Source organism: Strix aluco, chromosome 5 (assembly GCF_031877795.1).
Source record: "Strix aluco isolate bStrAlu1 chromosome 5, bStrAlu1.hap1, whole genome shotgun sequence".
Classification (NCBI taxonomy): domain Eukaryota; kingdom Metazoa; phylum Chordata; class Aves; order Strigiformes; family Strigidae; genus Strix; species Strix aluco.
In genome coordinates, this window is record NC_133935.1 from 68,213,774 (window position 1) to 68,357,952 (window position 144,179).

General features: G+C 38.4%; 2 protein-coding genes across 8 annotated transcripts; one reads left to right on the plus strand and one right to left on the minus strand.

The window, feature by feature from the left end:
* Positions 1–2,417: 2,417 nt before the first annotated feature.
* Positions 2,418–29,167, minus strand: ZBED4 (zinc finger BED-type containing 4). Of its 4 annotated transcripts, none has more exons than XM_074827703.1 (3): positions 29,028–29,167; positions 23,170–23,247; positions 2,418–7,701 (listed from the first exon to the last, which is right to left on the minus strand). In XM_074827703.1, the coding sequence occupies exon 3, from the start codon at positions 7,292–7,294 to the stop codon at positions 3,779–3,781; it is 3,516 nt and encodes a 1,171-aa protein (XP_074683804.1). In that variant the 5' UTR covers positions 7,295–7,701; positions 23,170–23,247; positions 29,028–29,167; the 3' UTR covers positions 2,418–3,778. The 4 variants fall into 4 exon arrangements, with proteins under 4 accessions (XP_074683804.1, XP_074683805.1, XP_074683806.1 ...); XM_074827704.1 differs by lacking the exon at positions 29,028–29,167 and adding an exon at positions 28,380–28,511; XM_074827705.1 differs by lacking the exon at positions 29,028–29,167 and adding an exon at positions 23,898–24,416.
* An 11,092-nt stretch (positions 29,168–40,259) lies between these two features.
* BRD1 (bromodomain containing 1) lies at positions 40,260–103,518 on the plus strand. 4 transcript variants are annotated; one of them, XM_074827709.1, is made up of 14 exons: positions 40,261–40,613; positions 44,405–44,487; positions 44,876–46,256; positions 58,722–58,878; positions 65,236–65,367; positions 69,903–70,031; positions 70,838–71,150; positions 71,952–72,212; positions 75,408–75,896; positions 90,768–90,903; positions 92,151–92,278; positions 96,222–96,331; positions 98,707–98,861; positions 101,623–103,518. In XM_074827709.1, the coding sequence occupies exons 3-14, from the start codon at positions 44,890–44,892 to the stop codon at positions 101,804–101,806; spliced, it is 3,561 nt and encodes a 1,186-aa protein (XP_074683810.1). In that variant the 5' UTR covers positions 40,261–40,613; positions 44,405–44,487; positions 44,876–44,889; the 3' UTR covers positions 101,807–103,518. The 4 variants fall into 4 exon arrangements, with proteins under 4 accessions (XP_074683812.1, XP_074683810.1, XP_074683809.1 ...); XM_074827708.1 differs by lacking the exon at positions 44,405–44,487; XM_074827710.1 differs by lacking the exon at positions 44,405–44,487 and having other exon boundaries at positions 75,792–75,896.
* Positions 103,519–144,179: the final 40,661 nt, after the last annotated feature.

Below are 144,179 nucleotides of genomic sequence, written 5' to 3' on the forward strand. Positions count from 1 at the left end.
AAAGAATCACTCTTTCTTGTTGCTAAGAATAAAGCAAAGGATGAATACATTTGTGGAAGACTAAAATGCTTAGTTTATAAAATCTAAATAATCTGTAATTAGAAAGTGTTATTTGCTAATTATATTTTTAATTTTCCTGTGTTTGTGGACATCTAAATGCAAGTTTGTTATGGTCAGGTCTATACAGTGGCAGAAAAAAAAAATGCTAGTTTAAGGGACAGATCTCTCAACAACTGTAAACATCTACTTTGAGCTTGTCATCTACATCTAATCAATCACATCCTTATGCTGGAATTTAAACTGCTCTAGTTGAGATTTTGGTTCTTTGTAAATTCAGAAGCTACTCTTGGGGAGCAAGGAGAAGCTATGAGTATTCCTAGTAAGCGCTCACTGGCCAAATTCTGCAAGCAGGTTTCCTTCACTTTTAGTTGGTGGGTAGGGAAAGAGGCCAAATGACAAGGGGCAATGTGGGGGGAGCATTATTTGCAGGTTTCCAGAGCATAATATAGATGTCAATAGATACTTCTCATTATATACCCTTCACAAGACTTGAGTTCTTTGAAAAGGCTGTTGCAGATCTTTACATTTTCCCCTTCCTACCTTTAGTACTGCAAAATATTTTTTACTGCAGCACGTAATTAGTTGTTACACCTGCCTACTCTTAAGAGAGACAAGAGCTGTAAGATTTTTACAATGACAGTTACATCTTTAGTACCATCTACACTTTTTATGCCAAGAGGAAAAAAAAAGTCTGCTTACTAAATTTATTTCTAAAGTTGCTAACATACTGAAATTAACTGCCTAAATAAATATCACTGTTGCAGGGTGACCATATCATTACGCATTTAGGAGCTGTCTGCTGCTGCAGAGACTGGTGCAGCACAAACTCAGCTTGTTGAAAACTCCCACTGTTAACAGCTTGTGCATTATTACAGTTTGAGAGGGTAATGTAAAAATAGGGGTTTCCTATACATCACAAATATGACAAGGGTTGAAAAAACCAGAAGTTTTAGCAATTACTAAGAATTTATATTGAAAATAATAAAGTAAACCCAGCACAAACCCCACCCACTCAATAACTTACCTCAATACTTCAATGAAAGCTTTCAGCCCTTCTTTTGAAGTCATTCCTTTCTCAAAGGCAGCAGTGCCTGAACTGAAAATGGAGATGCTCCTATAACTCCTATAGAAGGATCAAGGCTTACAACGGAAAAATAACAACTTTGCACTTTCAGTCTCTCCTATTTTTATTTAAGAATGACGTATTTTGATTTTAAGGCCTTCTGGGCCTGCATACTATCTTTTAAAAAATTCTAACATAAGCCTATTATTAATTCTTAATCACGCTGACACTGCAAAAAAAAAAGAGGAAATTGCAGGTACAAATAAAGTATGCTAACTTTAACTGACAAAAATTTACTTTTAAAAATAGTGATTAGTTCTCATGCTTTCAGGAAGTTTTGACAAGAAGCATGACTATGCAATTAAATATCTGTATGAATAAGATGCAAATTGGGGGCTACAAAATGCCATCACTTCAACTTTCCACATGAGTTACACAGGAGCTACAGTAAAGACTGCCTTCAGAGGAGCCAAGATGCTTGTTTCCAGAGAACTGGGATTTTCAGGTAAGCATGTTCACTGCCAGCAATCCTGCTGGTATGATGTGGCTCTACAATGCTTTAAGCCAAAGGCCATATTTACATTCAAGCCTTGAGTGAAAATTGTATCACTTGTTTAAAAAGAAAAAAAAGTTTCTTCATCTTCTACCTCCCTCTCTACTGGTTGAGAGATTAAACATCTCCTTTACAAAGGTCAAGGTTATATTCACAGTTAAAATGTAGGGAAAAAAATTGAGATAATAATTAACCAGTAACCATTTAAACATGTTTCCCAATAAGCTGCTTCAAACTCACCTAGTTCCAACTATACATAAACTAGAACAAATTGTTTTATTACTGCAGAAAAAACACGTGCTGTTCTCAGTTAACCCTAGAAGAACAAAAAAATGCTGACTGTTGATAGAATTATAAGTTACCTTTTAAAATACTGGAGACAAAACGCAGTATTAGTTTTTCCCAAGTACACTACATAATAATTTACTTAAATAATACAGGTGTAAACATAACTGATGGAATAACAATTGAAATACCTGAAACCACAAAATGTTTAGAGAAACATCATGTGGAAACCAAAGCCACCTGGGAAAGAATTCAACAACTTTTCCTGAGGTTGAATAGCTCGAGTGAAATGAAAAGAACCAGTATCCAGGCTTAAGTCCAAAGAGCTAAATGGAAAACCAATCTTTTTACATAGCATGTTCTGTGGTATATTTATGATTACAATTGTATCAATTCATTTTTATTCAATGATTATCTTAAATCCATCTGAAAATAAAAGGCAGTGTTGACTACCACTAGAAAATTGCAAATAAAATGTTTAATTTCAGAAACTGAGTTCACCATTTATAAATACACTAAAACATAGTAAATGCAAAATTAGATTAGGCATAGGTACAGTATTTTAACAAAGCTACAACTTTTCTAAAAGGTCATAGGCAAATGATGACTTGTTTCCCAAAAAGTATTCAATGAAAACTGAAATGAGAAGATTAATCTTTCTAGAGTTAAACCATGGAGAATGTTCCTTTCAAATTAAAATGCTGCCTATTTTTTTCCACCTTATTTGAAATTTTGAGGGCTCTATATCCCATTTGCCTGATGGACACCAACAGTTAATAATCAACCCTACTACATAAAACTCTAAGCAGTGCACCATATCCATAAGGCTATTACTGAAAATCAGAAGATCAGTTATTTCTGTACTAGGAGCTTTAAGATAGGCTGTTCTACACAATTGAAATTACATTAGGAGTAAGGGCTCAATTTTTACAATAGGGAACCTTATAGTTTTGATGCACTAAAGATTAGAAAAGGCTTTAGAATGACATTAGAGTCTTCATGGTAAGTTTCTTGCCTTTTTTGTACACGGCATTAAATAACAAGCATTAATTTACAAACTTTGATAAGACTTCCAAAGAGCTTTTATAAATACCCAGAATATTTCTGTAGTTCAGTTAAAATGTAAAACCTGAACAGGAGAACCCAGAATGGGAAGTTTTACTACCGATTGCTGTATAACTGACATTCCATATCATCTCAAATTTAAGATTTATTTTCAGATACTAAATCAATAGTCTCCTGTAAACACATCTTCCTCAATAATTCTTCTTAATCCTTTAAGTACTTTAGGGCTTGCAGTTAAAAACATCACATGATAAAAAGACAGCTTGAACCCCATCTTTCATGTACAGCTCTCTTGACAACTACAAAAGCTGTTTTGTTGCAATTAAAGCAATGTCCAACTAAAATACAGTACCTGGTTTATGGTTTTTACATAATAATTGAATAAAAAACTACAGAATAGAACTGTTTACATCTTTTTTTTGCCATTCTATTAAAACAAATGACTGAGCTTTTTTAAAGTTCATTTACAATTATGGATTAAAACCTACATAATTTTGTATAATTTGACAAGACAGGCTATCTCTAGTGTGAATTTTTAAAAAACATATATACAATATCTGGCCTGAAGTACTATGAATAAGGCACATGTAGACATATTGAAAGCTGAAAAAAATGAAACTAAAATTTGGAATTATAGTCACTGATTAGATGTCATACATGGCCCCTATTGGAGCAATTTAAAAATCCAAGTTATAGATAGTTAATATCCAGTGAGCAACAATAGATTTAGCCTAGCAGTTTGTTCATTAGTTTCAATACTGGAAGTATATTAAAGGAAGATTCACTTTCAAAAAGATAAGCTTTTCAAAGTGTTCAATCATTAACCTTGACTGACTAAAGTTGTTGCTTTCATTAGATGTATTGAACAATCTCTCTGAAGGAACAATGCTTGGTGGACAACCCAAGAACCTGACAGCCAATTTTGACAGTACTGGCCAAGATGACTTCTTAAAGTTCCAGTAAGTTAGAGGATCACAGTTATGCTCAAGCACTTCTTCCTCCAAGTAAGAAAGCACCATTTCCTCTGGTAACTTTGCTCTCTCCTTCAGGTCTTTTGTTTTCTTCATGTCACCCATGAGTGACCAAAGATTATCTTCCCCATATGAATTTGTAGATGGTGAACCTATACCACATCCATTGGAAACAGGTTTATCATCATCTGAGGTAGAACTCATTATTTCCAGCTCCCTGATTAAGTCTTGTTTATATTGTTCAGCCTCCTCTTCTGTAAATAAGGATGTCTTATACCGGGGATCCAGAAGTGTAGCAAAAATGTACCTTGGATCATGAAGGGTGGAGGACAATCTACTCACCATAGCTTCTTTCAAAGATTTCAGCATAGTATCTATGCCCATTGTTTCCTCAAACAGCATTTCTATTTTCCTGTTAAGTATATGTATCATTGGAATCACTTGGCTTAGAGTAGACACGTGTGTACTCATCTCCCTACTTGCAGCTTCGAAAGGTTTGAGAGCATGACACACTGACTGCATGACTTCCCACTGATCACAACTTATTAGCTCCCGAAAGCTGCACTCTATTGACATTTCATCAATTGCTCTTTTCTGTTCGATAAGACGTTCAAGCATATGAAATGATGTATTCCACTTTGATGGAACATCTTGTATTAGCTGATGCTGAGGCAATTCATACTCTTTTTGCAACTCAGCTAACTTCTCTTTTGCTTTTGCTGATCGATGGACACGTTCACAGATCTTTCTTGCAATACTAAGCAAATTCTGAACCATTCTCTGGCTTTTAATAGCCTCATTTACAATGATGTTAACAGTGTGACTAAAACATTGTACACTTGAATGATCACCTTCATTTAAAGTTTTCTCTATGCTCTGATTATCAGTAACAGTAATCCCAATCTGAAGGCCAATGGAAGTAATCCATGTTTCCCACCAGTACTCTAACTGCTTTTGAATACTGATTCCATTGTAGTCACAATCAATCTGTGATACATTTAGTAGTGCTGAACAATGGTAATCCTCACACTGTGGTCGAAATGAAGACTCAAATGTTACCCAATGAGCTGTCAGAGTTAGATATTCTCGTGTTTGGTTGCTCATCCATATTCCAGACGTAAAATGGATCACTCCGCTTTCAGCTTCTTTAAGATGTGAAATAATTATTTGTTTTACATTATCATACATATCTGGAATTGCTGTCCTAGAAAAGTAAGATGGAGAAGGTAAAGAGTACTGAGGTTGCAAATATTCAAGCAGCCTGTTAAAGCCAATGTTGTCTACAAAAGAATATGGCTGAAGGTCAAGTGCAATCATTTCGGCTACAAGACTTGTGATTTTTTTGGCAACTGGGTGAGAGTCACAAAACTTGTCATTGGTTTCATCAAAATTTGAAGATCCTAATAATTCTGTGCTCAGTGGCATGTGATTATCCGTAGATGAGGATAATACTGTCTCCGAGACATCAGTTTTCAATACATTGTTATGAAACCGCTGCAAATGTCTTAGAAGGCAACTTGTGCCTAGATTTGTTGGCTTTTTCCCCCTACTTATTGTACGTCCACAGTGCATACATATTACTTTTGTTGAATCTGCAGAACAAATTGAAAAGTGATTCCACAGTTTTGAGGTCTTCTTACTATTAACAGGAAATATAATTTGATTATCATGTGTAACCATTGTAGGCAAGTCAGTCAACTTTGAAGATGAACATTCTGCAGAAGCCAAAGTGGCGTAAGGAGAATTTGCCAAACTCACATCAAGAAAGCTCTTTTGGTTTCCAATTACATCAGGATGACGTCTATATAGATGTCTCATCAAGCAGCTTGTGCCCACGTCTCCTTTCTTACCGCGACTTATCATACAACTGCAGTATCTACATACTGCTTTTAGACTGTCTGCAGGTGACAGTGAAAAGTGGTGCCAAACTTCTGATTTAAGCCTTTTCATAATCCTTTTATTTTGCTGAAATACAGCAGTAGGTTCAAATATTAGTGGACCTAGTCCCTCACACTGTTTCTCAGGAGATGAAACAAAGGAGACTTCACCTATATCATCAGAAGATGACAACATTGAGTCTTCCACTAGAGCATCTCCAGAAGAGAGATTAGTATGGATCTCCTCAGAGATTCTGTCTGGAGAAGAAGAAACAGAAGTTGATTCTTTCATTAGTTTTCCAGGAGAGGATGACATAGAATTCAGATCACTATCTGAAGGTAGTAAAGAAGGCAACAAAGTTGGAGGTGCAGTGTAAAGAGGTGGTATGCTGGTACCACCCCCATTCTCTTGCAGGACAATGGAACGATGGGCTCTCCACATGTGTCTTATTAAACAACTCGTTCCCAAGTCTTTTCCATTTTTTCCTCTACTGAATTCATTCATGCAATGGATGCAAACAGCTTTAGAATTATCTAGAGGTGACAAATAAAAGTGTTTCCAGACAGCAGATCTCCTTCTGGAACCTGATGTGCTCTTTGGAATTACAACAGTTTTTTCTGCTACATTCTCCAGAGTGTCATCATACTGGTTGTTGGGTAGCTGTGGAGAGGACCCAACCATGACTTCTTTGCTGCACTTTTCAGAAACTGAGATATCTGATATTTCTTCAGAAGAAACAATTGAAACAGATTCCTCAATTATCCGATCTGGAGACGGTATTTTAGAGGCCATTTTCTTGACTAGTTTTATGGGCGATAACATAGAACTCAGATCTCCAACATCTGCAGACTGAGGTGGCAGTAACAATGTAGGTGAAGAAAAGGAGGATATACCTGGCATACTTCCATTTTCTTGAATTAGTACAGTGGGATGGGCTCTCCTCACATGTCTCATGAGACAACTTGTACTCAGGTCCTTTTCATTTTTACCCCTGCTAAATTCTTTCATACAGTACATACATATTGCTTTAGTACTATCTCTGGGAGATATAAAAAAATGGTTCCAAGCAGGTGATTTTTTTCTGGAGCTTATGTTTCTGCTAGAAAGGAGGCTTTGTGTCACAGCTTCCATTGCTACATCATACAGCGTACTACTATACTGAGAAAAAAGAGATCCATAATCATCTTCATTTTCTGTAGATAAATATTTGCCAGGGTTGTTGGTAATGAAGTTCTTTTCTTTGTCTTCTTGTTCATCACTGCTGTCCACATGTTTGAAATCATCTTGTTCTGTCTTTATATCCATTCTTTCTAGAGTACAGTTAATGCTGTCTTCCTCTTGCTCTACTTTTAAGTTATTGATTTTACCCAATACAAAATTACCATCCATACTGGGGGAACCTGTTTTACTCTTGTCCATGGATGACAAATTCTTCTTGCCAAATCTTCATTTATTAATAAATATAAATAATTTAAAAGATTATTTAAAATTTGATTAAAATGATGTATCTTGTATATTGAATGCACAAACACAAATGTGTGTATGTGTTAAAATAATCTCTGGTTTATGAATTCTGTATCGTGTTGTGCATAAGCAAATATGACTAGTCATAAAAATGCATTTAAAAATTATAGACTTAATTAATGGAATCTCATTTTTTCCCCAGGATCAGGACATTTCAGGTCATAGATGAATGTTCTCAAAGACAGCTACTGTTAAATGCTTCATGTTGTAGACATAATCCTAAAAAATGAATGTTCTATTTTCTTGTTGAAGGAAGCCATTCTGTTCATCTTGATTGGGCAACTGTGATTCTTTTGCACCATCTAGAAATAAAAAAAAAAATAATAAAAGACAGAAGTTGACTAACAGTTTAAATAGCTACAATAAAAGTGAACTGAAAACATGCACTAAATGTTCTGTAGGGTAGTTTTTTTTCCTTTGAGATAAAAGCAATTCAGTGTACTATTGAAAAAAGGAAAAACCCCAACATTTACTCAATACATTTACTGTGGGCAAATACATGTCTACACATGCAGCTCTGGTTCAGCTTTGACAAAATATGAAGTCCAAGCATCATTTTTGTATTTGCTTGGACATACCTATGCCTCATCCTACATCCTAATTCAACCACTGCATACATGCTTATATACACAAACATATACTAGATAGGTGTCTGTATCTACAGATATATATGAAGACAAGCAGGCATTTAATCATGTTGGCAGAGAAATACATACTTAAAACCAAATGTTAAGGTATACTCCTGTACATGCGAGCACTTTCTTAATGACAACAGTGTTTAAAAAAGCAACGTTTTACAAGAAACCTCCGTAAGGATGTTCAGCGTTGTCACACTAATCTTTCCTTCCGCTGACCACACGGTTATATTCATGCCATGACACTACTAGAAAACACCATACTATAGAAACAAGCTACTTTTAGAGTGTCACGATTAAAAACCAAAATGCTTCATTTAGGATAACTGGGCTATGCAAATGTCATATATACATTGAGGTGTCCCAAAAGCATAACAATATCACTCAGAAGCAATGATACATACAGTTGCATAAGCTGGTGCCTAGTGCAGCACTGCCAGCTCAAGTTCCTCACGTACCCAAGGGTTATACTACAAAGCCCATTCACACTGAGATAGCTCACTTGCCTCATAGGTAAAGACCTCCTCTACCAACAATTCCAGTACAAAGAATAGGTTTTTGAAATATAGCTGCATGTATAGCTGCATATAAATCACAGGGCAACAACAGGTTCAAAAACCAGAACCCCCTACCAGCTCCACACAAACCTGAAGAAGCTGTCTGCATTTGTCAGTCACTTTTTTTTTTTTTCTTACTACAGTTCTATCAGAATTCTAAATTTTGCCAATTCTCTTGTGTCATTAATGTAGTTACTGGTGCCTTCATTCAAGATAATAAGTGTTTTTTAACCACACAGGTGATGCTACACTACGCACTTCAATTTGTGCAAACTGGATTTTTTGGGGCTCTTTCTTCCCAGCTGAAAACAAAACACAAATTTGAATTTTTTATTTTAAAAACTTCTCACACAATTTTCATGTATTACTCAAACACAAGGATTTCAGCCGACAAAAGGTGAAATTAGTCATAGCTACAAGACACATTAAAAATGTCTAGGTTGTACTCACACAGCCACTTCCCCCTTGTAACAAGACTAATGACTAATGTCATATTAGTCTTGTAACCTTTTTTAAATAATATTTCTCTGAGGTCTGTTTACAAAAATCAGAAACACATTTTGTGTGGATGTCAGATTTCTGGAAAGCCTACCATAGCAATAACTTTCTTTTCCAGTGCAGGGGAAGGGGCAGAGAAAAGGAGGTGCAATCCGCTTATTATATCTATTTTAAGAAAAGAAAGATGGAGCACTCAGAACTTGCAAAGAGGAAGGCTGTAACTCTGGTTTTCTTTCTGTGAAAGTTTTAGTATTTGTGCTCTGCCTTTCTCTCTCTTCCTCACAAAAAAGGGAAAAAAAAAAAGATGTTTTCAGACACCAGAAGATATGAGCGTTGAGCATGAAGAACATCAGTTCTAATGGAGAGACTTGAGGAGAAAGAAAAACCTTAAATTTCTAGAAGAAATTTAAACACATTACACAGTACTTCCCATAGGTTTGTGAAATCACATCTAAGAACAACTGGCAGAAAAGACTAAATTTACATCACTCAGTATAAAACTGAATGAAACACAAGTTAGTGATCATACACATCTTGATGATACGCAAGCATGTGCATCTGGGACAAGAGAGAAACTATAAGATAGTCGACATTTTTAATAGAAATCGATCTAAGGTGGTCTTTATTTTCATTTTTAATTTGATCTAGTTTGTGAATTTGGAGCTTGGACTTCACACAGGAAAAGCAAGAATATATAATAAGCTGCTGTGTCTTAGGATCACAGAATAGAAAAGCTCACAAGCAAGTGTCACCACGCAGAGCTTACAGAACATAAATTATTCACGTAAGTGCCAAGTTACAGTAAGCACATTACAGATTCCTAGCTAGATTTGCACAAAATACACGCACACATCCATTGGCATCAGGTTCTGATCAAGTTGTGCACAAATCCTTTGCCTCAAAACAGGTAATCACATCTCTAGCCTGCAATTCCTGTAATTTCTTAACTATGCAAAAACAGTTCTAGGCTTTGAACAGAAAAATCCATGGAGATGCTTCACTTGTCCCTGTCCTGATAAGCAGTTACTGCTTAACACAGCTAAGCACAAGGTAGCTGTAATGGGAAGATTGGAAACCTGATAAATAAGACCAATTGCAAACTTCACAACAATACTTAACTAGAGTGACATTCATGAACAACACACATGGCCAATGGTTAAGTTCTTAATCATTATCACTACATATTCAAACAGTTAGGCCCTAATCATCTTATCCTAAATTAGCTTTGAGTACACAATACCACTGAGCTGATGCCATGTAGTTAAATACTGATGGCTATGGTCCTTGATGGGCTTAGTGCTGAAGCTGAGGTGAATAGGTGAGAGCACTATTTGGACTCTGAAGCAGGAACCTGGTGATAGACTTTCTTCCCTATTTCTCATTGCTGTTGCTGGGTGTTTTTAATGCTCATAATCTCCACCAAAAACGAGTATGGGAAGCAATCTCATCTGCTCCTTACATTATGTATCTTCTTTTCTTCAGGACCAGAAACTGTTCTTGTTCTACCAGGAATCTTTCCTGCTTATTCTATATCCTTGGTTTTTGCTTGCAGATGTTACTACTTGAATTGTTGATTCCCATGATTTTCTGTCTCCTATTTGTGCAATTAAACATAGGTCTCCCTTTGCAGCACATATTATTTCTACATTTATGCCTAGCTGTGATACGCTTTCAGGCTCTTAGGTGGGTCATGCTATTAGCAGTGTTATGAAGCGCTTATATACTGTGGCCAGTTACATTATTTTAGTGTACTTATGACTGAGTTTAAGACAAGAAATCATTAATTATATCTTGTCCACTTTATGACTGTTACAGGTCTCTGGCTACATAGCACATATTCTTTCTGGGCATTGTTGCTGCCTTCTAGGAATGCTGACCAGCTGAGAGTCCTAAAGGAGACTCTTTAGGGCTGCTAGATCACTTCCTGGGAAATCCCCAAAAGTTGGATGCCCCTTAGACGATTTTGCATGTTTTGGGTTGTTTGTTGTGGGGGGTTTTTTTGGTTTTTTGGTTTTTGTTTTTTTTTTTTTCCATTTTCTTTCAAACATTTAAGCATGATCTCTATTGCTTTGAGTGTTACTACATCATACTGTGAAATTAAGTCAAGCTCACTCCGTCCTTGAATCCTTGAGGGTTCAACCAAAGTTTTCTTTATAATACAGTCCCTGAAATACTCGGGGTTAGAAAGATAGGTATGCCAATTCTATGTAAGAGGCTACCTGTTTTAAAAACAAACAAAATACTCCATCCTGTTTTAAAATTTTATAGTAACCAAGAACGAAGTATGAGTTTGGTTATGACCACCTTTAGATAGCTTATTTATCCTTGGACGCAAGCCACTCGAAGTTAAGGACCTAAACAAACAGGATATTCAAGAAGGAAAATGTTTTCAAAGGTACAAAAGGCTACAGGCAGTCAGCTCAAAATTAAAGTGATTTATGCCTTTGAAATCTCCTCAATTAGATACAGACAAGCAAGTGAAACAGAATTAAGAGTCACCTTGCAACAAAAATCTTCAAAGAAAATAAAAGGAACTAGAAAACAATTATCTACTCAAATGTACTACTCTAGACTATTAGCTCCTGAGCAGCTGTAAGACAGTTGGTGGTTTGCTGTGGCAAGAAGCCTGCAGAAACATTTTATAGGATTTTCTATTCAAAATGGGATTACTGAAAGCATATAGTGGTTGACAAGAAGTATCAGCAGAATGTCACTGATCCAAAGAGTGCCACAGTGGACTGCCATGACCAGAAGAAATCACTGCTAAAGGAAGGGGGTAAAAAAAGAGAAACACCAGTGTCTTGAGATTGCAGAGACATACATTAACATACAGAGAAGTATGAGAAGTATCCGAGAACACTGGACCATGAGCAGATTATTTGTTTGTAAAGCAGATAGTGACCTGCAAGCTTTAAACAATTTTAGATTTTAGGTTGAGTAATCAGGCAATAATCACAGACTTCATTGTATTACAGAATCTTTGTGCAAATAATGGTCTAGAGAAAGTAGTTTAAAACAAAAAACTTTAAAATTATTATACAAGTGCATATAGTGTAAATACAAATACACACACCTGCAAAATGCAAGAGTAGTTGTTTCAGGAAAGATGCAAAATGTGGAGACAAAGTGAAAGCAAAACTATTTACTAGTTTGAAAAAAAAAAATCAGAAGTAGTGACAGATTTTGAGCGTAGGAGGTACATAAAAGCACATTAAAAACAAATTGCACAAACAGATGTCAGTTTTAGAATAAACAGTGTTAATTTTATTTATTTTTGGAAATGTGCAGACATCATTAAGAACATTGCCTAAATAGAAAAGCCCCAAAAGCAAGCAATACAAGCAATAAGGAGGAAACAATTTAAGAAATTATTATTAGCTTCCTCTTCAATGGCAGGTACTATGCTAATTAAGGAATATTTGCTAAAAAAAAATCCCACCACACAAAAAAACAATAAACTCCAAAAAAGTGAAAACAAAACACACATCCAAAAACCTGTAACAAATAAGCAGAACAGTTTTATAAATGTATAGCCTAGATGATTACCACTTTTCAAAGTTACAAATCCCTTGAAGAAGGAAAACTAAGAATAGTAATGTATTTTTTCTATAGAAAATTCCTATGACAAACTATCAGTACTAGCTGTAAAGAACTGCAGAAGCTTGCAAGATACTGAGCAATTAAAATGTGTTATTAGAAGAGACTGCAAAATTAGCATGTTAGTCACACTCTGAAACCAGGTGGGTCCTATGCTAAAGTTTCATTGAAGCTCACAGGAATCTGTACAGACATACAAGCATGAACTAGTGGATGCAACAGCATAATTGGGATCAAAGTACAGAAAGTTAGGCTTAATAAAAGAGACAAGTTGGTTTGCACCTCATGGGAGGTATGATTTGCAGAGGACTGTTAGGAGAGGAAAAAAAGAGGGAGGTAAAGCCACCTTTACTATTCCATTACTTTTCCAGTCACCTGAAAGGCAGATCTTACATTAACCAATAAGTGTTGTGGTTTTACAAAGGTATTCTCTTCAACTTGCAAAATAACCTCTCACGTCCACGACCCCAAACGCCCCATCTGGACACAAGAGTAAAGCGTGGAAACAGCACCACCAATACTGTACATTGCTCCTTGTTGACAGGAATAGCCTTCACACTAACCAAATACTGGAACAGAAAATAACAATTAGGACAAGTAACACCCGATATTTTTATTAGTCTTATATGAGAGAGTTGAAGTTTATAGCAATCTGTGCACTTAACAGAAAAGATGTTTAAAAAAAAAATCGGAGAAGCATATGTTAATGAAGGGGAAAACATCATAACCAAAATTATATTTAAGTAAATAAACCCCCCACAAAAACAGTATACACAGAAGAAGAGGAAAACAAACAAAACAACCAAAAACACAGAAGCTATTACTCTTGTAAGTGCTCTCTATTACTGGAGAGAAAAACCCTGATGCTAGAAATTGAAAGTATTTTTATTTAAAATTTCAACTATTTACTATGCTTTTTTCTGTACTTGTATCTTAAAAAAGTGATATATCAAACTAACAAAAATACAACTTTTTTTAATATTGCCTGAGATATCTATGTTTAGCTCTTGTTCTGTCAAAAACTACTGGTCTTGCAGAAGTCTAAATTTCTCTCTCCATGACCCCTTCCCAATTAGGAGGGCTGTAATATTTTATCTTTCACCTTTTGTTTTTGTTTCATCTATTCCACCATGAGTTTTACAGGGTCGTCTTCCTATGGGACTTACCCATCAAGGTCTCACTCTCACTAAGGCTCCCTAAGTACTCCTGAAACACTTGTAGAATGAAAAAAAAAAAAAAAAAAAGCAAGCTTTTATAATTATTTTTAAGGTTCCATTCTGGCCTGAGACAAACATTTAGAAAATTCCTAATTTACACACCGGGAACATTCATGAACAGTTTTATATGTTTGTGTAAACAAGAAAAGACTGATTCAGCTTTCAGACTAGGGCTAGTGGTGGGAGGGGGGAAAAAAAAAAAAAAAAGGGGGTGGGATTATTTCCTTCGGGGCTGGAGCATTTCACTGACGTGTGGCCAGCCAAGCAGGATTCCGCGAGTAGGAGCTGTAACAGGCTGGGAGGCAGGAACCAGGCAGCTCCTGGGGATGCTGTGACTGCTGGGCTTCAGCTGCTGGAAGAAACGGGGCAGCATCCTGTCAGGGCTGCTGATGCCCTCACCTCCCTCATCCCTGAAGAAGAGAAGCTGGGAAAAACTACAGAGAAAATAACATATCCAGAGTGACGCAGAAGAAAGGAAATTAAAACGTGCTTTGGAATGTGATGGGACAAAGGTACATGCTCAGAGGCTTGGAAGACAAGACAGGAAAAATGAGAGCCTTCCAAGAAAGGTATGTGAGCTCCCCGGTGTGCTCATACTACTTGTCAGGACATGACACAGAGACCTCCGATTTATCCAAGTATAAAGATAATTCATGCCTCTTCACGTTGCTGAAAAACTCAGTGCTTGGTGTAAACTGGGGTCTAAATCAGTCATTCCAGACAAAGAAAAAACAAGATGTGGAGAGATGAGTATTATAGCCAAAACTATCATCATTAAACTCTGGGTACTCAACCCTGATTACAAATGTAGGAATTGAGCTAAAGTAGACACTGAAAAGTTAAAAAGACTACCAGCTAAATGTAAACATTCCCCCTTTCTTGCCTCCTGTCCCCCAAAACATTAAATAATTTTACTATGAACGTGGACTATTTTATATTAAGCTCTAAAATAGACCTGTTGGTGCCAAGTCATATTTTTTTGGTGTAGTTGTCTCTGGACTCTTCTTTCTGTCTTCTCCCCCACCATCACTATATTAACAGTCATGCAGGAAGATAACAATCAACAGCACAGCTCAGAAGTGACAGTTTTAGTCTTAGACCACTGTTAAAGGGATAGTGTCAAGTTAAAAATCTAATCAGCACACAGAAAACACCTAACACTGCACAAACTCAAATTCCTCAAACTCAAACTTAGCCTCTTACTCTTTTAAAAAAGCCGGTTTATTTTGTACATTTGTTTTCTACTCTTGCTGCTGTAAACATCAATAAGTCTATGGGACTCCGTTCACTGATCATTTTCAGATATTCCCTGAAACCTCAGGAAATATACAAGAGCTAAAAGCCCCAGCTTTGTACAAATATCTCCATCTCAAACCCTAAATTACTTGCATCATGGTGTATGGAAGAAAGTGTGCACACCAGCTTCCTCCTGCACAGAACTACGTTGGCTCTTATACTAATGTGTAAAAGGAGAGAAAATAATTCATGATAGTGGCAGAACTGAAGAGAAACGGTATGATTTTCAGATTAGCATAATTTAAAAAAATACTCTGTAATGAAAATTAATTAAAAAGCAGAAATTAATTAAGATTTAATTTTAAAAATTAAAAGAGGATCTGGTTCTTAATTCAGTTCTTACATCAGTATATCCTCAACCATAAAACTTCTTTTAAAGACTGAGATAATGCTTTTTAAATATTATACATTTCATATTCATTATTTTAAAAGTCTGATATAAATAAGGATATTTGTGTTAGCATGTGTATTATTCACATCTGGCTGACATTTACTTCTGGCATCCCTGTTTAGTGCCCAACCCGATTTGCTAAACATACTCAGTACCCAAATGTTTCATCAGACCGCAATGATACAGACATGTTTAAGAATAAAGCAGGTGTTTGATATAGGGTAGGGAGTCAAAACCCAAGCTTATTTCTGGAGAAATCAGCCTTCATAATTTATTTGACAATTGATTAAGCATATATCTACTTGAAGCATCATCTTCCACTACCCAGGTTTAAGCAGCACTGTTAAACGCTATAAAGCCCATAGCACAAAAATCCCCATTCCACATGATTTCCAAACAGTAATTATCTTACAAGGAAAATAAAAATGCAAAGCTAAAACAACAAAAAAGTCACCTCGACCAAAACAATGTCACTCCCACGTTTCATATAAAAAATAAATATCAATGTGTTGCATGTACTACCATACATAATATTATATATCACGACAAACAGTAACACTACTCACACCTACAATCACCTGATATGCCTTTAATTGTTGCTATTTTTTTTTTCCTAGAGCACGAAAAGTACTAATAATCTCAAATGGGGCTATCTTCTTTCACATGTCCTTTGCTAACTTCCCATAGCAGCACACTATAAGAAAGGATATAAAAAAAGCAGGTTGCACACATGCTAATCACTTCTGTCCCAGCTTTTACTAAGAGATCACTCATAAAAAAGATCTGTCACGATAAGCAAATTATGTCAACAGTTGTCTAGGATCCAAACTGTCTCGTAAGTGTTGAAGTGCTCTCTCTCATTATCTGGTATGATACTACTGAAGCAATACTTGCAGGATATGTTTCTATGCTCTTGTTCACACCTGTCATTTGTTAAAATGCTGATGTTTTAAGCAATAATTTCATTAAAACTTTAAGCAGGATTTTCCTAAATCTTACACATCTGTTCAGTGTTGCTCCAAGTGAAAGCTACAGGAGATTATACTCTGATGTTTTTATCATTTGCCATTTTTGACAAACATATTATATGCTAATAAGATGAGGTAATTCTTGATGTTATGAGAGATAAGGTGGTTTTCTTAAGAAAAAAAATTTAGATTTTTTTTAAACAGTTGAAGCATGCATTGTTTGGCTTATAGCATTTTTAGTGCGGGACACCAAAGCTGCTTTTAGTAGCTCATGGTGTACAATTTGGGGCTCAGGCAAGGGGAGATGAAGGAAGGTTGCAGTAACACAACATGAGGGTAAAATGCAGAAGATAAAACTAAGAACAGAGTAGGGAAGATGCATCAGTATTATCATGGAACAGGAAACAACACACAACCAAAACCACAGTAACAACAGTTAAGTTCCAAAAGAATGAAAATCAGAAGAAAAAACATTTACTCCATGTTGCTAGAGAACAGCAACCTGCTTTCAGAAAAGCATCAGAAAATTCAAAGCAAAGCTCCTCTGACATTTTCCCCAAGTGATCAATTCATCTGCCTAGCCCATTACTCTTCTCTTCCTCCTCCTGTGCAGTCCACAGCTGACAGAATAAATAGGATAGGATTAAGACAGGAGATTCTTCTCCTGACTAGTCCACCTTCTTAGCTTGCAACATACACTTTTGTTAGTTTGGGTTTTTTTTAAACGTCTATCTTTAAACTCAGTAAGAGTGAAAGCTTAAGCACTTTAAGGATGATTTCAGTTAAAAATGAGACACTTGTAAAGGAGAAAGCTGAGTGTTTCAAAAGATGAATAGGCATGATGATGAAGAATGAAAAAGCAGTTAGGAGAAGCACACCATGTCTTGTGTACAGTAAGTCTTCTTGGAAATCTTGCTGAAAACATCCAGGTAAGTATAAAGTGAAAAAAACCTCACCAAACGCAAACAGGGTCCTTTCACAGAATCACAGAATCAACTAGGTTGGAAAGGACCTTGAAGATCATCTAGTCCAACCATTAACCTAACACTGTCAGTTCCCATCTACACCATATCCCTCAGCGCTATGTCGACCCTACTCTTAAACACCTCCAGGGATGGGGACTCCACCACCTCCCTGGGCAATCCATTCCACTGCCTAATAACCCGTTCTGTAAAGAAACACTTCCTGACATCTAGTCTAAACCTTCCCTGGCGCAACTTGAGGCCATTCCCTCTTGTCCTATCACTTGTTACTTGGTTAAAAAGGCTCATCCCCAGCTCTCTGCAACCTCCTTTCAGGTAGTTGTAGAGGGCGATGAGGTCTCCTGTCAGCCTCCTCTTCTCCAGACTAAACAACCCCAGTTCCCTCAGCTGCTCCTCCTACGACATGTGCTCCAGACCCTTCACCAGCTTCGTTGCCCTTCTCTGGACACACTCGAGTAATTCAATGTCTTTTTTGTAGTGAGGGGCCCAAAACTGAACACAGTAATCGAGGTGCGGCCTCACCAGTGCCGAGTACAGGGGTAAGATCACTTCCCTGTCCCTGCTGGCCACGCTATTTCTGATGCAAGCCAGGATGCCATTGGCCTTCTTGGCCACCTGGGCACACTGCTGGCTCATGTTCAGCCGGCTGTCAATCAACACCCCCAGGTCCCTCTCTGACTGGCAGCTCTCCAGCCACTCCTCCCCAAGCCTGTAGCGCTGCTGGGGGTTGTTGTGGCTGAAGTGCAGCACCTGGCATTTGGCCTTATTGAACCTCATACAGTTGGCCTTAGCCCATCGCTCCAGCCTGTAATATTACAGAATGTAATATTATATTAAGCAGTTTTAACTCTAATTTTTCTAAAATAAATTAAAAAATGAACTATATCTGTTGAACTGCTAAGACTATCATATATTAGTACCTATTCTGATACTAACCAGATCAAGTCTCAAGAGCTCCGTTTCAAAAACCCCTCATAGCTACCCGTTAATCTAATTCTGTGTTCATATTGATGCCAGTTAGTTACATGTCCTCAGATAGTTTCACTTGTGCTATGGAGAGATTTTCCATGATTTACATACATCATATTCATATATGTGTAATATGACACAGTACTATGCTTGTATGTACTTGTATCCTGGAATGCATGTGCACATAAAGGCAGGTTAGAAAGAAAATGCAGCTCATAGTCCCTAAAAAGACAAAAAATATTTTCAAGAGGATAAACAGTAGTTTAAATACTTCGTAGGGATTTTTAACAACTAAGCTTAATCACTCTCGTGTTATAAAATTTTATTTCAAGTCAGAAGATACCCTCATTTGTAAATGATTCTCCAAAGAGAACTGTTTCTCTGTACCAGGTACCTTCTTCCTTCCGCATGTAATAATTTGAAGAAATATGGCAAAGAAGACACCATCTTTTTACTACATATACTAAATATAACAGAAAATAATATTCACAATACCATCCAAGATGAGTATATAGAGTTCAGAAAGACTCAGTTTCATCTTGCCAAGGAGCATAAGAACTGCAACAAAAACAACCAGGTAACTTCAAAGACAAGCTTCCATACCACATGCAGGCGTAAATCGATCATGCCTATGATAGGGGTGAACTTCTCATGCCCCTTTCAACTATTTTTGGTCACTTGGTATTTTCTAAGGAAATTGTACATTCATCAGTAGCATCTGACATCTTCAACTGATATCCCAGTTTAAAAACCAATGACCTCAACTCTGTCCCTCTCAAAACAAACATTCCTATTCATGAAACAGGTGAGAGGGAGAGAAAAATGAGCAAACAGACCTTATTCACTTGTCAACCAGCCTGTCCCTAGCCTCCATGACACGGGGTCTTTTCCCTCTTAACTTCTTCTATGGACATATTCTCTTTGCCTTCTTCAAGACAAGGTGAGACTTTGCAGCAAAGACCCAGCTGACATGGACAACCAAGCCAGGAAAGCCGACATTGTTTCCACTAGCACCACACAGAGCACTAGCAGAAAATTCAGAGAGACTCTCCTGTTGTCCCTGGCAAACAAATAACTCGGTCTTCTTCTCCCAAAAGAACCATCCTGCTACCATAGACAGATTTTAATTTGAGCAAATAAAGTTTTGCTCGAGAAGCTAACAAAAAATACAACAAGAATTTTAATTAAGAATAAAGCTTTTAGTAGTACCTATTTTAACCAGTGCAGTTCATGAGCTTTTTAATTCATGTAATGCAACCTGTAATTTAAATAAGTTTTACAGAATAAGGTTACACAGGTATTTTATTCAGAGCAGGATCCACGACATTTTTAGTACAAGGGCAGGTAACAAAAAGGATAGCCCTTGCTGTTCCCATTTGCTTGGTTTGTATTATTATACAGAAGCCATAATAATTATTTTAATAAACCTAATATTTTGTGAGGTATAGAAAAGGGAAACAAAAACATTTAGAGAAAAGAAGGACCAGGAATCTCCCTGTTCTGTATGAGCATCACTGTATTTTCTGCCATAAACAGATTATGGTCTCCCCACAGTGCAGTAAGCCACAGAAGACAACTTAAAATCACTGGGAAAGGAAAAGAAGAATAGAACCTCAATTCCTCCTGTTTCTCAGTGCCACTGACAGCACACTCTGCACACTGTTCGGCTCCCTGAAAGCTTACCCACTTTTCCTACTATTCCAGGGGCTACTAATGCAAGTCGCAACACGGGAAAACTTTTCATGTAGAGTATTAATTACCCTGTTGTCCTTTGGTTGTTCTTTTTATTCCTGTCTGTAGATACATGCTCACAGTTATTACCATATCATGCTCCCACCCCTAATGCAAAAGAAAGAAGGGGAACCACAGAGCAGAATTAGAAAATATTATATGATTGCCATTATCTATGCCACATTTTAGCAAGGATTTGCTGTCCCAAATCTTAAATAAGAAAAGTTCTGAAGAGCCAGGATCCAGTAGTTGGGTGGGAGCTATAAACAGGCAGCAGTTTCCACACTGCTCTTTCCTCTCCCACCTCCTCATGGCATGTCTATCTAACACTATTAGATCCCTTTAATCAGGAACCAGATTTTCTTCAATGATCTAAACTGCACATTAAATCTACAGCATAGCATATGCATTGGAAAACTTCAATACTTGCAGTGGATGCTAAAGGATGTAGACCTATAACATTTCTAACCTTCTGAAACTTAACATTTTAACAGAGAAGAAAATGTCTGGACAGCAGAAAATTCCAATCTTTGTTCTCAGGAGACTCCAGCTCTATAAAAGTACTCATTCTACCAAAAGAGTGCCTTCTTAATCACAAATGAAGAAAGCATCACAGACAGAAGGAACATTTGCAAAATGCTAGCTCTCTGGGCCGCACTACTCAACCCCAGGAGCTAGTATGCAATAACTTGCTCGTAATATGCTGCATGGTGCAATCTGTAATGGTGAATACACCACATCTTGCATATTGATACACTGAAACACAGAGGAAAAACAAAGCAAGTCTTCAACTACCATGACATGGAGGAAAAATACCCCAGCAGGAAGTAGTATGAGACTTAGAAGTTTATGTATTTGATATATTCCTCACATTTCATACTTCCCCAAATAAACATATAAAAAAATTACTGTGTTCTATAAAACCTTAACAGAATAGTTAAAGAAAAAAAAAATGTCACAAGGAACTCAAAATGTGTTCTATAAATGCATTTTTTTTAGGCTGACCAAAATTATCTAAATTCTATTCCAGAGTGCTTACAACCTGAATTTCAATGAAGTACATGAATATGACAAAAAACAGGTGATAAAATGTATACACTTTTCTGTTGGAGCTCATATTGGCATTTAATTTTTTTTAAGACTAACCACTTACAGATTTCCTTATCTATCAGAACAACTCAACTTGCAGTCAACAGTTACTTCATCTGGGATTATAATTCAAGAAATAGTTCTTGAAGATACTAACACCAGATACTCATTTTCAGTAGACAGGTAGTACTAAAGTGGATATTTTCATTGAAGGCTTTTAACCTTGAGAGTCACATTAGAAAAGCACTTCAGGTAGAACTATGAAATGCTACAGTGCTTGACATACCATGAAACAGTGCAGAGCATACAGTGACCCTGAGATGAATGTATTAGAATTCAGCATTAAATACATGAGAGTGAACTTTTGGCAATTCTGGCAAAAGCAACATTGTCCCTTTTATCAAATCTCTTTACAGTGGTCTAGAACTAACTCCAAAGGCTGCTGCAAACGACTACTCTTTCTTGCTCTTTGGCTATGCTACGGACTTGGAAAGCACTAGCAGTTCATTTTTGCTTAGACTGATGAAGAATGATCCACAAGCAGATTTAGTATGTAACAAAATCCCCCACACCTTCTTTTTGGGTCACCTAGGAAAACTTTCCTTCAAGAAAATAATCTGAATCATGTTTTTATCTTTCTTTTCCTATAGAGGCCAGAATCTTATGAGGACAGGCTGAGAGAGTTGGAGTTGTTCAGCCTGGAGAAGAGAAGACTCAAAGGAGATCTTATAGCGGCCTTCCAGTACTTAAAGGGGGCTCATAAGAAACACGGGGACAGACTTTTCAGTAGGGCCTGTTGCAATAGAACAAGGGGTAGTCGTTTTAAACTAAAATAGGGTAGATTCAGACTAGATATAAGGAAGAATTTTTTTATGATCAGGGTCGTGAAACAGTGGAACAATTTGCCCAGAGCGGTGGTAGATGCCCCATCCCTGGAAATATCAGGTCAGGTTGGATGGAGCTCTGAGCAACCTGGTCTAGCTGAAGATGTCCCTGCTCACTGAAGGAAGGTTGGACTAGATGAACTTGAAAGGTCCTTTCCAACCCAAACTATTCTATGATTCTAGGACCCCACCAAGACTTCCTAGCTCAATATTTTACCTACCTTAAACATTTGTCCATCTGTTGCTAACATGTATGTTAACCAATAGTATAGGCAGCTTAAAAGTTGAACTATTTTATTCTGGGCAGGGGGAGAAAAAAATAATCAGAAAGCTCTGAAACACTATACAAGAATGACATTTATTGTTAATCTAGATATAAATGCTGATCTGAATATGAATGATTTTTTTCATCTGCATCTTAGTCAGGAATCTCAGGCTTCCGAAAAATCTGTACTCAAACTAAATATGTGAAGAAAAAAAACAAAAAAAACATGTTTCTGACAAAAAACCTAGCAAAAAATATTAAAATTTACTTTATCAATGAGGACATGAAAATCTGAACGAGTGTTATTTGAGTATAGGATGAATGTAGCATGGAAGTTACTCCCCCCTTTTTAAGAGGTAGACTGCAGGGTAAGGATGTATATATGCCAGCTGTTACCACAGAGTAAGTACCACCCCACAAATCATAAACTAGTTACTATTACTGTAACACTGTAAAGATATCCAGGCTTCCAAACTTAATTTTTAAGTCTCAGGCACTCATAAAAACCTCCTTCTAAATTATTAAGCTCCATGCAAGTCAATGCACAGGCATACAATTATTCATTACCTTTATCCATTGACTTACTCTAAATTAATAACAACAACAATGATACAAGACCCAAAACAAACAAACTGCCCACTAGTTTATTGAGCAAAACAAACAAACAAAAAAAACACAAAGAAAACTTACACATCTGTTCCACTGCATGCAGGCAGCTTCATTTGAGGTTAAATACTTGCTACTCAAACTTAATGATGATGATTGTATCTAAAGAAAAGAAGAAAGTAATTCCTTTTAATAAATTTTTTTAGTCATGTTAACTATCACAGTGGCAAGTCACAGGATGTTTCAAGTTTCTCTTTAGGTGACAGCTCCAGGAGTTGCACTTACATGACTAGCTCTCACCTTTTTTCAAAATTCCTAGCCCTCACAACTGTCAAGAAAAATTACGACATTTTCAACTCTAGAGCTCTAAAGCAAAAAAAAATACCAAAATACCACCCCCCAACACGAGTACTAAAAAGACTGCAAAGTCAAATTTTTGTACTTGTCTTGGTGCTGCTCCATTTTTTTTATGCTTAGGGATGACTACATGATGAATGAAACCAAGTCTCCACTACATGCAAGATTTCAAAGGAGCTTGCTGACACCTTTCAACGCACTACAGGATTCATCTGGCAGTTTGTTATGCATTCTCTTCATGAGCTAAACATACTGCTTACACACTGCACTTAGCATGTGTATTAATCGACATGCAATAGCATAGGATCAACACATGATTATCATTCCCCATGTATGAGAAAGTGGATTGCAAGTGGAGCATATTAAGTCAGATATTTTGACTTCGCAACAAAACAGACCAAAACAGTCTATCACAGGACATATTTCTGGAGTTTTGCAACTTCAGTCCCACTGACCATGATACAGACATGAGTGCCACTGTGTAGAGGCTCCAGCTGTTTCACTGCCCCTGTACATTAAAAAAAAAAAAAAAAGTAACAGACCAAGAAATCTTTTTGCCATCCTAGAAAATCCAGACAGTAAACTTTGACTCCAAATCCGAATGCAGAAAATGCTGGACTCTGCAATGCTTACTGGTCAGGATGTTGCTTTGTCCTCTTTTCTAAACTTCATATGGCTCAAGCATCAACAGGGGTTAAACCATCAAAGCATTCTCCCCACCAGTCAGTGTTTAACTGCTCTTACTCAGATTGTGAGATGGTCATTGACATATAGGCATACACACACACTTTTTTTTTTTTTTCCTTCTTTTTTCCTTGAGAAGAACACCTCTCAGAGGGAAGTCATGACCGCTGGCTTACTGTGCATTACAGAATGAATTATATGTAACTTCTTTTACTGACATCTTCACTTAAAAATACTTCCATACTCCTCCTTAAGCAAGTGAAAACATCTCCAGAGCTGTGCGGCTGGATAATTTGACTGTTAAGATGAGACACTTCAGCTGTCCCTACTACAGCGAACATTTAAATAATGTATACAAAGAGGAGGGTGTCAGCCAAGGAGACAGAGACCCACCCGAGGCAGGGTGCTCAGCAGGAGCAGTTAGGGAACTCTCTGAGACGTGGATTCAGCTCCTCAGGCAAAGTAGGGAAGTGAACCTGGCTCTCCCACATTCCTTGCAAGTGCCAGAGCCATCAGACTACAGGCAAGATAGAGTACAAATAATGCATCTTTATCCTCCCCGATGTCTTTAAAAAAAATCAAAACCCCACAACCCTTCCATTGTCATTTTCCCATTCTTTCACTTGTTAAAGATGACTATAAAACAGTCTCAAGACAGACCAAACATTTCATTCAATTCAAATTAATGTTTGGGTTTTCTTGATTGTTTATTTTAGTGAGAAGAATAACAAAGAAAAAGTCATTTTAGCTGGATCTGAGCTTATTTTTTTTAGAGGTAAACACTGATTCAGAAAATAGCATACACAATTACAGCAACAGGTAAGAAGCATAATGCTAATTAAATGAACCTATTTGGGGCAAAATTGGTAAAAATCATTTGATCATTGTCATGAGACATTTTTCCATACATTTTGTAAAGAATTGCAAAAGAATTTTGCTAAAATATGTCACAGCTGTTAAACCAAGACTATTTTCAGCCATAAGTTTCAAGCTATTGACTACTAAAATCCAGAACTGGCTTTTGTATTAAATGTACAAAAAATCTGACCACTCAGTGCAAAAACTGCTCTAACACACCAAGGGAAAAATATCTGTATGACACTAGTGAATGCAAACTAGCAGACATAACTCAAAAAAAAAAAATCCAACAAGCTTTCGGGCAGCTGTAACAGTGAACTAGTAACCCTCTAAACCTTCAAAGAGGGATCGTCCAACCAACCCCACATGTCATTATAAAGCAGAGGGGGAAGGGTAAGAGGTGATAGATGGGAGGCAAGCATGCAGTAATAGCTAAACAGAGCACACAGGTTGCAAGTTTAAGTAAAGATTATGGTAATATTTCTTATGTCAACAGCCACTGAAAACTAGTCTTATACAGGTTATAGGAAAGACTAATACTTCACTTTCCAAGGTGTTGTTCAACATAAAAAAATTCACAATTTGTTCTGAATTATCGCACATGAATGAAAATACGGACCTTAAAAATCAAGCTATTCTTATCAGAAAAAAAAAAAAAAAAAAACAACAAACCAAAATAATACTACCATGATTAAACTATGTATGATACTAGTTTAGGATAGAAGTTCCTCCATTTTGGCAGAAAAAACTTCATAAAAGCTTCAGTTGTTCTTACTTCTTGTTGTGTGTGCTTTAAACTCTAGATTTCACTTGAAAGCTATCTTTAGGCCACAGAAACTATTCATTTTTTTCACCAACTGGTTGAAATGAAACAATCTCATAGTTGTGAACTGAGAGATATTGATGATGCCAGTAGCAAATGCAAAATAAACAGCCAAAGTTGTACAGAAAACAATGCACATCTGCCACATGCAAGAGAACACTTTTTTGTGAAGCCTGTTTGGAAGGGTACACTAGAACAGATAACATGATGTAAATTATTTTATGTCACTACTACTAAAGTAGATTGTCCCTACTTAGGGAAAAAACGTCAGTTACGATGGTGAGTTAAACACTATGGTCTACAATGTGCAAAATCCCCAACTAAACTATCTATAATACTGTTTTCTATGTAAACCTAAGCTCATATATGTATAGCAACACACCTATTTGCATAAAACTGATTATTTTAACTGTACATTACAGTGGCAACCTCATAGCACAATATGCTCATTTTGAAGATGAGAACTCCTACAAATTAAAAGCAAGCCTCAAAAGACAGGATTTACAAAATCCTCCCATAGAATCTTCACCGTGAATGGTGGTAAAATGCAGCAAGGTGTTGGGAGATATATCATCTGCATTCCTTAATTCAAACTTTCTGAGCCACAAAAAAAAAAAAAAATCTCTAAGAAGTCATTGTATTTAAGGTTCTAAAAATTAGAACAAATTCCAGTAAAAAGGGAAGGAAAAAAAGATGCAACAAGCTCAAAGGCCACGTAAACCAGCAACTATTCCCTACAACCTAAGAGTTTGCCAGGACTTCTTTCTGTAATACCTAGTTCTTAAGAATCTTTGATAGGAGGACATTCTACTTTACATGGATAGACAATTTTAAATAAACGTATGAAATTCAGTTATCCCCCTGTATTTCCAAAGAACCTGTTATAAGCCTTAGTGATGCATTATGTGTACCGAAGTAGACCCCACTCTGCACTAACCACCTGTGACCCCATGACACCAGCTGTTCTGCAAACACAATTCTTGCTCAGGACATTTGCAGTCTAAGTTTAAAATGAGCCAGAATAGGTGGAAACACCAAACAGAGAGAAAGGCCATAGCAGACAAGGTAACAGAAAGGCAGTAAGCATTATTCTAAACTCATCACCTGTCTAGCCTTTCACTATTATATACTTTGTCTTTCACATGATCATTGAGGATGCTGTACCTGTCACAATGTTGCTTCATATAGAGTAACAGAGTTACGGTTATTCAAAAGTACAAATGTTTAAAAAAAACTTTTCTCGGAGAGGCTTAGTCTAGATATTTAGTTTTACTTAATTCTCAATCGATTCTTACATTTGTCTGCTCTGGAGAACTCCTATGGAATAAATTCCTCAACATTTGTTAAAGGTAGAAGATACTAGTAACACTTTAAGTACCAAAGTAGATAGCCATCCAACCATATAAAAACTTTCAGCACCTTGCCTGTTGATCTTACACCTAGAAGATAGCACCCATTTAAGAGTCCACAAAACAATTTCTGCTGCTTTTAATATACAATGAAGAGATTCAAGATTTTTTTTCTCCTCAAAACCAATCTCCATAGTAAATAATATCTAGAACACCCCTGTCCAGTATTTGTACAAACACAAGCTTCCTAGTAGCAGCGTGGTATCTTGGGCACTGTTGATAAAGTCTTCCAGACTTCACTACCCCCAGCATGTATTCCATGAACATCCTCTTGAGTGCATGTCTGTGCTTTAAGTGAAACGTTGCACTACTGAAGATAACCTTTAGAAGAAGAGAACTGCACTCACTCTCTTGAAAAGCAAAACGCACACACACACATAGCGGGCCATACAGACAACAACACATAAGGAAAGCCTGAGAAGTATGTTTATATTATGAGGGCTTGAAAGACTTTCTCTGCTTGGCATTATAGGCATAGCATGACAGCTCATGCTAAATTATTGAAATCTCTCAAAGATACCCCCCAGAAACAAGACACGGCTGCTTCTGACACATAAGCACCAGGGAGAAAGGATCCAGGAAAGAGGACTTTTTTCTACACTGCAAAGCCAAACACTACTAAACTTAGCAATGATAATTAGAATCACCATTAATGCAGAAGAGGCCTGGCACCTTTCATTGCAGTAATAAGTGTTTCTACACTTTTAGTAGACTGCACGTGCAGCAGACAACTTTAAGGGTATCAGCCTCTGAAATCCAGTAAGCATTGTCACGCAGCCAGTCCCTACCATGAGCAGCTGTCTCGGTGTATATCTAGAAGTTACAGAAGACATTTTTAAGCAAAATTACCGCATCCCAATAAGAAAACGGAAGCAGCAGTACATGAAAGTTAAATTCTACAATTTTTCCACATGCACCTCTCCTGAGCGACTCTGCTCAAGAGGGACAGGGCTGGGAACTTCACCCCACGCAGGAAGAGATGCGATGTTTACGCCGTGGCCGAAGCCGCCGGCGGGCGCCTGACCCCCCTCGTGTCCCGTGTTCTCGGGGGGAAACGCTTTCTAGGATTTCCTGGGCTTTTCGGCCCCGGCGCCCGACTAGCCAGCCTGTGCGGAGGAGCCCGCCCGCCCGCCCGCCAGTCCCCGCGCAGCCCCAGCCCGCACCCTGCGCGGAGCCGCGGGCTCTCCGCCCCCGGGGCTGCCCAGGCCATCTTCGCTCGGGATGGCAGCGGCCACATGGTCACCGCACCCTCCGCGGGTCCGGCTCCCGCGGCCTCCCGGCGGCGCGGCCCCGCCAGGTGGGAGCGGGCGCGGAGTCCCGGCGGGTCCCTCCGGCCCGGCCCGCGTCGCGCACAATGCCGGGCGGGCTCGGGGCGCGGCCAGCGGCGCGGCGGGCACCCCTCCCCGGGCGGGGGACGGCAGAGCCTGCCGGGCGGCCCGGGCCAGCGCCGAGCCCCCGGGGACTTGCGACCCCCGCCCGCCAGGCCGACTGGGCCCCCTCCCGGGGCCTCGCAGACAATGGAGCCAGCACCGCGGGCCTAGTCCCCGGCTTCCTGCGCCGCCCCGCCGCCACACGCCCCCTCCCCGGCCTGGCGGCGCTGTCCTGCGGGCGCTCCCAGGCGGGACGGGGCGCCGCCTGGCCCGGGGCGCGGGGTCCCGGCCGCACAAGCACCGGCGCCACTGAGGCAAAACCCGGCGGCGGTGGGGGGGGGGGGGGGGGGTAAGAGGGGGGGAGAGGCGGCGGGGGCCGGCGGAGGGCGAGCCGGACCGCCCTACCCGGCCCCCTCCCGGTGCCGGAACGGTGCCACTCACCTCCCCGGGCGGCCGCCGCAGGGGAAGCCGGAGGTCGCCGCCGCCCGGCCGGGCCCGAAAGAGTTAAAAGGAAGGGCCGGGCGGGACCGTCCCATTCATTAGCCGGGCGCTTTGTCTCCGGCCGCCGCCGCCGCCGCGGCGCTGAGCAGGCTGCCCCGGCTCGGCCGCCACGGGGCGCGGTGCGCAGGCGCCGGGCGCGGGGGGCGGCGCTGCCGCCGCTGAGCGGCCGCACGCACGACGCGCAATATGTCATGCGGGCCGCAAAATGGCTGCCCCCGGGCCGTGACGCTCAGGGGGCGGCGGGGCGGTGGCTCGGCGCCCGGATCCGGATCGGGGCGGTAGCTGCGGCCGCAGGGAGCCGGGTGTTCTGCTGCGCCGCCCCCGCGGCGGGCCGGGGTGAGACGCGAGCCTTCTGCGCACAGGCGCGGCCGCGGCGGCCGCTCGCTTCCGCCCGCTGCGTTTCTGGGGCGGCTGAGGGGAGCGGCGGCCGCTGCCGCGGCTCCGAAACGGCGGGGACGGGGCGGCGCCGGCCTGGGGGCTCCTGCGGCGCCGCAGGCCCCGAGCGACTGGCAGGGCTTCTCCCCGGCCGGCAGCGCCTTCCCTGGCCGGCCGCAGGCGGGCGCCCCGAGCTATCCCGCGGCCGGAGCGGCCGTTCCCGTCCTCGTAGGGGGGGCTGGCGGGCGGGGCAGCGCGGGGCGCTGGTGCCTGGCGGGCGGCGTGCTCGCTGCCGGCAGGGCCTCGGCTTCAGGCAGGGCCGGCAGCCTACCCTGGCCGAAAGCCTGAGGAGAGGCCTTCATGGGCATCGTTCCGCTGGGGCACGGGCACACCGTTACTCTGAACACAGCTCCCACCTTTTCAGGAATTTAATCTCCATTATGCATATTTGCGTTTAAAAAAATCCCCACCTTGATATATATTTGTGGTCTAATGCACACCGGATTTGGTTTTGGGCTCTGTTTTGCTGTACTTGCAGCCACTGTCTGCCTCAGGAGGGGGCAGTTCACAGGACGCTTCCATCTGATCTGTGTAGCTGTCACGGGGAAGGCAGTTGAGGGATGAAGGATATGCGTTGCATCAGTTCAGCGAAGCGGTGGCCCACTACATGCTTGACATCTTGGAATTTTTCTTGGTAAAGCTTCTCCAGTGTTGGTGTTCAGTTGTAGGTTGGTGGTTGCCTTCTCTGACTGAGAAGGAGTAGTCAAGGTTGTCAAGTGGACTGAGTGATCCAAGGCTTTTTGGGTGGGGGTGAAACAGGGTGGTTTGTTTTGGTGGGTTTTTTTTAATGTATGTCACTTCTGCAGAGAGGTTGTTAAAGATATGATCTGGTAAGACTTTGATGTTGTCAAATTGCCAGTGGCAGTCATAGATTTCTGCTTCTTTGACTTAAGTGTTGTTGGTCATAATAACATGCATCTTACCTTTGGGATTGGAAGCAGGACAAAAACATTATCATCGCTGATTTGGACGCAATAATAAATTTTACATTAAGATAGTGTTTAGGGAGAGAAAAAGTGCTTAAGCAAGTACTTTCTTTTGATCTGAGTTGTTTTCATCAGTTAATTGATTTTTTTTTTTTTTAATTGAATGGATTTAGTAAAAAAATGTTTCAGTAGATATATGGCAGTTGATCACTTTTTGATTTGAAATAGTGGAGCTCTTGAACATGCTTCTATAGTATTTCTATGTATTTCTATAGTACTGGTGAGGTCTTCTAAATGCCAGTCAGCATAAAGTAAATGATCTGTTATGGTTCACGCTTCCTTTGGAAATCTCATGTCACTTTTTTTTTATTATTCAAACACTACTCAAAATCCCAACAAAATAGCTGTTACGCTGTGTGCTGGCAGTCCTCCTTTGTTCCATACGATAACTTTTAAATTACAGCGTGTTTTTACTGATACAGTTGAACTGCTACTGTAGATGATTGAGGTCAAGTAACTGAGGCCAAAGCGACTTGAGGTGAAGGTACTTTGACTTGGCCACTTTCCACTGTTACAAAGTGCATTTATATGAATACAACTACTTAAAAATGAAGATTGGTCTTGGCTGGATCTGCCAACTAGACTCAGTCATGGAGGTGTGAGAGCTTAGTTAAGAAGCCTTTATCATCAGTCTGTTGGCAAGAAATTATGGTCATTATTTAACATGCAATATTAATAATAAATAGAAAGATATAATCTTATAAAGCATCTCTTGGAGAACTATAAAATTGTAACAGTTATGTTGAATTTTACGTGGAATTACATAGACTTATCAAACCAAATAAAGCCTGATAATAGTAGAATATGTGGCTCTATTAACTGTTTGGGTTTTTTTTTAACAGCTATGAATTTAAAGAGTTTCCCAATTTGTAGTTGGAAATTTTACAGTAAATTAAAGACTGGAAATTCACTTTGTGCTCTCCCACTGCATGTTGCTCTTTCTGTATGCACCTCTCTGTACCTCTTCATTTTTTCATACATACTATTCTGGTAACTTCCTTAAGCGTTAGTGAAAGTTGAGGTTAATGAAAGTTCATTATTTCTTTAAATTATCTTCTAAATGGCTTGAAAACCAATCAGTGATTCAGTATATAATGTATAGATGTATATCACAGATTGAGTGAAATAGCTGGAACTTCTTTCTGTTTTACAAAAATACACTGGAAACTTAAGAAAGTAGGTCTTAAAAATCTGAGCAAAGCTGGGGCCAGAAAGTCTTCTCACAAGCAACCAAGTAATATGAATAAAACAAAGAGATGTTGTTGATCTGGTGACAGGCAAACGAAAAAGTGACTGCAATTCCTAGAGAAGGCTCCAGACTGCCAGCTTGTGGTGAATGTAGCAGCACCGGTGTAGCAATAGTCTAAAGATACAGATTCACCATAAAGTGTGCAGCCTGAGGTGCAGGTATGTGAAAGAACATAGTCATTTGGCAAACTGGATATTGGGGAAGTCTCTGCAACACATCATGACAGGAAGAAACCAAAACTTTTCTTATTTAACTTCAGAAGAGTAATTTTTTTTCTTTGTTTCCCCCCATTTATGCCTTTATAAACTTGTTATCTGTTTCAGATACTGTGAATAAACATCTTTATTTGCATGTTTAACTGAACCTGGCATGAATGAAAAATGATCTGATACTAAATGATTATAAAAAAGTAATTTCTCACTCCAGTCTCTGGAGCAAACTGCAAGTACCTAGCTCCCCGTTTTGTAGAATATCGGAAAACTAAGAGAGCCTGCTCCCAAATAAATTGTTTGGGTTCTCTGGAGAATAGGTGTTACAGGCTCAGAGAAGAAGGAGATGTCACTGCAGTAATCGTAAGTAACCAGCTCTCTGTCATTCTCAATATTGACATGCACATTGAACTCAGAAGGCTCCCAGGGAGACTACAACAAGAGCCTAAAACCAGTTGGAAACTAGATTAAATCCTTGTATCCCTTCCTACTGTGACAGAATGTAAAATATGCCTTAAATGTACCTATTTCTCTGTCAATATTATGTTACATGTTATTAGACGATTGTAGATGTTCAGTTGCAGCAGACAGAGCTTTGTGTTCTGTGGTCCCAGAGTCTCCAGTCACTGAGCTGTTCATGTTAATCTGATTTTTTTGTTTTCTTACATCCATTTCTTTCTTGGAGGTAAAGATAATAGTGATACTGCAATGATAAATTGGTGTAGTTCTGTCTTTCTGTATTTGTATACCTTTGGAAACATTAAATGTTATAATGGCATATTGATAATACCGATGTTGGGAGTATTAACTGTTTTGCTGCTGTTACCTTGTTGTAGCAGAATTGGGCAGTTAATGTATTGATCTCCAGACCTGCTCTGATAAGCTTGTTTTCCTTACTGAATGACTTAAACCTTTGACTTCACCTCTAGCAACTTCTGCATCAGTGATGCATTTTCCATGTGAAATCCGGAAGACAGAAACTATATCAAGAAATAGTAGTTCTTACATCAAGCACCAAGAATTGCTGCCTTTTGTATGCACTGAGGTAATATATTTGATAAAATGATCTCTTTTCCTCCTTGTATAGACTGCAGCCTCTTTCAGGACCCTATCTAGACAGTGTCAACTTAATGATCAAAACCTTAAAATAGAGGTCAGGAGTACTAAATTTGGATGTCTAATATAGTATCTAAAGGACACGATTTCTAAGAACACTTAATATAGGAGAGTACTTATATATTTAGCATACATACCTCAGTAACTTCAGCAGGCACTTGGCTCTGCTCATCAGGTGTCAAGATGTCAAGTTGGGTGCTCAGGAAATAAAGAATGAGCAATTACACAGTAGTTGTGAGAAACTTTAAGTAGTATTCACTTCCAAAACCGTGATGCCTTTGTGCTTTTACATTAATGACCTCATTTGTTACAAACACAACTGTCTAATCTCTTTATCGTTCTGGATTTATAGCACATCAGAGGTGTACATCAGTGATTTTTGACTTGGGAGTTCAGCATATGATAGTGTGTTCACAGGATTTATTTATACTTAACCTTTATGTGGGGTAAGGATGGTGCTGGAACATGTCTTTGAGAAGGGCTCAATTTGAAGTTCCTATTCTAGCATTTTTTGAGCCAATTGAGATTCTGTCTGCATTATGAAGCCATAGTATGTATCAGAACTGATTTATAGATGTGTGAGTTGGGAAGATCTCTTTATTAGCCAGCATCAGGCCCTGGCCAAGGTGGTAGGCAGGTCTGAGACAAAGCAAAGAAAACTTGTGTAGGGCTCATTATTATTTGTTAAATGATACATACGAGTCGGTTTTCTCTGAACAGAGGAAGCCATGAGCCATGTCTGATTCTCTTGTTGGCTATTTTTGTAGATGTCATTTATTGAGTCTTGCTTCTGACTTACTTTTTCACTTTATTTTTCCTCACCAGATTTTGATGTCACCTTGCTTTGAGGTCCTTTGCCTTGTAAATGAGGAGACAAGGTTTTAATTCTGAATGAGCCCATCTATTTTGGGATTTCTTCTGTAGTAAATGACTAGGGATTCTAACAGCAAAGTTTCCTCCATTGCATACTATCTTAATCATCTGCAGACCAGGTCTGTCCTCTAGAATGAATGAGGAACAGGTAGTAAAGTAATTAAGACTGGATTTGTGATTGAATTTTAACTTAATTATACTAAGGCTGAAGTATTAACTCATTGTAAACATTGGAGATCATTTCTTGGAGATACACAATTGTGAGTGATCTAACTAGGAAAACAACTTCAATCAGAGTTTATACTTCATCACATTACACTTGCAAGTTTTGATACTGACAGCGAGGAATTGAGAATAGAGAAGTCACTCTAAGGATTTAATAAATAAAATAAACTTTATATATTATTAAACTTTATTAAGGCAGCAAGTAACTTTTTCTTGCTTGGATGAAGGCTGTGTAGAGGATCCTTTCCAGTGTAGAGGAAAGGATCACGGAGTAGGAGAGGGTTATCAGAGAAAATAATAATGTATTTGCAGTAATATTGTTTACATGGGTTATGCTGGCTGAGTTCGTGCTAAAAGAAGTGTCTTCTGAAATTCAAACCTGATGAGAAGAACAACCACAAGGAGAAATTAAAGAAATTAAGGTACTGAAATTGGTGTTTGATTTGAGAAATATATTGCACATCAGATTTGTGTGGAGAGCACTTTGTTTTCCCTTTGCTATGGCTGCCTTTCACAAATTTTTTCAGTTCAAATAGGTGCTTTTTTTTTGTTGCATTAACTGTCTATAAATTCTGTCTTTACCTGCTACTGAGGTTTCCTCATCATGTCTTGCAAAAAAAGAAGTCAAAATCCAACATAAATTGTTTCGCCACAGTGTTTTGTAATTCTTTGCTATGCAAGTATATTTTTAGAACTTCTTACATAGCAATTACTGTTTTGCTTTTTGAGTCCTAACCATTACATTTTGTCTTTGCCTGTAACTTGGCTCAGTTAATTATGCTATGTGAATTGACAGACACTCCAATTCTAAACATGCAGCTTCTATCAGCTAAGCTAATGACTAGAGATGCTGAAGGGGCACTCGCAAACCCTGGATTTACTTTCCTGCTGCCTCTCTTGCGCTGGCTGTCATTTTCATCTGATCATGCAGGGAGGCAGTTCTGGGAGCTAAACAGAAAATCGGTGACTTGTTTATGGGAATAGCTTCCCATAAAGACCTTTGCAGCTGGAGTTACTATGCAGAACATAATAAAGGTGCCAAACTGTAAACACTAGGAATTGAATAATTAATGCCAAAGTGGCAATGATCAGAGAGAAGGGGAATTCTATTCCCTTGTTCATGGCTCTGTCTGCTCTTTTGTAAACAACAATATCATTATACATAAGTGCAAATAACTCTGCTCCAAAGGTTTGTGCTTGATATAATAGTCTCCAGTAGATAGTAGTTTTGCTATTTAGAAGACCTACAGGTGAGTAGGTGGGCAAGCTTTGTGCTTTTGCTGCAGAATTTTGTAATTTGGGGATATTTTGTTTTGTTTTGTTGAAGTGTAGTTTACATACGCTTTCATGTATATCCTAATACTGAAGATTTTTTTTTTTTTTTTATCTTTGCAGTGTCGTGTAGGGGTGAGCTCAAGCCCCATCTTCCATCATGCAACAGTTACAAGCATGTATGGTAGGGAGCATCTTATAACTGCAAAATCCCAAAGGTACTTGATGTTAAAGGATTCAGGATAGATAGTGGAAGGGTAAGTAAGGCAGGAAGTAGGTTTCCCTGTCAATTGTGTATCTCAGCAAAGTGCTTAACATATCTTTCTATCTGCAGTAGGTGACTGCAAGCAGTAGTTCCCACAAATGCTTAAATGGAAGTGGGGTAAGGGCCTTTGCATAGCAGCTGTACAGCTTAAAGACCACTCTGTCAAATGATCTTTAAGTATTATCTATAGATAACATTCCACAAGACTGCTTAGCAGATGCAACTTGCAGAGGTATTTCTTAGCAAGCACACTGATGTAGTTTGAGTTCTGGTGGAGCTGTGGTGATAAAAGAGCTCTGTCTTTATCAGTACCGTAAAAGGCATTGACTCAGCCTCCAGTCTGTTTTAAAACTCGTGTTTCAGTGAAGACCATTTGTTTGGATCAGCATGAACTGAACTGTTCTGTTTTAAAAGATCTTACCAATTTTACAAATAGAGGGCCACTTTGATTCTAAGGATGAGAAAGATGGTATGTGCAGGAAGTAAGAGTTAGTGAGGCCATAAGAAGCAAAAATCTTTGATTCCTTAGCAGTTGGTGAACATGGATGAACACCAATATTACTTCATCTTTACTCACCTTTTCGTCATAATACAGCTAAAACTTCAGGATCAGAGGAATGAAAAGGAAAATGCAGACAATTCTTCCTGACCAGAGAACAAGGAAAATACTCAGTAAACATGTAGGGTTAAAAAGGGCCAACACTTTTTCTTCCATAGTTGAAGCTAAAAGGTTGTTTCCTGGGAACTGTCATCTAGGACTTTGGACCATATATCCACTCAGTCTGGTATGAAAAAGAAGTCAGCCTTTCTGCCAGTGTATCAGTGATAACTAGGAGATGGATCAGTGATACGTGGATTTGTCTTTAAATACAGCAGTTCGCAAAGATCAGTCAGAAGAGGTGGAGGAACACTACACAGCCTTGTAGACTGAAGATAAACAGTTGTTTTGTTTGTCAGCACACTGCCATAAAATGTCTTTTGATAGGGTTGCAGCATCTTTTCCACAGTGCATGCTGTTCTGGCTTCAGTGAGGTTTGAGAACAACCTTTCTTTTGAGAACAACCAGCCTTGCACAGTCATGCCTGCGAGTACTCTACCAGTGCCATGTACCACAACTGATGAGGTAAGTGAGATCAAAAAGCATCCCCTTGCAGAATGAGAGGACCATGATAATGTTGTATCTTATGAGACAGTATTCTGGAGGGGAATATTAATCATGCATAGATGAGTCTGAAGGTGTAAACTGTACAGTAGGAAGCCAGACTTGAAAACTTTATAGGGGTAGATTGTCTTGAGGCATCACATGACTTAGCAAGGTTAGGCACATTCTTCATAGTAATAGGAAGAATACACCCACACACGCATGTTATGGCAGTCCAAAACCTATCTTGAAATGGAAAGATTCTTGCAGGTTCTAAAGAACGTGTGGAGTGGGTTCTGCCTCTTGCTTGTCCCTTCACCATCCAGCTGTTCAGACCAGCGGAGGGATCAGAGTTCCATCCAGGGAAGACCAGCACCACTGCCAATATTTAAGTGCTGCAGCAGATCTGAGTTGATCTTTATTAATCTGTAAAACAAAGGTGATACCAGGTAGGTGATACATTTGAGCAATATAGAAGTGTGTTTCATGAAGCTTGATTCTGCAAGGAAAGAGAGGAGGATACCAAAGCAGATAAATAGCATTTGTGTTTGTTTACATGATCCTTCCTTCTTGAAGTGTTTCTCTTGAGAATTTGATAACTAGTGCAGATGAAAGCTGGTAGGCAGAAGATACTCCTTCTGTGGAAGTCTTCCCTGCAGGGTGAGTCAGCAGTGGCAACTTGAATAAGAACTTGATGCTGCCAAGTAGAGGTGTGTAGATTCTCATGGACTGGGACTGAAGCCCTATGCATACGTTGAGCTAGTGCCAAAAAAGGTGGTGAGGGTCTTGTTGCCATCAAACTGTGGTTCAGAGAGCCAGTTATTTTTTGCTCAGAATTGTACAGTATCCCAGTAGAATTGTTTCCTCCTTGTCCAAAACCAGAAAGAATACTACTTTGAGTCACCAAGTCTCACTTGTGAGATGGAAAAGGCAAAGGAAACAGATGTTTGAGATCATAGAAGCGTGTGTTGAGGACTGGTCAAATACCCCAGACAATACTACATACTGTTGTGTTTTGAAATGATATGGACTAACATACTAATATTTAACATGGAGGGGTTGAGGACCCTGATCTGGTAGCCTGTCATAATGTCAATGAGAAAATATTTGAAAGTGTAACGCTCCTAATACTGAACTATGTGTTGAGCCTGCCCTGATCTTTGTGCCGTTGCTCTGAAGTGCTGTATCAAGGAATGACGTGCATTCTGTGCCAGAGCCTGGACAGTCTGTGGTGACAACTCCCTATACCTTCTTACTGAGAGGATAGAGAACAACTGATGAACCCTGCCTGCATGTTAGTAATTTGAGGTGGAGACACTATCTCCATTATGGGAACCAGGAAATAAAGCTCAGCAGTCATTTGAAATTCTGTAGAGAATCTGAGGAGCGGCGAGGCCTTTCTGCATTAGGCTACCGTGGATCAGAAGCTTTTCATTTCAGATCTGTTAGGAAATCAGGTTCTGGCAGTATAGTACGCTGTCGTGATTGATTCAGGCTGCGCTGTGAGTCCTTGGTCAATAGGTTGTGGGAATCGATGCTGCCGTGGTCTTTTTAATGAAATCATTTTGGAACTGCCACTTCCCATTTTTATCAGTGTGAAGTTTAAGACCTTACACCTTATGGATGGAGTGTTTTTACCAAATGTGCCCTATGCACAGAGCTGGAAGATGAGTCTCAAGAAAAAGTAATGTAAGTACAACAGCTTGCTAGAGAGAATAAAGCATGAGTTTCAGCTAGAAAGAGATGGTTAAATACCAACAAGGAACACTGCATTATTGAAGGGACATCCAGCTACGGAATGCTGTAGTCCACCTGGCAGGAAAAAGAAACTGGAAAAGTGCCAGACTTACTTGCGCATCAGGCACGTGAGAGTATGGACACCCGCAAGTTCTCTCTGGAAAACTTGTCTCCGGTTAGAAAGCATTTGTACAGCTGCAGGGCAGATACACATGTGGATTATCACTTAAAACAACTTTTAAAATCATAAATAAGATTTTATTATTACTAGCTCCTTGACAACATTTATAATTTCTAGTATACATTGCACACTAATTTATATGATGTAGTTTGCTGCTCCCTCTTTAATTTTTCTATCACAAGCTGAGTTCCAGTGCAACAACATTAACTAAATCATCATGTTGTAAGAGTGATGGTAGGATCACTTAAGCGATATAACGGGAGAGTAATTCCTCACAGGTGAGTACACAAAGGACCAGATGGTCTCTACAGTTCATACAATCTTTATTTTTTTTGTATTGGAAATTGAAGTTACTGGGCCTGTCTAATCCTAAAGATCTATTTCTATGCTGAGTGCACTGCAGAAATGTTAGCTGTTTTAATAGTTTGAAGAGAGCACGGCGTGCTGGTTCCCTGATTGGGGGGACAGGGGGAAGGAGTTTGAAAGTACTTTGCCTATTCTACAGGATTTCCGTAGTGAAGTTACTTCAGCTCTCTGGACCTTAATTCACTTTCTACAAGTAATGACAGGTGTATCTATTTCTGATGTCCTACTCATAAATTTATGGCAGGACAAACTGCTGTTTGAAGCAAGCAAATACAGTAGTACTAGAGGAAACGTAAAAATGAATTGGTAAATCGTTTTGAAGAAAGGTTTACTGGTGGTTACAGATGGGCCAAGACCATCACACATATCCTCTTGGCTGTTTGCTTTTTACAACGTGTAGGATTTGTTCTGTATGATCCCGCAAAGGCAAGCGTTTGTCTCGGGCTGGGTTAGCTAGAAGTTGTTTAAGTGTGTGGGTGCAGCTGCCTCCCAGAAATGTGTTGCAGTAAAATCCTCCAGATCTCGAATATGGCTGTAATGGCTGTCTAAAAATAATACGTAACAAAGGGTGTCCTTTGCCGGGAGAGCCAGAAATAACTTGCTTTTGCTTTGTCAAAATGTAAGGCTATTATCAGGTAATTTACAAGCAGCAGCCTCACCCGGAGTCCGCGAAGAGTGAACTTTCGAGCAAATCTTCTGCGTACGAATCTCGAGCTGAGGCTTCCCCCAAAGAAATAATAAATACCACTCGCTCGCCGTTTGGAGCCTGGGTTTTGTAACGAGCCGCGGCCCGCCCCCGTTCCCCCTCCTCCCCCGTGTCGTCCGCACCGCGCTGGGGCGTTTCAAGCCGCTGGCGGGGGGAGGCGCGGGGCCTGGCGGGGGCCTGGCAGCGGCCGAGCCCGGCCGGCCCTGGGCGGGAAGCAGCGGCCGGAGCAGCACGTTCCCGCCCAGGCCCCGCGGCCCCGCCCGCCCGAGTGCCCCGTGCCGGCTGGGGCCGGGCCCCGCGCGGCCCTCCGCCGGCCGGGGCGGGGCGGTGCCTAGGCCCCGCCCCGCGGCGGCGGCGCGGCGGGGCTGGGCGGTGCCTGGCGCCCTCACGTCCCTTCCCTGCCGCCTCCCTCTCCTCCCCCCCCCCCCGTCGGCGCAGCGCTGTGGTGAAGCCGCATTGTTTGTGCCGAGGGGGGAGGGGAGCTGCTCAGCCCCGGGAGCTGAGCGCCGAGCCCGCAGCCGGACGGCGACCTGCGCCGCGCCTCACGAATGCGCCGCGCCCGGCTGCAGCAGCAGCCCCGCACCCACCGCCGGGTCGCCGCCGCGGGCAGCGCGGCCCTCTCAGCGCCCGCTCGCCCGCCCGCGGCTGCCGGACGCGGGGCCAGGCGGCAGCACCGGCGGGACCTCCGCCATTAAACCGGCCGCAGCGTCGGCCGCAGAGGCGGAGCGGGAGGTCTGTCAGCCGCGCTTCGGCGGCTCCCACAGCGTGAGTGAGGCCGGGCGGTCGGCGGGGCCGGCGGGGGGGGGGGGGGGAGGAGGGCTGCGGGGCCGGCAGCCGGCGGGTCCCGCCGCGGCGAGACGGAGACCGGTGGCGGGGTGGGGGTGGGGGTGCGGGGGGAAGGGCAGGGCGGGCTGGGCACGGCGGCGGGGGAGGGCGCGGAGGCGAGCGGCGGCCGGGGGCGAGGCGGGCGGGCGGGGAGGCTGCGCGGGGGGGAGCCGAGCGCGGCGGTCTGGGGGAGGGCGCCGCTCGAGCTGTTTTGTCAGCCGCCATATTTGTGGGCCGAGTATTTTCGCGGAGGGGAGGGAGGTGACTTGGGAAGGGCTGGAGATGATGGGCCTGGGCAGGAACCATCCTCCCGGGGGCCGGGAGGGGGGAATGCCGGGGCCGGGCAGGAACCATCGGCGCGGAGGGGTGTGTGCGCGCTGGAGGCTCCCTGGGCGTGGGCAGGAAGTGTTCGCGGAGAACCGGCGAGGGCGGGCCCGTGGGCGTGGGCAAGGCCCCCGCGCGGGCCGTGCCGGCGAGGGGCCGGGCTGCCGGGTCCCGGGGGCGCTGCCGCCGGCTCGGGCGGAGAGCGGCTCGGGGGAACCCGCTCCGGTGGTCGTCCCCGCGCCGGTTCACGGGGCTGCCTGAACCCCGGTTCTTCGCATTCCCCTGAGGGGATTGCTCCTGCTCCGCAGCTGAAGTTGTGGGTAGTGTCCGCCCCGTGTGCGTGTAGGCACTGTTTGCTTACCCTCCCTCATTGTCTGGGACCAAAGAGCATTTTGGGTCTTTCTCTTTTTAATGGTCTGCGTGAAAGTGTCCATTGAGAATGGAATTCCCGTTTCTATTGAGCAGGGGATCCAGGGGCCAAAAGCAATTCGTTTGGAGAGGAGGAAGGTAGCTAGGACAGAGATTGGAAAAGGAATTTGTAATCAAAAAGTGTGCGTTATAGTACTTTTCCTGTTGGTTTTAGCTATCCTTGCACCTCGATAAAAGTGTTTTTTCCCCTCATACCGTGCGTTCCACAGAAACAGCTGTCGTCTTGTACTTTTGTTGTGGCAAGGAAAGCGTCTGGTGCTGACTTTCTTCTCAAGCAGCTGATGTAATTCCAAGAGAGGAAAGCTGTGGATAACTTTCCCGGTTTATCTCCTCCAGTCTTTGAGTTAAGCAGCAAAATAGCTCTAACAGAAGTACATTATGTAACTTATTTTGCTGTTAGTGTGATGTCTTTGTTAATATTGAATGGAAAGTGTCTTAGTTTACTCTTTTTCAAACTTAGATCCATGGTCTTTGTTCCTGTCCATCTACAGGATACTACTACAGGGGGGGAAGGGAAGAAAGGTGCCTGATAATTAACTGGGAAAAGCAAAACAACTCCTGGTTATGAATCTGCTATGCAGAAATCTGATCTTCATCCGGAATATTTATAGGACACTTGCAAACGGAAGAATTTTTGAGAAATAAAACACTGCTTTGGCTTCCAGAACATTTAAGTTATTCACACTAAGTTTGTATGAAATTCAGCCAGAGTGCTACCAGATCCAATTGTGTGTTCATTGCATTGTGTTTGTAGGGTATCCATTCTGTGTTTAACTGTGACTGTAATTTGCTTCCTAATTTAGCTTTATTTACAGTTGGGTATTACAGGGAAGATGCTTAGATGTTAGCTCAACCGTTTTTTATCATTCTGGTTCATAGTTTGTTTGAGTTTTATGATAGTAGTCCTAAATCTCAAAGCAAGAACACCTGTGCTTTTGAATATTTTCTTCCTCTTCTTATTGCCTGCTTGTAGCCGAGCTTAAGAAACTTGGGAACAGAGGAGGATGGAGAGCTTAGAAACCCAGCATGAATGTGTTTTTCTGTGAAACTGGGTTAAGTTAGTGAAGTGTGGGCAAGTTGCACGGGTTTTTTTTTTTTATTTCTGAGGGCTACCTCTCATCCCTCCCCCAGTATTTTGTTCAAAACAGTCACTGTTGTCATGAACCACTGTGAACACGTACACAACCAGCTAAGATGTAGGAAGGGACATTTTCAAAAAAAATACAGACTTTTAAATCTAGATAAAATTTACATGCAATTATACGAGGTAAGGATAATGTAAATGTTTTTTCTTGATTGGTGACTAAATAAAGACAGATGAAAAAAAAAACATAAAATGAAACCATTCTTAGCTGCAGCACATTGCTGTGCCTTGACATGTCGGTGTGTTTTAGCTGAAGAATCCTGCTTTATTTATTCACCGTAATAAACAGAAATCAGGGCCATTGTGTTATCTTTGGCCTCTGAATTATCGAATCTGATGTGAAACTGGAAGCTAACTTCTAATTTCAGTTAAATTACCGGTATGCCTTTGTTTCTAGTTATTGGACTTTCTGTAGCAGCGTTACTGGTTTAAACTTCTGCAGTTAAGAAATCAGTATGATTTAACCCTGTGTCGTTTTACAGAAATTATTAAATATTTCTTCCAAACTTTTTTGAAGAGGTGGACCCTTTTTTATTCATCTGTTGATTCTGTAGAACAGATCAGAGGTCTCTCATGATTAAACACCGACTGTTGTCTGGTTTTATGCTTGTGCTGTAAAAACAAGTAATAACAAGATATTTGTGTAAATAGCTCTATGAGCACCACAATTCTTGCATGGATAATAAAACCAGCTTAGATTGGGAAAATAAGGTCAGTTTGTGAGAGCAGATAGATCAGACCCTCTCAAGAACTAGTTTTAATGCTAGCTGCTTAAATTAGTCTTCTTGTAAAAGGAGTTCCTTCAGTATTTTGAAGGTGCACCTTAGAGACTGGCATCATAGACTAAGCAAAAGGCAGGCTGCATGGAGTAGTTTATGTAATTGTTCCAGTCCTTGCTATTTTCTTCCTGAAACAGAAACACTAGTCTTCAACAATAATTGTGTTGTGATCTCTCTTATTTCTCTGCTACTTTGGCAATACATGCTGACTCTAGTTGCATTATTTTAACTAGTAGGCAGCACTGCATTGAAATGCAGAATTGAAACCGTGAGGCTCTACTAATACTTTAAGCCAGATCTAAGATTTAAGATCAGGAGTTTTTTCTGTAGCTGAGGTTGAATTTTGCTATTTATTAATGATTTATTAGGAAGAAGGAAGGAGGGTGATGGAACTTCTAAACTTGACCTTATCAGTTGGTTTTATAATATTGTCAGCCCGCATAGGGAAAACCAACAACATTAAAATGTCAAAAGGCATAAGTATGGAATTTTTTAATTAGAAATTTTGTGATCAAAATGCATGCTTGTCTTAGTCATGGCGCTTCATGATGGGGGGAAAAAAGCTATCTTTTTGTATCATATGTGGAATGATCTTTTTCCAGTAAGTGATAAACTTGAAAATTATGTTAAAGAGATTGGGATTGGATTTTAAGACAGGGAGATTTTTATGTACCTCAGTTGCTCCGAGAACTCTTGAAGAGTCTCTTGAGGGAGAGGGTCTGTGTACATGCACGCTTAAATGGAGGGAGGAGAATGTTTTTGCTGTAAGATCAATCTGCTTTACAGGTGGAGTATCTCCTAGTTGCAGTCCATTCTGCACCATATTGGGCATTGCAAGTTCAACTGTGTTCTTGTCATTTTGTAAAGAATAATAGACTCACTAAGAATTGAGAAAAGTAAAAAAAGTAAAGGGCTGTCAAATTGCATACTTGCCAAATTTGTAATTATGTGTGTTTTTCTAACTTTAAGTATAGCTGTAGTAATTGAGTTATTAACATGAGTATTTCAAATTGCACTGGGAAAGACTGTGGAGAAAACTTGCTTTTCTTTCACAGTTACATATGTTCTTTTGAGTGGAGATCTGGAGAAAGCAGTCTGTAGACGTTGAAGAAAATTTCAAATTGCAGACACCCTTAAGGTATTAGAAAATATTGTATTAAAGGTTTTCTTACAACATAACAAGTGTAATTTTTTTTCTCTGTCACTTCTGAAATGTTTTTTTCTCATGCAGCGGTCTTACAGATAGCTCTTCGATAGGATTTTTGTATCAAGGATTTTGTATAGCTGTGTTTACTTAAAGAAGCTGTTATTTAGGAGAGCTCTTTATCATTAGGTTAAATTTGTACAAACGGTATGAGCAGTCCTATTAAGTAAAGGTAACAGGTAGCCTTTTTTTTTTCCCCAATTGAATAGATAGATTGGGAGCTGTAGAACTGAATGTTTTGGGTTTTTTCTTGCTATATTAAAACTAATACTTTAATATGAATGTTTAGAGTTCATAATATTAACTGTTGCTCTGATTTTAGGTAAACATTACCAAATGAGGAGAAAAGGAAGATGTCATCGAGTATCGGCAGCAAGGCATTCTTCTTCCCCATGCAGTATTAAGCACTCCCCCACACGAGAAACCTTGACATACGCTCAGGCTCAAAGAATGGTTGAAATAGAAATTGAAGGTCGCTTGCATAGGATCAGTATCTTTGATCCTTTAGAGATTATATTAGAAGATGATCTTACAGCCCAGGAAATGAGTGAATGCAACAGCAATAAAGAAAATAGTGAAAGACCACCAGTTTGTCTAAGAAGCAAACGGCATAAAAATAACAAAGTGAAAAAGAAAAATGAAGCTCTTCCAAGCTCACATGGTATACCTGCTACAACGACTCCTCTTCCAGAACCAAAAGTACGGATTGTTGAATACAGTCCCCCTTCGGCTCCTCGGAGACCTCCAGTTTATTACAAATTCATTGAGAAATCAGCAGAAGAACTTGATAATGAAGTTGAGTATGACATGGATGAAGAAGATTATGCGTGGTTAGAAATAATAAATGAGAAGCGGAAAAGCGATGGAGTGTCAGTTGTCTCACAAAATATGTTTGAATTTCTTATGGATAGGTTTGAGAAAGAGTCTTATTGTGAGAACCAAAAACAGGGTGATCATCAGTCTTTAATTGATGAAGATGCGGTGTGTTGTATATGCATGGATGGTGAATGTCAGAACAGCAATGTAATCCTGTTTTGTGATATGTGTAATTTAGCAGTACATCAGGAATGCTATGGGGTGCCATATATACCTGAGGGCCAGTGGCTCTGCAGACACTGTCTGCAGTCCCGTTCTCGGCCTGTAGACTGTGTGCTGTGCCCAAACAAGGGAGGTGCCTTTAAAAAGACTGATGATGATCGTTGGGGACACGTTGTGTGTGCTTTGTGGATTCCAGAAGTTGGATTTGCCAATACAGTTTTTATTGAGCCAATTGATGGTGTCAGGAACATTCCCCCAGCCAGATGGAAGTTAACATGCTACCTCTGTAAACAGAAAGGTGTTGGTGCCTGCATCCAGTGCCACAAAGCAAACTGCTATACTGCATTCCATGTGACGTGTGCTCAAAAGGCCGGTCTATATATGAAAATGGAACCTGTGAAAGAACTAACTGGCAGTGGGACAACATTCTCTGTAAAAAAGACTGCCTATTGCGATGTACATACTCCACCAGGTTGCACACGGAGACCTCTAAATATTTATGGAGAAGCTGAAATCAAAAACGGTGTTTGTAGAAAGGAAGGATCAGTCAGAACTGCTAGGTCTACATCAAAAGTCAGAAAAAAGACAAAAAAAGCCAAGAAAACAGTGGTTGAACCTTGTACAGTTATGCCAACAGTATCTGCTCCTTATATCCCCCCCCAGAGGTAAGCAAACCAACTGAGAGAAACCTTTACTTAGTTACTTGTTTCATTTTAAACCAATGCTTCTAGATGCCAACTTGAAGTTTATGAGCATTTCTTAGGTGCTTTCCTTCAAGGCCATATTCAGAGGATTAATGTAAATTATGTACATTCTGCTTTTGTGAAATGGCATTAAAAATGCAGGAACTTCCGCAGAGAAATTAGTAAGTGGTCAAGTGGTCTGTCTTGTCCTCAGAAACTTCTTTTTTGTCAGACCAAATCATGTTGTGTGTTCAGCTGTTGCCATCCACTGTACTTTTGAGAATTAACCACCGAATTCAGAATAGCATATGTAGTTGACCTTCATATTTAAAAAAAAAAAAACAAACATCCAAGTGCAAGGTTAACTGTATTCATAATTTGGGAATCTGAACTTCTTGTCCTAATTTTAAGAGCCCAAAAATGAAAATTACCTTTATTTATATAAGATTTGAATCTTGTTAATCTTATCTAAATTAAATATAAACTTGTATTGTAAAATCTATTTAAGTAGTACAAAAAAAGCCCCTCCAGGAATTATTTTCCTCGTGGGGCAGAGTAACTTTTCAGGAGGTTTTTCCTAAATTTGCATTTTTCCTTTTGCAAATGCGATAGTGTTTATCAAGGCTTGGATGAATTTGGTACCTTGCAGACGTTTTTTAGACAAGTTAGCAAGTAAGTGATGGTAAGTTAGCTGGCTAATGCATTCTTAGCAATGGAACCTGAAATCAATGTCCTTCTGTTCAATGATGCTATCAAATATCTGTCCTATAACTTTAGTAAAACGTTTGTTTGTCACATGCATTAATTCATTTTTGTTAAAAGAGTTTTAATTATAATCTTTGCTTATAAATTTATACTTGTAAGAAGTTCTATTTAAACTGATTTTTATATTACTGTGTCTTTTGCAGTTCTTGAAGGAACTTTTGTTATGTGAGTGCAAGTATAAAGCATGAACACCAGAACTGAAATTGCGCTTTACATGTAGTGTGCCGTATTTTTGTATTTTAACAGTGGTGATCGGGGGCCTGGCAGATGGCTCTAGATCTGGTGAGGCTAGTGAAGTGATGCATCAGAAAGGAGGGATGTTTCAAGTGATGTTTTCATAAGGAATAACAGAGTTGGAGCAAATGAAGATTTTTAGTATCTTTCAGGAGTTCAAAAAACTCATCATGAACTTCAGTTAGCTTAGCTGTATCTTAATCTAAAAGAACAGTAGCATCTCTTCTCAGATTTCTTTCAGTTAATCTGAGTTATGCATTTCAACAGTGGAAATATTTTTTTTTTTTCTGGGATTTGAGTAATGACAAAGTTCTGTGGTAAAAAGATAGTTTTGTCTTTGCTGAACATTTGAGACAAAATATACTGGGCTGAGAAATGAAAAATTGGACTGTTGGGACTGAAGCCAGGTTTATAGAGTATTTGTTTTGTTTCTATCAATATGTTTGTTTACCCCTTGATTTAAATTATTACTGATTTAAGAACCAGTGGTTCAGAAAGCTTCATGAAACAGGCTCCACTTCCATGTGCAGGTTCATTGGACTGTGACAGGACTCTGAATGCTCAGGCAGTGAGGGCTCTTAAAATAATACAAGTAAACCATGCTGAGACCCAGGTCTCGGGTAGTGGACAATTAAGGCTGGTTAAATTAATCTAAATAAATACATGTTTTGAGACTGCAGTCCTTTCCCATAATAAGTTTTGTAATGTAAGTAGCTACTTATTGACTGACTTTGACAAACAGCCTTTAGCTCCTTTGTGATGTTTACAAACATCAGATTGATTGCACTGTTCTCTGTTATGATGTGCTTGGTAAAATAGCATTTTTGTTTAGTGATGCACTGCAGAAGAGCTTAAGTTGACAGTAAGCAACTAATACTGTTATTTAAACAGGTACTGTTGTCTGTGGAAGTGGGGAGTTCATATAAAAGAATTTGGCTTTGTCTTAATTAGGACAATCCTGATTGGTGGTGTGGTGTTTTGTTTAAAACAAAGTAAGAAATAACATGAACTAAGTGAGAGTTGAGGATTAGAATCTATGTTCTCAGTTGTGCCTTTTCTCTAATCTGTTCTTTAATGAGCTTTTTTTTTTCCCCTGAAGCTGAAGCATGATTTGCCTTTCCAGAGATCTCGAGGAAGAGCAATTAAGCTATTTAAATTATCAGAGAAGAAATATGTGCTCAGTGTTTAAACACTAGTGATTTTTTTCCTAAAGAATTTAAAACGCACATGTTTTCAACATCTCTGAGAATCGAGGCACATGTGGAATTGTTTGGTTGGTTTATTTTCTTAATCATTAATAGCTATACTATATAGCCTATAGTTAGCATATAGCTGCTTCTTCAGAGTCAGTAGCTGGAGAAGTACAGAAACATGAAGATTATAGTGAGGAAGAAAGTATTTGGTGGATGTAGCCCCTGAGCGCACCTGACAAAGCTTTAGAAAAGCCATCTTGCCATTTATGTTAGTTTGAGGTAGAAGGATTGTATGCTGTTTCCTTACCTGGATAGTGAGGATATGGGAAAAACTGGGCGTTTTAATAACGCCATTTGTAAGAATTCTGTTTTCTGAAACACCAACCAGGATATGTTAAAAAGACTGGTGTAGAACAACATACTTCATAATTTCTACACAACTTCTGTAGCTCATGAATTTCTGTATCAGTTTATCTGTAGGTCAGGTTTCTACGCTACTGCCTTGAATGATTTTGAGTGCTGTACACTTTTCAGTTACCAGACTTTCTTACACAGATGTCATACTCTAAGCTTTTTGCTGTTAAATTACATAGATAGTATAATTATGTAGGTCATTTGTAATCTAGTTATATGGCTTCGCAGACAATCATCTGTGAACTGCTGATTTAAGAGTGTAAGATCACAAGTCTTTAACCATTGATAATAGGAGATGCATGCTTCCTTCCCCGTGTGTCTTTTTTTTTTTTTTTTTTTTAATGCTGAGCATCTATCCATCCTGTTGCCTAGGTATTTTAGAAAGTCTGTGCTTAAGTATTGACTTCCAAAGGTGCAATAGGTCATGTTAGAGCCTTAAGGTGGCTTCGGTTTTCAGTCCTGTCAGTGCTGATTTAGGGATGATTTGACAATCTTTATCTAGCTTCTTGTCTATGTTAGTTATGTTGTACTGGCTCTGTGCTCTATTTCTTGCAATTTTTTTTTTCTTTTTCCCCTGTTGCTTCTCATCCTTGTCCTTCATAACAACTGCCTTATCCAGGGAGTAGGATGAATAGACAAAGGAGAAGAGTTGCAGTGTTAGCTGTGAAAACTATCTGGTTTCTCTTATTTTTCAGCACTTGATTCTTTAGTACAAATAACATTGTTTTGGTGTAGTCTCTTGATCATGTGTGTCAAAAGAGACATTTAAAATTAATTTGCTTGATGAAAAGCAAAGTGAGTGTCAATATTCATGTTTTTAAAAAATGTTGTGAAATTAGGATATTATGGCTATATACCTGGGGGAAAATTGAATGTGGTATAAAATGTTTAATCTTCAATATTTTCAAAATATACACTGAGATAAAGTATAATCAGCTTTATTAAAGTACCATTCATGCAAGTATTGCTCTTATTAAGTGGAAGCAGATATTTTAAAGTATATAAATCCTTGCTTTCATCTTTGGTTTAGGTTTCTATGTAGTATATTTGTAGTGTCTGAAATTAAGAAAGCATTTGAAATGTAATACTTGTGCAGAGAGAAAAAAAAAAGCAAAAAAAAAAGCCTCACTTTCATAATAAGTAGGAATGAGGTGTTATACTTGTTTTCCATGTTGTATGCATCAGTTGTGTTGTATCATTATTGAAAGAGAATTAAAAGATCCTTATGAAAAGATGTAAGCAGTGGGCAGACAACTGAGAGCAAAAATAACTGATGCTCTTAAAAAAATATTTTCAGCTGTCTTTAGAAATCAACATTTATGTGCTGCACATTAACTGATTTTCCTATGTTGACCTTTGCTTTTATTAGAAAGCATATTGCTTCTGGTAGTAAAACTGGATTTCTGTTACCGTATGTCTCAGGGCAGAACCAGTATTTCCTTTGGTTTTATAATTTATCCAAATGAACTATCTTGAACTTTCTTACCATATAATTAAATGTAGTCTTGTTATCTTGACACAGGAATCTTGATTGTGCTTAAGATGAAGTATGGATTAGAAAAATAAATGAACAGAAAGCGATGAAATACAATATAAGTGGAAAGGAACACTTACAAGGCCTTTGAGACACTGTTAGTCTACATTCACAGATGATGCTTCTTAATCTTCTTAATCATGCTTCATGTACCTTGTGGGTTTCTTTTGGGGGATTTGTTTTAATGTTTTTACGATACTGGCATTTTTTTAATACCTTCAGAAAGGTTTTAAGTGGGGGAGAGAATAACAAATGCTGCTTAAAATTCGACACAAAAAAGCTGTTGAGAAATAATACTAGAGCCAGTGTTGGAGAAAAAAAAAAAAAAAAAGGAAAGCTGAATAAATCCAGACTAATGTCTGTTAGCTGTTTGTCCTTGAATATACATGTATGTATACTTTCACAAAATCGTGTGGAAACACTTATTTTAATTACAGGAGAGCATGGTGTAGACATGCCTTATGGCTGTACCTAATAATTAGATGATGGAATCACCTAGGTAGGAAGGGGATGCTAGCAGTCATCGTCCACTGTTTCTTGTAATATTGATTGACTTTGAAACCCTTCTGATACGTATGGAAACTACAGCTGATGTCATCCTGACCTCTTTGCTTAAATATAAAAATAATTTTGCCTGAAGCAAGAAAAGAACTACTACGGTGTTTGCCTCAGTGGTGTTAAGAAAAAATAAATTAAGGTAACATTAGAGCTTTATTTTCAAGCTAGTTCATCTTGACTCTGGTTGGCTTATTAAATAAGAATTAATGTGTTTGAGAAAACATTACTTATTTAATAAGTTGTAAAAGTGGATCCTGATTCTGAGTAAAAATAATGGGGAAGATATTTGTGTATCTGGTATTAAAAGCCACATGTTGGTTGATGTCTGAGGGCTGATTTTCCCCGTCCCCCAAACTAAAAATCTAGAGAATGGAAGTGCTGTGTCATATTTAAATATACCCTTTTTACAAAATGGATATAGGAGTATGCTGTACATGTAATTTTGTTGGGGTTTTTTGTTTGGTTTTTTCTGCCTTCTGTTTATTTTTCAGGTACAGGGCAAAGAAGCTTAAAGCAGAAATTAATGTGTTAGATATTTCTGCAAGGTGCATAATTAGTATTCTGTGCATTCTCTGAGGGTTTCAGTCCACAGTGATTATATATGTGATAATGCAGTTTTGAAGGTCAAAATTAATGTGTTTTTATTTTTCAGTACTTCTGAGTTTTACCAGTTACGTGAACTTTCATTAGATTTTTTTGGTGGCAGTTAGAGAGTGTTGCATCTCGTAAGTGCCATACACAAACATGATTTCCAGAACTCATTGTCTGAAGAACAGTCTCCTTTCATTTTTTTTATTCAGTGGTCAAGTTAGAGTGCATAAAAATTAGTAGATAAATACTGAGATTTCTTTTTATTTCAGATAAAAAGGCAAATTTTGATTAATACTTTATTTTCTGCTGATGTGAATTCAGCCTTTTGAGATTAGATTTCAATATCGTGTGGTATGGTTATGACTACTACAAAAAAAGAAGCACAGAAAATTATTGTGAATAATTTTGAGGAAAAGTTATGATTAGGTATTATGTTTTGGAAGTGACAGAAGTAAATCTATGCATCTGATTTTTCTGAGAAGACTTAAGGAGGTGTTTCAGTATGACAGGGTGAGGGATTTATTACTGGTTTGGTTTTTTTCCTTATCCAAAGGTTTGGAAGATCACAAGCTTAATTGTTAGAAGAGGGAAAAAGTAACCTATTATAATTAATGGAGAATTGACTGAAATAACATAGGATTTTCTTAAGTTCAGTGTGCTACTTTCCTGTCCAAGAAAAATTTCTACTTGAGCAAACAGCTTGTAAAAAATAGATGCCTGATTTCACAGTCATGTGAAGCAAGAAAAAGTGCTTCCTACATGTTCAGTCAAAATCAAACACTACTTAAATATCGGTAAATGTAGAATAAAGAATAGGAACCTGGAGAGACTTTCAGGCTTCAGAAGATGTATCAGTAGGTAAAATATATATTGTTGGACTCTCAACCTAGCAGAGAAAGGCAAATTCAGTAGCTAGAATTTTAAAACATACAGACACAAAGGAGTAACTGTGAAGATGATTAATCACTGCGTTAGACTAGTGAGGGAAGTGGTTCGGTAACGGGACATTCCCGTTTCTTCAAATCTTCAGTACAAAATCTGTAAAGCAGTTACAATTAGGAAGGTGTGTATTTGTCACCTGGGGATTCTGCAGACTTGTGTTGCACAGAAGTTTAAATGAAATAATTGTCAGTCTTTTCAGGATTTGATGTGTACCCTGTTGGGTACGTAGCTGACTTCTGCTAGTTACAAAAGAAACCTTATCCTTATCCTTTTTCAAAAGGAAATAAAGACATGCAAATGGACTCCAATTTTTACATGTGTTGCCTTTAAGCTGATCAAAAGAGTTTGGGGTGTTTTTAGTTAAGAAATCATGTAGTAATTTGAATTTTTTATTGAGGGAAGAGATGACAAATACAGACACAGCAACAAAACTGTCTCCACTGTTCTGTGGTTTGTTTTTGTTTTTTTTTTAAAAGGTATGTTGAAAGGCAAGCCTTCCAAACACTGTTTGATAAGCAGCTGCTGCCAGAGGTTCTCTGTGGGACGAGTAGGGTTTTGTCTGTCCAAACAGGCTTTTTCATCTTCGAAAGCTGAAGTTTTTGGACACGGAGCTAGGAGCAGTAGTTGACACGGCCCCAGAATTAATTCCAGTTCCCAAAATAGACACTCCCATAGCTTTTTATTCTGTTTTTCTGCTAATTCTCTTCCAGTTAGTGTTATTGGAGTTACTATAATTGTAGGTAATTTTTGTGTCTTTCCTGCTTCCTATGAGTCTTGGTATGTTCTGTGGAACTTTGCTGAGCAAGGCTTGAAAATTCAAATGTTCTTGAAACTCAGTTTACTTTGTTACAATTCGTTCAATTTGGAGTTTTTGTGTTTTGTTCTGACAGATTTTAGAAACATATCTTCAATCTTTGTGTTGGAAAATAGAGGTATTTTATTTGCCCAGTAAAGTGAAACATCATTTGATTGTTTATGGGTATTATCATAGGTCAAGAGAAACTGCTATTTTAGTGATATGAAATAAACTTTTACAGAGTGTAATTTAGTTTTGCTAATCTTTTGCACGTGCCTTTAATACCACTATGTTGGATAAAGAAAGGTGCAAAATAACAAGTCGATGAAACTGGAGGCTCAGGACAAGTATAGTAATTAAAATACTAGGTTTAGTTCATATTTAAAAATTGATTTTTTTTTTTGTTGTTGTTGGCATTTGATCTTACTTAATCTTACAGATTTTCCTTCTGCCTGAGTTACTATAGTAATACTGGCAAAATGACATATTTGCTTAAGGTAATTTTCTCTCCAGTTTATATTTAAAAAACTTGAGAATGGAGGGATGCTATAGAAGTCTTCACATGTTGTAAACAAACAAAAAAAAGCATGTATGGTCTGTGGAGCAGTTAGTGATGATTAATAGAAAAGTGGCTGGTTATCTCTTACTGGCTTTCTTACGTTAAACTGCCACATAGTTAGTCACCAAAAATAGTTTTCACTTTTTCTTGTAACCGGTTGCCGTAGTTGCTGCAGTGACATGCAACTGAAACTGGGAGAGGAAGGCAGTCATGAGTCGGAAGAAGGAAACTGTGAGATTGCTAATATGACAAGAGCACATCTTTTACATTGACAAAAGCTATTTTACGCATTTATCTAAAAGATGAGGAAGCAGAGGACTGAGTAACACTCAGCTTTCTTTGAATGCTTTCACCAGTGCATTAAGAGTATCACCCTTTGCAGGGTAGATTATCCATCAACCGTCTCCATGTGAGGAGGGAGCTAGTGTAGAGCAGCTGATAAATTACAGTTTCTCAACAAAGCTATTGTATATTAACTTTCATTTTAAATTAAATTATTTGAGTCTGTCTTACTGTTTCAAAACAAACCAGTTTCCTCATCCTTCTTTTGCTTTTGTAAATGCAGCATATTTTTAATGCCATAATTTACACTGCGGCCTGAACTGTGTTTTCAGGCTGATAACTGCAGGTGCTGTTTGAAAGATTCAGTTGAAAAGGGACCTTTCCCTTTTTAAAGACAAGCAGCAAATTGTATGATACCTCCGTATCACGTTTGTAGTGCATGTCACAGTGTTTTACAGTTGGATACAAGTGGGGCTGGGGAAGGGAAGTAGCACTGGCTTTCTCAGTTGCCTGTGGCACAAATAAAACCGTTTTGAAAAATGTTTTGACATCTGTGTAGTCTTGGAATGTAGCCCAAAAAAAAAGGAGAAAATGAGGGAGTATGACTTGCAGTGCAAAAATATTGAAAGGCTGCAGTGGTCATCAGCTTGAAACCTGATGCTGCTTTTATGGGACCAGTTAGATAACAGCAGCTACTGAATTTTGTGGGAACACAGGCACGTTTTTAAGAATTTTCAAATTCTTTGAATGTACTTTAAATAACTGATAAGTTGAGGGAAAAACAACATACTGTGGGCCACACTGAGCTGTTCTTAAGGCCTCAGAACAGTGGCTCAGGCTGCAGCATTAAAGTAAGAACTGTTCTGCTCTGGGTTTAACTTAACTCTGTTAATTGTTTAAATGTTTTGAGAGGAAAGTGTTTAGCATTTAACATGGTCCATTTCAGGATGTTCCTTGGGAATTTTGTCTTCATCAATTCTCTGTTCCGTGTGAAACCTGGACAGCAAGAACATTTGTCTCCCTGCTTGCTTTTTGTAGTCACTATAATGGCTTTTTTTTCCCTGACGTGTCTAAAGTCAGTTGTCATATAGAGGAGACTGTAACTCGGGTAGTATCTTCCAGATGTATGTACCTACATTCTCTTTGTGAACTGTCTTCAACAGTAGTCTTGCACTTATTTGTCAATCTTAACAGAGATATAACAAATTAAGTAATGAGATTGCTTATTGCAATGAGATTGGCCTATTTTTTTTTGAAGAGGAAGCACAGGTTCAATTGATAGACTTGTGTTTAATGTGCATTCCAAATACCTGATTTCTTTTTCTCCCAGTACCTGCTATGCTTGATTTGACAGTAGAAAATAAAACAATACAGAAAGCTGTTCTTTCCTGATGTTCTTACACTTGGAAAAAGTTCTAGGGTAGACAGATACCTTGGCAAAAAAAGCCTTTGCTGAGGTGTTTTATGTAGTTCTGGGAGGTGACCTAAGTTCTGTAAGCCTTGCCTCTGCGTGGGGGATTTGTCAGTGTAGTGTAGCAGTTAATCCTGTCTTGTGCAAGTCAGATCCTGGATTGCAAAACTATAAAGCCTTCAAACAGCACTCCCTTACCTGCCTCAAATATATATATATATATATATATATATATATATATTTTTACTCTTCAATAATTTTTTTTTAAATTACATCTTTCTGTTTAAAAAAAAAAAAAGTAAGTAGAATGTGCAGCAAACTCCTTTAAGATCTCAAAGAATTTCAAAATTCTAGTTTGAAAATTTAGTTTCAACATCTATAAATTTAGTTCAGGCTCAGGCAGCAGAAAGGAACTTGTTCAAGACTGATCATACCTATGTGCTTATTTCATGCTTGTGTTCAGCTTCACTGCAGCTAATGTATCTTTGAGGGAAAACCTCTTTCCCAATACGGTAGCACTATCAAGGGTGGGAGCTTCAAAATCAACACCCGGTCTGTGCTAATTCTAGGGATCTACAGCAGTGGACGAATCGTGTTTTATTTCTCCAAAACATTTGTATTGTCTGTCAAAATTCAGAGCTGTTTGGACAGTAAAAGTCTACCTGAGAGTATCTGACTAAGCAAAAAGATGATCAAAGAACTCTGCTATAGCTAGTGGGTTCTTAGGGTCTAACAGCAGATATAAAATCGTCGTTATATCAGTAAGATCATAGTGTAGAGGCTCTGTAGATATCAGCCATGTGAAGAGCCTCTGACCTTTATATTTTGAGAAATTAAGGGGTGATTGGTGAAACATATTACCACTACCAAAGTCTGGTATCTAAGTGAAATACGAACAACCAGTGTTTGGTTTTATTTGGAGGGAAGGCAGACAGGAGTAGATTCCTGTCCCTTGTTAGGTAGTTTCTGCACTCCCAATTATCTTCTGTTTATTTGTATTTTGAAAGTTGGAGAATATCCTCTGTGAACATCTTTCCTAGGCTTGTTCTAGCACTTTACTATTACAATTATCTAGTAGTAGAATGGTTCGTTATGTGAATTGGCAAATGTACTTAAAACCATAATTAAAGGTGTTTGCTTAGTCTTGCCACATCTGATGGGCATGAAGCCAAGGCATCTTTCTTCATGTTAAGTTATGATCTTTATAAGTAGGTATATATTTGACTGCTTTTTTTGACTCAGTTCAGTAGGTTTTCCTGTTTCCAAGAGGGACATGTGAAAGTAACTGTTTGATTTTGATTGCATTCTATAATTAACTATAATTCTGTTGTGTTTGACGTTTGGTCACATCAAGGTTTGTTCAGCATTGGATAAATCTTTGTGGAGCCTGCCTCTGCCCTTCAGTGAAAGACTTATAGGACAGTCCTAAGTCCATCTGCAGACTTTCTAAGCTTTAGGTTAAGCTAAAATTTTTCAAAAATGCTTAACTGGCTTAGTTATTAATTGAAAAACAATGTCATTGAAGAACTGGAGGACACAATGGCACTGGATTTTGAAGAAAACCTGTGTTTGCTCTGCCTTTACCCTGTGATGGCAGAAAGCTCTAGGCACCGCCAATGTAGCACCAGGTAGACCTATTGTGCCTTACCTTCTATGCATCCAAGAAAAAACAACCAGGGATAGATAACCTTTGGTGTACTCAGGGTAGACTCACTTGTATGGCTGTCTGAAAAATATCATTCAAGTTTCCCAGCTATTCTTAAAAATAATTTTACCCAAGGTTTATTTATAGCTTTACATTTTGTTTAGGTATTTAATTACTTTTATCACTTACTCAAACTGCTTTATTCCTAATATTAAAAGGGAAGAAGTAGAAAAATACTCATATGTGTAATTTGTGTTTTTATTTAAACACCTCATGGTAGTGCTGTACAAGTCAGACACTTCTTGAATTTAATTTTGCCTATTTTGATATTAGATTTTATTGGAGAATCTCTGATAAACTTAGTACTATTCACTGTAGAGTTTTGCTATGGGCAGTAATATACTGAGTGAAGAATTAATAGATTTCTGTTCATTAATACATATAATACTCTGTCTTATATCCTTCTTAGGGAAATCCTTTTCTAGCTCCAGCTCACCCCTGTCCCCAAACTAATGAACAGTTCCCCTAACAGTACAGGTGATTGGTGTCTTGGGGCATCTTGTGTTAATTTTGCAGGGGCTGCCACCAGTGAGAAACCCCTGCAATATCTTACAAAGGCAAAATCTTTTCATTCTATGACCATTAACTTTTTTTGACATTTTTTGCTGTGATTTCAGGATACTGTAGGCACAGAGGACTGACGATCTATTTCAGATAAACTTTTTGAATGTAAATTTTAAGAGTTAGGTGTTATGTGTGAGACCTGGACATATTAACATGTCATTATTTAAAAAATAGGAGTCAAGGTTGCTGCATGTGATGTTCGTATAGCACTTACAGTATTTCTAAACAGAATATATGTAAACAGTATTTGCATCTTAAACAAGTTTGGAGAAAATACTGTTTATTTAATCAAAGTATTTTGCTTCATTGTTTGTATCCTCTCTTGCATCTTCTCCGTGTAGATATTTTCATCGTATGCTTGGGGTAAAATAAGTGTTCTTCTGTTTTGCAATTTTTTTGTTACATTTACCAAAATTAACATTAGTAGATGAGCAATGCAAGTTTTTTGTTGCATGTTTTCATGTTAAAAGTTTGAAAATATATTGCCTTTAAAATAAAATAATTTTGTGTGAAGATGGCAACAAATGATCTGAAAACTTCTGTAGGGATTTAAAGCTTCTTTATTTCTGATTTTATTTTGAAATGCACATAAAGCTTTATTCTCAGCCCTAATCTGGGATTGCTCTTGAGATAATGGTCATGAAAAAATTGATACCCTTTAGCTTTATAAAGTATCTTAATGTATTTGGTAGAAACTGCAGTGTCAAGCAGATGTATTTGTAATCTACTGCTCAGAAATAATTTTAGTGAAAGGGATATCATTGAAAGAAATAAAGAATATGACAATCACTGCTGTTGTTACGTTATACGTTCATGTATATATGATGTTTATCTTCCGTAGACCAATATGTTTTATGCTTTGCTGTGAAAAATACAATATCAGTTTTTCCATATTTTAGATTAAATAAGATTATGAATCAGGTGGCCATTCAGCGGAAGAAGCAGTTTGTTGAACGAGTGCACAGTTACTGGTTGCTTAAAAGACTGTCTAGGAATGGTGTTCCTCTGTTGAGAAGGCTGCAGTCCAGTTTACAGTCACAAAGAAACACACAACAGGTATGTGACACACTTTTTACTTATAAGATGAAATCAGAAAAATCTCTATTTTATAGAATAAAAAATTAACAAGGAAACATAGCACATAGTAAAAACTTTCTCTTATTCAGGACTGAGTAAATTCTTTACCTTTTTCTTAAGTAATATGACCTATATTGGAAATTGGGCATTATCTAATCCTTTTTAATTTGTGAGATATGAAAAAAAAAAAAAGTGCGGGTTTTTATTTTGTTTTGCTGAAATGTTTCACAAAAACACTGTCACCAAAACTATTCTAATACCTCTGTTCGTTGACTAGGATTGCAGTTTTTTGGAACTCATTCCTCAGTGTGCTATAAGTTAGTAAGATAAAAAATACATTTTCTCTTAAATTAATCAAAACACGTAAAGCAAATGTCGTCTTTGACACGACTGAGAAAACTAGAAATTTTTACAGAGGAAAGGTTAGACAGTTTACAGTTTTCAAATTCAGGTCCTTATTGTCCACCTTGTTCAGTAGTAACAGAACAAAGAGCAAGCTGTTGATGAAATTCAAAGACCTGTTTCAACTTTCAGTTTCACTTTTGAGGTAGTTAAGTGGGATTGTAGACAAGCATAAGTTTATGCTGATATTTTGTTCAAGTAAAACTCATCCTAGCTAAAATATGTCTAAGTTGGTTAAAGTTGTACACGTTTACCAGTCAGAATTGCTGAAAAACAAAAAGTCACTCCAGATACGTATCAGATTCAGAAAGCAATGCTCCTTCTGCTTCCCAGTTTTGTAATATGAACAGCTCTTCAGTGACAGTAGAAGTTTTGGCAGGTCTTTTACTGTTTTGGTTTCAAGTCACTGGGTGTCTTCGAAAATAATTAAAACTACTTTTCTGAATTCTGTGTATGGATCCATGTGTGTAGACCTTGAAATGCTGTAAAGCATCATTCTTACTGCATCGCAGTTACCTTTTTTAATTGAACTGAAAAAGTAGTTGGCTGTGTTCTTTCCATTCTCCAGGTGTTTCCAGTGGAATTGTTCCTGTAAAATAGGCTCTAGAACTTAAGAATGCATTTTATAATCTTTTACTTGCATTAAATTGTGAAATTTTTTTCCCTTTAAAGCTTAACTATTATTTTTGTTTGGATTGCATTACTATTTGCTTATTAAGCCATTACTGATGTAGTCATAAAAATACCATGGTCAACACTGCTTCCTAATGATTTGATCTGTCATTTTTGTGTGTGTTTGTTTTCTTAGCTTTTCATGAAAAAACTAATTAATAATTCCCAGAACAAGTGAGGTTGGAAGGGACCTCTGGAGCTCATCTGGTCCAACCTCACTGCGCAAGCAGGGCCACTTAAACCAGGTTGTCCCCCAGGACCATGTCCAGACAGCTTTTGAATATCTCCAAGGGTGGAGACTCCAGAACTTCCCCGAGCAACCTGTGCCAGTGCTCAGTCACCCTCACAGTGGTTTTAAAAAAAAAAAAAAAAAAAAAAAGTAGTCTTCTGATCTTCAGAGGGGCCCTCCTGTTTTTCACTTTGTGCCCATTGCCTCTTGTTCTGTCTCTGGGCACCACTGAAAGGAGCTTGTCTCAACCTTCTTTACACCCTCCCTTCAGGTATATTTATAAATTTGAGATCCACGCCCCCAGCCTTTTCCAGGCTAAGCAGTCCTAGCTCTCTCAGCCTTTCCTCATAGCTGAGATGCTCAAATTCCTTTTAGATGGAATTTAGGTGGATTCTGAATATAAATTGGTCACTTGTTTATGTTTCTTTCATTGCTTCTATATTACTACATTTTAATCCTATTTTTTGGGTTGTAACTTCTCTAAAATATTCTGTATTCTACTTTTAATCTCTGCTTAATCTTTTAATTCTGTAAGAGAAGTTTCCATTCTGAAGAGTGGTACCTTGCAGTTACCTAGTAATAGCTGAAATTAAGTTATTCAGATAGTAGAATTTTTTTTTTTTTTTTAAATGAGCTTGAGTCCTTAAAAATAATAAAATGAAGCACAGAAGTTCGGGGCTCATGTAGCAGTGTAGACCTAGACTACAGTTAGTGTCTGAAAAAATAATACTTGCTAGTTGGTAGTTGGGAAGTACTTTTCTACTGAGATGGCATGATGAGACTGCAACATTTCTAAATGTATAGATAGTAACTACCAACGTAAAAGGTTTCTTATAATTGATGTTTCATTATAATAAAATAAGCCTTAGATAGGAGCTGTTTAAAATCCCTTTGCCCATTTGCGCTCCTGTACAAACACTGCATCTTTCTTTTCCTTTCTAATTTCTGAACTATGTACTATTATTCAGTAAGAAAATAATGAAAACATTTTCTACATTAATTGGAAACTATTTATATTGGTTTATTAAAAATTGGAGCACTTCTGAGACTTAATACCAATTATAAGTTTTTAAGAATAAACTTTGTCTCTTGAAAAGAAAAAGCTAGTTTCAAGCAAAGCAAAATTAAATGATTCTCGTGGCGAAAAATGTGTAGGTGATGCTTTTCAGTGAGCAGCAAGTGTCCTGTGTATGACATTGTGTCTTCTCCATAGCATCTTCTGTATGTATTTATAATACCTATTAAAGTAGTCATAATTGCAAAGCATTTGAAGCATTAGTCATCTTCGTTACTCCAACTATAACCCAAACCATAATGAAGACTTCAATAAACAGCTGTGGCATAGCTATTGTGAGAACGCCTCAAAATTTTTGAGATACAGATGATTATTTTGTTCATTTTGGTCTAGATGGGAAAATTCTTTTTTCCTTTTATGTGAGAGGTCAGAATGTCAAGAAACTTGAAGAGCTTTTCAGTCAATCAGAGAAACATGAACACCGATGTAATACAGGTTCAGAGGACTTTTTTTTAAATGATTAAACTGAAATGTTAAGATGAGGAACCAAACCCCTGAAAATGGTTTCAAGGTGCCTAGTAGAATGTGATTTTCATCCCTATCTAATGTTTGTTTAATAGAACAAATTTGGCGGGGGGGGAAGTGTTCATGAGTTAGAATTACTTCCTAATGAACATGTTTCAGAGCTCAGTTATGATATGCTTTTGAAGGTGATGTTATATCAACAAACAGTTCTAAACCAGGCAAGAAGATTTTGGCTTGTATACTACCTCACCATCTGCAGGGACAAGGAACCTCTCTGAAAGAATGGTTTATACTATCACTCCTCTTTCCACCTAGAAATTCAGGATAGGTATTGGAAAGGCTCTATTATTTTAGTTTTTTTCTGAACTTAATGCCTGAATAAAAATAAGACATGAAATGTAAGGTAGTAGCTTGTTGCTGCTGTAGTGAAGTTGGTTTAAAACTGCTGTTCAGAGAAACAAAGTGAGAAGCTGCTGGTGACTAAGGTCATATCTGCACTGAAGATTTCAGTAAGAACACAAGTTGAAACCACTAAATGGTTTTGACTGATTGACAAGTGGCAGCAGAGCGTCTTCATAAAACTAACTGTATTGATCAAGATCCAGTTCCATCACTATAATTCTATTTTTGCTTGGCTCATATTAAGTTACAGTCTCTGTAGAGAGTGAGGCTGTCCCCATGTATTCACATCCAGCATAAGGAGTGATCTGTTAGTATACTGACAGTATTCCTGCTTGTGTGCAGAGACTGGTAACATACTCATGGTGGGAGTTGGAGCTGAAGATGCATGTTCTGTGTGTAAATTTAGAAGTGTTTCCCTCTTCCCTCAATATTAATAAATGTGTCAGTTTTAGCTTTTCTAGATAGTATTTGGTGTTCAGCAAGAGCTGAGTCCATGAGAAAGTACCACAGAGTTTCTTTCTAAATTTTTCTTGTGTTGTCAGCCACAAGAAACTTTCTGGCTTTGTTACAGAAAGAATGATTTGGAAGAACTCTTTACCAGGAAGTTAATAGGAAAGCTTTTGAAAACTAAATATTTTGAAAGAAACTCTTTTTATCCAAGTTTTTACTAGTTAGATACTGGAAGCCTCATCCTCTTTGCAGCTTGCCTGGATCTTTTAATCTAATTAAGGTATATGTTATATGTTAGGTAATAAACAGGTTAGGATAAAGGGGTTTTATCTTGGCTATTATAACCATAACCATGTCTGCAAACAGTACTTTGCATAGCTGTGTTAAAAAATTGGAGGCTTGCTATTAATCCCCAAGCAAGAGTGATGTTCAAGAGGGGAGTGCGTGTGTGCACACAAAAAAGCAAACAAGGTGCTCTTGATACTTTGGTTCACATCTGAAGATTTACACCTGCCTATTTATTTTATGGAATGAAACTGGTCAAACAACTGATTCAACTAAAAGAATAATCGTTTGTTCTGGTTTTTTTTTTTTTTTTTTTTAAAGTGAGACTGTACCTTCAGATTTAGCCAAATACTTAAGTCTCTAATGATCTACCCCAAGACCTGGTGTACGAAGTAACTTTTATTTTTCTTGCTGTATTTAACTTTCGTGACCCCCCCGAAACTAGTATGGTTTTGATGACTTAGTTTTCAGCAGGATCAGTTTCTCAGTTTCATGAACTGTGCAATCATATAGGGCAGAAGAGCAGACTCTGAATGGCAGCAAGCAAAGGGAGGACAAGCCTTCCACTTTCAGAAATAGCTACAACCTAATTTTGGTCCTGAGAAACAGTAAAACTATGAAAAAATTGTATAGCTGTGTCAGTTGACAGTTAGGTTGCTTTTCCACACATGGGATCTGTACTCAGAGATGAAGGGGTGTAGGAGACAAGCAGTTAGTGGCAGTGTAGATTTTCTAATTCAGTAAATCTCTGAGAATTTTAAGGAATTGAAAATGTGCATAGTAATATTGTCAAAACTTACTTTGAACTATTCCGAACCTCAACAGTTAAATTATTATGTGTCTAAGTCAAGAGTTAACTTGTTAAAAGAAATTGTAACTGTCAGTAGTAACAGTCATTAGGAAAGGGAACTAGAAGTTTCTAGCTACAATTTTTGGTCTCTTTTTTGTGGTTGGTTTTTTTTTTTTTTTTTTTTAAGAGGAACAAACTGTTGTTTCTAGATTGCTATATTGTAATACAGCAATAGTTGATAGTTAAGCATTTTCAACTTGAGTGAAGTCAGAGATTTGAATAAAACCAACTTCATAGCTTCCACAGGTACTTGCCTTTACTTCTATGAAGTGTGTAAAGTAATAAAATGTGATGCAGATCATAAAATCATAGCACTCGCAAATCTATTAGATTTTTTTTAAAACTGCCAGTTTTTGCAATTCTATTTTGAGAACCTTCTGTCTGAAAAATTGCCCAAGGTTCCTTTAGAGGACCTATGTATATCTGAATTATCCTTCTCTTAAGGAGATTTTTGCTTTGAGTGTAACAATTTGTAATGTTGATCATTTTTCATCTGCTTAGCCAGTTTTCTTTATTTCTCTACTTTTTTATATAACTTATGGCATTTGTTGTTTAGGTTTTTTTAAAAAAAAGCATATGACCATTATTTATCTAGTGTATATTGCATTATGCTAGTTACAGGCAAGCATACAAAGCTTTGGATCTCTTTCTGAGACTCTTTTTATACAATACTAATTTTAAATGTAGAAATTTTCCAAAGCAGATGGGTTTTTTTTGTGCTCGGTACTAATATCAGGACTTTTACTCTTTCTGTGGTCTTGTTTCTGTTGAATTATCAATACCATTTGAGTAGTACAGGTAGTATTGCAATATCCTCCTTTTTCTTATGAAAAATAGAAAGGCTTTTTTCTGTATGTACAAATCAAACTAAATACTGCAAGTGTTTAAACAACTACTTCTTCCTAAAAATGTGTGAATTAAATTCTTTCATCTGTTCACTGAAAGGTTGTATTACTGCATTACCCATTTGCAATACCATTTTGAAGTTACTGTATCATTTAATAAACTGCTTTTCATTTCCTGTCCTCAGAATTCATAATGATGTTGTTCAGTTACAAGTGTGTCCTAATTCTGCTGAGTGCTGGGGAGGTGGACTGTGTTGAGCACAATAATAACTTTTTTTCTACCAGGCTTGAGTTTCTGAAGAAGCTGATGATGTTCACCTAGCTTGGATTTTGATGTGAAAATACTGAATCTAATTTTGCAGCCTTTTACACTGCTAGGTTGCTGTTTGCTGTATTGCTTTTTCTGATGTAAATAGCCTTCACCATAGGATTGCTTTCCAGTTTGTAGATGTTGTTTTCAGCTAGACGGTTGAGAAATTCTAGAAGATACCCTGACGAGAGGTTTTCTTTTGTTGCAGTATGAAGTTTATGACCAAGTGCTTTAACTGTAAGACAGTAGTTTCTCCTTTCCTGTGAATACGTTCTGTAATTGCATCAAACTAGCTTATGAAGAGAGGTGAGCATTTTTCATTTCATGAAAACCTTTTGATTCTTTTCTTAGAGAGAAGATGATGAAGAAATGCAAGCCTTAAAAGAAAAATTGAAGTACTGGCAAAGGCTGCGCCATGATCTTGAAAGAGCCCGTTTGTTGATTGAACTTATACGTAAGCGTGAAAAATTAAAAAGAGAACAGGTAAATGGAGTACCTTCTAATTTGATGAAACGTTTCTGTAGGAAAGATAATTTAACTATTCTCACAGACAGTTTTTGCAATACAGAGACTGCAGTGTTTGTCTTGTAATCCTCATGTAGGATCAAGAAACATATGTGCATGCGTACACTCATGCAAACTGTTTAAAATATATAAAATTATCACAGAATCATAGAATAGTTTGGGTTGGAAGGGACCTTTAAAATCATCTTGTCCAGCCTCCGTGCCATGGGCAGGGACATTTTCAGCTAGATCAGATTGTTCAGAGCCCTGTTTAACCTGACCTGATGTTTCCAGGGATGGGGCATCTACCACCTCTCTGGGCAACCTGTTCCACTGTTTCACCACCCTCATCATAAAAAACTTCTTCCTTATATCTAGTGTGAATCTACCCTCTTTCAGTTTAAAACCATTATCTCTTGTCCTATCACAGCAGGCCCTGCTAAAAAGTCTGTCTCCATCTTTCCTAGAGGTCCCCTTTAAGTACTGGAAGGCTGCTATAAGATCTCCCTTGAGTCTTCTCTTCTCCAGGCTGAACAACCCCGACTCTCTCAGCCTGTCCTCGTAGGGGAGGTGTTCTATCCCTCTGATCATTTTTGTCACTCTTCTCTGGACCTGCTCCAACAGGTCCATGTCTTTCCTGTGCTGAGGACTTCTGAGCTGGATACAGTACTTCAGGTGGGGTCTCACGAGTGGAGTAGAGGGGGAGAATCACCTCCCTCAACCTGCTGGCCACACTTCTTTTGATGCAGCCCAGGATACCATCGGCTTTCTGGGCTGCGAGTGCACATTGCTGGGTCATGTCCAGGTTTTCACCCACCAATACCCACAAGTCCTTCTCCGCAGGGCTGCTCTCAATCTCTTTATACCCCAGCCTGTATTGATACTGGGGATTGCCCTGACCCAGGTGCAGGACCTTGCACTTGGCCTTGTTGAATATCATGAGGTTTGCATGGGCCCACTTCTCAGGTTCCTCTGGATGGCATCCCTTCCCTCCAGTGTGTCAACCACACCACTCAGCTTGGTGTCGTCTGCAGATTTGCTGAGGGTGCACTTGATCCCACTATGTCACTGATGAAGATATTAAACAGTGCTGACCCCGATATGGACCCCTGAAGGACATCACTCATCACTGACGTCCATCTGGACACTGAATTGTTGACGACTACCCTCTGGATGCGACCATCCAGCCAATTCCTTATCCACTGAACAGTCCACCCATCAAATCCATATCTCTCCAATTTAGAGAGAAGGATGTGGGAGACTGTGTCAAAGGCCTTACACAAGTCCAGATCGATGACATTAGTAGGTCTTCTCTTGTCCATTGATGTAGTTGCTGAATCACAGAAGGCCATTAGGTTGGTTGGGCAAGACCTCCTCTTCGTTAATCCGTGCTGACTGTCTGGAATAACTTCCCTGTCCTCCATGTGCCTTAGCATAGCTTCTAGGAGGATCTGTTCCATGATCTTCCCAGGCACAGAGGTGAGGCTGTGTCCTGGTTTAGCCAGGATAGGGTTAAGTTTCCCCAGCAGTGGGGGGGGAAGCTCTAGCTGGGTTATTCATATATCATGCTGACGTCACATCCTGGCGCAAGCACGGGAAGAATCGTGATCTCGTGGTTTGGCGCAGCCAGTTCTCTCTATGCTGTATCAATATATACTTTTCTCTATTCATTGTTATCACTGTTATTCGTATTGTTATTGTTTGTTGTGTTGCTGTTGCTCTGTTGTATTAAACCTCTCCTTATCTCAGTCTCGGGGCTTTGTATTTCACTCCCTTTGTGGGGGAGGGGCAGCGGCTGCGTGGTCTCAGACCCCGGCAGGGGCTAAACCACCACAGGCTGACAGGTCAGTAGTTCCCGGGGTCCTTCCTTCTACCTTTTTTAAAAATGGGTGCAATGTTTTCCTTTTTCCCATCTCCAAGGACTTCACCTGATTGCCATGACTTTTCAAGTATTGTGGAGAGTGGCCTGGCAACTACATCAGCCAGTTCCCTCAGGACTCTGGGATGCATCTCATCAGGTCCTATATATTTATGTATGCTCAGGTTCCTCAGGTGGTCACGAACCTAATCTTCTCTTATAGTGGGAGGGACTTCCCCAGTCCTTGCCTTGAGGTCCATCCACTCGAGAGGTGTGGGAAGAGAGGTTGACAGTGAAGACTGAGACAAAAACATTTAATATCTCAGCCTTCTCCTCAACTGTTGTTACTAGTTTGCCAGTTGCGTTCATTGGGGGCGGGGGTACGCTTTCGTTGACCTTCATTTTCTGGCTGACGTACTTGTAGAAGCCCTTATTATTCTTTGTGTCCCTGGCCAAGTTCAGCCACAGCTACACTCTTGGCCTTCCTGACCCCATCCCTATACAACCAGGCAGTGTCCCTATACTTTTCCCGGGATACCTGTCTCTGCTTCCACTACCTGTGCATTTCTTTCTTGCCCTTTAGTTTGACCTCGAGTCATCTATGCTGGTCTCTTGCCTTACTTTCCTGATTTCTTACACCTAGGGATCGAGAGCTCTTGTGCTCTGTGGAAAGCATCCTTAAAGATCTGCCTGCTCTGTTCTTCTGCCTTGTCCCTGAGGGCAGTTTCCCAGGGGGTCCTACTGACTAACTCCTTGAACAGCTGGAATTTTGCTTCCCTAAAATTCAGGGTCCTGACTTTACTCTTTGCCTGAGCCATATCCCTCAGGACTCTGAACTCCACCAGTACATAATCATTGCAGCCCAGGCCGCCTCCAATCCTGATGTCTCAGGACTCACTTGTGTTGGTGACCAATAGGTCCATTATCACATCTGCTCTAGCAGGACTTTCTATTTGGCTTAAGAAGTTACCCTCGATGCACTCCAGGAATTTCCTGGATTGCCTGCAGCTCACTGTGCTACTTTTCCAGTAGATGTTGGGGTGGTGGAAGCCCCTCAACAGGACAAGAGCCTGTGAGCACGATGCCTCCTGTAGCTGGAATAAGAAGGCATCATCAATAGGCTCCCCTTGATGGGGTGGCCTGTAGTAAACGCCAACCACAAGACTCCCTTTGTTGCCTCAGTCTCTAATTCTTACCCATAAGCTTTCAACCTGCTCATGGCTCTTCTTCAGACAGCTCTTCACAAGCTATCCATTTCTAGTTGTAGGGGACAATCCCTCTTGCCCTCTTTCCTCACGTGTCCCTTCTGAACACCCTGCAGCCATCGATAGCCGCACTCCAGTCATGGGATTTGTCCCACCAGGTTTCAGTAACAGCAGCTAGATTGTAGCTTTCTAGCAGCATGGTGGCCTCCAACTCCTCCTGTTTGTTGCCCATGCTGTGTTCATTGGTGTAGAGAAATTATTTAACAAGCCATTCTGTTAAGACTTGCAAAGAAAATTGGTTTCTGAAGAATGGTAGAAAACTTGATCTCTTCAGGTTTTCCCAATACATGTGCTTATACTGAGTAGCACTTACATTCTTCTGTCTCCGAAAAAAAGACAAAAAAAGCTGCATCTATGTCCTACGACATTCTAGAGTTGACACTGCTGGGAGAAGAGAGTTGAGGAAGAGATAATGCATTTGATATGAAAACTGTGAAAGCAAAATGTTTGCACTCATGAGTCTTTAATTGTCCTTATTTGTAAAAACAACATTCCCTTTTTAGTTTTTCGAAGCTGTGAACATTCATTGCAAGCTAATACAGTTTGTAATTCTTTGATGCTTTCTGGAATTCCATACATCATTCCTGTACGTTCACTATCACTTCCTATATGCATGTATTATGTATTATTTTTTATACACATGTATTTTATGTGTGTGTTTGTGTATACTTTGTTTACGTGTTTATATGTATAAACACACTCCATTAATGTGTCATTAAGTATTTATTTTCCATAACAAGACTGTTTCAATGTTGATAACTATTTAAGTGGCTTGAAAATAAAACGGTAGAGGAATTGTAATAGTGTCAAAAATAATGAAAATTCTGAAGGATGATCAAGTATTTGAGGATGTTGTTAATAGGTTTTTTTTAAAATTATTTTCTTGGAATTTACAGAGAACATTGTCTTTAAAATTACTCTTTGTGTTGGTCTTATATAGCCTGTAAATGTTCATTAAATTTTCTTTTTACACTTTGAACATGGAACTACAATTGAAATTTAATTTTAAACACGTTACCTTTAAATTCTTCTTATTTTCGCATTGTTGGCAGAATAGGAAGCTGTTCTTATGTAACATCTTTTCAAAGAAAAGAAATACAGTTAAAAAATGAAACAAAATTCATTTATAGATAAAATACAAATTTGAGTTCTGAGAAGCTGGAGTTGAGTCTGCAATGAAGGGATGAGAATTATTTTTCTTACAAGGTCATCAGCTGAAAATGTATGTCAGGCAAATGCCAACTGATGATATGGAAAGTAGCATTGAACTCATTTACTTGAATATATTTCTATTTTGTGTCATACCTAAAGTACTTTGCTGTTGATGCAAAACAACTTTAAAACAGTATCTTAATGAAAAATGCTCAATTGGATAATTATTACTTCTTTAGGTCAAGATTGAGCAGGTTGCTATGGAACTTCAGCTTACTCCATTCACTGTACTACTGCGATCAGTTCTGGATCAGCTGCAGGAAAAGGATTCTGCCCGTATATTTGCTCAGCCAGTGAACCTTAAAGAGGTATGTTTTAAGCTGTATTTCCTTACGTCTGGATATGTCTTGGTGACACTTAAGTACAAGAAACAGATCATTGCATGCAGAGTAGGGAGCAGTGTTACATTTTAATCTATTCTAATAACTTATGTTGAGTTATGACTTACTGGCATGAAAGTCTGTTTATGCTCATATACCAAAATAGTTTCTGGGAAATGCTGTTACAGAGCGACATGGGTACATAATGATCTTTTGCAATAAGATTATTTGATAAAGCGAACTCAAAGGGTGTCTTAAAAATTGAAATGTGGATACTGTGTTCTTACTTGCAGGTGATATTTCTTTTCATTCACTGGGAAACTAGTCTTAGCGCGTATGCGCATACGTACATATGCAACACATACATGTGTATAAATAACATGTAGGTGTGTGTATGTGTATAGATTGTATATATATGTATGAGTGCATATACCACATGTGTATAGATTATACATATGTGTATATATGTATAAATGCATACATTTATAAGTATGATATTCATAAATACACACACTATGTACATAAAACCATGGAATTCTAAAAACATGTAGTTTCAGCGTCTGTTAATAGAGCTCCAACATGTTATCTAAGATGCAGAATCTTCTAATAGGCAAACCTCTGTTGGCATGCAAACGTTTGCATTATCAGGGTGTGCGATTCTAAGCTACATTTTGAAGTTCTTGATTTGAGTTCTTACAAAATATATTAAAAAATGTGGATCAGTTAAGAGCTGATGTTATTTTGTCTGTAATAAGGTAATTTTACCCATTCATGTTTTAAATATTTATTCAAAGGTTCCAGACTATTTGGATCATATAAAACATCCTATGGATTTCTCTACCATGCGAAAACGGTTAGATGCTCAAGGCTATAAAAACCTCAGTGAGTTTGAAGAAGACTTCAATCTTATCATAGATAACTGTATGAAATACAATGCAAAAGATACAATATTCTATAGAGCGGCAGTGCGGTTAAGAGATCAAGGAGGTGTAGTTCTCAGGCAAGCTAGGCGAGATGCTGAAGGAATCGGTTATAATAATGAAACTGGAATGCACTTACCTGAACGGCCTAAACTTGAGTCACCCCAGCCTTTCTCTTGGGAAGATGGTAAGATGTTTTTGGATTATTTGTAAAAGTTGTATTTTTCATTAACACACAGTGTGTACATTCCATACAGATGTTTTAAGATTGCTGCTGTTCAGTGATGACTAGATCCCCCCCCATTGAAAACATTGCTTGAAAGATTCAATTGTTTGTATTCAACTAGATCTGTCATTAGGAAACAGTGTTATCCAGATTCTGATTTTGACAATGCCAGAGCCTAATTTAACAAGATAAATGAAAAAGGTTTTTAAATTGAGTGCTTTCTTTCACATGGTTGTATATGCTTGTAAGTCATGAAAAATGACTACCAGTGCGCATAAACTTATGCACATTCTTAATTAACATACTGAATTAAAAAATCAAGTGTGTTTGTAATACTAGGAATTAAAGTGACTTCTTTTGACATACATGTTTTCTGAGATTTTGGCAGTAAAGGAGTATAATTAACACATTTCTTTCATAACCATAATCTTGCCCTTCTCTATAAGAAGGAAATCATCTATTAGGGTGGGAAGGATTAATTATGTCTTCCTTCTGACCTTTTAATTCTTTGCCCTATTACGTGGTGTTCTTGAGCAAAATGCTGATCAAGAAGAATAGTAATTATATAATAGGAATTCATTTCAACATTTCTTCACTGGTAATGGTAAAGCTACTAAGACTGTAATCTAAATAGCTTTTTGATTACATTTTTTGATTCTGGCAAGTGAATTTCATGTTTTCTTCCTCCTGTTGATATTATTACTCTGTGAAATATTCTAACAAACACTAGCACATTTTCAATTATACATATTTTGACTTCAGTGGATAGGTTACTGAACCCTGCAAACAGAGCACATATGTCCTTGGAAGAACAGCTGAGAGAGTTGCTAGAAAAACTTGATCTCACCTGTGCAATGAAATCCAGTGGGTCAAGGAGCAAAAGAGCAAAGCTGTTAAAGAAAGAAATCAGCATTATTCGCAACAAACTAAGTCAGCAACACAACCAAGCTCCTCAAATAGAATCAGGTATTGGAAGTTTTGAAGAAGAAAGTGCAGCATTAGAACAAGACGGAGAGGAAGAAGGTAAGATTTTAAACTGTGTTTAAATCAGTACTGTTCTGAACCTCTTCAGTCAGGCACTTTAATCATGTGAATTAAAAATATTTTTTTTACACATTAAAAAGTGTAATAAATGAACATTATATTGAATTTTTAAATGGTCAAATAACCACTTAATCGCAACAGATATTTTAAGATTATGAGAATGATCTTTTTAAACAAAACCTCCCTCCATTATTTTTCACAGTAGCAAGGCTTTTTAAAAATTTAGGTGTTAAGAAATGAAAGTACAAACAATCTCATATGAAAAGGAATTGGAAATGCCTGAGTGGAAAACATCTTTGTACTTCGAGAAATCCACTTAAATGCCAAAATATGTATTAGGCATCATGTGAGCCTAGGTCAATAGTGCAGAAAACTCTGGCTGTTGAACTGTCTTGTAGCTTTATTATTCTCTACTCCAGAGTCTGGGGGGGGGGTGTGGGGGGGGGGGTGTGGAGGGTAGGTTTGGGTTGGGTTTTTTAAAAATTTATTTATTTTTTTGAATAAAGCTATTGATAGGACTTAACAAACTTCATGTTGTAGAATCAAGTCAGCCATATCTAACCAGCCCTTCCCCTTGTGCTTGTCTTCCTCCTCAAAGCATTCATCTCAGAACTGCATCTACTCTTAGCTAATTCCCATTGATTTCAGTGAGAGCAATATACTAGAACTAACTTTATATTTCAGTTGAATATTTTATTTGCATTTTTAGCTTTTAAATCAGTTACTGAGGTCTTTATTGCTCATTTTTAAATGATGCAAAGAAAATCTAGTCTCAAAAAATGTTTTACTGAGCTTTTTTCACGATCAGCTACTAACCTGTTTTTCTTTAGGGGAGTTAGAGACGTGTTTCATTTTGAATAATGCATTGAATGGGAGGAGGAAATAGCTTAAGGGAAAGTGGAAGCATGGTAATAAATAAAATAGTCTGTGTCTGGTGCAGCTTGATGCTATCAAAATTTTTGAAAGGTGGAGTCAATAAAATGACTGTCCTTAACTGCCATTCAGACAGCAACTTGGTGTTTAATTCTTAGTGCGACTAAGAGAATGCTTTTCAAACATATAACTTTCTTGAGATTTGAACAACAATAGAAAAAGTGTACGTGAATCAGCGTACTTATTTTGTTCTGAGGCTGTTAGGTATTAAAATGTTTAATGACTTTTTTGTAAAAATTGGGGTTTTTTTAAATCTTCAAGTGATGATGCTACTGAGTATAGTTCTTTAGGAATGTAGTTTCTGGCAGATGATGAACACACTAACTATTTTACTTGTAGCTTAACATTGTTATGACACAGCCTTTCACTGCAGCTGTTGTGCAAAAAAATAGTCCAAAAGTGAGCAGTAGCTGGTTTTGTACATTTACAGTATGCTTTTTTAAAAAAACATAGCGAAGAGCATGATCCACAGTTGATTGGCATTGTTGTTACAATTCTGATCTAGTGAAGAGTAATAGTCATTAGTTCAAATTTCAACTCTGAAATGGAAGGTACTTTGAGGAGTAAAGAAAACAAATTGCCAAAAAGAAAGATGAGGAAAGTAGTAGAATCCTGTGCCTAGGATCTCTACAGGAGCTGGCTTGAGAAGAGCTGTGAATTACCCCCTTGCAATTCTGTTTTCAGTTTCTGATCATGTTAAAAATAGGTACTGGAATAGCCCCATGAAATTTAAGTTTTAGTGTCTAAATAGTTCTCCAGTGTTTTTCTGTGCTTAAAGTTTTTTGTGAATATTTTGTGACTAATTGCAAGAAAATCAGAATTTGTTCATAAAGAACAGTCGCCTTGGACATTCTAAACTGCAGGCTTTTTTAATTGGTGGTACTTCAAATGTGCTTATTGGACTGTAAATGTCATTCTAAATGTCTTCCTGAAATATTATTTACTGGTTCTAATACTTACATGCCTTCAAAGGATGTAAGTATAGTCACACTTCATTTTAGCAATATATTTTTTAACATGAACTATGCTATTTGATTAAACCTTACAAAATGGGGCGCAGATTTTTCTGCACTTACAAGTCATTGACTACCATGTAAGCATTGCTGAACCAAAATCAAAACAATATAGAGATAATATTTAATTAACTACAGATACAAGACTTAAACCCTTTTGACACCTTTTTTTCAGGTGGCATAGAGAAATTAACTAAACTTTAAAATTTCGTGTGATAGTGTAAATATTATGTTGGTCTCATACACTTACTCCAGAATAAGCATCATCTTTCTTACTATTAATTTATATTTTAAAAGATTCTTTTGGAAGCTAGAAAGGTTTTAACATCTTTTTGAGTTCATAATTATGGGTTAGGAAGTCCTTCTACTTGTATTTGGAAATGCTGCAACAGTAGAATGTTTATTTTCTATCCCATTGCTTGGGATGAAAAACTGAAACTAGTTTTATATGCTCACAGTTATATCTCCATTGTCTCTTCCCAGCATGAAATTAGTGGAATTTACTGGGACATGATCATGTATTTAAGGAAGAAAAGAAAAAAAAAATATGGTAGAGGGTGGTTTTTCTGATTTCTCCTATCAAGTCTGCATTGTCAGATGTGTATTTGCCAACTAGTGGCTAATCAAGCTGCAAGACTTCGGGGTGGGTTTTCTTTCCTCCCCTTTTTGAGTTTCTTTTTGGTACATAAAACTTCTAGCCAGAGCTGTAAAACAGCTTTGCAAATCGCACCTTTCTGTAAGTTTTATAACACATTTTAGCTCTTTCTAGTAGATCAGGTTACAAATTTGTCTTAGGCAGGTAAGGTGAATATTGATAAGGTAAAATAGATAAAAATGTATATTACCAAAAATTTTACTTGAATGGCAGTGTAATTGCATTTAACAGATAATCGTCCACCACCCCAACTTTCTATTTAAAAAATAGATTTCTTAGTTTTTAGTTAATGAAACTAACATAACTGCATGAGAAATAAAAAATATTTATCCAGGTGTAAATTGTTAACACCAACTATAAACACCTACTTTTCTCTCCCTGTTACATTCCCAGTATAAAAGTAGGAACTACTAACTAGGACAGGTTGTTGCTAGACAAGGTTTGTTTTTAAAATGTTATGCTTTGTTTCCAAACAACAATTTATTTGGTGGGCTGCACATTTATAGTGAGTTTTATAATAGACTTTATAACTACAGGTTTTCAAAAATCACACTCTATTTATAATTTTTTCAGGAGATAAATCTCCCCCTAAACTTGAACCATCAGATGCATTACCTCTTCCTTCAAACTTGGAGACTAATTCAGAACCACCAACCCTCAAACCAGTAGAACTCAATCCAGAGCAGAGTAAGCTTTACAAAAGAGTAAAATTTGATAATGAATTATATAGCACTTCCATTCAGAAAGAAATAAATGGACACACTCCAGAACATTTACTTGACAGTAATCTCAATGAGTCGACTGTTTCTGCTGTAGCTGAGTCATCAACTGATGTAAACAGACGTACATCCATTCTCTTCTGCAAATCGAAAAGTATAAGCCCCCAAAAGTCTGCAAAGAACACTGAAACCCAGCCAACTTCTCCACAGCTAGGGACCAAAACCTTTTTGTCTGTAGTCCTTCCAAGGTTGGAGACACTTCTGCACCCAAGGAAAAGATCAAGGAGTGCATGTGGAGATTCTGAGGTTGATGATGAGTCCCCTGTAAAGCGCTTGGATACAGGTAAATGTTGCAAAACTTATTTGAATGGATACATCTTGAAAGTTAACATACCTGTTAATTTTTTGACATACATGTAACTGTTAATCTTCAGATTTTAGCACTTGAAGAGTTTTTCCTCGTAGCTGAGTAGTTACAGTTCAAAAAATTAGTGATTAATTTTTGTGTTGGCCCTACACAATTAGACTTAGTGAACCAAGTTTTACTTTTTCAGTTTTCACTTTGGCAATAGAATCTTCCAGGTTTACATATATGAGTGGGTGATTTTTTTTTTAAGCTGTTTTCTATTTCCTTTTGTTGCAACCAATAGGAAAGGTCAATCTGCTGCTTTTTTTTGCAATTCCCTGTTAAAATACATGGAAACGTCATACGTAGTGCCAAAGCTAGAACTCTTACAAGGTGGAGCATGGAAAATAAATGTTCCATGTGTGACTTCATTTTTCTGTGGTGTTACTCCAAGTATATTTTCACATTATGAAACTGATGACTGTTTATGAGGTGCTTTGTATACCCGTGTAATTTATGGAAGTGTTGAAATCCCAAGGTATAATGACATTTCCTGTGTTTCTTTTTTTTAGTCTGTGCACTTTAAATAAATAAAGTTGAAGAATCTTTAAGTGTAAGCTTATGCTCTTAATGAGACTTCTTTAAAGAACATTTAAAAAAATGTTGACACATTTGTGCAGTACAGTTGAAGACATTAATTACACCTTTTCTTAGTGAACTGTAGTTCTGTTTATTGGAGAAGTTTGAATAAAACCATATTTGAGGAAGAACAGCAGCATAAGGAGATTATTTAAGTATATTTCTTTAATGTTATCCATGGTCATTGCTATGACTTTTATATTACCTTTGAAATAAATACTCTGTTTCATTGTCACATTGTTAACCCATATGCAGGTATGAAAGCAGCGTGTGGGGTTTTTTGTGTCTTTGAATAAAAGATACAGGAATTTAATTTGAACATTTGTTGTGAAGATGTGCTTCAAAAGCTCTTTGGCTTCTGGGGGTTTTTGTGGTTTGGGGTGGCAGGAGGGCTGGGTGGTGGCTCTTTTTTTGGTTGGCTGTGTTTTTTGGTTGGTTTTTGGTTTTTTGGTTAGTGGTTTTTTGGTGTGGGTGGTTTTTTTCTGAATGATCAAGTGATGAAGAAAATTATTCTAATACTGCTATCGTAGCGTGAGAAAATTGTAAGTAAGATTCGGCGTGGGGGGGTCTTTTCTATATTTGCTTCTTTGTTTTGCCTGCTTGGAAAGCCCCACTTTCCATTCCTTTTCATAACGGCTTGGAAAGAGCATGTAGCTTTGATCTGGTACTTTAGTTCTGAAGTAGGAATCGTGAAGGTAGTGTGATGATAGAAATGATTTAGTCTTCATTACTGATATAAAAAGCTTTGGTTTCCAAATATTCTAATTTGCCAGTTTTTAATCTAGGTAATTTCATTATGTACCTTTACACAGATGCGTTTTATCACAGTCACAGTGAATCATTTTGTGCTAGATCACACCAGGAATTAATTCCTTGAAATTTTTATCTTTAAACGTTGTGAATTACTTCTTTGGGAAAAAAATGTTTGTATTACATAGGAAAACTGACTTAATTTTTGACCAGAAAACCCCCCACCAGATTTCTGAATACATTTAAAATCTGTAATTTTGGTCTTTCTCTCTCTGTGGAGTTAGGTGTATGTGGGGCAAATATTCTTTTGATTATCTTCAAAACAAAACATTTCAGAATTTCTAGGGGGAGGGTTTATGTAATATGTAGGCTAGTAACAGCAAACCCAGAAGGTCAAAAGATGTAATTTTAAAAAAATAATTTTAAGTAAAATTCTGTAGCCTCTTTGAACTAATGAAGGTTTGTACAGAATTAAATTTATGTAGAACTAATACTTAGAGGGCATTTATGTTTAAACTTATTTGTTCAAGAAGAGACTGTATGTAAATTGAAACGTTTTAGCCAAATTAAATTCACCTGAAGGTGTTCTAGTTATTCTTTAATAGTATGTGGGTTTTTAAGCATATATATAGTTCATACAGATGTGTCAACTTATCAAATCTTACTCCTGTGTTTCTACATTTTACTTTCATGTTGGAGATTTTATTCCTCGTGTTATTTTCAAACTTGTGTCTCCACGATAATTTAAGCAATTAGCAGTTGGCAGCTATTTTGAGCTACAATTCAGCAGGAAACCAGCACAAACCTCAGATGCTTTCCAAGATTTAAAACCAGTTGAATTGTTTTACTTTTGCATATGCAAGCTGGTGTCGAATCATGCAGATGTCTGTGTTCTGATAAAAATAAATGAGATGATGTATATAGTAATATACTTTTTTTTGTGTTTGGTTATTTTTCACAAAATTTTCATTTCATGCTGCTGGTAAAAAATGTTCTTATTCTAAAGAATTCAGCAGACATGAGCTTTTTGCCTCCAAAGCCATACCATGTTAGAAAAGGCATGAGTCAGACTTCTTACATGTGTTCTTGTGAGCTAGCAACTTCATGAGCAATCACTGTAGTTGAAAATGAATGATTATTGCACAGGTTTTTTTGACTGGTGTGAATGTTAAATACCCTCAATTCTAGCGTATATAGGAAAAAAGTAATTAAAAAGGACTTTGCTTAATACATAGAGCATTGAAACTTTTAAGTGGTCGAGAGCTGCGGAGTCACATCTTTTTTCTTTCTTAACTGTTCATAACCAATGTGGGGGTTTTGCTGTTACTTAAAGATGCCTTGTTTTGTCCCTCACCTTACTCAGTCTCCTTAATGTTTCCCCCTTTCATGTCACTCGTCTGTATTCTTATATGGAGGAGTTCAGAGGAAGACTCTAAAGCTTACCTGGTTAAGTAAAACCGCACATACTTTGTCTGGTGTTTCATCATTCTCATAGACTGCCTTTTATTATGATTTCTTGAATTACATTTGAAGTTCATGTCCTTGCCAGTTTGTTTCAAGAAAGACATATACAGGATCCCTTGGCACATTATTTTGTAAGTATGGTGCCCCATATGTTGTTGGTTTTCATATACAAAATAGTTATTGAAATACCAGCCTTTTTCAGAAATCGAGAACTATTGCACAATATGATTTAACCTTCAAAGAGGACTGAAAACAGTTCACTTTAGTACTCTGACCTCCCTTTATATGTGAATCTTTGTTTAAAAAATATGAAGCAATAGTGTAATGTAACCTTAAATTTTAATTTCATAGTGTTCTACTAGGGCATTATCACTTACATATATATCACATCTTTCTCCATAGTTGCTATGTGGAAACTGACAACTACATAATGGAGAGACGTGTTTAAAAATTTCCTACACATACTTAATGTATCTTGATTTTGCTTCAGATGGTATCTAGCAATTTCAAAAAGAAGATAGGTTGTTTTAACTTTGGAAATTTTGGTCACATCAGAGACTGACGTGTGATTCTTGAAGTTCAGGCATGTCAAATCTTAACTGCAACACAATGACCTTTTCAAAATATCTATTGTATACTTACCTTGCCCTTTTGTTACAAACATTAAACCTTTTCATCAGGGAATTAGTTGGCACAATTACTACATGTGAGAAAAATATCTTTTATCCATTAATCAGCTTTAGAGGCAAATTTTTAAATGGTTGGAACATCTACCAGTTATGTGTAAGTAAGATAAAATCCTGGAACAAATTACCATTTTATGATACCTTTTCAGCATTGTAAAATGCTAGATTCAGATTAAATTTTCATGATGTTCCTGGTTTTATCAGTCACCTTTAAGCTTTCATAAATTTAGGATAGTATTTCACAGATACTGTGTTGGTACCCTCTATTTTAATTAGAAACTAAGTATTTAGAATATACTATCCTAAAGCAATCACTTTAATTTATCAGAGAATTAGGATTGCAAATAGTGTTTATTATAGTGCAGTATGTTGGTTTTATTTCTTGACTAGACAGCAGCAATAGAAAATTTCAGTGAAACATGTCATTTGCATGGTAGTATTCTTGCTTCTAGCCACACAGATTTTTCTCAAGGCACTGAAACAGATGCAAAATATTTATAACATGGATCACTGAATTAGAATATTTAACACAGTAAAAACACAGGGCTTTTTTGGGCATGGGGGAATTTATCATTCCTTAATACATACTTTGCATGCAGTTGTTGGTATAAAACAAATGTAATTATATCTTATTAAATCTATTAGTAAATACTGACCTGACTGTTTCTGCCCGATCACTACAAAATGTTTGATGAACTTAAGAACTGTCTGCAAGTATATGAAATCCACTTGCATTCAGTATAATGTAATAGTGTAGCAATGGCCACTTTTACTTAATTTTATTTGGTGTGATAAGGATAGATATTATATCTGGGCTAAAATGGAACACAGGTTAATTTTTGAATTCTTCAAATCTTGATTTCTAACAATTCTTTGACTCTCTGGAGCACAGGCCAATTTGATTAAAAGTTTCATATGTGCCTCAGTCAATTACCATTTTCTAAATGGAAGAAAAGAAAGTAAAACATGCTTATCTAAGACCATAACATGTCCTCTAAATAAATAACAAACTAAACTAGAGGTTGCTCAGTGAAAAAACAATTTGGCATAATTACTTGTCTGGTTAATATAGACAGGAATGATAGTGTATACATATATTAATGAGTAAAATGCAGTAATTTGACTAAATCTACTGAGAGATCCAGAGTCCTTATACTCTCAAAACTGTTCTCTTTGTTTTGTTGTTGGTTTTTTTTTCCTGTATATGCATAGTGATTGTTTCCTGTAAAATCTAATGTGAAATGTAGTTAGTTATTTAAGCACTTAGCCATGTCCAAAAATTTCAGCTGTCTGCCTTCAGGAAGTTTCAAAACATAAAGCTGTATGTGCAAACAAAGCATTGGAGATTGTGAAAGCCTAAAAGGATACCCCCTGGCTTGTTGTATTTGTCAGTGTAGAGACATGGGGACTACAGGAGCTCGACTGCTGAGTTGTCAGGATAACACTAGGCTGCATGGCAGCCCATAAGTACCAAAAAGTCTGAGAAAGTGAAGTTTGACTAGAACGCTACCAAAATTATTGGGGGGGGCGGTGCTAGTGCATTTTTGCTTGCTTTTGACAAGTTTGTTTATTTGTGCATTTTGGGGGGTTTTCTAGTTGTATTTTTGTTTGCTTTTAGTGGGGTGATAGGCCACTGGGAAACTTTGACTATCTGCTAAGAAAATAAAGCAAATTATGGAGATAAACTTGAAAAAAACCTGAAAGCTTCATTTCTTTATTTGTATTTGGCCTGCCCAAGCTTTAGACAGGAGTTCTGGCAGCCCTACTAAATTTTTTGCTAATTTAACTTCTGGGAAAATTTTGAGAACTAGGAGAGGATTTTTGTAATACATATGGAATAAAATAAGTGCATAAGGCAGAAGGAGGGGGGAGGAAACTACTTCATACCAGTCAGCAACTGCAGTGACATTTAAGAGAATAAATGTTCCTTTTGGGTTTATTTCATCTAAAGAACTATAGTATTAACCTCCTCACCATTAAAAATCTTGTTTATTTCTTGATTTATATTATTAGAATAAGAGGGAATTTTGAGCAACAGAGTCAAGAATGGTGGGGCTTGATGAACAACTAGATAAATGGGGGTTTTGACCTTCTTCAAGCTTGTGAAGTGTGTGCATGCATAAGTTATAATATGCATTATTATTTTAGAAATGTTTCTTGGGTCTTAAACCTGTTAATTTCTTTGAAAGTACTATCATTTGGGGTTTTTTAAGATATTAATTATTAGCACCCAACTTAAAATTGCTGTGTTTTCTAAGATCAGTATAACTGAATCTTCTGTAACAATCAAATAATATTTCTAGAGTCCCTTCTGTTTTTCTTGATGCTATAGGAATTGTGGAGCCTTTTACTGTATTCTGGGATTTGAATTTTTTTTTTTTTTTTTTTTTTTTTGAATGCTTAGCTCATTTCTTGGCCCAGGTTTGGGTTTCTAAAAAATAAAATGTCATAGTCCCTTATGTGCTTCATCTGTGGCATTTAACACTAATTTTTCTGTGGGGGGCAGATGGTAAAAGAGAACTGTGGGATTTATTGACAGTATTAAAAAAAAGATAGAATTAAGAGATCCACACTATGGTTATAAATTAAGAACACACTTCCCATGGTGTTGGGACTGAGTATTGATGGCCTGCCTTCAAATTCACAGGCTTAGATATTATGAAGATATTATGTACCTTGTATCAGGTACCTAAAGTACCAGAGTTGATCATATCACCATTATTTTTTACCTGTTTGGAACATCATAGAATAGGTTGGGTTGGAATGGACCTTGAAAGGTCATCTAGTTCCAACCCCCACATACTTGCCTACAGGTCTGATTTAAGAGACCATAAAAAAGAGATCATAAAAATGAATCCAGTGACTCCAACGCTAACTTTGGGCACTGAACATGGCAGTCAAAAATATGGGTGACTTAGGGTTCATTCTACTGTGCGCGGAGAGAGAGGGAGACAGGTCCCGTGGTATGACTGACTGCAAGATGAATATGTCTCAGAAAAGGTTTGTGTGTGGTTACGTTTTCTTTTTTTTGTAGTTACATGCATAAAGGGAGGTCCTCCATAAAGAGTATCTGTGGTAGTACGTACTCTTTCATTGTATCATACGTGCAGTCCAATATTTTGGGACATTTTAATTGATAGCTCTGTGTTTCCCATTGTAGTAACCAGACATAGTTTCTTCGGTGTGCGTAGAGGAAGTATGCACATTAAGAAGCTATCCCATACAAAGAAACATGTATTACTCAAGAATAGGTAAAATACTTGGAACGAGGTTGCTTTTATTTTATTGGTACCAAAACAGTGTTCATTGGTCATGCTGCCACTTGGATTTCGTCAGGCCATGCTATCCTAACATGGTAATGCTCCCCCCACTTCCATTTTCCTTTCTCTCCTCCCTCCTTTTTTTTTCCTCTTCCTTTACGTTTACTTTTTCTCCTCCCTCCAAAGCTGTAATAATGCTGTCACTCAGAAATTACTTCTAACAACATGTCATTGGAAAAAAATGGAGACAAAAGCAGATGTTAAGAGCTAACCTTCAGCCAATAAAAATGGCTAAGTACTCCTGCGTTCTATAAAAATTTCTTTTTTAACATAAAAGTATTTTAGGTCTGAGGGACAAAAAAACATACTGTAGATTCATCTGATTTAGGTAAAAAGATGTGAATATGCAGGTCAGCCTTATTTTTGTTCATTGTGTTCAGTGCTGCCTAAAAACAGCAAAGCTGGTTTGGTGTTAAATAGCCCTTGATTATCTTCACTTGATGACACTTCAAGCACTGTTAGGTTGACTCTGTTGAGCAGTGAAATATCTTGTCTGCAGCTCCTTTCGTTGAAGGCAGGAAGACAATTTTAGGGTTGCAAACACTGTTAATTTTTTGTTAGGCTTGAATAAATTTTTAGTGTGATGTTATGGTCTCTAAAAGGGTTCAGATTGTGCACTTCAAAGACAGTGCAAGCTATTGTAGAAGGAGGCTGTCCCATGCCTTTAGTAAGCACCGAATCTTTTACACTGAATCACTTGAAGTTTTCATCTCCCTGTGTGAAATACCTCTCAGGGTACAAAAGGCCTGGAAAATTAGGTCCAAAAATGCAGCTGTGTACCTTAATGAAGTAACTGGCTAATTCAGGGACTTGCAGTCTACTGTGTTGTCCTGTATGTCATCTCAGGAGTGGCAGATCTCTGGTAAACATTTTTGCTTTCATCTTTCTTTCAGGTGACAACTTCAGTTTCTGTTCTCTGTCCTAGAATGAGGTGCAAATTAAGAACTGTTTTTTCTAAACAGCTGTAAATGGCTTATGGTAAATTATTTGTTTCCTTTTTAATAGAGTAGGATTGCTGGACATGCTTACCTAAGCAAGTTCTGAAGTTCACCTGTCTGTCTGTTTCCTTTGGATACCATGCCCAGCAATTGTGTTCTCACAATGACAGGGGAAACATTTACTTTCAAAGAAGAAGAAGAAGGTGTTGTTGGTAAAAGCTCAGTGTAAAATCCTTTAGATAGTAATTTAAGAAAAAGAAGCTAGTTCTGTTTAGGAAGTGGAATAGCCTGCCTTTGTAGGTCCTGCTGGGCTGCTCTGAAAGACTGCTGGGCACTAGGTTTTTGATGCAATGTATCGATAGATAATTATCATGCTTTTTCATTATATAAGTTGAGAACAAAAATAATCGGTTTTGATTTAAGTTATTAATAACTTAAATTTTCTTTTTAAATTTATATCAGGATTTGGTAGGTGAGAAAATAGAAGTCTTCAAATGGAAAACGTGTAAGGAAGTATTTTTTCTAAAGGATCTTTACTGTTTGCGTTACTGCATAATTCAGAAAAAATGCTTGGAAAAAAGTATCTGATCTTAAATCCTCATAAGTAGTCTTTGCCAAGATAATTAGAAGTAAATGGTCCTAAATATTACTGATTATATTTCTTGGATCATTATATTTCTTGGATCCTGAATGACATACCGTTGATCTATGTGTGATTCAGGCACTTAAATCTTGTATTTTACAATCATCTGTATGTGGTTTACATGTTACAAACTAGAGCTGACTAAAGAATTCGCTTTGTAAAGTTAATTTTAAATTCTTCAAGTTCTGTGCTTCACTTTTTAATGGCATTTTCTACTATACTACTACTGTCATCAGTCTTTTCTATACTGCTGGAACAGCTGATACTCTAGAAGAAGTCGTAAAATGGGTTTTTTTGAGAACAACTTCTGCTTGTATGCTCTTTTTTTTCTTTTCAGATTTTTCTGGAATGTTTTCAAACTTCTCCACTAGTGTTGCCTCCCACGTGTATATTTTAAAATGTCTTGAACAATCATCCTGCAATAAAGTGATCCTGTTGTTATAATGCACAGAGCAACTGCAAATCCTTATCTTGTGGAAGCTGTAGTTATTAAATGTTGATTAGTTTTTCTTTCTGTTGTGCAATTCAGATTCAGCTGTTCTAGCACTCATCTGATTAGCCAGATACACTTCTTATTCCCAGATTTAAAAGAAAATTAGTAGTTACAGGATGATTTCTTAAGCATTCTTTTGAAATATCAAACTTTGACTATTTGGTGAGCCACCAAACTGTATTCATTATGTGTTACTTAAACCGACGAGATTAAATTTTTCTGTTTAGGATCTTGAAAGCTGCTGCTGTTTAGCATGTAGGTGCCACGTCATGGGCTTACACTGAGCTTTCTTTGCTATCTTTGGCCATGACCAAATTTTAAGCAAGTTTTAAAAGCTTTGTTTTCAAGGGGACTCTTCACGCCAAACTTCATCATCTTTGTGAGTAACTGGCCCCCAATTTGTCTGCATACTGAAGACTGTTTTAAGAACTGTGAACTTTGATGTGTTCATCTGTGTATCCTGAAAAGAAGCATTGTGTCTAATATTCTTACTGCACTACAGAATTTACTGTTAGAAGTAGACATTATAGGGTGACTCCAAGGTTCACTTTTTAAAAACTTTGTGGATGCCTTCATATTGCTGCAATACGCCCATTTTCAAGGTTTGCGTATTTAAAAATACAGTAACTTCTAATTATTTATTGCTTTAAAGAATTTCTTTATCCTGTCTGTGCATACCTGTATATATAAATCCTCTTAAATTAGGCTCATCCCCCTTCTTACTCTTACTGGAGGGATTTTTAGATAAATTTCAAAACCATGTTCTTGATGCATATCATGCACGTGGAGGTTGTATTCTATGCTTTCAATGATTTGCATATATTTTCTTTTTCAAGAAAGAGGACTGAATCAAAGTGAAACTTTTAGTCTAGTTTTGCCCCTTTTGAAACTTTAGCTGAGTATTAGTGTTAGAATACATGGAACACTTGTATCATTCTCACTGTCTCTTGACACTGCTGTAAGGATGGCTTATTTATTTGAAAGCTCTGTTTCCTTTCAGAGAGACTTAATGGCTTTTTCACTGTCTTCCAGGTTCTCATATTAACTAATATCATGCTGGGTATTTATCTCTTTGGATCCTAATTATTTTCTGTTATCCTCAACATGGAATGGAATTCAATTAAATGATCATTTTGGAACGCAGAAAGACAATTACATTTGAAGTAATTATTTTGGATCATGTTGGAGACACCAGCCATCCTTTAAACAAAAAAAAAAAACGAACACTGTTGGAGGAAGTCTTTGACATATATGAACTATGCTCTTCATTCAATATATTGCCCCATTTCCGTAAGTTATAAAGTTGTACATGTTTTAGTATATGTGACACAAATTGGTCGCAGATTTTTACCAGTCCCAGCTTTCTTGCTCCCAGAACATACTCTGTGAGAGCAGATTAGTTAAGAATGTTCCATTTCCATCCTCTTCCCTTCCCCAAAAAACAGTCTAATCTTCCTTGGAGAAGTAAAGCGTACCAAAAAAAAAGTTTACCTATTTTTGTGCATTTATGTAGTTTTAATAAAAGAGACATTTTTCTTTAATATATATATTTTAATGAGGACCAATGTCACTGGTGTTGGGTAACTGCACAAGTCGGGACTCGATTAGTCCTTGCTTGGTAAAATGAACTGAAACAGTGTTATATAAGTGCTGGTGCACTGTGTGCAGTCTGGTTTTGAATGCAACCACTTTTGTTAGTGGTTGAAATTATTTAACACTTTTTATTATTTCTTAGCTCTTCAGCTGTAGTTTTAATACAGCACTTCATCTAACATTTGGTTATGCTTGGTTTTGCATCAAGCTATGCCTAATAAAAGTTTCAGTTGCTTTAGAATAGTTTTATACAAGTTCTGCTTTATTTTTGTTTCAACAGAACCACAAGATGCGATTGCAGTCTGAAATGCACAGTTCTATATTCTGTGGCAGCATTTTGTACATTCATGGAGCATGCTGCTCCTTGGACTATCCTGAGTTCTCTTCCTCTGTCATTTTTTTCCAGACTTCTGCTGTCTTTAGGAAGTTACCTTTTCCTGCTTCTATTAATTTGGCATAGGCAACAAGGTTCTAACTTGCTTGATGTAGGTAGTCAGTGAAAGTTTTAATTGCAGTTTAAGAACAGACTGCTACTGTTGAGAAGAAGTTGAAGCTTTCCCTGATAAATACAATTTTCAGTGAGAAACCTGAGAAAAAGTATCAAGCTGATCATCTTTGACTTACTTTTTTCTTCTTAGTTGTTTGTTAGCATTTCTCTATTTTTAAAATGGTTGTGTGGGTTATATGCCATGATTGACGTGACAGTAAACTTCTTATGTAAATTGAAGTGTAAAGCTGAAGATTGGAAATGGCAGTAACCCTGCATTTGAAATTGATAACTGACTTCAACTATTAGTGAATTACTTTTTTTAATGAAAAAAGTTGAGTTCTACCTCTGAGAGTGGACTGCTTTTTTTGAAGAAAGTTAAGAACAGAAGGAAAATTAAAAGGAATCATTCATTAATGAAGGGGTTTAGTTTGATGTTTGGGATTTTTTTGAGGGGGGTTGTTCTCAATCAACAGTGTTGGTGAGGGGGGTATGTGTAAGAAGTTCAGTACCTGACCTAATAAACTTTTTCTACACAACTGTGGAGAAAGCTCATTTGATCTAATAAAATCATGGGCTTTTGGGAAATGTAAATGGCTCATAGGGGTATGTTGCAAGCTTACCCAGGCTACTACTCCGCAAAAGCAGAATGAGTTAATTCTCCCGTAGTTTTTCTTTATTTGACCTTCTTAGTAATATCTGTTGAGCCAATAAAATGCAAATTCCTTAAAGCAAATTGGGATCTTCTTTAATGTCACTTATTCTAGTAGCTACAGGAGATTGAGTGCTTCTTGATTCATGGGAAAAGGAGTTTTGTAATGATCTAAAAAAACAAATTCCCAGTTATAGCATATAAATATAGTATAACTTTATTTTTTGCACATTAGTGATACCATAAAGCACTACAATTTTATTGCCTGGATTATTCTGGCATTAACCAGATTATTCTGGTTACAAGGTCACTTGGGAACGGATGCATCTGTGACTAGATATGAGTGTGTTTTGTTTAGAATAAGCATCGAGGTCTTCCATTCTTAAAATAATGCCTATTATAATTTTGAAAAGTGGACTGTATAAACTCTCATGAACTGTGTAAGCTCATCATTCAGGGTTTGATATTCGTTACTCCTGCTGATCGCCTGCACGTTCTTTGTTTTTCATGCTTCCACAAGCAAGAGAGAAATGTGTCTGAGAAGCTCTACATTCTTTTGCACTTTAATATTCCTTATTTGTCAGAAAAGGTTTTTTTTTTTTTCCCCCACTGTTAGTAACCATTGTACAGATTGAAAAAATTTTGCTTACTGTAATCTTAAAAACCTACATTAGTGAATTAAACGAGTCATTAAATTCGTAATGTAGGTTATGTTTAAACTGGTGTGAGACTGGACTACCACTGCAGAGAGCTGTCTCCATTGCTATAGTTGCATGTTTCTGTTGCATCCCTTGTTTCTCAACATCAGCAATCAGGGAATCACATGGTTGCTTTGCCCAGTACATGGCTGAAAACTAGTTCATTACCATAACCACATATTTCTTGGTACTGGCATGGTGGCAATGAGAAGAAGCCATTGCAAGAGACTGAGAGCACCAAAGTGACCATTTCAGCGGCAGCACAATCATAAACTGATTGAAGCAATCAAAATGTGAAGCTACTCCCTAATTCTGTTTGTCCTGCATATACATACAGAACCAGTGTACGTAGAGATACATACGTAGCCAAGTCATATTTAACATACATATAGTTAAATATTTTATACATACTCTTACAAGAATAAACAGATATTTCCTTCCATTTTCTCAGTCCTTTGGGAACCTGAGCTGTGCTCTGGTTCTGGTAGCAATAATTACTCGATCTGTCTTTAAATTTAAAATTTAATCTGTGATCTAATTTGTTTCTGCTGGTAGCTGATTTATATTAGCTAGACAACTCAATGATAACTTGAGTATTGTGTCTATGGCTTGTAGCAGGATGAAAAAACTGTTTCTACACCTCACTTGAAAAATAGGTCTGACAGGATATCTAAGAATAAAGAACAGTTATTTGCAGAGACCTAAGAGATCTTTTTATCTTTGCAGAATGTTTTTTCAGCTTTTCGTTGCAGATGCTATGTGAAGTGTACTGCAATATTTTATAGAGGAATTTAAGCTTTCTCATAAAGCATACTCTATTTTGACAGGTCTTTCAGTATAGTATAGGATTGAATTTCTTAATCTCCAGCTAGTTGTACTCACTTGCTGAGAATGAGAACAAGATTAATCAATAGCACATAGTTTGGTACTTGAACACTCAAGACAATGCTGCCTTTATAATGTCTTTTCTCGGATAGGAAATCAAAGGCAAATATAGGAGTTACAAAATACTCTCTTAAATGAATGTTCTACAATGTCAACTAAATGACAATCAAAGAGAATGCTTATCTGTAAGTCTTTCAGACCATTGAATAAATTATTCTTTTTGTCTTAAAAATCTAAAATTTTGTTGATAATCCAAATGGAAGGTCTCCTGGGTGTGGAGGGGGAAATCCCGTAAATCACTGTGTGGAAATGCCTTGAAATATGACTGAATTGTACAACTTGCTAAGCTCAAGTTCCTTTGTTGTCAGCCTTCTTTGCATAGGTCCTTGTAGCAAACAGACTGGAAGAATTAGAAATTAATAAAGGGAGTAATTGTCTTGTAGTAGAACGCTCTATGGAGAGGCACGTGAAGTTACATAAGCTTATTTGACTATGCCTGAATGAACAAAGATCATGATGACCTTTAAGACTGATAATAGGACAGCTGGGATGAGTAGCTCTTTCTTGCATTGTGAGAAGCGTGCTGGTCATATGCCTTAAGTAAAAACGATAACTTATTGTAAGGAAATAGGTGTCCTTAGAATTGAATTTGTGTTAACATTTTGTTCTCTTTGCAGTCTGCAGCTTGCAGTAGCTGATTGTAGGCTAGTGCCATTGACTTTAGCCAGTTCATTTCCATTTATACTCTTGAGTCTGTGTTGGATTCTTTCTTTTTTAGTGTATTTCCACATACTCACACCCCCCTTTGCGAAAGTCTTCAGAAGGCTATCTTAAACATCTTAATTTGTCTCTTTAATCAAATATGGAACTGTACTGTTTGTGAATTACCAAATCCAGAGCAGGATTGGTGGCAGCCCATCAAATTGGTAGCTTGTAATATAAAAGCCTTTTTTACGTTTTTCAGTACAATTACGAAATTAAAATACAATATCCTTGGATGTACATAAACTTGTGCCAGGGGAAGGATAGTCAAAAATAGTAATGTGTTGATTGTTGGTCACAGAAAACACACATGATAGTCAGCTGAATTTACTAAGATGGAAAAACTTCAAGGAAGAACTAGAAAGCATCAGGAGGGAATCCCTACCACTCTTTACTTCCAGTGTTTGAAAAGGATTTTCAGTATTTCTTGACTTAGGGTTGTAACATTTTATTCAAATGAGTCTTGTGTTGACTTGGTAAAACCGCCTGGCTTGTAACGTTATTTTTTTTTTCTTGTTTTTTCTGCCCAGCTTCTGCAGCCTGCCTGTCTTAATAGTTGGAAACATTACAAAAACTGATTTGATATTCCATTTTGCATTTCCCATATTATAATCTTCACTTTTTTTTAATGTTACCTAAATACCTATCCTACCTTAAAATCTGGACCACAGGAACTTCCTATTTATAATACTGTGTTCTGAAATGAAATACTTTTTTAATGTTCATGTTCTTTCTTTTTCGTCACATCAAAATACTTGAAGTACAGAACAATAAATACAGTGTGTGATTACAAAAAGTTGTTAATGCAAATGGTGTGGTTTCCAGTTTGACACAGTTTATTTTTGTGTTATGTTGTAGGTCTGTCAAATGGTTTTGGAGATGGAAGTAATGAGAGAGCATTAGATGATACTCCAGGAAGAAAAGTTGAACCTCGTCGCCGCTGTGCATCAGAATCTAGTATTTCATCTAGTAACAGTCTTTTGTGTAACTCAAGGTAAAACTGTAAATCTGAAATACAAATTTGAGACTGAGACCAACATCGGAGGATTGCATAAATTTTAGAAAAAATAGTGCTTTTCAGTTTTCTCAGTTGTGTGTCAAATCTGAGACACCTTTCAGGATTGCTAGTATCCTTTTGTTGAATTTGGCATATTGCAGATCTGGGCAGTTGCACTTTATACTTGACTATGCTTCTCTTGCTTTGTATAGATACATGTACATATTTGTGCATATCGTATCTTGTTTTAATTACCTTCCTAATCCTGAACACTAAAAATGGTGTGTTTATTTTGGTGAGAGGAGGAGAGAAGCAATTTCCAAAGCAGACTCTTGTACGTAGGGAAGGTAAATTAACTAGCTGTGGAACTGTAGATGGTCAGTCCGTGATTTGGATTACTGGCTAGTTACTGCGGTGATAATAGTACTTGTATACCAACTATTGACTTTCTCTTTATGAACTCTGTTGTTAAAGATAGGACTGTCAGAATGGTCACCTCTGTCACCAGTGATAAATATTTCTCCATCACCAATGGTGCACATCTTCCAAAAGCACACTAATGTCTGGGTAAAAGGTAGCTGTCTCCAGTCCTGGGCTATGAGGATGGGGCATACAGGAATATAGGGTAAATCTGTTAAAGAAAAAAAAAAAAAAGATATTAAACTGTTTAAGGGAATGGTGTTAATCCACTCATGTCAAACAGGCTTTCAGAAACGAAGAGAATTTAATATCACATCTCTTGTAAATGTGATATATTAAAGATAATAATTGCTGTTCACATTCTGTGATCTCTTAAAGTGTGCAGAGAAAAACAAATCCTATTTTGGCTATAGGCATTCCACAACTGAAAGACTTGAATTTGTAGTGAAAAATGAAAGAGAAAATAATTGTGTTTCCTATGTAGTGGAACTGTTGGAGCAGAGGGAACATTTTTTCATTTGGCCAGTATTCATTGTAAGGTTGGAGACAAAGTACCTTGTCTCATTTGTGCATGTATAACCTGTACAGCAGACAAGGTGCATCTGCATACTGTTTGTCTTCTGCTGATAACGAGGCAATTCTGGGCATGAAGATAATCTGGGTTTTTGGCTTTTATGTTGTTGTTTGTGTTTGTTACATAAAATTTGTTAGAGCTTGCTGCTCTGATTTTACCATGTACTGATGTTTTAAATGCTTTTTCAAAGTCTTGATTTATAGTGAATGTCAATTATCGAGTAATGGTTTTAATACTAATTTTTTCATAGTTTTAGCCTACCGAAGTGTGGTAAAGGTAAACCTGCACTTATACGAAGACACACACTGGAAGACCGAAGTGAATTGATATCATGCATTGAAAATGGAAACTATGCCAAAGCAGCAAGAATTGCAGCTGGTAACTATAAATCGTGTTCTTAAGAATATTGTATAACTATAATTTTGTCCATTTATTTGATAGATTCTAGCATTCTTATTTTTGCTGCTGAAATACATTAAGCATTCTGAAAATGCTGTTGATAGAAACTACTGATTTCTGCTTTGGACTCTTTAAAGACTTTGAAGAGAAAAGGGTAGTGCCTGTTCTTGGTTTTTTGATGAATAATTGGTATTTAAAGTGATCAAGCTACTCTAGTAATACAAGTGAAACTTGGCCTGAAGTACTATTTGTAGTTCTGTCCATCTTTTTGTTCAGCTTGTTGGTTTAGGGTTTACTCCTATACTGTTCTGCATAAATTTGCTGACATATAAGTAAGACATGGTCTGCTTTGATTAAAGAAAAATTTGGAACTGGAAAGAAGTGGAAATTTGTATGAGTGTAAAGGATAGTAAGTTACCAAATCTTAGGGAAATAATTATGTTCTGTTGATATGTTTTCCACCTGTTTCAATATTTTAATTGCATTACAAGATTTAAGTAGGTCATCTTTCCTGCAAGTAGAACTGTGTTTGTTTAATGCAGTGCTCCCACGCTGAAGTTAGGCATCAGCCTTGCAGTGTCTAGCAGGCCTGTCTTTAGTGTCTGACCTTACAACTTTTCTCCCCCTCATCCTGGGTGTTCCTTGTCCAGGACCCTCTCACGTCTTTCTAGTGCTTTTATCTTTGTTTGCCTTAGTCTGTTCTTTTCTCCCCATGTGATCAGTTTTGTTTTTCTTTCTTGCAGCTAATCCGTTTTCAGCTACTGCTTCATTACTCTCAGGTTTAGTATCTTTACTATCTGTATGGTGAACTCTTATACAGGACATAACCTTTTCCATTTGCTTTTCTTACTCTGTCCTTGGATAATCTTGTATTTAACACTTTCCACTTAGGATTCCTGTGCCTGTTTTTTCAGAACTCTCCTTGATCTCTCTTAATTCTCTGTTCTCAGATACATTCTACAGCTGTCTAAGAGTAGGAGCAAATGACATTTAACAGCATTATTTTATATATTACTATATATTCTGTCTAATTTGAGCTCTTTTGTCTGCCTTCTGCACCTTACCTCAGCAGATCAAGAAGAGAAAATAAGTAGGAGTGAAGTGAAAAGTCCTTAACATTATGTGCATAACTGGAATTTTACCATGTTTTACTTTTATTAGTAAAATTCCAGATTTTACAAAGAAACTTAAATAAAGAGTTGTTCATTCTTGGCAAAATGTCTCTAAACAGTTCTGTTTGACAGAGTATATATGTTTTAGAAACATAGTGCTTATGGTTATGCTGTCTTTAGGTCCAAGGAATATCTTGTTTCTATTTACAAGATGCTACCTCAGAACCTATGGTATGTTGTAACATTGCACTTAGGATGGGATGCAGTTTTTCATTGATTAATGGATGTAATCATTGTACACTGAAATATGTTAGTTGAAACTCAAACAATGTTACAAGAGTGCTGTTGAAATCACAAAGCCAAGTGTGCAAGTTAGGGCATGCTGTTTTCTGTAATACTGCTGCCACGTTCAGCATTTTTAACTTGTGATGCTGAGGTATGCTTTGGAACCGCGTCCACTCAGTGTACTGGACAAGTTAAGACTATTACAGAAAACTGTGTTCTATGCTGAAATATGAAGATTATATTGAGATATAAATACAGAGGATGAATTAAAGTTTCAAAAGTGATTCAGAATTCTGTCTAACTTCTGGTCCTTCAACTTGCAGACTCCATAGGGTTTTCTTGTCTTTCAAATAGAATTACCTGTATGTAATAGCTTGTTGCCCTTTGTGTGCAAGAGCACTGGAAGATGAATAGACACATGCTATGAGTGGTTTTCATTAATAGCTGCTCTATACAGACAGACACGTGCTGAGGTTTTGTAGGCCTTGGATTTCTTTATAGGGACAGGAAGTTACTGCGCCAAAGTGGCAACGTGTTCTTCTGCCTGTCCCTCCTGAACCTTTCCCAGTCCTTTTGCTTGCCTATGTCTTGTTCCCTGATCCAAGATTCTTACTAGCTCTCCTGTTCCCAGGCTCTCTCATGCTTTTTGTCCCAGTTTTCAATTCTTTGTCCAGTCAGTTGATCCACCTTCTTGTCAGATTGCCTGTGTGTATTATACTTGTGTGTGTTAACATGTTTATAAATCTGAAGAATATTAATATGGCTTTTAATGAGAAAGCAAAGAATGTCCTAGAGTGACCTCTCTAAAAAGACGTAGAAAGGAACAAATAAACTAGTAAATAGATTTAGTAACTGTTTTTCCAAGGTAGTGTAATTCAGTAAGAAATAGTATAAATAAGACAAGTTATTTTCATGGCTTCATGTAATGTAATCCACTAATTAAAGATCTCTGTAAAGCCTGATGGGATTGATGACAGAGATCCCTGTTTTCTTTAGGAGATGTGTTCAAGGTCTTAAAGACACTGGAAAAATTGCATTTATTTCTCCTATGATACCCACACCTATAATAGAACCTATAACCACTTTTATCTTCAAAAACTTCTAACGTCTTTGTCATGTGGTGGCAAACTATTACGAATTATTGCATTTTGATAACTGATGTTACATAGTCGTGAATCTCTAAAGTTAGACTTCCCAATGAAGTATTTTCTTGAAATGCTGATGCCATTATATATTAAAAATAAAATATAATTGAAGGAATTAGCCTATGGCTGAAAATAGACCTAGAGTATATTGTGGAGAATGATTGACTTTTTTGTGTTGTGATCATCTTGAACACTTTTTCCCTGCTATTTCTACCTTACAAAGTCTGAAACCACTTTTTTTCCAGTACTACTTTTGTGATGTTGAGATAGACTATATATCTACATGTCACATTTCATTATAAACAAGCATTGCCCATCATAAGTAGGAGCAGATTGGGAAAAATTGAGGAATAAATTGTATTTTGGCAAGTAGAGAGCTACTTCTATCAAGTATTGCCATACTGCTAAAAAGTGCAAGTGCCACCATTGAACAGTATTTTGGTACCACGTTTCCCTGTACAACAAATGCTGCCTCATCTTTAGATCTTGTGAACTTTCACTACCTTCTTCCTACTTTTTCCACCCCTAATTCCATCTTGAGGGGATAACTTGCTGTCTTCTGCCCATTCTCTTGACTGTCCCTGTGTGTCTAGGGGGCCAACTGCAGTTCTGGTTGACTGAAAGGCTTAAACCTGTCTCATGCTTCAGCCCAGTGCTGAGCAACAGGGAAGAAAACAGAGGATACTGGTAGAAGCAACCAGTAACTCAAACTCAGTTTTCTTTTCTGCTGCCTCCTGAGAAGGAAAAGCCCACTATTGCAGCTGCTTCCTTTGAACCCTTTTAGTCTTTTTGAACTTTGCTGCAGGAAAGTGCTGGGCGGAGAGACCAAGAGTGCTGATTAAAAATAAATAGAAATTGAAACGCAGATTAGAATTTATGCGTAAGAATAGAAAGGTATACCAGGCAACCATTTTAAATTATCAGTGCTAATCCTACTATGGATATCCAGCACCTTGGAAACATACGATGCAACTTGCATCTTCAAGACCGTTGTCTCTTTAATAGTATTGTCATCATAGATTCAAAAGAAATGGGTTATTTGGAGTGCCGTAATTTTATGCTTTCCTTTGAGCTTTTTCAAAGGGAAGGAATTATTAGAATTTGGTAAACATTTCCTTTCTGAGTACTAAGATCTTTTACAATATGCTGTTTCTAGAGGTGTCTAAAAACTTCTTTATCTGTAGGCGTGGATTAAAGTACTAGTATCATTTAAAGAACTGTTATGAACATTACCTGCTTTGTATTGGTATGTGCATGAAAGGTGGTATTGGTATTTGGATTATAATGATCATGAGATATTCATGAGGAAACAAAGAATTGCAGATTTGTCTGAGGTTTCATTCTTTAACATTTTAATTTTATGTTATTATTTGTTCTTAGAAGTTGGGCATAGCAGTATGTGGATTTCAACTGATGCTGCAACATCTGTTCTTGAGCCTCTAAAAGTAGTATGGGCCAAATGCAGTGGATATCCCTCTTACCCAGCTCTGGTAAGTAAGCTTCCCAGCAGTACACTAGTGATACTCTTTCTGGTCTGAAAATATCGGTGTGTGAATTTAAAGTAATTGATAAATTCCCATTCAGGTTGAGTAAAGGTAGATTATTCTGCCTTCTCTACCATGCGTCCAGTTTGTAAAATGATTGCAGTATCAGATGTTGAGACAATAATCTCTACTACCCTACACATCTTTTGAGATGTACAATACCTGTTGTCGTGGTTTAACCCCAGCTGGCAACTAAGCACCACACAGCCTCTCACTCACTCTTCACCAGTGGGATGGGGAAGAGAATCAGAACGGTAAAAGTGAGAAAACTCTGGGCTGAGATAAAGCCAATTTAATAAGTAAAGCAAAAGCTGCACACACAAGCAAGCAAAACAAGGAATTCATTCCCCACTTCCCATCGGCAGGCAGGTGTTCAGCCATCTCCAGGAAAGCAGCACTCCATCATGCATGGTTACTTGGGAAGACAAGCGCCATCACTCCGAACGTCCCCCCCTTCCTTCTTCCCCCACCTTTATATGCTGAGTGTGACATTATATAGTACGGAATATCCCTTTGGTCAGTTGGGGTCAGCTGTCCCAGCTGTGTCCCCTCCCAGCTTCTTGTGCACCCCCAGCCTCCTCGCTGGTGGGGTGGTGTGAGAACCAGAAAAGGCCTTGACTCTGTGTAAGCACTGCTCAGCAGTAATGAAAACATCCCTGTGTTATCAACACTGTTTTCAGCACAAATCCAAAACAGCCTCATACTAGCAACTATGAAGAAAATTAACTCTATCCCAGCCAAAACCAACACACCTGTCTCAGTAGGCTTTGTTTCTGCAACATATATTATTGGTTAAAGGATCAATTGAATAAGCATTTGACAGACATCTTGTTAGTGTTGGAACTATAAGTTATTTTCTTCTGCAAAATGAGTATAAAAATATTATGATTCTGCAGTTCATTACAGAAACAAAAAACTTGGTAGAGTCAGAATAAATTGAATGATTGTACTGGAAAATTAAAACTGTTGTGCCTGTGTTATTTTAGGAGAAATACACACAGTTCTATTTCAGTCTAAGTCTGCAGAGAAAATGTCATTGATAAAGTGTTTGGCTTAAGGCATTTGGGGTTACAGAAACAGTTCATATACTATGGCTTGATTTATATAATAGATTGGACAATCATGACTGTTTTAATATATGTGTGCTGGAGACATCAGGAAATGTAATCATACAGCGTCAAGTTAAAACCTGTGGAGGTGAGATTCAGAGCACTTGAGTTTAAGTGCCTTCAGTGCCTGACTAGAACACCCTTGGGTCAGATGCTGAAAACTTGATGATTTGATTGTCTGTTGAATGGTGTTAGCACTTCAGTGTTAGATTTAAGCTGATCGTGACCAAAGGACTTCTTTTCTGACCAAAGGGCTTGTTTTCTGCCCACTGCTTTATGTCAGCACTGGTGTTTCTCCGGGTGTGTAATGAGTTGATTGAGGAATTAAACCGCACTCAAGAGAGGAAAGTTGTTCTGATTTCTACAAACTCCCCACTGTGTTAGCTTTCTGTTGGTTTAGTTCCTGTAATCAGTTTACTGCGGGTTAAGGTTGGTGCCAGTGTGGATGCTGGAAAAGCAACAGGAGTTTGTAGGGTAGGAGATGGGTGGAACAGGGATGGGGTAACATAACCCCTCCTTGGTAGAAACTGAGCGCTTGATAATACTGTGATCTGCCTACAAAGGACTTTTTCCATCAGTGTGATTAGTTTAATGTTAGCAGCATTTCCCCCCCTCCCCCAACCTTTGTTTAGAAAGAATTTGTGACTAACTGCATGTTTTGCTGAAAACTGAGTCATTAAATTGGATATGCAAGATGCTTGAAAGTGACTTCTGATTTATTGTTTTCTGTTTGGGTGGTTTTGATTGCTTAGAGGTTTTTTCCCTCCAGATTTTCAGTGTGGAACTTGTATTTTGCAGAAATAAATAGTTATACCTTAACACAGGTTGTTTCTTTAAGGTATCTGAAATTCAAAACCCAAAATTTGAGGCCAGTTACAGCTTTTAGAAACCTTGGTTCAACTTTCTCATTCTGAAACCTGCTTGTCAGTCTGCTGAGTTGTACAAAGTGGAATTCAGATGTGATTTGAAGAACAACTGATGTGGGTGAAAAATACTCTAGAGGTAGTTGGGTTTTTTCAATTAAAATCTATAGCTGTCCCTCCACTATGCCTACTCAGTTTATGTCAAGAAGTTACGTAAGTGTGTAGCACAAAGCCAGTTTATATGTAGTGGCTGTTTATGATTTTTCCCATTAACTTTATTTGTAATACTTCCTTAAAATAAATGATGTAATTTTAAAAATTGGGAACTGTCCTTTCTTCTGTTTTATAGATTATTGACCCTAAAATGCCTCGTGTTGCTGGTCATCACAACGGTGTTACTATACCAGTGCCACCTCTGGATGTACTGAAAATTGGAGAACAAATGCAGACCAAATCGGATGAGAAACTATTCTTAGTACTATTTTTTGACAATAAAAGAAGTTGGTATGTTGTTGAATGTGTTGTTTGATGCAGTGACCTAAAATTTTAAAAGCCTGTACCTTTAGTCTAGAAAAAAATTGAAACCTCTTTCCATGGATATCTTTCCTATGGAAGTATCAAGTGTAATGTTAAAATTTCATATTTGAGTCTGTTCTTGGACCAAGGCATATCATCACTGAAAGATGCCTTTTTATGGTCAGTTTGGAAGAAAATAATACAAGTCACTAAATAATCTTTTGGGTTAATTTACAAACTGATTTCATTTATTGACCTGAATAAATTGCTTCTTTGGCTAAACAGATTTTTTTAAGATAATAGTCTTTAGTATTTATCTGTATCAGTCTTCATCACTGCTTTCCTAACGACAATACTTTTTTTTTCCCCGCAGTCTGCTCAAGTGCATTTTCTTTAAGTTTTTAACCTCTCTTGTTAAATGCTTTATTAACACTCTCATTTGAAGTTCTTAGCCCTTTCTAAATTTTTTCATGAAACCTTCCCTTTTTCCATTTCTTTCAGTATCAGCAATATGCTGTGTGGAGCCTGAAGGGATAATTCGCACAATAAAACATTCTCTTCTGCTTTCACTAGCTCTTTTGATTTGGGTTTTTTTTGGTTAGTTTTTTTGGGGGGATTTATTTTTGTTTGGTTGGATATTTTGCTAGATAGGTATGGGAGCTTTTCATTACCTCTCTTTCTTCCTTTCATCAAATTATGTATTTATTTCCTGTGTCCTTAATCCCTTTCATTTCTGGGTTTCCACATGGGTCAAGCTATCTTTAAATCTTTTTATATCTCAATTTTATTCTTGAATTTGCTTACACTTTCAGATATCATTTGCCTCTTGAGCTGATCATATGTGATGTCTAGAAATGCTGCCATTCACCTGACTCTCTCTGTCCATGTACACTATCACCTAAATAATTTTTTGCCTGAAATTTAGAACTGATTTGCTTTTCTATCCCCTTAGATCCTTTGGCATAACAACAGTTCTTTGGCTTGCGCTCTCTGTTCTTCAATTCTTTTCTTAATTAATTGGTACTTCTTCATGATCTTCTTTGTTCAGTTGTGCAGTACTCCATGAGATACTGCATTCTTCTGCCTTTGTTCATAGAGAAAATCCAAATTTAAACATACTCAGTATTTTGTTTCTCATTTTTCTCTTACTGGTATCACAAATGTAATACATACTCTCCCTAGCCACTTTCTTAATCGCTCTGATTGCTTCTTGATCTTGGGAGTCCTCTGCAGCTTAAAACTTTCTGATTTGTTACCATATGCAGGTGGTTCCTAAATCTTGCAAATATTATGCAAAGCTGTCTCTAGGGGTACTCTGCGTAGATGGACAGGAAAGGCTAAATACTTTTCCAGCCCCTTTCCTCCCTTCCCCACTACTTCCCCCCTCCCCCCCCCCCCCTTCCCTTTTTTGGTAATGGTTTGTTTATCCTGATTATTTTGGTCATTTTGGCACTCATCATTCTAACTCACTTTTGTCTCTTTTACTCCTGAACCCACGTCTGTGATTTTCATTCACTTGCAGGGTATATGTCATCTTAAGTCCATGATACCAGCTTCTATCACCTATGGATTACCTTTTCAAATAGTGATACTTGTTTCTTCTCCTTCGCCCCTTGCATCTGGAGGACTTGGCAAGCTTTCTGTTAAAAATACCTTCTTAAAACTTCCCTCTGATCTGTATTAAAACTGATAATGGTTAGACTGCTGCTTACCATGATGATGTTACTGTTCTTTACTGTTTTGTCTGTATCCTTGTACTGACACTTCTTTGGTTTCAGTGTGTTGTAGTTTAGAATGCTTTAATAAAAAAGAGTATTTCAAGAGACAGTTTCGGTAAAAAAAAAATAATCTCTGAATAAAATGTTTTATATCAGATTTTACTGTCTGATTTGCAGTTGGTTCAGCTCCAAATGGACTTGCAAACTGAAGTTTTTTAACAGAAGCATGGCTTCTGCCATTTGCAGGGTTGGAATTGCAGACTGCAGTAACATACTTTAATAGATATTCATTAGTTTACCTAATTTTTGTCTTCCTTAATACCTGTAATTTAAGAAGACAAGATTAAGATAAACATTTATGGAAATTAATAAATTTACTTTATACTTTTTAATTAAATATTTAGAATGTTTTTAGTTTAACTAGAAGAATGGGGTGTAGAGCTTTATTCGTTAGCACTCCTCTGTGCCCAGCAGTTAATGATATTCATGTAGCTTGAAATGGAAAAGTACTCTGAATAATGAGTTAGTGGGACTTCATACTGCAGGGTAGAAGGATGCTAAGCAGGACTTCCTTGACAGTTTGGCTTTCCCCTAAAAATCAAATTGAGGTGTCTTAAATGTAAGGCAAAAATTCATCTGCAAATTCCTTGTAATAATGAAAGAATGGAGAGAAACAATACTGTGTCAAGTGAATCTTGAGTCACCTTCATTAGTTGCTGCTGCTTGTTCTTAAACTAAACTGCATCAGTATTTCATGCTAATTTTTTTTCAATCGATACTTAATCTTTAAATAAGTGTTACTGAACTGGAATGTATTCTTTGTTTTTGTGGACGAGGCTTTCTTAATATTTCATGTTCTTTAAAATATTTAAGGCAAGTAAGTACTGTCTTAAAGGGAATTTTATCACTTTATTTAAGATGGTAAAGCTGATCTTCTATATGAGAAACACAGTATAGCAGCCCTGACATTTCTGGACAAACGCCTTGATTTTATTCTGTATTTAACATACTTATTTTACACTTTCATACAGGCAGTGGCTTCCCAAATCCAAAATGGTTCCCCTTGGGATAGATGAGACCATAGACAAGTTAAAAATGATGGAAGGACGTAACTCAAGCATACGAAAAGCAGTAAGAATTGCTTTTGATCGTGCTATGAATCACCTGAGTAGAGTCCATGGAGAACCAGTCAGTGACTTCAGTGATATTGACTAACAGAAATTCTACCAAGGCATGAAAAATACCACAGACTTGAACTGTACTAATGAACCTCTTTGTCTAAAAGAATGTATTGAAGATACAACCCCTTAATTGTTCATTCAGTGGCTGAGTTCTGCAAACTTGAAATAGTTGAGCAATTCTTCTAAATCACCATTGCCATATTGATTAATGATTTTATCGTGTTGTAGTTTGGAGGATTTTCCACTAAACCTGTTAAAATGTCTTGTTCATAGTGTTCATAATTGTACATAAATGTATATTCAACACTTAACTTATTCTGATTTTAGAAGTAGCTCTTTAATTCCTTTTATAATTTTGCTGGGGAGGGAGTTGGTATTTGTTTCCATGCTTTCTACTTTTTTCTTTCTTTCTTCCTGAGGTTAAATTACCTAAGCACCATCTTCCAGCTTAAGGTGTTTAGTGGATCTTAAAGCCTAATATCAAAATGACATCAAATATATGTTTGCCTAAATCATATACAATATGGTGCTGCTTGTATCATTTCTTCCTTGGTCTGTAGCTTCTGAAAAAGACTTCTGAATGTTTGTGTAAATCGTTGCTCTTTGCACAAAGTACCACATATTTAAGGTTGATGTAAATTTACAATTACAAATATGTATTTTAAGAAAGGAAGTTGCATTATTTTGGAGGGTACTTTGTGAGAAAGACATCAAGAAAAAAGTTATACTATGTACATCACTTGCAAATCACCAAAAACACTCCATTGTTGCCCAAAATAACTTAAGATTGTTTTTGTTTTGAACAAACCTGGCTTAAAGCCTGCAAGCACATTATTTCTTTCAAAACCATATCCCATTTATCTCCCATTGATTTTAATTTTGTTGATATGTGTGCCTCCCTGTGTTTTATTTATTGTAGAAAATGTATTAATTTGCTTTATAATGAAAAATAAAATTGACAAATATATTGATATGCATTTTTATACAGGCACATGAGAAGACAACTTGCTTTGGGAGAAAAATGTATTGGAAATTGTATAAAATAACTCGATGGTTTGTGTGTAATTTGATTTTTGTAACTTGTAATCTTTTGTTTCCGATGAGGGGATTTATGTAACTTTTAATTTAGAACACTTTGGTAGCAATAGAAACTTTGGATACATTTTTGTATGGTACATGTGATGTATATAGAATTAGTACTTTATTTTTATTTTTAAGAAGTAAAGCATTATGTTTGGGCAGGGGGAAGAAGGAGGGTGGGTTTCCAGAACTGCATTTTTATATTAAAAAGAAAAAAAATAAAGTCAAGATATTGATTGTTGTAGCTACTTTATTCCTACCTTCACTGAGATACTGAATTTGTAACAATGAAAATGGCAAGGTATGTTTGCAATGTGATTTATAATGACTCCATTATTTATAAATGCACTGTGTTTGAACTCTTTTTTGCAGTGATATCTTAAATACTGTACCAAGTTATATAATATGAAACACCAAATAATGCATATGAATGCACGAAGTATTTATGCCCAGCTTTTTTATAAAGGATTAGCAAATACAGCAAAACCAATACTTTTGAAATCTTTTTTTAAAACTTCATTGAATAGCATACTTCATTGTTAAACCTGCTTGAATCTTTATTTTAAAGGGACAATTACTTTTTAAATAGTTTTTAATGTTTTTATTCTCTATTGTTTGTAATACCCCCTTAGAAGCTTGAAATAAAATTTCTTTCTCAACTGTTAATTTTGTCCTGAATTTAGCCCCTGAGATTTTGCTGTAGTGCCCATTTTCTTACTCCATGACAGCTGCTACAGAGGCACTAGTTCAAGAACCTGATTGCTTTCTTGCTGTGGCATGAAGTGTCATCCTTACTGAGCCCTCTGCACGGTAGGTATTCTAGCTAGCTAGACTAGCTGAGACCAGTTGCCTTATAATGGACTCTTAATAATTACAGAGATGAGATGGATAAATTCACAAATGATCAAACAAATAGTTTTCTCAGTCTTGACAGGAATCACAGCTTTAGGGGGAGTAGTGATGGCCAGGACCCTGTAACGACCTTCATTGAAGTGCGCTACTGTGGTATAAAGAGCAGCCACATCATGTAGAAAAATAAAATGAATATTTGATTTTTTGCCTTAAATAGAACTTCTGTGTAATGACCTGAAGGATCTGCCATATAACCATGCTCATCTTTGAAGGGAACGGAGCTTAAGTTGTGCAATATTGAGACAGTAGAACTGCTTGTCATCTGTTAGGGCTGCCTATTAAGAGTCTTCAAAAAAATAGCCTGCGTTAGTTTAAGTCAGACTCATTCCACCAAATATACTCAATTTTGGTGTGTGAAACTGAATAATGATTCATCCTCATTCTGGCAAGCAGAGAAGATGGGTTTTTTTGATCTGTTAGACCTTGGAAAGCTGAAATTGCAGTTACAATAGGTGTTGGAAGATGATAATGTGGTACTTGTATGGTAAGAATTTTGATATCTGTAAAGTATCAAGTCCCAGTAAAAAAAAAAAAAAAAAAATACAGTTGCCAAATGATTTGTGGTGAGGCTTCAACTACTTCTAATGGTAGCAGCATAGGAGGGGGAAAAAAGAGCAGCTTTTTTGAAAACAAAAGCAGAGCATTAATTTCATTATTCTGTAACAAATTGTTCAATCACGTCTTTGGTGAAAGCTTTAGTTTGAATGTTACTCAAACTTTGTGGCTTTTATCTTCAGAGACAGCTCCACCAGTTCTTAGAGAAGGTAAATTTTCTGCCTTGATCTTACAGGTGTCTGTGTGCACTTAAGAGAATTCTAAACTCAAAAACTTTCCTGATCAAGAGGAATCTGTTAAGCATCGTGAGGAACCACACTGCATATTCTTTTGGTGAAACTGGCACAAAAGGCTACATTGTTTTCCTTGTGTATATGTGATGGAAACTGTCCCAGGAGTTTCTCCCAGATACTGCCTGAGCGGAGGTTGCAGCAGTGGCTGTGGCTGTTGCCATGCTCTCCTATGCTGAAGTCGAGTATCATCCAGTGGCTCTTCAGAGTGGGTTAAAGTCTAAAATTTCTGAGACTTCTCAGCCTTCAGTGTGACTTGTGTGTTTTTAAGGAATTTCATACCTATTTAGGAAAGGAAGTCCAAGCTCCAAAACTGCTTTATTTCCAAATTCTAGGGCCTAACCAGGTACAGTAGTCAGAGAATAAGTGTATATCAGAATGTGCTTCACTACATTTTAGACCAAGCTCTTCTGTGACACCATAACTGTAACATAATCATAGAGTGAAAATCAGTATTCTAGTGGAGGCAGAAAAAAAGGAACACCACATTGTATCTCACATATTTCTTGGGGAATGTTGTAGCAGTAAATACAGGGTGTAGATTTGCATATTCACTACTCCTTTCTGGTCTGATCATTTCCTGCTAATAAAGTGTGAGAGTCCCAGATCAGAAGCTGAAACTAAGTTAAAATTTGCTTTGTTTTAAAATATGAGAAATCATGTTATAAATATTTAGGGAAAAAATGTGGATAGAGAATTACTGGGGTTTTTTTAAAACGGTTATTTGTTACCAAACTCAGTGATTTTTTTGAACGTTTGTGATTTTGTGTTTCTTACACTAGAGGGAGCAATACACACAGACCATCAACATGCACAAAATAAGTATTTACTATTTTTGAAATACTGCTATTAAAACTTTAAAGCATAACATTACATAAACATAACAAACATAATCGTAAAACATAGAACAACAACTGGATTTTCTGGCTGTCCTACTTATTGTCTAATTACTAGTGACAGGCAAGTTACTTTTTACACTGTTTTATTTAGCTGTTGGTTTTCTTTTAACAGGTGTACTGCTGTGGGTGCATGCTATAGTGTTAGAAAATGACTCAGAGATGCTTGCTGCGAGTAAGGCAGTGCAAGTCAAACACACAGCAATTGTCAACAAAAATATTCGAGTTTGGACATGAAGGTACAAGTTGAGGCAATTGCTCTGCCCTGCAGGCTGGAAAAGGAAGGTTGTCTTGAGGATATGCACAAGGGAATTAAATAAACGTAGCTCTGACATGTGATCGTGTGGGTAAAGGTCATTATCTGTATAAAGAAAACACTTTTTTTTTTTCCCCTATGAGTCTGTAACACAAATACGAAAGTGAAATGTAAATGGAGGAAACATTTACTGTCCACATTCTACTTAACACCTTTTGGTTAGCTTGTTTACATTTTTGTATAATGTCATTCAGTTATGACTTACCTATTTATCAGTTCTTACTTGACAGATTTGTTTCCTCTAAAATTTCTCTCATAAGACAGAAAAAAAGTAAATTCAGGCCAATGAAAGTTTGAAAATATTATTTCAGAACAGCATTAAATTGACAAGCTTTTTTTTAAAACCTTTTTGGAAATTGTTATTTGATGGGAGGGGACTGTAAATTTATTTTTATCTGCCTGCTTATTCACCTTTCTTTTATTGCCTGTGTACAGAAACTGCTATCAAATCTCTGCTGGTCAGGGAGGAAAATGCAAGATCTCAGCAGCTGTACATTAACTGTAAGATTATTCACGATCTTTTTTGGTTGTTTCTGTAGTGTTAAAAATCTTAACACTGCTGTGACTGCACTCACCCTGTTCTATTTTCTGATAATACTACATGGAGAGAAGGGACAGAATAAGGAATTTTTCTTTTTTAATTTAAATTTAATTATGCTTTAAAATTTTAAATTTTAAAATTAATCCCGGTGATATCAAATATCTTAGAAAACAGTCCTCTGGTCAAACTGCTGCCTTGCTGTCTCTGGCTGTGTTCACAGTTCCTTCAAGATCAGCTCGTTTTTTAGTTCATCTATTTTGATGTCTCCACTTCAACAAGTCAGCACTGCCAGCAAATGAGGGAAGTCTCAGCTTTCTGGGCTAATATGTGGGTGTACAAATAGGTCTGGGGTAATGTGAATAGTTTCCATATCCAGTCTTTGATTGCTTCTCTTTATACAATGAGCATAAATATTCATACTACTTTTCCCATATTTTTGGTCTTGCCTAAGCTGTCTGGAGCCATTCTCCCCTGTGAAGGGCTTCGCTTTGTGAACCCTGGGGAGATCTAACTGTATTCTCTGTTCAACCTCCCTGCCAGCAGCCACAAGTGACAAAAGATTCATTTTAGCCTAAGATGTGTTAGGAGAGCTCATGTGTCTTGTCATCTATGTTCAATTATGCTGTCCTTCACTCCTCCATGCTTGGCTCTATGAGGATGGGAATTTTCACATTCTTGTATCATAAAACAAAACAGAAAAAGCTTATCTAAATATATGGAAAACACAAAGGAAAAAGGAAAATCTATGCCTGTCATTTTAATGGGAAAACAGCTGCTAACAGATGATGCAAAGATGATAAAGGATTGGAATTCTTTTGAGTGATTACTTCATTATTCACAGAGTTGCTTTGAGATCAACAGTTCATTTTTTCATACTCCTAGTCCTTGATAAAAAGAAGTTGATAATATTTTCTTTAATTCTTCAGGGCTGTAGGAGCTTGATGCTCATGCTCAAGTAGATGGAGAACTACAAGAAGAACATTAGCAGTTTTTGTCAATAAGTCAATGGGGAGCTATAGGAAAACCAGCAATTTTCATCATGAACTCATTAAGGACTTTGGGACTTTCTAAAGAACTGGAGAAATGGTAAAGTAATGTCTTCATTTATAAAGGGGGATTTGGAGAGTTGTCCACCAGTCTTGCTAAAGATGAAGCCACTGCAAGAATATGGTGAGAGAAGCAATGGTGGCTGGTTTTTAGGTGGAAAGGTAATAGCTGATAGATGTGCAGAGAGAGGGCAACAGTGTTTTTCTACTTTCCTACTAAGAAAGGTACAAATTATGTGGGTTTATAAACAGTTAAAGGTTACAGCGAACTTAATTTTTAGTTAATTTCACAATATTTATTACTTGTATGGACCTCCACCTGAAGGTGTGTGAGGAGCTGACCAAGAGTTTATAGGTCAGGATTAAAGGGAGGGCAGGGACAGGTGACATTATGGTGGGGGTCTTCTATAGGCCACCTGACTAGGAAGACCAAGCGGATGAGGCCCTCTGTAGACAGATAGGAGCAGCCTCACGTTCATAAGCCCTGGTCCTCATGGGGGACTTCAATCACCCCGATATCTTTTGGAGGGACAACACAGCAGGCCATAAGCAATCCAGGAGGTTCCTGGAATGCATTGATGATAACTTCCTTCTCCAAGTGATAGAGGAGCAAAAGAGGAGAGGTGCTGTGCCAGACCTTGTTCTCACGAACAAGGAGGGGCTGGTGGAGAATGTGAAGCTCAAAGGCAGCCTTGGCTGCAGTGGCCATGAAATGGTGGAGTTCAAGATCCTTAGGGCAGTGAAGAGAGAGTGCAGCAATCTCACTACCCTGGACTTCAGGAGAGCAGACATTGGCCTCTTCAGGGATCTGCTTGGCAGAGCAGCATGGGATAAAGCCCTGGAGGAAGGAGAGGCCCAAGAAAGCTGGTTAATATTAAAGGATCACTTCCTCCAAGCTCAGGAGTGATGCATCCCGACAAAGAGGAAGTCAGGTAAGAATGCTGGGAGGCCTGCATGGATGAACAAGAAGCTCCTGAACAAGCTCAAACACAGAAAGGAAACTTACAAAGTGTGAAGCAAAAACAGATAGCCTGGGAAGAATACAGAGAAACTGTCTGAGCTGGCCAAGATACAGAAGGCAAAGGCAGGGACAGGACGATGAAGAGCCATCCGCTGTAAAAGACGATCAGGTTCGAGACCATCTAAGGAACCTGAAGGCGCGCAGGTCTGTGGGGCCTGATGATATGCATCCACAGGTGCTGAGAGAACTGGCGGATGAAGTGGCTAAGTGTGGGAGCCCTGGGAGTTGTAAAAGTTTTGTGACACCAGATGACTGGCTAAAATGTTTCACTTGTGGTAGAAAAAAGTTAAACTTGTGTCCTGGTTTAACCAGGATAGGGTTAAGTTTCCCCAGCAGTGGGGGGGGGAGCTCTATCCGGGTTATTCAGATACCATGCGGACGTGACATCCTGGCGCGGGAGCGCAGGGCGCGTGGTTTTATACATCTGGTCCTCTCACTGCTGTATTGGTAGATATTTTGCTCTGTTCATTGTTATCACTATTACTTTTATTGTTATTATTGTTGTTTGTTATGTTGCTGTTGCTCTGTTGTATTAAACCTTTCCTTATCTCAGTCTCAGGGCTTTGTATTTCACTCCCTTTGTGGGGGAGGGGCAGCGGCCGCGCAGCAGGGGCTAAACCAACACAACTTGGAAAAGGATAGTAAGAGATGTGGCCTCTTATTGATAAATCTGTAAGAAAGAAAAAGGAAGTAAAGGAAAAGGAAGGGGGAGAAAGAGAGTCAAAGAATCTGGATCACCACCCCTGGTTTCAGTGTTGTCTCGGGTCCGGTAGTCTTGGGTGGTGGGTGCACACACAGCAGAGTTTTCCGTCACCTTTTAAGTTCATCTTATTGTCTGACCTGCATACTATGCAAAGAGGTAGGTATTCCACATTTGCACGAGAGACAAGGAAAAGGTAAAACATGGGTTCTGCGTGTGCACTGAGGGGGAATGGGGTGCTTTAACCCTCTCATCCAATTGAGTCCATGGTCATGATCTCCCCCTGCCACCTTTACCTTTTGCTCAGTTTTTGATTCTTGGGCAATTATCCAGCCTTTGGCTTCATCTGGTGCCAGATGTTTATCTCTCTTTAGTTCTTCTTCGAGGCTATAGTCATAAAGTGTAGGCATTAACCTAAACATATGGTTTTACTCAGTCTATGTCTCCCCCTTTGTCTTGATCCAATGTTGGGGGAGGTTTCGATATGATCCCAAGAGTGAGATTAAGACACAAACGAGGTCAAATGCTGTACACCCAAAAGAGTTTTTATTATTAAAAGTGAAGAGGGGTAGCGATAGGACAGAATAGAAGGAAAACACAGTAATCGAGCAAGCATCCAGAATAGAGGTGCAAGAATAGTCACCACCATGGATCCAGCAGCGTCCCGTTGGTCCCCAGTCTTCAGTTCTTCGGTGGTGGGTGCACATGGAGCAAAGTTTTCTGTTGCCTTTTAAGTTCATCGTATCAGCTGATTAGCATATCTGCCCACCTTTAGTTTTTCCTCTGGTCCCACAGGCTTTTGCTGACTTCATGCTTCTTGAGCAATCATCCTTCTTCTGGGGCAGAAATGCTGGCCTCCTATCAGTTCATTAGCAATGATACATGGTGTCTGGTGTACACAGTAGAGTCACAAATGGCTACACGGTGGAGCCACTGATAAACATTTGGTTTTGCTCAGTCCATGTCTCCCCCTTTGAGGTTTATCTAAGGAGTCTGACAATGCAACTGCAAGAGAGTGGGGGGTGCATCCTTTGATACACTCCTGATTCCTTGGGTGACATTCCTTAGACTAATCCAAAGACCACAGCTTGTCCTTGAAGTTTGCACAGACACAAGCAAGCTTTGAGACAGTCATTTGACATTTCAGTCTCTCACACCCTTTGAGGCTTATCTGGGGAACTTGGCAATACAACTGCAAGGGAGTGGAGCCATGCACTGTTTGATATACCCTGTGCTTCTCTAGGCAGATAATTCATTCCTTAGATAGCCACAAAGGCCACAACTTATCCTTGAGGCTTTCCACCTTGATGAATGTTTGAGGCATTAGCTCCTTCAGTTAAGAAGCCCCTATCCATCATATATGAGAAGTTGTGGCAGCCCAGTGAAGTTCCCACTGGCTGACTGGAGAAGGGGCAACATAACTCCCATTTTTAAAAAGGGAAAAAAGGAAGACCCGAGGAATTACAAGCCAGTCAGGCTCACCTCTGTGCCCAGCAAGATCATGGAGGAGATCCTCCTGGAAACTGTACTGGGGCACATGGAAAATAAGGAGGTGACTGGTGACAGCCAACATGGCTTCAATAAGGGCAAATTGTGCCTGACAAATCTCATGGCCTTCTGCAACAGGGTTACAGCTTTGATGGATAAGGAAGAGCAACTGTTATCATCTACCTGGACTTGAGCAAAGCATTTGACACTGTCCCACATGTCATCCTTACCACTAAATTAGAGAGACATGGATTTGACGGATGGACTGCTCAATGGATAAGGAATAGGCTGGATGGTCACACTCAAAGAGTTGTGGTTAACGGCTCGATGTCCAAGTGGAGACCAGTGACGAGTGGTGTCCCTCAGGGGTCAGTACTGGGACCAGTGCTGTTTAACATCTTTGTTGGTGACATGGACAGTGGGATTGAGTGCACCCTCAGCAAGTTTGTTGACAACACCAAGATGTGTGGTGCGGTCCACGCGCTGGAGGGAAGGTATGTGCCATCCAGAGGGGCCTGGACAGGCTTGAGAGGTGGGACCGTGCAAATCTCATAAAGTTCAACAAGGCCAAGTGCAAGGTCCTGCAACATGGGTCAAGGCAATCCCAAGCACAAATACAGGCTGGGCGATGAGTGGATTGAGAGCAGCCCTGCGGAGAAGGACTTGGGGGTATTAGTGGATGGAAAACTGACTGTGAACCAGCAATGTGCACTCACAGCCCAGAAACCCAGCTGCATACTGGGCTGCATCAAGAGAAGTGTGGCCAGCAGGTCAAGGGAGGGGATCCTCTCCCTCTACTCTATGCTCGTGAGATCCTACCTGCAATGCTGTGTCCAGCTCTGGGGCCCCCAACATAAGAAGGACATGGACCTGCTTGAGTGGGTCCAGAGGAGGCCACGAAGATTATCAGGGGGCTGGAGCACCTCCCCTGTGAGGACACGCTGAGAGAGTTGGGGGTGTTCAGCCTAGGGAAGAGAAGGCTCCAGGGAGACCTTATAGTGGCCTTCCAGTACTTAAAGGGGGTTACAGGAAAGATGGGGAGGGACTCTTTATCAGGGAGTGTAGTAATAGGATGAGGGGTAAAACTTTTAAACTGAAAGAGAGTAGATTTAGTTTAGATATTAGGAAGAAATTCTTTACTATGCGGGTAGTGACGCACTGGAACAGGTTGCCCAGAGAAGCTGTGGATGTCCCCTCCCTGGCAGTGTTCAAGGCCAGGTTGGACGGGGCTTTGAGCAACCTGGTCTGGTGAAAGGTGTCCCTGCCCATGGCAGGGGGGTTGGAACTAGATGATCTTTAAGGTCCCTTCCAGCCCAAACCATTCTATGAGTCTATGATAGGATAACAGTTGTAATGATGGATAAAAGGGGAAGTAACAGTTGGAATTACTTTTGACCTGACTAATGCTTTTGAAATTCTTCATCATGTTTTCTTAGGCTAACAAGAAAAATATTCACCTAGAACAAACAGGTTTTTGGTAAACTGCAGACGTTCACAAAGTAGTTGTCAATGGTTTGATGTGAAACGGGGAGTATTTTCAATAGTCTGCCTTCTGTGTCTGCTCATTAGTGAATAGTATTTATTATTTTCATGCTAAATAGCACTGTAAAACTCTTAAATACTAGTCTAGATTATTTTTGTCTATCTACATCTATGTTTTGAATGAACTTTTATTTTGCTTTAGTAGTTCTTAGGTTATACTTTGCTTCCTACTTAGTGTGACTTTTTTATCTATGATATGGACATCCCAGAAATAGTTTCTTTACAGACTGATTATATAGACTTCACTGAAGTAGCCATAAAATGTGGTTCTTGAATACCAGTAGGGTTTTTTTTCCCCCAGCACAGGGGGAACTTGGAATTAAAGAGATGTTATCTGTCCAAACCAGGACAAGATGATGCATTTGGGCAGCTCCTTTAGAAAGCAGAGACCTGCATTGAATGTCTTTTTTTTTTTTTTTTTCCTTTCAGTGGAAATAGTTGCCTGTAAGCAAGGAAAACGACTTACAAGACAAATAGAAAGCAAGTAAAACTAGTCAGGTTGTACATGAACTTAACTAGCAATCTAAACTTTATGCCTTTTGTATGACTTCCGTATTTATGATGGTACAACTGAGTAGTCCCTAATTTATATATTTTAGAGGAAAGGTGAAACAGAAGTTACTCTTTTGCACTTCTGTCAGATGATGATTACAGGAAGAATGTATACAAGATGCCTGTAAGATGCTGATGAAGTATAAAGATCAATTTTTCAGATCAACTTCATCAAATAATTTGAACCAAGCTAATCTAATTTGCTACCTAATTGTCTGCTTCTTTTCACAGATTTTTATTTCTTCTGAAAACACCTAATACAGTACTTGTCAGCAGGTGTTTCCAGCTGAGAAAAATATGGAGCTTGGTTGCATTGTTGATTACATTAGAAAATAATCCTAAATTTTAATGAAAACATTACTCTAAAAGGGAATTTCAGCAATGTAGTGTCTGACTGGAAGAAGAAATACGCATAAACATTTTGTGTTGTATTCGAGAAACTCACAAATTGATATATTTTTTTTCTGAGTTTCCATCTTTAAACCGACTTTATTCTGTAAGATCTCTTAAAATTCCTGTGTTTATCTTGAATATAATTTATTATTATTTTTTTAATTCTACAACAGCCATAAAAAATGTTGAGATATATGTAAATAAATTACAGTCTTAGTTGGTCTTTAATAGGCAATAAAATGTTTACAGTCTTTGGTGCTAAGTAGGATCGAGTAGCCCTGTGTGTGGCTTCCTGTACACAATAGGTTTCACCCAAATCCTTTGGTGGTTGTTTTGGGGAAAAGAGTAATACTTTTATCTAAGAGAATACATAAAGGCATCTCTGAAGTGATCCATCCCAAACTTCTTCATTCTTCTTAAAGTATTCTCAAATCTTACTCAGCTGGCAAATTAATCTGGATCAGAATAGGCTTCTCAATATCTTCTAAGCATAATGTTATATTTCATATCTTTAGTTTGTTAGACAGACAGGCCTGTTGAGCCTTTACCTCTTATCGTTTTGTATACCACCATGCATACTCTAACAGGTACGAAGGCTTTTTTTACATTCTTCTGCTGACCATTAGATTGACAAATCATGTCCATGATTGGATTCAATTTACTTCCTTGGCTGTGGGAAATGAGCAGTGTAAGGTAAGGAAGGGTAAATTTGAAGCACCTAATACTAAGTTGATACACTGAAAATGTTTCATTTTTGGCCTTTGAACAGGGTAGATCTGATGGTGAAAAATTTCCTGGATATTGCATATTACTGTGCACAAGATTAGTCCTGTTTCTTGGAGCTGGGGTTGTTGACTCTGAGGGTTTTAGGTACCATAAGTGGAGGATTGTGTTGAACTACCAAAAACATGGTAGATGCTTGTGATGTCACAGAATCATAAAATGGCTGAGGTTGGCAGGGACCTCTGGAGGTATCTGGTCCAACCCCCTGCTTAAACAGGGCCACCTAGAGTTAGTTGCCCAGGCCCCTGGACAGACAGCTTTTGAATATCCCTAAGGATGGAGACTCCACAACCTCCCCAGGAAACCTGTGCCAGTGCTCGGTCACCCTCACAGTGAAGAAGTCTTTCCAGGTGTTCAGACAGAGCCTCCTGTGTTTCAGTTTGAGCTCATTGCCTCTGGTCTGGTCACTGGGCACCACTGACAGGAGCCTGCCTCTGCCATCTTTGCACCCTTCCTCCAGGTATCTATATACATTGATAAGATCCCTCCGAGCCTTCTCTTCTGTAGGCAAAACAGTCCCAGCTTTCTCAAATTTTTCTCATAGGACACATGCTCCATTCTTTTAATCATCATTATGACCCTTTGATGGACTTTCTCAGGTATGTCCATGTCTTGTAGCCGGGGGCCCAGAACCGGACACAGTACTCCAGGTGTGGCCTCGCCAGCACTGTGTCAAGGGGAAGGATCACGTCCCTCAACCTGCTGGCAATACTTTGTCTAATGCAGCCCAGGATACCATTAGCCTTCTTCCTGAAGATTGTCTAATTTTTCAGTGTGCAGAGATCACATTAGGAGGCACTTTGGGGAGGGTAGGAAGTTGTGAGGAAACCAATCATGTCTTCTTTTCTTAGGACTCTTAAAAAAGATGAAAGATTATAATGGTGTTCCTAAAGTGCTGCTTCTTAAGGTTTTCTCTTTAGCACATTTGTATGTACCATTTTATAATGAAAATAATTGAGAGATAATGCTATTTTATGTTGTAAAACAAAGATCACTTAAAAACAAAAAAAAAGGGCTAGCTTTATTTACCTCGAGTTTTTCTTTTACAGTAATTCTGATTTTTAATGCTACCATCAAACTGTATTCTTTCTTAGCTGTTTCTCTTTCACTGAAAATGAGTATTATAACAGCTAAACAACACATGTTAGGAAGCATGAAAATGGAAAAAAAATCACAAGATGTTACACAGAAGAGAGTAGACATCCTGGGGTTTGGACAATCCCTTATCAAGATGCTCTGTGCAGCAGTGTTTGCCCTCTGTGATTCATGTAGTGCATTAACACATAGGGAAAGCAAGCAAGCAAGCAAGCTTTCTGCAATGGATTTGACATGTGGCCATTGAAGCAGTGGGATAGAGGCAACTGGGCATTAAAACTTAACTGGGAAAAAACAACAAAAAGGTAGCTCAGTAATTTTGTGTCAGGAACTATGTAACTCAGTTGTTTGCAATAACAGATGGTTGCCCTTGATGGCTCAGAATCACAGAATCATTCGGGTTGGAAAAGACCCTTGGGATCATCAAGTCCAACCATCAGCCCTACTCTACAAAGTTCTCCCCTACACCATATCCCCCAACATCTCATCTAAACGACCCTTAAACACATCCAGGGATGGTGACTCCACCACCTCCCTGGGCAGCCTATTCCACTGTCTAACCACTCTTTCTGGGAAAAATTTTTTCCTAATGTCCAGTCTGAACCTCCCCTGTTGCAGTTTAAAGCCATTCCCTCTTGTTCTGTCACTAATCACCTGTGAGAAGAGACCAGCACCAACCTCTCTACAATGTCCTTTCAGGTAGGTGTAGAGAGTGATGAGGTCTCCCCTCAGCCTTCTCTTCCTCAAACTGAACAGTCCCAGCTCCTTCAATCGCTCCTCATAGGATCTGTTCTCCAGGCCCTTCACCAGCTTCGTTGCCCTCCTCTGCACTCGCTCCAGCACCTCGATATCCCTTTTGTATTGAGGTGCCCAAAACTGGACACAATACTCCAGGTGTGGCCTCACCAGTGCAGAGTACAGGGGGACTATCACCTCCCTACTTCTGCTGGTCACACTATTTCTAATACAAGCCAGGATGCCATTGGCTTTCTTGGCCACTGGGGCACACTGCTGGCTCATGTTCAGCTGCTTGTCAATTAGAACCCCCAGATCCTTCTCTTCCAGACAGCTCTCCAGCCACACCTCCCCAAGCCTGTAGCGATGCATGGGGTTGTTGTGGCCCAAGTGCAGGACCTGGCACTTGGCCTTGTTGAAGCTCATCCCGTTAACGTTGGCCCACCGATCCAATCTATCCAAGTCTCTCTGCAGTGTCTCCCTATCCTCATGCAGATCAACACTCCTGCTTAACTTGGTGTCATCTGCGAACTTACTGATGATAGAGAAGGTCTCTTCAACGCTGTGTTGCTACCTCCTAATTGTTAAGCTGCCCCATAACAGGTAAATATGACTTGGTTTTGGCTTTTTAGCCAATTTTCATGAGTAATTCTACTATGAATGATTTTTCCCCTCTCCCCCCAATTTATATGTTAAAATAAAGCCAGAATAAGTCATCAGAATTAACAGTTCCCAGGATAAGAAAAGCAAAGGTGCTGGGGTTTTTGCTCTCCTTTTAGTTTATTTACTCTCATGTTCTGTTTATTATTTACTTCATAATATTTTGCATTCTTCAAAGAGTGGTTGTGGTGGTGTTTATACAAGGCATATCATTAAGAAGTATAAAAGCACTGGTTTATTAAGATATTGATTTTTAGGTAAATAAAAATGTGTAAACCAATATTGTATTTTTTTCTGCTTTTCAGGAGATCTTCTGGAATGGAGTGAAAAACACTTCTCGTCAAAATAAGCAGTAAGAGAGAACTGTTAGCAGTTAGAGGTGTTACTGAATTATTTAATTTATCAGAGACTATGTCTGTCAACCAGAAAATACAAAAATAAGGCAAATAAAACTGAATTTGATAAACATCAGTAAAACAGTTGTTATTTAAAAAGCCCTAATTTCTAGGCAAGGAAAAGAGGATGCATAGAAAATGAGGGCAGAGTTCTCAGTTTAGTCAGAATAAAAAAAAATAAGGTCAAAGACAATAGCAGCAGTGGGTAGTCACATGACTACATGTGACACCTCCTTCAGAGCCTTGTATGCCAGAGACCCTGCTCATGCTGCTGTCTTATTACTGCAATTGCTCAAAGTGTCTATCAAATCTGCCATGCTTCATATAAGCTACTTGAATAAAAATAAACCATTAGCATTTTAACTCCTCACCAGTAAAATGTTTTGGCTTTGAAAACTCTGGTCTTTTTTCATATTTAACATTCGGTATTTTCATTAATCTTAGTGTGACACTATCTTATATGTCCAAGGTTACTGGAGTTGACAGTGATGTATTCAATCAGTCCTAGGGTTAGGTGTAATTAACGAACTACACAAGTCTGTTTTATTACCTGTCTTTCTAAAAATTAGCTTTGGGGATAGTCTGAAGTTCATATTAGCTCTTGTATTCAACTGTCTTTTTAATATTAGCCATATATGTACAACTGCCAGCTAAAGAACAGCCAGCCTTGGAAAGTCAAGAACCAGAAAGCTGAAGATTAGCTTGCTTACCTGTCATGTTTGCAGCAAGATAACGTGAAATCTTTGCAGGAGACGTTAGTCCACTCAAGTGCAAATAATCAAATTACCTCTATCTTCTATGATCTTCATGGGATCTGTTATAAAATGAAGCCAGAAGCTGTATGGGTATAAGTTTAGATGACCACTTATTGATTAATTTGAATGCAAATAGAAGGGAAACCTGTTCTAGAGCAAGACAAAAGCAATACATGTCTTAGTGCTGCTGCTGCTGACATTAAGCTAGTTTTGGTAAAAATAGAAACCTCCTGTTGATGAAAACTATTTGGTTTAAAGGGTTGAGGGATACTCTGTGTCTCAAAGGATGGTAAGAAAAGATCTTAGGAAAAAAGCCTCTTGTTTGGGATCACATGACTGCATGCTGACCACATACAGAACTGTGCAACAACCTATGAATACTGCCCATAGCTGACAGCAATCCTCTTTCAATCATGTACGTAAGTCTGCAACAAAAAACATTTTCTGGGATGGCCCCATACTTGAGTCAGGTATGCAGAACTAATGATAGATTATCAGGTATACTTGATGTGTGCATAGATAGATATGTGTGTATGTGGTATTATGAAGGTACTTATGAAGGTATATATGAAGGTACTTTTAATGGTCATTAAAGGGAAATGCACTTCCACTCCTTGTGTTCAGTTTTATATGGTATTGCTTACCCTGCTGCTTGGGCTTCTGATCTCTTGCTTTGTGTTTGGTCTGGTATTGCACTGTGCCCCACACCCTTCTAGGGGCTTGGCTGTAATTTAGATGCAACAGAAGAACATAATAGGAAGTGTTGTTATCTCTAGCTAACAGATAAGGGAGTGAAGCAGAAATTCAGTGACTTGTACAAGGCCACAGAGGAAGCCTGGGACAGAGCTAAGAATTGAATTGAACACTCTTCTGCCTCAACCACCAAATTATGCCTTCTTTTTTAATCAGCTGATAAATTTGGAACTTTATCACTAACTCAGCCACTCAGTGAATTTTGTTAGAAAATAGAAGTGTGGTGGGCTGACCCCAGCCAGTGTCAAAATACCTGCACAGCTGCTCGGTCACTTCCCGCTCTCAGTGGGATCAGGAAGGGCACAAGAAGAGCAAAAGTGAGAAAACTTGTGGCTCAAGATAAAGACAGTTTAATAAGTGAATATGGAATATATCTTTGGCCCATTCAGGTCAGCAGTCCTGGCTGTGTCCCCTCCCAGTCTCTTGCCCAGTCCCAGCCTACTCACCTGAAGGGGCAGAGTGGAAAACAGAGAAAGCCTTGATGCTGTGCAAGCACTGCTCAGCAATAGCCAAAACACCGGTGCATTATCAATGCACCAGTTTAGTTACAGATCCAAGACGCAGCAGCATATGGGTTGCTGTGAAGAAAGTTAACTCCACTCCAGCCAAACACAGTACAAAAAGTTTGAGGTTTTTCAATTTAGTTTCATCTTGCATCAGCATCAAATGACCTGTTATGATAAAGTTTTACATTTATTTTGAAGTCCTCTAACCTCTTGTCAGAATAGTCAATAGTGTTGTAGTCAGAGCAATCCCATGGGATACAGGACACTTGGATTTAAGGCCCCACTTTGAACCTGGCACAGGTACTTACTTACCTGTGAAACCTCTGTGTCTCGTTTGCATCCTGTGGACACTGAACTTGGGCTCCTGTCACCCCAACCATCCAACCTGTAAATAGGAAGCCTTCTAAAAAAACCCTTGTTGAAATTAATATGATTCAATTAAAAATTACAATTATTACAAAAAACAGCTTAATAAATTTATCGAGAAGTTTCTGATCAGTACAATTATTTATCTCGGCCTCTTATCTACCCATAAATCTTGATTCTACCTAATCTCTACTCCTGTGCTGCAGATATGAGGCACAATATAAAACATTTTCTATGAAGCAGACACTAATTGATCCTAATCTATTTACTGCTATAATGACTGCTGGTACGAGCTGTTCCCAGTATACAATCTATACAGGTATGCCACGACAAGATTGAAATGAGCAGAAGTTCTACTGTGCATCCTGGGAATGCATTTGGGGAGTACCAAAACAAATAATTAGTGCATGTAGTTAAATAATTTAAATTAATCTGTACTGTGTTTAAAGTTATGGGGTTTACCATGGTTGTGGTTTAACCCCAGCCGGCAGCTAAGCACCATGCAGCTGCTCGCTTCCCAGTGGGATGGGGAGAAGAATCAAAAAAAGAGTAAAACCTGTGAGTTGAGATGAGCAGTTTAATAACTAAAATAAAAAATAACAGTAATAATAATAAATAATAGTAGTAATAAAAAGAAATATAACAAAAAAAAAGAGAAATAAAACCCAAGAAAAGACAAGTGATGCACAATGCTCACCACCTGCTGACCAATGCCTGAGCAATGATCCATCTGTACCAGCCAACTCCCCCTGGTTTATATACTGACCATGATGTCCTATGGTATGGAATATCTCTTCGGCTAGTTTGGGTCAGCTGTCCTGGCCATGCTCCCTCTCAGCTTCTTGTACACCTGCTCGCTGGCAGAGCATGGGAAACTGAAAAGTCCTTGACTAAGTGCTACTTAGCAACAACTAAAACATCAGTGTGTTATCAACTTTATTCTAACACTGAATCCAAAATATAGCACTGTACCAGCTACTAGGAAGAATATTAACTCCATCCCAGCTGAAACTGGGACAACCATTCTCTGCTTCTTCATTTAGAAACAGTATTTCCATTTCTTTACATGCTAATTGAAATATGAATGTTTTAACTTTCTATGTAAGTTCATTTTATACTGCTAGATCTCTAGGCAAAAAGATGACAGGTCGTTAAGTATGATCCCCGAAACATATGCTAAAGTAGTAAAAAGAGAAAAAAAATAATCTCTTATTTTGGAAAAGTGGAGACATGAACTATTAATTAAATGAGAGCACTAAATTAGCACAATGGTCTTTAAGGGATTTGAGTACTTCATTCTGATGGATTAGCTGCTCATTTAGTACAAATATACTACAAAGATGTAGGAGAACTGTGGTAGGCATAATTTTTCTTGTGGAAAACTTTTCTCATTAAGACCAGCTTATTGTGAAAACACAGTAAAATTATAAATTGCTTATATATCTTTCACAAACATAATTCATTTTCACTAAATGAGTACAACTTTAGTTAAATAGTTCTCCCTCAGAGCTAAGATATAAATACCGTCATGGGCTGAACTTTACCCTAACTTAAGGTTTAGGCTAAAATTCATATATTATTACTGAAAAATTACAGCCGTGAACAAAAATATTTGATAAGAAAAGACTAAACCTAACTCTTTTACTCTGTTAAGGTTGTTTGCTTGCTTGTTTGCTTGTTTTAAAGGAATTGTGGAAATGCAAGCACAGAAAACTTGTTCTCAGCCAGTTTGCTTGGTATAAGCGAACTGCATTGTGGATATGCTAAAATGCTGAAGATACCCTATCTTGGAAAAGTTTATCCTAATGCACAGTAGACCTCCTTTGTTAGTTAATAAGAATTATCATAACATATAGTGGGGCTGCTTTTAGGCAAAGGGAGCCACTGCTGGGCTGCTCCAATGCATGCTGTTTTCACACTTACCCCAGGCCCAAAGATGAAGATTGGTCTGGACATCGGTTATATATGACCATGCTTCCACTCCCTCCGCTCATCCCTTGTAATTTCTGACAGTATTCCTCAAGGGTTGTGTGGCAGGTGCACCCACCCAATGAAAACAGGGCTTCTTGGCTGCTGAAGGGTAGCAGCTACTGATTGCCTTTGTTCTCAGGGCTTCATAGTAATTGGGGCCTTTGGCCAATGGGAGCCGCTATTGACTACAGGTCAGATTCGGCCTGGGTATCAATGGAGTCCCCTGGGGAGCCATTTTGAGCTCGTCCCCTGGAGCAGCACGCTGTGGTTGAGGACTCTCCCCTTGGGTCAGGACGCTGGCCAAGGAAACTCCTGGAGGTGCCTTGGGTCGGGAAGCTGCCCTGAGCAGGTCCTCGAGGTTGAGAGCCCTCACTTGTCAGGTGAGTGATAGAGCATGTTGGGTTGTTGTTAAACCCTGGGGAGTGGTGCTTTGTTCTGCATTTTGGGTTGCTGTTAAACCCTAGGAAGTTGTTCTGTTCTCCTCTCACATACATTTGAACCTGTAATTTATGGAGAGGTAGTTAATTCTGTTAATAATAAATTTTTGATTTTTGGTGGTTTGTTGTTTATTTGAGAGCCTCCATAAAAGGGTAGAACTGAAAAGTGCCTGGAGACAGAGATGAAGAGGACTTGGCCGTGCCTTCCATTTTGTCTGTCTTCCTTCATCTTCCAGATTTCTTCTGGGTCTGTTTTTAACAGACATTTTCAGGTTTCCCCATGGTTGATTTTCTTTCGCCTTCTCCACTTTGAGAGAGGAAATGAAAATGTTAACTGTGAAGGAGGTGAACAAACTGAGCAAATCTTCAGTGTCAGACTTTTAACATTGCACAATGTGAGATTAAGAAGGTGTACAAGAAACAGTTTAGCTACGTCCTGATCTGTACACCCCAACAGGTACACTGAAGTAAGCGGTCTTAATTTTTAACACTAGGGCATTTACAACTGCATGAAAATATGTATCAAATAAGAAATTTAAAAATAGCTATTTGATTGGATTTCTTGTATTAACTTTTTAAAACCAATACATATTACAGACAAATACAAGTCTGGAAAGATGCTTATTTCCAGACAATATGCTACAACTAGCAGTTCAAACAGAACAAATATACACAAATAATGTAAAAGTAATTAAAATATTTTATTATTCAGTAAATATGCCTACATTCTGCAAAGTAAAACTGATTCATGTTCAATTTGTTTTGGTAAATTAATGCTTTTTAGATTAACACCTTTTTTTGATTACTTGTATAAATATATTATAATATGTAAAATCAGTTGTCTTTCACTGAATTTATTACTATTTGTCATGGTTTAATTCATTCAGTCCAGAAATTAGAGGCAGTTGGAGTGTCCTTCAACTTTAACTGAAATCAGAGAGTGGACTTACTGCTAACAATGTCTAAAGATCATATAGATAATAGCAATGTCAATAGGCCTTTGGCAGAGAAAGCTGATAATGTTCTAAGACTAAATTATGAAAGTTAACTATTTAGAAGATCATGGGAAGCCCTAGGCTGTGACAGAATTAAATCCTGACTTATGGTCCAAGGAAGATAAGCTGGTAAAGGACAAATCTCTAGGACATAAGTATTAAACTGTTCCATTTTCAAAAGTTTATTTTAAAGGTCAGTTTGCTGAACCTCAAGCTTCCATGAAATAGAGAAATTTTAACACTGTTTGTATAAATGAATATTCTGAGGTCTAAAATAAACCTTTTACTTAACCCATTGTATTGGGTTTGCATGGCAAAGTTTTGGTAGCAGGGGAGCTACGGGGGTGGCTTCTGTGAGAAGATGTCAGAAGCTTCCCCCACATCCAGTAGAGCCAATGCCAGCTGGCTCCAAGACAGACCCACTGCTGGCCAAGGCCAGGCCCATCAGTGACGGTGGTAGTATCTCTGTGATAACATATTTAAGAAGGGGGAAAAAAACCCTGCTGCAGAACAGATACCAGAAGAGAAGAGTGAGAATATCTGAGAGGAACAGCTCTGCAGACACTAAGGTCAGTGAAGAAGGAGGGGCAGGAGGTGCTCCAGGTGCCAGAACAGAGATTCCCCTGCAGCCCGTGGTGCAGCCCATGGTGAGGCAGCTGTGCCCTGCACCCATGGAGGTTAATGGTGGAGCAGATCTCCACCTGCATCCCAGGGAGGACCCCACACTGGAGCAGGTGGGTGCGCCCGAAGGAGGCTGGGACCCCGTAGGAAGCCCACGCTGGAGCAGGTTTGCTATCAGGACTTGTGACCCCATGGGGACACACACTGGAGCAGTTCATGAAGAACTACAGCCCATGGGAAGGACTCATGGTGGAGAAGTTCATGGAGAACTGTCTCCCATGGGAGGGAGCCCATGCTGGAGAAGGGGAAGGGAGCGAGAAGGAAGGAACTACAGAGACATGTGATGAACTGACCACAACCCCCATTCCCCATCTCCCTGCACTGCTCAGGGAGAGGAGGTAGAGAAATTAGGAGTGAAGTTGAGCCTGGGAAGAAGGGAGGTTGGGGAAAGGGTGTTTTAAGATTTGTTTTTATTTCTTATTATCCTAATCTGATTTGATTGGTAATAAATTAAATTAACTTCCCCAGGTCGAGTCTGTTTTGCCTGTGATGGCAATTGCTGAGTGATCTCCCTGTCCTTATCTCAACAATAAGCCTTTTGTTATAATTTTTCTCTCCCCCAGTCCAGCTGAGAAGGGTGAGTGATAGAGCAGCTTTGGTGGGCACCTCACATCCAGCCAAGGTCAACTACCACACCCATCAAAGAAGCACTCTGGTGGTACCAGTAGGCTGACAGTAACCATCCAGGATGGATATGTGAGATCAACTCTGTGCCCTACTTGAGTTTGCCAAGGAAGCAGAAAACAGCTGTGCTGCAACTAATGCAAATATCTTCACTGCTGTCCTTCATTGCTACAGAGTAAGCAGATAGTTTTGGTTTGGTTTACTAGTGGAACTGCTCAACTCTGGCAAATTTTAAATTATTTCTGCAAAGACTTGGTCTATAGGCCAGGGGACAAACATAAGATGTAAGATGTCTGGATTCAGATTCCCCGCCTGATAAATATTTAGCTGCTTATTTAAAGTGGGATAACTTCATCAGCAGTGAGAAAGACCTTTCTTGCTATAGGCAAAATTATTAACCATGATGATTTAAGCTTATCTGTGACTTTGCTTTGGAACAAGGCAGCAATGCTGACCCAGACAGATCCTCTACTCAGTTGGCAAAGGCTGTTCATTTCTGTCTTTCAGTCACAGAATCACAGAATCACAGAACCATCTAGGTTGGAAAAGACCTTGAAGATCATCCAGTCCAACCATTAACCTAACACTGGCAGTTCCCAACTGCACCATATCCCTAAGCGCTATGTCAACATGACTCTTAAACACCTCCAGGGATGGGGACTCCACCACCTCCCTGGGCAGCCCATTCCAACACCTAACAACCCATTCTGTAAAGAAATGCTTCCTAATATCTAGTCTAAAGCTTCTCCGGTGCAATTTGAGGCCATTACCTCTTGTCCTATCACTTATTACTTGGTTAAAGAGACTCATCCCCAGCTCTCTGCAACCTCCTTTCAGGTAGTTGTAGAGGGCGATGAGGTCTCCCCTCAGCCTCCTCTTCTCCAGACTAAACAACCCCAGTTCCCTCAGCCACTCCTCGTACGACATGTGCTCCAGACCCTTCACCAGCTTCATTGCCCTTTTCTGGACATGCTCGAGTAATTCAATGTCCTTTTTGTAGTGAGGGGCCCAAAACTGAACACAGTAATCGAGGTGCGGCCTCACCAATGCCGAGTACAGGGGCAGGATCACTTCCCTGTCCCTGCTGGCCACACTATTTCTGATGCAAGCCAGGATGCCATTGGCCTTCTTGGCCACCTGGGCACACTGCTGGCTCATGTTCAGCCGGCTGTCAATCAACACCCCCAGGTCCCTCTCTGACTGGCAGCTCTCCAGCCACTCCTCCCCAAGCCTGTAGCGCTGCTGGGGGTTGTTGTGGCCGAAGTGCAGCACCTGGCATTTGGCCTTATTGAAACTCACACAGTTGGCCTTAGCCCATCGCTCCAGCCTGTCCAGATCCCTCTGCAGAGCCTCCCTACCCTCGAGCAGATCAACACTCCCACCCAACTTGGTGTCATCTGCAAACTTACTGAGGGTGCACTCGATCCCCTCGTCTAGATCATCAATAAAGATGTTAAACAGGAGTGGCCCCAAAACCGAGCCCTGGGGGACACCACTCGTGACCGGCCGCCAACTGGATTTAACTCTGTTCACCACAACTCTTTGGGCCCGGCCATCCAAACAGTTTTTTACCCAGCGAAGCGTGTGCCCATCCAAGCCATAAGCAGCCAGTTTTGCCAGGAGAATGCTGTGGGAAATGGTGTCAAAGGCCTTACTGAAGTCAAGGTAAACAACACCCACAGCCTTTCCCTCATCCAATAAGCAGGTCGCCCTGTCATAGAAGGAGATCAGGTTTGTCAGGCAGGACCTGCCTTTCATAAACCCATGCTGACTAGGCCTGATCCCCTGGTTGTCCATTATATGACTTTTAATGGCACTCGAGATGACCTGCTCCATGACCTTCCCTGGCACCGAGGTCAGACTGACAGGTCTATAGTTTCCTGGATCGTCTTTTCTGCCTTTCTTGTAGATGGGTGTCACATTTGCCACCCTCCAGTCCAATGGGACCTTCCCAGTTAGCCACGATGTCAGGTAAATCATGGAAAGTGGCTTGGCAAGCACATCTGCCAATTCTTTCAGCACCCTTGGGTGTATCCCATCCGGTCCCACAGACTTGTGTGCATCCAAGTGGTGTAGCAGGTCTCTGACCACCTCCTCTTCAACTGTGCTGACCTCATTCTGCTTCCCCTCCCCATCTCCCAGCTCATGAGGCTGGGTGTCCAGGGAACAGCCAGTTCCACTGCTAAAGACTGAGGCAAAGTAGGCGTTGAGCACCTCAGCCTTTTCCTCATCCTTAAGTTACCATGTTTCCCTCTGCATACAGTAAAGGAGGGAGATTTTCCCTAATCCTCCTTTGGCTGTTAATTAATTTATAGAAACATTTTTTATTATCCTTAACAGCTGTAGCCAAGTTGAGCTCTAGCTGTGCTTTGGCTCTCCTAATGCTCTCCCTGCATAACTTCACTACATCTTTATAGTCTTCATGAGAGACCTGGCCCCTCTTCTAAAGGCAATAGATTCTCCTTTTGTTCTTGAGATCCAGCCAAAGGTCCCTGTTTAGCCAGGCCGGTCTCCTTCCCCACCGGCTTGTTTTTCGGCACACGGGAACAGCCTGCTCCTGTGCCTTTAAGACTTTGCTCTTGAAGTATGTCCAGCCTTCCAAGGGATTTTGTTAATCAGTCTTTTGAACAGGTCAAAGTTTGCCCTCCGGAAGTCTAAGGTGGCAGTTTTACTAACCCTTCTCTTTGTTTCTCCAAGGATTGAAAACTGAATCATCTCATGATCACTGCACCCTAGACAGCCTCCAACCTTTACTTCCCCCACAAGCTCTTCCCTGTTCACAAGAAGCAGGTCCAGGAGGGCACCTTCCCTGGTCGGCTCACTCACCAGCTGTGTGAGGAAGTTATCCACTACACATTCCAGGAGCCTCCTGGATTGTTCCCTCTCTGCTGTGCTGTGATCCCAGCAGATATCTGGGAGGTTAAAGTCCCCCACAAGAACAAAGGCAAGTGACCGCGAGATGTCTCCCAACTGTTTATAGAAAACTTCATCCACCTCACTGCTTTGGTTGAGGGGTCTATAGCAGACTCCCACAGCAAGATCTGCTTTATTGGCCCTTAACCTAATCCAAACACTCTCAACCCCATCATCACTATACTTGATTTCTGAGCTGTCATAGCATTCTCTAACATAGAGGGCCACTCCACCACCTCTCCTTCCCTGTCTATCCCTCCTGAAGAGCTTGTAGCCATCGATTGCAGCACTCTAGTCCTGTGAGGCATCCCACCACATTTCTGTTATAGCTACTATGTCATAGTTCTTGTGCTGCATCATGGCTTCAAGCTCCCCCTGCTTGTTGCTCATACTGCATACACTGGTATAGATGCACTTGAGATGAACTAATGAATCCAACACCTTTTTGTGAGGTGGGCCCCATTCCCTACCTGACCCTTCTCAGGTGCTTCCACGGTTCCTAAACATCTTTCCCTTCTCTCAAATGAAGTGGCAGAGGGAGAGCCCTCACCAGTCCACCATCCTTCAAGCTTTGGCATGCTTCCCTTGAGCTTGTTCCTAACAGGCCCAGTTATCTCCCTGTCCCCCCTCATATCTAGTTTAAAGCCCTGTCAATAAGCTCTGCTAAATCCTGCCCCAGAATCCTTTTCCCGCTCTGGGACAGCTGCATCCCACCTGTCTCATTTGTCACCAGCAGACCAGGTGCCTTATAAACCTCGCCATGTTCAAAGAACCCAAAATTCTGATGGTGGCACCAGTCTCTGAGCCACGTGTTAATCAGATATGTTTTCCACCCTCTTTCAGTGTTTTTTTATTTTTTAAAATATTTATTTATTTTACATTTATTTATATCTTTCAGTCCTTATTTTATGTAATATATTGTATACTGGAGAGCCTAAAGTGTGCTGAGAATGGACAGGTCTCCTTGCAGATGTTCTGAGGGTTTCCAGAGTGAAGGTGGCCTCAGCTAAGCAATGAACTCTATAGATTTTAAAGGACTTCAGGTGAAAAGTTTGGATTCAAATAAAAAATGTAATGTAAATATTTTCATTGTTTTCATTTTTCTTACGTTTGCCATAGTCTTGGATTAAATAACTAAAAGGCAATTTTTATCTCAAAGATTTGAATCTTGTTCTGAAATAACTAATTTTATTTATTTGAAAAATGTCGTTTTTCTTCCTGACATTTTTCCTGCAACAGAAGTCCATCCAGGTATCAATAAAAGTATTGCAGCCTAATACTCCATGCTGCTACACCTTAAATGTACAGCCAGGTACATAAATGCTATGGTATATTTTCATCCCTGCTGGATCACTCCTGTTGCAGAATTAGCATAGATTGGGGATGTCATTTAGTAACTTTTTTTTTTTTTATGTTTTCAAAATTTCTTTTGTTTAAACAATTTGCAGAGTGCTATTATTCCCCACTGTTCACAATCTGGTTAGCTGGACCTAACTTCTCACTTTTTCTGATTCCTGATCATTAAACTGCTTTATGTACATGCTGATTCATCACTACCTGTCATCACATCAAAACATTAACTAGAGTTTCTTCTAGAATTTACTGAAATTATTGAGTGACTTTCCATTAAATCAGTATTTGCTGGGCTGATGGGATACAGATCCATCAGTCTGGAGTATATAGGACCAACATAGCACAATTTGAAGGAATCTGATGCTAAAGCAGATCTTTTAAGACAGTTGTTCTTCTACTGTTAATGAAGGCTTTAAAGTGACAACAAACCTCAAAGGCTGAGTGGTAATTGTTTTATCAGATTCAAACAAGTAGGGCTTCTCTTTTGTATTTAAATAATCAGTTGGAATCACAAGGCTACAGAAATAGGTAGTGTAAAAATGATTCCTACTTCAAAGGGCAGAGGGCAAGCAACAATTTCAGATATCTTGAGAGTATATACCAAATGAATCTATGCAATATATTTTGCAATTATTTGCATCTCTCCTATTGATAAACAAGTTAACTGAGGTCTAGGAATAAGAAGCAATATTAAATTAATTTCAAGAAATGTTCTGATGAGTCTAGCTGTACAATTCAGTGTCTATGTGTGTATACATGTATAGGTAAACCTATATAATGTAATCCAGTTCACAAGGGACTCTTCATTCATTGAGTGCTCTTTATGTTACACGGACATCTGAAGTGTATTGAAGCTAACAAATGGTTCAGGCAATCTCTAGCCATGTTCCAAGACCCTTACATGAGGCCAAAGCATCGCTGCTGTTCCCCATCCTCCTTGCACATTGCAGTAAGAAAGTGTGTATTAAGACATAAAGCTACAGACAAAAGCCAGGAGGAACAGTTTAATTGTTTTATGTTCTACTAAGAATTTTGCATATACCTGACAATTTTTTCAGGTTTTTGATGCTGCTGGTCTGGATGACAGCCATGGTCCTACTCTTGCAGTGTGATTACATGACAAGTCTGACTGTAGGATTCAGGCTTATGTAAATAAGATTTACAGAAAAAAACATATATGCTTAGCACATACATTTTTAATAACAACTGGGTGAGAAATATTTGGATCCAGAAGGGTCCAAAGATTATTTTCTTTTCATGATGTTACTCATCTAGTAATTTCTTTCCTGTCCCTTTTGTGCTCTTAATTCTGCTAACAGCAGCAACAGGAAAAGGCAAAGCAGTATAAGCCCTGCTATCTTCATATTTAGTGAGGTTTCATGCAGTGTGAAGCTGGCTCTATTTTCAGACAACAGGAAAGGTTTCATTTTCAACAGAAAGAGAAATGTCTAGTAGTACATACTGCTGGTGGTATTTAATTCTGAGAAGGGAAAAGTGAGCCTCCAACATGTAAAAAGTAGCTAAAAAAAGGAACTTTTTTCTGCAACAACTTTTGTATAGAAAAAGGGCTTTAATTGCAGTCAAGATAGTTTAGGTTTGACGTTAGGGAAAAAACTCCCTAATCATAATAATTTCACAACTCAGGTTTAGATGGCTGATGGATTTTGTGGAATTTTTGAAATCTGCTGTCTTATCAGAGAAATTAAACTATTTCAGGATGGATTTTTCTTTTTGTATAGTAATATTTCAGTCCCCCTTTTCTGCAAATTTAATTGTGATTAAAGCTTTTACATCTGGTGTGAACCATTTTTACTTTTTCCCACTTGCAGGGAGTTTAAAAATAAACGTAGGCGGTTTCTGAAGTAAAATATTTCCAAGTGGAAAACTTGGACAATTAAAAATGGTTCAAAGTTTTTGAAATTTTCTGGCTGAAATTTCAATCTATATGGGTTCACAAATATTTTTGTTGTAAAAAATATCCAAACCATTTTATGAGATTAAATGCCCACTGACATTTCAGTAATCTGTGGAGAGTTACACAAATAAGTAATTTTCTTATTTTTGCTGTTTTGTGTTTAAAAAATGAAAACAGCAACACTAAATTAGTCTGTTAAACTGCACTTATTCATGCTCAAGATGTTTCACATGACCTATTAAACACAAATGGTTTTTAATTTGAACAATTTTTGCATGTGACTAATGCTATCCCTATTTGTAATATCTATGTAAGTACTTATAATGAGTCTCATCACATTTCTTAGTCTTTTAATTGTGAAATTTAAAATAACATTATCAGTATTAACATTAAAAATACTGAAATTAATAGAGTAGTTGAACCTTTAAAAACATCTTTGTTCTACAATGACATTGTGTAACACACTATTATAATTTTAATAGAAAATTATTTCATTATTATGGGTTTGCTATCATCTGAACTCTCATAAAAGTGCTCTGAATAGGAAAGCTCTGTGTGGTTGAGGTGTAAATCTTTTATCCTAATTTGATACTGTAATTCTTATTATCAATCTGATAAAAAGTGTGCCTGGAAACATTTTGGATGCTTGCAGAAAGGAGAGACAAAATGTCCTACAAATCTCTTTTTGATGTCACCAAAACTTTATCAAACTTCTTTCTTCATAGGAAGTTTCTTAAATCTTAACATCCCTATCTTAAAACCAGGAGGTTTCTCTGTTTGGTACCAGAAATGAGAGCAATGTATTCATTTGTGGTTTTCTTCCTATGTCAGTCTTGATTTAACTTCACATACTATTTTAACTTCACATACCTATTTTAATCCTTTTAATGAACATGCCCATACTAATTGCACAGAACACTTACCCAGAGAAAATCCCAACTATTATTTGAATAAAAACTTAAGAATATTGGCAACTTTGAAATGAATTGTGTGTTTTCCCCCATGAAGGCTTGCTCTTTATGCTGCAGGTACTCTCTTTGATGGATGATGCCACAGGGACAGTTTTGTTTTAACATAACAGACAATGTGTTAAAATAAATCTAAAAGAACACAGAGGTCATATAGAGCTGGTCCCAAATGCCCCTATAGACATATGTATAGGCAGGTGGTTAACACAGCCTCCTGTCCAAAACAAGATCTGGAGGGATTTCTCCTTACTCCTGACAGGTGGTCAGCTCTTCTGAGAGATCCCGGATTAGGTTTGTTTCAAATATTTATGTGATTTTAAGATGGAACTGTGGGTTCCTTGGGTGTAAAACCACTATCCACCTTTCAAAGATGGTTTACTTGGGACTTTGAAATTAATTTCCTTTTCATGAAAAAACAAATACAAAGTTCTGAGGACAGAACTTGGGTTATTTAGGGCAAAAGCAGCAGAGTTTAATTATATTGCATTACACTGCATTTCTACTGTTTTTCTGGAGACATCTGGGGCACTGCTGAGATGGTCTTTGTACGACTGATTTACTGCCAGAAAGTTCCTGCAAAGTTGCTGCTGTTTGAGAACAGTGTATGCTGTGGGTACCTGTCCATTGTGAACAGAACACAGACAAAACCTCTCTTCTGCAGCAGCACTGGCCCAGGGACAGTGAATCCCTCTGTCTCAGCCACTTTTCTCTGGCAGCAGCACACATGTCTTGCTGTAATCATGCCTTGCTGTTTCATGCAGTCTTTCACAGACACTGTAGCAGTTCCTCAGCCTTCAGTTGCTGCCTTCATCTGTGGGAGCAGATCAAGGCCTCCTGTGCATTCTGTTTGAATGCAGCTGATACCATTGCTATGGCAGAAATCACTTGCCTTAGGGCTCTGGTCAGCTTATTCATATTATTGGCCCCAAAAGGATGATGGAAAATAACACCCACAGATTTAACTTTTCTCTGTGAAATGACTTACAGCAGTTGAGAGGAGTCCAGAATCTTGTTCCCCCAGAAGAGCCCAGCAAATGACTTATAAAAATGTCTAGCAACAAAGTACAAAGAATATGTATTGTCATGCAGGATTATTATCTTTTTCTCTTTGGGTTATGGAGAACTCCTATAACATGGTATACTTGTGGGTAATAATGGCATGGCTCATTCTGTGGCATTGCTTAAAATTATCGCTGTATTTCCACTGAGATTATCTACTTGCACAGGTAGAGAATGTAGGTACAAAAATGTCTAGGCTTAATTTTCAACACAACACAAGAGAGACTGAAAATATCTTCCTTCATAGGCAGGTATGGATACATCAGAGTCTTTGGGTCTTTAAATCTTGTATTCTGGTATAGAATGTCTTTTCAAGCCTGTTCTAAAACCAGTAAAATTTAAAGCTGGTTTGCAAAGAGATTTTTCTGTGTAAGCTTCTGCACAATGATGGTTCAGTGTCCTTGTAAATATGGAGGCTCTGTTAAACTATGTGAAGCAGACCTAGTTTGTGTGTTCAGAGAAGTAGATTTCTGAGAAACGGCTGTGACTTTTTTAATCAATGGAAATTTTTAAGTGAAATTCAGCATGTGGCTGTAGCAAACATATGGACCAGCAGATGATTAATACGTGCATACAGAAATTCCCAAGAAATGTCTATTGCTTTGATAGATGAAAGTGACTCCCTGTGAGCACCAGGCTCTATTCTGTGCTAAAATAATTAAAAAAAAAAATCATTTTGCACGAATGAAATGTCTTAGCCCTAGAAAGCTGTAACTGTTGAGGTGCACAGTCTTAAGTTAGTGATTTGAGCTTGAAGAAATTTAGGCCTTGCTTGAAAGGGAAAAATAGCATAGGTGTATGCTGTTGATGACCAAGATACATGTCTAAACCATTCCTATTGATGTTTGATTTTTTGCAATGGAGTAAAACCCACCTAAATTGTTTTCAAGTAATAGTTTAAACTTTTGACATTTGTAGATTACTTTTCACATGTAAAGACAGTAATTCTGCCCTCATTTTCCTATTAATTTCATTGAGGAATTATTAGGTGTGGTCCGCAGCAGGATTCATTACATATTTCTCTTTGCAGCACTAGGCAGAAGTGCCACCATTTTCATTTAGTGTGGAATTTTGTATGTCCCTGTGTCTCTCTGGGACATAACATAAAATACAAGCTACAAGTTAGTTAGTAGCCGTATCTCAGGAGCTCTATGTATTTATTTCTGTATGTTCTTTTCAGTGGAAACACTGGTCTACATTCAGCTATGTTTCATTAAATAGCTCTTTTAAACAGGCCTCCCTTGGTGGTTCATGTTGGAAGAAACGTTTTGATACAACAGTTATTAATACTGCAGCAGATTAAATGCTTGTGTCTTTAGTGTTAGAACTCACTTTTAAAATTTTGGATTTTGTCAGCTGATATATCCATGGACATTAAAGAGTAGATGGACTCTAGCTACCCATATTCAACTATTCTCTATAGGTATAATTATATTTTCCCTTTTATGATTTCTGGGGTCACATCTGATGTTTTCTTCAAAATTGTGATTTAACAGAAAGGTGTTAATGTAAACTTGTGAAAATATATCACATGAGATGCATATTTGTTATTGTGGTGACTCAAAATATCTCTTCTGAGTCACATACTTCATGTGAGAAATTTGATAATAGCAAAAATTTGCAAAGTCGAAGAATTTGAACGAAAGATAAAGTAATAAAACTGACAAACATTACAACAGCAAACACCAATAAGAGATGGCTGTTGGTTTTGGCTTATCTCTGCTTATGGCATATCTGTTCTTCTGTGTTTACAGCCTCAATAACATCTATTCTTCTGAGATATGATTACGTTAGCATGGGAGTGCCTTTTGTTAGCCAAATACACAGCCTAGTGTCTGGTGGAAGGGAGCTGGCCTGTTTGCTTCCCTATCTTGTTTTAAAGGACTGAAATATTCTACCCTGTTCTTTGCTCTAGCGAGTGCCATGTTCACATTATAAACCTGAGCCTTTTAGACATGCACCAATGTTCACTGAGGTATTATGTTGTACATTTTCAAATACAATGATCTTACATGCCGCATTCAAGACGCTCATGATTCTTTTTTCAAAAGAGGAACAAAATTTCTATTCATTTAATTTAGACAGGAGAAAGTTAAGAGCTTCTGAAAATCAGGTATGAATAATTTCAACTTGGAAAGTCAAAATAGATGTTCACTCTTAAAATTCATCTGATTATTATGGACAGAAATGGTTGAATACATTTGCATTTTTTCAACCTCTGTGATAGAAGTTGTGTATGTTAACTTAAAATCTCCTCTGCATATTACTACACCAAATAAATAGCAGAGTAAATAGAGCAGAGACAAAGTTAACTAAGAATGAGTGATTATTATACAAAATAATATAGATAATTACACCAGAACACTCTTCCAGTTAACTAGCTGATATTGACTGCAGTACAGTATAAAATATTAAAAGAAAGTTTCCATTTAAGAAAATGAACCTGTAAATGAAATGCAAATCAGGCTGATAGTGATTGATTATTACCAGATTGCTACTACGTGATTAGATTTCAAACTTGGTATTGTCATTTGTATCTCTGAAATAAAATGCAAAATGTAAAGAAAAATAGTATGTCTTTAATAATGTCCCAGTTTGATACACTCTATATCATGTATCCCCAACATATTATTAATATTGATCAAGGAGCCCTTTCAACACATGCATATTGGATTCTCAAATGAATTTGGCATTTTGAGGTCTTATTGTAAACTACACATTAACAGTACAAAGAAGGAGCCGCACATACTGCAGGGCCTTGGAAAACATAAAACAATGCTCTTAGCTTTTATCTTTGGATGAAATAGTCTCCTTAATGGCAGATGACAGAGCAGGGAGCAGGGCTTATCATTCCCCATAATAAACCTGTGTTCTCCAGATGTGCCCTGCTGTTGGGAGCATCTGGTTGTCTGAGATTTCCAAGCCCAGCAATCAGAATCCAGGAGGACAGTGTGCTTACAAAGCAGACAGTTTGAAAAGTGTGACAAAGGTGAAACTAAGTAAATCTTAATACACAATGCTGCATCATATATGTGTATTGGATATATGCTCTCTGATCCAGATAAGGGTGCTTAAAATTTTCCCTTATTACACTCATCTTTCCTTGAGCACTGAATGTTTGGTTTTTTTTAAAAAATCAACATTCTAAGATATCTTCAACTAGGATTCAGATATATTAAAATATTTTAGATAAAAATATTGAGTAAATAAAATACTTTATGCCCATTAACCTCTTTAAAGAAACCACACTTACCTGTGTAACTCAATAGGAGAGTAGTTTTCCTGTATTAAAGCTGCTTTCCTAGCTAACATCTGCTGGGAGACCAGATTTATTTGCCAAGTCACTCTCTCTCTAGAAGATTTAATTAATTTTTATGTCTGAATTTATAAACCATTGATCATAGAATCATAGAATAGAATCACAGAATAGTCTAGGTTGGAAGGGACCTTTAAAGGTCTTCTAGTCCAACCCCCCTGCGATGACCAGGGACATCTTCAACTAGATCAGGTTGCTCAGAGCCCCATCCAACCTGACCTTGGACATTTCCAGGGATGGGGCATCTACCACCTCTCTGGGCAACCTGTTCCAGTGTTTTACCACCTTTATTATAAAAAATGTCTTCTTATGTCTAGTCTAAATCTACCTTTTTTTAGGTTAAAAATCATTACACCTTGTTCTATTGCAACAGGACCTGATAAAAAGGTCCCCATCTTTCTTATAAGCCTCCTCTAAGTACTGATACCAGGTCTCCCCAAAGCTTTCTCCTCTCCAGGCTGAACAACCCCAATTCTCTCAGCCTTTCTTCATAAGGAAGGTGTTCCAGCCCTCCAGTCATCTTTGTGACCCTCCTCTGGACCCACTCCAACAGGTGCATGTTTTTTCTGTGCTGAACACAGGTGGGAGTCTCAAGAGAGCAGAGTAGAGGGGCAGAATCACCTCCCTCGACCTGCTGGCCACACTTCTTTCGGGGCAGCCCAGGATACAGTTGGCTTTCTGGGCTGTGAGTGCACATTGCCAACTCAAGTCCAGATTTTCATCCCATACCCCCAAGTCCTTCTTGGCAGGGCTGCTTTCAATCCATTCATCCCCCAGTCTGTATTGATACTGGGGATTAAATTATATTGAAAATTCTTGCACATAAAACTGTTCCCTGTAATTGTAAAACATTGCAGCTGTAAAATATTTATTATTAGATATTATGAAGTTTTTTGTAAACTGCAATTTCTTTGATTGTTTCAGGAGTACTTAACATCCTTACTTTGCTCTTAAAGATTCATTAAAGAGTCTTTAAAAAAAATTTTTTTTGGAGTGCAATAAATAAGATACAAAATTTTTCATCACTGACCACAGGATGGCAAGCCTAGATTTTAAAAATTCTTTTCTGCAATTGCAGTCCACAAGATGGCAATCTTGGACTGGGAGTGCCTCCACAAATTATTCTGTTAGTAGTCTTGCTCCTGTTTCCAACTTTGCAAGCAGGTTTGAAGCATGGTGTGCTGTGCTTATGGCTGGGGCTGCACTGCAAACGACCCCAAGGCACTTTCAGATGGGCCCCAGTACCCTCAAAACTGGCAGCTCAAGTAATGCAAAAACATGCTCCTTTGCTCTAACCAGTTTCCAGTGATATTCACTCTGATTGAAGTAGCCAGTTTTGAAACAAACTTTTTAAAAATATAGAGGCTGTTTAGTAGTACAAATACCTCTTAATGGCTTCTGTATGTTTAAGGCAAACAAAAGCCTCAAACACAATGATATACTGCACATTATCTGCTGAATGTAAACGTTACCTCGCTCTGTCCCTACCACAGCATTAAAACCTCTGACAATCTTTTCCAGAACATATTTCCTCTTAGCAAGTTATGAATTTGGAAGTACTGTTGCTTCTTTTTACAAGTGGTCTTTCTCTCTCAGGAAGACTGAGGAGAGATCCATACTTTCAGCATATACAGGTCCACCTGTCTAGCTGTGTGTCTCAGAGGATGAAAGGGAAAAAACACCTTGACAAGTCACTGCCCTGGTGGTGGGCAGCCCTTCCTCCAGTCTTGTGGAAATGGCCAAAGAGTAGACAGAAGCATCACTTCAGGTATATAATAGTCTTCACAGACAAGAAATTCAGGTGTTTTTTGTACTGCAGACTGCTATGTCGCTCAAACGGCTTTGCACTGGGCGCAACTCTGCAGCACAAAAAGCAGCATGGTTGCCCACAGCTGTTAGGTACCTAACACTTTAAAGAATGAGGGCACGTGGATTAAAGTGTCTAAATCTCGCCAAAGATTCACTTTGGATGCCCCTTTCAACTAACCAGAGTTGTAAGAGTCTGCGGTAGAGTTGTACTGACTTAATGTGAGACCACCGACATTAGCAAGTCACCACAGTTGTAGCTTCTCAGCTTCGTGAACTAGTGTGGCTCCATTGAATTCAGCATTATCACCGTGCTGTACACCCTGGAAGGAGCTGCTCATCTATCTCATGGGGCACTGAAGGATTTAAAGGCATTATACCAATTTTATGATTAGGCTATTTAACACAGTGTAGTTGGTAGTGTAGACCTAGGGGGTAGTTCAGCCTTCCTGTAAACAGTTTCACAAATGGGCAGCAGGAATCCCTGAGAAGGTGTTTGGAGGAGCTCATGCAGAGCATAAGTGTCACAGCCATGTATTGGCCCTGGAGTTCTGGTTGTCGAGTTGTTTCCTCCAGCTTAAAATATGATTTCAAAACCCAGGCAATGACAAACCCCCACCTGCTAGCCTTAGTGAAAAAAAAAAAATTGTAATTTATTTGTATTCGTTCAATGAACAAGCTATGCCTACTCATTACTGTTCAGGGCACCTCCACTTGCCAGGGCTTGAATTTGGGATATGGAAATGGCAAAATCCCAAAATTAAGTATGGAAATGAAATTATCTGGGAGAAAGCCAACAGAAATAAGATTAACAACTTTCTCTTTTCTTGCACTTGATTTTATTTATATTTTCTCAGTTATTGAAGGCTCTGAGGATCAAAAAGAGGTGTTACCACCTTTCTTTAAAGCATAAAGTATACAGAGACCGTTGTGCCTTCTTTCTCACCAGACTAAGTTAAAAGAATAGATTTGTGGGAACCAAACTGAAGAAATCCTGCTTGCTCTTCCATGTCCTTCAGAAAAGGGGACAAAAGCTAAGGTAGCCATAGAGAACTGTATTAGCTGAAGCCTTCCTCTGACCCTATGCTCATTCTGCATGCAAATGGACAAGAACTCATCTGGGTAGCTGTAGTCTTGGCTTTGTCCAGAAAAATAGGGGTATAGGCAGCCTGGCAGGAGCAGATGCTATCACGTAGCTATAGGAAATTGCCATTAGCCTGACCCTCTCTGATGTAGTTGCTTTCCTGCTTTCTCCTCCTTTCAAGTTTTGGTCTACATTAGTCTTACTCAGAGGTATGAGACTGTACTTCCTTAAGCTGTACCACTTTTATGATATACCATTTCTAATTTCTCTAGATCCCTTTGTTTTATTTCTCAGACTTCCTTCTGTTAGCATCATGTTTTCCTCCTGCTTTCCAGATTTGACAGGGAAACTAAACAAAACTGGATCTTCAATACTTTTGCCCACAAATCAGAACCTTGATATTTATCACTGATGTGTATTTATGGCTATTCAGAGAGTTTCCACTTTGTACAATTGTGTTTATTGCTATTCCAATTGTAATTAATTTTGGAGATATTAAGGTTTTATGAGACATTACACAAAGTATTTTAATAAATCTATCTCACCTCTATTCATCACCTGCAATATTTTTTTTGATTATGCATGTATAAGAGAAATCGTACTTTGCACATTTCAACTAGTATTTCTGGGAAAAAAAATAAAGGATCTTACCAGAATGCAATATTACTGAATTATAGTGTCTTCCACTGACAGAGTTGATTGTGAAATGAATTTAGAATAGTCTACAATAATTCTCCCTTAGTGCTTATTAAAGAAAGGTCTGATTCAGAAACACTAGTAGGAAGGGGAGACTTGATCCTCACAACTGTCTATAAAGCTCATAAAAAAGGTAATCTAAACACTAAGAAAACCTACCCATATAATTTCTCACTTTATCTCTAATGTCAGCAAAACAACAACACACCTACATAACAGTCTAGAAAGGTGACAGAAAAATTAAAGATCTCATCTAAGCCTTGTTACACAATAGGGAATTTTTCAATTGCTATTAATAAGAGAGGGATCAGGTCTTGGGAATGTAAACAGTCAACAGTTATTTGTCTTAATTGCTTTATTCTTAAAGTGTTCCAACAGGATCTCTTTTTTAGTCCAAACTGCCTGAAGATACATAGTGTGTATACATAAGCAGAATTCTTCTCTTCTTTTACTATTTCTGCTAACCTTGTGTACACTGCTAGTTTGTATTTCTACATTTAAAGCTGTATTATTTACAGAATAATTAAAATGAGAATGTTTCTCTGCAGTAAACACATGCATGACCAATATTTCCGTTTTATTTATTGCATACACTAAGAATCATAAGATAAATTATCCTTAAAATATAAACAAATTAAAAATCACTTCAGAGGGCATGAAATTCCTAATTGGCTGTTTGGATTTGTAGGTTACCAGAAGAAAATTATTATAGAAAGTATTATAATTTAAAAAAATAGCTTTTCTAAAATTAATTTCTGTGTAAAAAAATCATTGTATTGCAAACTGAGATTTGTATAAGAACATCATGGAAAGCATTTATTCTTCTAAACTGAAACTGTAATACCACTTTGTTTCACTTTGAGGGAAGCAGAGTTGTTGTAGTTGGATGTTCACACTGCACTGCTGCTCCAAAGTGTCTCTTGGAAGTTCTTCCCTATGGGGCCTTGGTTCCCACTGTTAAGCTGTAGGAGGTTTCTCTAGGCAAGGAGGAAGGGGGAAAAACAGAGAACTTTTAGTCATAGTGGTTTTTTGGTTTTGTTTTTGTGTTTTGTTGTTTTTATTTTTTTCTCTCAAAGCTTATTGCCTTTGTCTTCACAAAGTAAAACAAATTAAAAACGGTGATAACTGGTAACCATTCTTGTAGGCTGTGTCCAAAAGCCTCGCTGGTGCCTGGCTCATTTGTGCTTGCCAGGTGGGTGTTGCACAGTCGCTGAAATGGTGTGCCTGGTAAGGAGGGGGGACACTGCCATGTGTGTGCCCCCCCTGTGACTCCCAGGTGTGGAGTCCACAGAGAACCTGAGCTTGTGCCATACTGAGAGCGACTTTTGCTAGGGAGCTGTCAGCCCCCCATGGTGGCAGCCACCATGTGGACCCTTGAGGGACTGTGATGCTTCTGGTTTCCAAACCTTTCCTGCAACTCACCTTGTCCTGCAGAGCTGAACTACCCCTGCAGAAGGAGTTACCTTACTCATGTTTGGTATTCTTGCTTCTAATAATCTGCAGACCCTGGGGAGTGTAAATGTTAGTATCATCTGATGTGTTCATCATATGGAAATGGCGGAGCAGCTCCTTTTCAGGACAATGGCTGAGTCAGGATCTGGTGACAGGATCTCATCAAACAGGAAGGGTAGAAGTTGGCACTCCTTTTACTCCCAAGCAGCACGGGAGCTGCTCCTGGGCCATGGGCTCCTGTCATTCTGGAGACCCTCCGATGGCAGGTGTTAGCTCATGCCAATGCATGAGTTTATCCCAGAGGGTAGGTGCTCCTCCGCCTTGAGAAGTGACTATGGTTGATTGGTCACGCAGCCCCTCTCCCATCCCATACGTCAGAGTTTTATCGACCTCCTGTCATTAGCACTGCTATTCCTTCAAAACAGGGCTTGAGCTCATTAGTGGGGCAGCTTGTTTGGCTCCTGCCCCAGCTGTGGCTGCTTTTGGAGGAAGTTATGAATTATTGACATGGTAGGTCTCATGAACATTTATTTCTTGTTAAAAATAGAGGCCATTAACACACTTTCCAATTATTTTTTTTTTTCTCCTGTCAGAAATGCTTCTTGCCAGTATAATGCTTAATTAACTAATCTGTGAGGATTTGTTACATTATTTACACTGGAATAAATTATATTACTTTCATACAAATTTGGCTAATCAACTGTTGCTATGATGTTGCACTGGGTTACATAGCCTGGAGAACTGCATGGCAGTTTGGAGCTAGGGTCTCTGGCTTTCCAAAACAGAGCCTGTCACTATGATCACCCTGAAAGGACAAGGATTGATTAGTTTTCTCTGTGGCATCAGCTCACTACATGATGATACAACCTAACAGGTAGATGAATACAGTCTGAGCTTTTACCTGAGACTTTTGGGAACCTAGTACTCCCTCCTGCCTCTGAGCCCTAACACTTGGCTCATTTTCAAAAGCACTCACCCCAGTGCATCCAAAACCCTACTTCAGTTTCTGAATTTGTGAAATGGGACCAACAGCTGCATTGCCAGTCTCAAAAGCTGAAATATGATGAACAGCAATCCAGAATATTACCAGTTTGTTTTTAGTATTCAAGTTTTTTTGGAGAGGATTCATGTGGGTTTTATTTTTTAATTTACTGTGAAGACTTTTTGTGCCATTAAAGTATCAGAGACACAGTTTTGTGCTTTTTGCTGTAGCTCTAAAGGGTAGAACCTTTCTTGAAAATAAGAAATCAAGACTGGATATTTTCATATACCCATGATATTGTACTAGTAAGTTGCTGAAAAAAATCCAGCAATTATAAGAAGATAGCCTGCAAAGCTGAGAAATATCTTGCAAGAATGAAAATATTGTTTACAGATAAATTAGCAAGATGCCAATCTTGATAGTTTTAGTTTGGCTCCCAAAGAATCTAAATTGTATCATTTACATATAATATGGATATATTTGCTTTAGTGTTTTTAATGTTTCAGGCAGCCTAGAATCAACTGAAAAAACTTTCTCCTGAGGGGTGCAGAAACTGCTGTGGCGAATGATATTCAACTGGTTTCAATAACATAATTTTGTTGGCTTCAGCAGAATCTTCGGATTGATTCTGGTTTGGGATCTGGCCCAAAATGAAGGGGACTCATCCCAAATTAATCTGCTTTTTCAAGTATCCTAGTTCTGAGATCTTCGCTTTCCCCAGTGAAGGTCAGGGCAGTAGGAGGTAAAACACTGGCATGATTAATATTCCCCACATCTGTCTGGAGCTGAATGCCTAGTGCAGAAAGCCAGCTGAGCAGAGGGCATTGTTAAAGGAGGTGATGCATTCATACAGCTAAAAGCACAAAGACACTAGTGAGCAAACTTTTCAGTTGTAAAGAAGAAAACCCAGGTCTCAGTCTGGTATATCAAATTGTTATAGTTGCACCTTATTCAAAGATAGAGGGAGATTGGTTCGAAGTAGCTTTTTTCAGTCACAATGAAATGTTGCTTTGTTTCAACACTAAAAAAAAGCGCAACATGAATTTGTTTAGTAAAATCATTAGAATTTGTGACTTTTTTGTCTATAGAAAATCTTTAGAATGGGAAGATTTTCAGCTTTAGGAGGTAATACTGTCAGTAGTTTCACAGGAATGTCAGGAAAATGACCTGCAAGAATTATGTTCAGAATCTAAATTTATATGGCTTACAGGGTAAAAAAAGAAGAAGGTTGCATGGGACAGGGAATAAGTTTGCATACCATTGAATCACCAATAGCATAGGAAATATTCTGCAGTGGCCTTGGAAATGCCAAGATGCCACAATGCAGAGAAAGTCTCATTCTGTTTTTTTCTGATGAAGGCTGCCTTTATTTCAGTCCATGTACACACTGAGTGCTCCACTGCCTCTGAACAACTAATGATGTGTTGAGAGACAACAGTTATCTCTCTTAGATGCTTCAGATGAACTTATTTATTTCAATGAAATTTTTGATAAGAAATAAAACAAGAATCATCCTCAATTTTTCATTTAATGAAGAAAATGTTAAATATTTTAAGCAGACTATATAATACTATAAACAGATACAAAATTTGAAGATTAACTTATTCAATATTAACTTTTCTATTTTATTTTTTACCCTGTTCCTATTTCATAAGTTAACCAGTTTATCATCTTGTTCAAAATGTCAGAATTCCTGCAGAATGGAGTGGCAGGTTTTTTACATTTAAAAATCTCAGGTAAAGGGAAATTTGACCTAGGAAGTCTGGAGAATATCTGAATTGTATCTCACTTGCTGCCAGTTTCTCTTCTTCCTTGTCTGATTGGGGGAAGCTTTAAGTCTGGTACACAGAATGAAGCATTTCTGTAGGAAAGAACGTTTACTCAGAAATAATATTTTCCCAGCTAAAGTCACTGCTGTTAAGGTCAGTGTGCATAAAATACATTAATAATATTTTGATTTGTTCTTTTCCTGGAATCTCAAAGCAGAAGTCACTATGTTTTGAGAACAGGAATAACGACAGTCTTTGGTGTAAGAGAGTGCTTTTGCACGCTGGACGTTGGTGACTGCAGGTTGTTATGAGTTTCCTAAAGAATAATGAATTTTGTTACCATTAGACTGAGAGAAGGTAGGATCAGGGCTTATCGTGCTGCATCACTGACAAACCTCACGCCTCAAATGTCATCATTGACAGACCTCACTCCTCTACACCTTCCTGCATTACCAGAATGCAAAGAGCGAGCCTCAGCCTGAACCCATTTCAATCATGAAAGACAGAAAATTGATCACCTCCCTGAAATCTTTGGGCACAAAGTAGCATGTAATGTAAATAACAGAAGGACTAAAGATACCAATAAACATCAGTTGTGAATACAGTGAGCAAATAGACTTTAATTAAATATCTGGAAAAACAAAATGTGTATTAAGAATATTGCTTTGAGATCCTGTTTTGTCACATTCCAGCTGTTTGAGAGGTGTTTTCCTAATTTTGAGTTCACTTTGAAGGAAAAAAAGAAACCCAGAACAAGGGCACTCATAAATTATGCATCACTGAAATTCAGCAAATGGTTGTTTAGAGGTTGACTCAAGCTTTAAGAAAATAGCTAAGTTCCTGCACATGGGTTGAGGCAATCCCACACACAAATACAGGCTGAGTGATGAGTGGATTGAGAGCAGCCCTGCAGAGAAGGACTTGGGGATGTTGGTTTATGAGAAGCAAAACATGACCTGTCAATGTGTGTTTGCAGTGCAGGTAGCCAACCTTATGTTGGGCTGCA

Coding starts and splice junctions, on each gene's coding strand:
- ZBED4 (XM_074827706.1), bottom strand. CDS start 7,294: ATGGACAAGAGTAAAACAGGTTCCCCCAGTATGGATGGTAATTTTGTA.
- BRD1 (XM_074827709.1), top strand. CDS start 44,890: ATGAGGAGAAAAGGAAGATGTCATCGAGTATCGGCAGCAAGGCATTCT. Junction 65,368..69,902: donor AAAAATTAAAAAGAGAACAG/GTAAATGGAGTA, acceptor TTACTTCTTTAG/GTCAAGATTGAGCAGGTTGC. Junction 75,897..90,767: donor TGTAAAGCGCTTGGATACAG/GTAAATGTTGCA, acceptor GTTATGTTGTAG/GTCTGTCAAATGGTTTTGGA.